The 144,179-nt window shown below is 37.5% G+C and overlaps 2 long non-coding RNA genes across 2 annotated transcripts; both read left to right on the top strand.

The window, feature by feature from the left end:
* The first annotated feature begins 35,516 nt into the window (after positions 1–35,516).
* Positions 35,517–111,088, top strand: LOC147650528 (uncharacterized). Its single transcript, XR_015276126.1, has 3 exons — positions 35,517–35,894; positions 106,951–107,022; positions 109,371–111,088. It is a non-coding gene; the product is annotated as an uncharacterized LOC147650528 (long non-coding RNA).
* Positions 111,089–112,117: 1,029 nt separating this feature from the next.
* LOC147650527 (uncharacterized) lies at positions 112,118–117,535 on the top strand. Its single transcript, XR_015276127.1, has 2 exons — positions 112,118–112,360; positions 113,852–117,535. It is a non-coding gene; the product is annotated as an uncharacterized LOC147650527 (long non-coding RNA).
* The last annotated feature ends 26,644 nt before the right edge of the window (positions 117,536–144,179 follow it).

The raw sequence follows: 144,179 nt of genomic DNA, 5'->3' as shown, positions 1-144,179 counted from the left end.
CAGTTAAGAAAATCATGCTAGCAGTATCAATACCATTAACCAGGAAATATTTTTTTTCTGTGAACTACAATAATTTAAAGCTTTAGAGATGGAAGACATTGCAATAACCCACTTAGACTTCTGATTTGTTTTGTTGGTTTTTTTATTATTTTATACAGAAGGAAGAAATTTTCATTAAAAAGAAATATTCCTGAGAAGAATAATGATCTGTGTAGACAAAGACAAAAAACCTGGAATTTTGCTGAAGGAGACTGAAAGGAGGTGAGATGCTTTGACCCAAACCTGTATAACTGAGTTCAGGTTTTGGAATCTAAAAGGCAACTTGCAGGTGAAAGGGCCAAGTGTATTTTGTCTCCTAGTTAATTAAATATAGAACCTATCGAAATTGTATTGCCATAAAGCAGGTTCCACGCCCATACACACTTTCTGAATCAGCCTAGAATTTAATGAGCCAGTAATTAGAAGCCAAACTGAGTGATCTTCCATCTCCTTCTATTAGTACTCTTTGCTTCCTTTTAGCAATGTTGTTCATTATCTTCTTCTGAATATTGGGGTTTTTTTTATTTTTTAATTCTCTCAGATAAATTACAAGTGTCTAATCCACTTAGATAATTCAGAGCTAAGATTTTTCCAGTGTTGACCTTTGCAAAGGTCTCTTTGCCGTCTGTTTTTATATTTAATTAGCTTTTTTTCCTTCTTGCAGCAATCTCTCAAAGAATGAAATAAATGACTATAATTATCACTATCAGTTTGCCCTTATTTGATCTCCTGACCACAGAATCATATTCTGCTGATTACACAGTAGTTGTAATGACATTAGACATCATAGTTGTTATGTCTATTAATCTTGATTAAAAAAAAAAAAATAGAAGATAGATATTCCTCCTTTCCCCAGGTAAACCCTTCATCCATAGTAGAAAAAGAAAAAAAAATTCTATTTTTCTTGTTCTTATTTTCTTGTTCTTATGGTACTTTTCTCACATCTTTTTGTTAATCAAAACAATTTGGAAGTGCTTAGATATTTTTCTAATCTGGTCCACTCCTGGTGACACATCATTTCTGATAGCTAAATGTGATCTAAAATAATAAAAACACAGACTTAAGGTCAGAGATTAGATTCAGTCATTAGCATTTGAGTCTTCAGCAGCTGACTGGCAAAATGGAAATCTGCTCCTGGGTGGTATGTCCCCTTTTAAGGCAACTCTCTGCACAGCAGTCTAAGCATAATATATTCATTCTAAATTCTGAGCCTAAATTCCTCTCACTAGTTCATAACATTTCATGTATGGCAGGCAATGGGGCTTTTTGGTGTTTTTTGTTTTGTTTTTTTCTGTTAGGATTGTTCATTTCAGGACAAATTTTTCCATGCCTGATTTCCAGAGCACCACTTCAGCATGAGATAATGTGGGGCTGTGCTATGACTGGATAACCGTGTAAAACTGGAGAAGAGTTTTTCTGCCCTAATAGAAATCATTCCTTGATAATGGGAATTAAGTGAACAGAGTGAAGAAAGGACCAAAGGAAGGAGTTTATGTATCTACACCCCCTGGGCTGCCTGTGCTCACTCACAGGGAGCTGCCATCAGGAACATCTCAGCTGGAGTTTGTGCAGGATGCTGCCCCTCTTTCATATTGTCCAAGCTACCAATGAAAAATGGATCTCATTCCATCCACTTTTTTTTACAAAAAATCTCTGCATTAAGTCTGATTATTTGCTCATTGTTCAGTAATAGGATGAATTTAATATTTTTAACACAAATCTCAAAAAATATTTTATTATTTTTAAAAAGTGTTTAATTTGCTTCCTAATTTTTTCTGGAGATCATGCATATATAATTAATATTGCTCTAATTATCTAAGCGCATGAACTCCTACCTCCTGAAACAAGATTTCAAAACTTTATATCAAATATTATCATCCCATATACTGAGATTCTCCATATTTTAATTTCCAGTAGATGCCTTTAGTCTCCATGGAAACTGATTCAAGGAGGTTTGAAACATTACACATTATTTAATAGATCTTATATTCATATAAATGTTGCCAGAAGATCTGTCATATCTGCTCAAGTGTAAAGTACCAAGAGAGTTAAGTAAGGGAATACATTAAATTGAAACTCATTGTAGCCCATCACTGTTAACACCACTGGCCTTGAAAGATTTGCTATGAGGCTCCTGAGAACAATCTTAAAAAATCAATAATCTCATCAGAAAATGAACCAATTATTTTAGTCAACAAGCTCATAATAAATCATCTTATTCTATAATCATGCCATTGAAATTTGAATAGATTTTAAATAATAAATGCTTCATTTGTCAGTCAAAATTAAAAAGTTTACTGGGATTAATGAAGGTATTCTTTGGTTTCTAGCACAAGTTATACACATAAAATATATAAAGATACTTTGTTGAGCACGGAAATAAAAGTACGTGACAGTTAGCTGCTGTTTTCACAAAACAGAGCATTTCAGTTTTTACAAAGTAGAGCATTTCATAACCAAATTGCTAGTCACAAGTAGGTTTAAAGGAAAAATAACATTATACAACTACATTTAAAATTATGCTAAAGACAATTTTTGAAATTATTCAAAACATTTCACCAATTGTTTTTTCTGGATTTGAAACTTCTTCTAGTGAAAACTTTGTAATTATGGTACCAATTGTTACTTGAGTGTCAGATTCTTTGACAAAAGACAAGCATTTTGTGGATATGTGGATAGGTGCAATGAATAGTTTGTTATGCCTGTTTGACCGTGTACAGGTGTGCAGGGACTTGTGAGAGCAGCAGTGACCCCTGGCCAGGGGCTGACCTGCCATGTCCTGCCTCTCCAAACCTCCCTGGCCCTCTGGCAGCATTGAAGTTTAAAAATGTGAAAATGAGAGAACTGTCATTGAATAATTCACTCCTTTACTCAGCTGAACAATACTTGGGTCAAGTAAATTGTCGGGGGAAAGGCCCACCCTGCTGTTAATGAGCCTCTAAAGGAAGTCCTCTCAAACCCTTTGATGAAAGGCTAAGGAAATACAAAACATTTTGCTTTCACTGTAGCACAAAGAATGGCACAAATTGATCTTCATTTCATGGAAATGAGAAGTGGCAAGTAAAATGTTTTACCCTCCTAATTTTTAAATACCGACACCAAAAAAAAAATGTAAAGACTGCACAAATATGTTTCAAGATCACCTTTGAGAACATTTCTTCCCAAAGAAACAGAGATGATATAAACACATTGCAACTGAAATTGGTAGTTTAGTGGGGAGACAGAAATGAAAGAATATCCCAAACAAAAGAGGAGTGATTTAAAGAAATGCAGAGTCAGGAAAGTGCCTACACACTGCAGTGTGCACAAGTTCAATTACAACTAGCAATGAAAACAACAGCAGAGCAGACAATAGTGCTCTGAGCTCTGGATGTTCATGGAATATCCTTGGCAGGTAATTGTGCTGAAGCTGCCTCCTCTTTTCTCACTTTCTGCTACTTAAGTTTTCTCCTTAGCAATACAACTCTGCCTCAATCTCACCCAAAATGAGAGCTTGCCTGCTGTACCTCATCATCTGTCTCTTTCTAGTTCTGCTCAGAAACAGAGGTGTGGGTTTCTGTCCAGATGTCTGGATAGTGCACTTTGGCCCCCTTCTCCTCTAGCTGGGAAGTCCTGCTGCTGGAAAGGCTGTTGCCCAGAACATATTATTAAGGACACTTGTCTCCCATGGCTTTAGAGCAGGGTAGGGAGTATATTCCTTGTGCTTGCAGGTGCTGAGGACTGCAAGGCAGGAGAGCATTCCTAACAGGGAACTGCTGTGTAGACAAAGAACCTCTTTGGTGCTTGGCCCAAGTTCCCAACTGTGGGAAGAGCAAGCCATTTGATGTAGCTTCCCTTAGATCATGGGGACTGCAGATATTTCTCATATTATGATTTAACACTTAGAAAGCATTTCTTTCCCTGCTTTACTGGCTAGCACTAGTGCTGCTGTGAGAGCAAGATAATATTCACCTTAATTATAGCAAGCACTACAATAACAGCAGCACCGACTAAGGAGTCAATATACCTGTGAGATTGATGCTTTACTTTGTACCACGCTTAAAACATTAACAGTAGAAGTTCAGCATAGAAGACTTCTCTGGGATTAATGACTGACTGGGTTAATGACCTGCAACTCAGTTGTTATTGCTTAATAATGATACTTAACATTCTTGTAGTCCCTTTCTTTAAAGGATCTTAAATATTAAGTATCAGTTTTCATTCAGTGCATTTACATTCCAAGTATCCCAAAGTGGCAGTAGAAAGCTGTGGGCAAGGGCAATTCCCACTCTTTAGCAATAGTGCAGAGGTTTGAAAATGAGTTTAGTAGTGCTGATGAGAGAGGTACTATCTGCACAAGAACTACTGCAGCAGATTAACAAACCCACATATTTATTTTACCAGCCCACTCAGAAGGGAGGACAAAGTAAACAGTCCAAGCACAGCAGACCCATGAAGACTCTTTTTCAGTACTTCACTGTCCTTGCCAACACCTTCATATAAAATTATGATTATCTTAAGCCAGCTATTGCAGGGATGACCAGATCCTCACCAACTAGAGTGAAGTCATCTATTTTTTCTGAGTGATAGATATCCTCAGCCTCAGACTCATAATAAAAGATTTGGAAGGAATAGTGAAAAATCATCTTTATACATAGTTTGCATTGATAAATGCTTTATCATTATCAGCAAAGATTAATTATTCTACATTTTACATCATCTGTGGAACAAGAGTTACTACATGAAGGACAGCATGTCCCAGGAGTATGTGTTGAGTTCACAGTAAACCCTGGTTGTGCAGGGCACAGCCAAATGTCCTATAGCTAAACTGTGAAATGAGGGAACTCAGTGTTATAATGAGGAAACAATCATTTAGATGGAAAGACTGGTTTTGATCATGGCCTAGGTCAAGATTTTACTTTATCTTTATACTGCACTATAGATTGTATTACATTTGCATTATTTTCACACAGGCCCAGCATACAACACATGTTTAATACTGGTACACTGTCAACCTCCATCACTCAAATTTTCTGAAAACATGAAAATGGTGTGACATTTAATCTTGGATTCAGTGTGACACAAAACATTTTGAATCTGAAAATGCAGAAAAGTTTTGGGTGACTTCACTGAGCATTTTAGCACAAAGTTATCCATTTTTTTTCAACACTCCAGGCTAAGAATACATTTGGAATTGCAGCATTGCTTGGAAAACTATTGCTTTTTGAAACTTCAGATCTTCCCAATATCAGGTAAAGAAAGAGTCCAAGAAGAAAATCCCCTCTGCATGAAAAGCAATGTTGGTAAGAATGAATAGTCTTGAAAAAAAACTTAAAAGATCTGATTTTTAGGAGTAGGCTTCAGAATGATTGTTTTTCTCAGCAGGAAGTTTGTATGAACTAAAACAGCATGGAGCTGTATCAGGGAGGTTCAGGCTGGGAATTAGGAAAAGGTTTTTCACCCACAGCATTGCTGGGAACTGGAACACAAAAGAGTTCAAGGAGCCTTTGGACAATGCTCAGACATTGTGGGGGTTGTGGGAGTTGTCCAGGGCAGGGCCAGGAGTGGGACTTTGATGGTCCTTGTGGGTCTCTTCCTGCTCAGGATGCTCTGTGATTCTACAGACAAAACAGAAGAGTTTTTTCCAGTCAAAAGGCAGATCACAGATACACACAGCACAAAAACTGCAGTAACTGGGTAGAGAGGGGTTGCTCTGGGATGCACATGTGAAGTACAAAACCACTGAGAAGGTGAAATTTTCTTACCACACCTGGGCTTGCCATACAGAGAGGTACAATAGCAGCTTGGGAGAGAGCAATAATAAAATATATATATATATATATATATATATATATATATATATATATATTATAATATATAATAATATATAGTAATATATAATAATATATAATAATAATAATAATAATAATAATAATAATAATAATAATAATAATAGAGCAATGGGCTCCCTGCAGCTGTTGCAAGTAGGTGAGCTCTGTTTCCATTTACAGATTGGTCAGTGAACAGCCGAGGTCCCTCACCTTGTCACCCTATCACTTTTGCCAGCACCATGCAGATTGCAAAAAAAACCATTAAATAACTTTCTCTGAATTCTACTGGAATAAATTTTCCAATGTCTATAATGCAGAATTTTTCAGAAAGGTTTTGAAAAGGGAAAAAGAGTTGATCTTTCAAAAAAATTTAAAAAACCCAAACTATTCTGCCTTTTCTTTTGAAGGCAATAAATCCTAAGTGTAGCCTGTAGGATAGCTTTTTTTATATATAGGAAAATAAAGTTTTAAATAATCAATTGTAGAAATCTTCTGGGAAGATCTGATTTCAAAATGTAATTCTCCTAGCCTAGACTCTGTAACTCACTATATATCACCACAGATCCCATGTTTATTGACTGGGATGGGAGGCCTACAGGGCTTGTTAAAAATCTATAAAATCTATTTAAGAGTTTCAGCTTTAGCATTTGGTAGAAGCCACCTGATAACAGCTAACCTGAATAATTTCATCTATTCAAATAAAAAAAATTCAGTGAAGGTCCAGAATTTAAGACAGGAACTAAGGGGTTTTTTTTGGTTTTTTTAATCTTCTTGGTCACAGCATAAAATGCAACATATCAACACACTTTCAGCACCTGTTTTTTCCCTGAAAGTTTACTCCATAATATTGTCTCTTTAGTGGGGCAATTCTGTGAGTGGATAATCTTCAGTCTTGCCAAACAATTCTACCATGAACCTTCCCAAAAGGTTCACATTAGCAGGAACAGCAGCACTACCTTTCTAAGACAGCTTAGTAACAGTTGCACCACAGTTTCCATTAATTACCAGTACTACACAGAGTAAAAAACAGTTTTATATTTTTGGCCCCTGGTTCAACATTTAAAAGTAACACACAAGATACTGCTGAATAAACACTCCATTCCAGATATGTTCAGATTATTTTGTCTGTTTCTGGTGTTTGGGTTTTTTAATGTATTTATTTATACCAAATATTGATAGAGGTTAGAATAGCTTGAGATGTCATATTTTTTATTGATTCCAGAATACTTAAGCAGGCACAATGAAATCTAAGCAATCCAGTCTTTAGTCCCAAGTTTAAAAGCCCCTTCTATAAACATTAGAAATATGTAGGTCTCAAGAGTATATCCAGGATTCCCCTGGTAAACAGATTCCAAATTACAAAAACTTCTTGGGCTCAGCCTGTGATATCTTGGGATTTTACTTATTCCAAAAGAAAGAATCAGGACCAGAATCAAGCACTAAGTCACATCAGCAAGAAGGTGCCTTTCCTTGTCATTGTTATCAACCATCATAAGCTAACCTGCTTTTAAGCACTTCTATCCAAGACTTTGTACCCTATTTATGTGTTGGAGGACTGCTACATAGTTTTTGCCCATTCTTTGTTTTCCACCCCTCCTATCCTCTTTCCCTGAACTTAAGGTCACAGATATAAAACCTGTGTCGGAATTAGGGATTTGAAACAAAAAAAAAAAGAAAAGCTGTGCTTATGAGTTTGCTTCTCAAATGTAGTTGATTGAAAGGGTACTCTGAAGATAGAAGTGATATGCAATGTGTTATATTTTTGTTATGAAATTTGTAGAGAACACCTTTAGTTATTACCAACTGACAGATGAAATGCTGGTACAGAGCAAAGGCTGTATCACAAGCTAGCATTTATGTCAGAACCGTGATAGAGTATTTTAATTAAATGTATGAGGAGGTGTATAAGAGGGGAAAACCCATCAAGGCATTTCAGCCATGTCTCTTCAGATACTTTCATTCTGTAATGTTAGCCAAAAGGTTGCAGTGCTAAGAATTAACTTTTGATCTACCAGCACTGTGCTACTGAGAGATTTCAGAGGCTCAGAGCAATGCCTTTTCTCTCCTGTGAACCTATGAAAAGGACAAACTCACAGTCACTTTTTGTATGCTCAGTAAAGCACAGCAAAATGTCACATCATTCTTCCCCTGGTGGAATGATCTTACTGAGGACGAAAGTGTTTGTGTATTTTTACAAAGAATATGTCAAAAATACAACCAGTAAGCATCACATCACAAACATTTCTACACAAACATTCTGCAGAGTAAGCTGATTATATTCCCAGTTACAGTTTGTGGATATGAATTCAGCTGTTGGTACCTCAACACAGCTCTAAGGAGAAGGTGGATTAGAAGTTAGGGCTTTGTCTTCAGACTTCATACCTCATGCTGCTATTGGCCTCTTAGGAATTTTTCAGCAAAATCCTTCTGAGCCTTTAACTCAAGAATTTTGGCATAATGTAGGGGCTAATGGCCTTCATCTTTCTTAGAAGATATGTGCTTCCATTTTTTACCAATTTTTTTTTTCCACTTTCAGGCTGATTTAGCCAAGTGTTGTTTTACAGTATTGAAAGTGTATCAGAAAAAAAAACCAAACCAAACAACAAATTTTAAGAGACAATAATCCGTTACAGAAATCTTATTTCACAATCACATTCTACTGATGGCACTGAGTGTTCCCCCTTAAAAAATATTTACTGAAAAGTGGTTGTTCTAGTATCTAAAAGTAAATGGATCTAATAAAAATCTCATTTTTTTTCCATTAACTGCAACCAGCAATTATTTCTGTTTAATTTGTGTTATTTTGAGCTTAGTATTTTTCAAAGAGTTTTCACCTTTTGCTCCTTTAAAGCCAGCCTGTTCTCCCAGTTTGTGAAAGAGAATGAAATGCAATGTACTCACATACAGAAAGAGCAAACCACAAATACAGACAGACAAAAAAACCCTACTGAGCACTACATTCTAACAGCTGTATTTGTAATACACATATGACACAAAACAGGCAACTAATAAAGACTTTTCTTTTGCTGGAAAAGGCAAATCAGTTGAACGGGCTCACACAGTTTGACAACTATCATTAAGGCAGAGTTAAGGAAACTTCCCAGCCCGACCGTACAGGAACCAGCAGCTGTCCTTGCCCCGTCCCAAAGTGTCACTGCTGGGACCAAAGCCCCTCCACAGCAGCAGCTCCAGTGACCCAACAGGTCCCCACAGGGTCCCCCACACCCACCCCAGCTTTCCCACAGCGGAGTCTCAGATGTTTTGTTCCATGAAGCTATTTATCCCTGGTGCACTAACACAGAACCAGCCCAAGCTGGTGCCTCTGAGGAGGACCCCAAACTGGCCAAACCCTGGGCTTTTATCCCCTCACAGTCCAAACAGGAGAAAATCTGAAGTTCTCAGCTCCTGCCATGTCTCTCACCTGGCTGAGCCACAGGTGACCTTTGTTGTCCTAAAGGCCAGCATTTTCCCCACCCAGAGCTCATCTGCACCCCAAGTCACCTGCAGTGAAGGCAATCTTCAACAGAATAAGTGTTTTTATAATGCAGGAACAAATAAATTCCATAACTGGATGGGCATTCCCAGTAGGACTCTCCTGCTTAATTTATCCTGTCCTTGGAGACCAGGAACCATGAATGTTGGGTACTGGACAGAAGAGCAGCAGCAGCAGCAGCATTTTTGCATCATCCAGGAGATGTTTGCCTGCAGACAGAGCTCACCACCAGAAGCCATCCTACTGAAAGCAAACTGCCCAGTTTTGCACTTTTCAACCTGAAAATCAAACTGGAGAAGATGAAGGGAAGGCATAAAAATACACATTCCTGTTGACCACAGCCCAAACCTTGGCTGGAAGCACCAGATGTTTACAATAAAAAGGATGCCAGTCTTCTGGCATCAAGACAAAGGGTTTCACACAAGAGAACCTCTGAAGAAGCACCACTGTCATTTTTCACTCTAGTCTGTCAGAAATATGACTAAACCTTAAAATAATAGGGTCAAAGTTCTCCAATAACAAAAGGTGATGAAAATTTTCTTTGATTTCTCTCTACTACTAATTATTTCTTCACGCTCTTATCTGCATTCCGCCCTATGTGTGTGAGATCAAGAAAAAGAGGGATCACTTATGACCAACAGGAGATGTTTAACCATCAATGTGAATTGACTTCCAAGTTTATGGAGAGAAAGTTTTTTTAGAAACCAAGAAATCCCACAGAACAATATAAACACCAGCACTGCCCAAAGCACATGCTAACACGAACTACCTTGTGCAACAGGGAATGGAGCTAGAGTAGCAGACTTTTGTTTCACTTATTCATCAGGGGTAGCTAGAGTAAGATTATTATTAGGGAAGAGGAATGAAAAAAGCATCATAAGACTAAAAATAATGATTTTATGTACCTGGGAAGTTGATTAATGTTCTTGAACCAGCCCCTTTCACGGCACCAGAAAAAATAAAGAAAAATGTAGGAATATTTTTAGGAACAGGGGAATGATAATAAACGCAGGGGAGAATGACTCTGATGTTCATATCAAATAGTTCCCTGACTATGCACACAGTTCTGGGGGTGCAGAACAGCTATTGGCAGCATATGTTTTATTTTTCAAATTGAATTTCAGGAGAGACACTAAAGCTTTTTTCTTCCTTCTCTCCTGCTTCCAGAAAGACAGCCTGAGTGAAATGTAATTTAGCATGCAGGAGTTCTGGACCCCTGTAATTATTTGGGGAGATGGTGTTGAATGGCAGGGGGTTTGGAGTCTGAACAGAAGCCAGGAAAAAAAATAAGAAATGCTAGGAAAAGCAACATAGCAAATAGACTGAAATCCTATTAAATACTCAGACTTGAAGAGGAAATAAGCATGAGAAATACGCAGCTGGAACAGAGTAGAAAAACAGTTTCTTGCATATATTTCTCACAACTGATACTCCAATAGATTTCATGGGGTTTAGACCAAGCTTCCAAGAATGGAATATATGAATGAGAAGTCAAATAAGAAGGAATTGGGAAAATGAATCTAGTAAAGAAGGAACTCTCAATTTCATAAATTTTAATATTTAGGAAATAGTTTATTCAGCTTGAACTCAATGTATGTTGTACAATAATTCTTTGCAAAAACACATTTGAAGCTCTGTCTAGCCTGTGAGAGCATGCAAAAAATATATATCAGTTAAATACTAGTTAAATATAAAAATTACTTGAATGGCAAATAAAATTATTTTTAAAATTATATTTAAAAACAACCTTGAAAACTCAGTGCAGACAGTAATTCATATCTCAATATTTTTTTAAAAAATCAAACCAACAAAAAAAATAAAAATGCTGAAAAAACCCCACCAACAAATGGCAACCTAAACCTCAAAACCCAAAGCAAAGAAAAATACCTCACCTGTTATTTTACCTTCAAATATATTCTGCCATGAAAATATGTCAAAACAGGGGCATTTTGTCTTTATTTACCCCCCTCCTGGAAGACAGGTGAAAATAAGGGTGAAAATTATTTGATTTGCCTCCAAAGCTCATTATGTTTCTGCTGGTCTCTATACACAATACTTTATCCAAGCAGACTTCTCCTTCTTGTACACATTTTGTCCCTTATCTTCTCCTTGACTTTCCCTGATTTTACTTATGTTTCACTCTTAGTGTTTTGTAACCAAAACAGAAAGGAAACTATTTTCTTTATTTCCATTTATTTCTCAGCCCAAATGATACCATCTCTCAAAGCAGTGTAAATTAGCAGCACCGTCAGAAAAAAAACCCCAAATTTTTGATATTTTAGTGTGCTGGAACATTATGGGATTGCTGCTGATGACTGTGACTGATGATGATACAGGCTAAAAGATTGTTTTCAAAAAGTATCCTGCTAAAAGTTATTTCAATGCAGTTTTACTGGTGGGGAGGAAAATAAAAAGTACAAATATTCCTAGTACTGCTGACATAAATGAAAAAAAGGAAACATAGCTGTGCCACTAATATTCATTTTGATAAATATATTTGACTACACCCCAGGCAGAGTAGCAGAATCCCCTCTGACTCTTAGAATACTTAGATTAACCCATTTCATCTCTGATGACTCATTTGGGGGAAAAATATATTGTTACATAAAATACAATGTTGTCATCCCCTGAATTGATACAGCTGCATTCTTCATTTTGACACAGATAACTGTTAATGCTTCCTCCTTCATCTGAACACCCATGGGAATGAAACCTATTCTATTCTACCTGATCACTTAGAGTTTAGCTAAACAGATTTATTAATAACTTGCTCTTTCTATTCCTTGGACAGGTACTTGGTTTATATCCATGTCTACTGACAAATCTATTAAAAATATATTTTTACTCTGAACTGCTTTTTACTGAAACTTTATTAAAATGGAATTATTTCTTTTTAAATGTTTCAATATATCAGGCTTTAAACTATTTGCTTTAAATTTTAAATAGCAAAGTTAATCCTTGCAAAGGTGCTGAATTTTGTGAAACTCAGTGCCATTGTTTAAATTTTTGCTGAGGGGTTATAAAAAATAGCTTTTACTAGGATGTGCAGACAGTGTAAGAAGATTTCTGGTTAATATGCATTAAAAGAGGTATTTGCTCCAGGTTTCTAAATCCTCTGGGATAGTTACATTTCTACACAAGCATTTCTTTTGACCATTTAAAAGGTAGTAGTACGGGACAAAATTACATTTTTTTGATGCTTTAAAAAAAAAATAAATAAACTCTATTAACAATTGCAATTAAAACAAGGCATTCAAGCTCACAAACCCTTAAGGACAAATAAATTTCATGTGAATTAATGGTATTACTCATGTATTGAATGTACTTACTATGTTTGAGCTTTTTGTATTTTTGGGGGCTTTTAATCTGATATTAATATATCCAAAGCTGAGCCAGAGAATCTGGTTCCCTAACTCGAGCCATAAGGATTTAGACTCATCATACCTCCAATTTAATAAAAAATCACATCAGCCCACATGGAAGCAAATGTCTATTGAATACCCAGGATGGACAGACTGACTCCTTCATGCTTTAGCCATTGTCAAAAATTAATTGTGAGGAACAAAAATGAAGGCAGAAATATGTAATTCAACTTTGTTCTTCACAAATTGGTGGAACTTTGTTTCTGGACCTGGGAAGATACAAAAGAGCATGTATAGGTGCAGCCTTGATTAGAGTAATTGTTGAATTGGTGCTGCAAAAAGGGTCTTCAGAAGAAAGAGATGCCATTTGTGAGAAAATCTGACCAGGAAATAGATGTACAATTACCAAACTGTACAGAGACCAATATATTTGAAAAGTAAAATTAAAAAAAAAAAAAAAAATTAAAAAAGAGAAGTTGAATACAACACATACATATAAAATTAGAGAAAAACACTTGCTCCTGAAGGTACGCAGACCAGGGCTGAGTTTATAATCAGCTCAGCTTTATGTTCATCTAGGATAGAACTCAGAGGTGACCTTCATAGAACAAATTGGTGTCTGAAAATGTTTCCTGTAGTAGTGACCTTCTCACCTGCAGTTAGAAGAAGCCAATCCATTTTCAAGATGATGTGATTCCTTATCATTCTGTTGGCTCCACACAGGGAACTCTGAGACTCACTGGGAAATTTATGTTCTCCAACAGCGTTTTAAGCGGTCAGAAGGAAGCCATCAGGTTCATGCATATTATTTTCAGCTGGTAGTTCAGAGAATTTACAAATCCAATTATTTATGGAGCACTTTTGTGGAACCTTTTTAGGATAAAGTTTATGTGCAGTAGAAACTTACCCACTGTGAAATTGCAAGAGATATCTTTCTAAAAGTTAAGGCATCTAAATACATCAATAACAGCTACTAGAAGGATAATCAATATGCAGTGCCATTTCCCTAATCATATCTTCTCTCTCCTTACTGAGAGATTTTCGTATTCTTTATTGCTAATAAGCAATATGTACAGTCTTGAAGCTGAAGCTGAAAGCTTCATTATATACTACCAGATTTCAGAATCAATTCTACTATTTTATGGTGATTCTTATTACTGTGCTGCTAACAATATTCAGTAAAAACATAGAGTAGCACAGAAATATTACAAGAAATCCAGTTTTCAATGCCTAAAGAAACACCTTTTTTATACACCTACACATACTGATAGTAAATGAAGTTCTAAGAGCATCATCATCATTTTTCTTAGCCATGAGGAGCCATGGTAGCAGCTGCAGAAAAAAATATCCAAACATTTTTTAATTATAAAATAATAAAAAAGAAGCCTCTTAAGCATTTGAATGATCCAATAGAAACGTCTTTGGGATGAATTTCTAAAATCACTTTGCCCTTAATCTACCACATTTGGATCAAATTTTCTTTCTCAGTTGTCCTTCCCTTCCCTAAAACTTATTATGGTCTTTCTTGAAAAACCTGACTGAGACCTACAGTATTTTAATGCTGCAATTGCACCGAGTTTTTGTTACTAATGTGGATTCAAAAATTCTATTAAAGGACTTAGGACTTCATTTGGTGCAAAAAAGGCAGGCCTCCTGCTTGGGCATATGCCTTGAGTCAACTGAAGGATGTTAAAACCAATTTGGTAGCAGTAATAACAGAGTCTGTCTGCAATACTGCACAGACAACAAGTAACTTGGTTTGAAGCAGCATTTCTAAAGACTTTCTGATTATATTTAGCTAAACTTTTTCATGCCTCAAGTTGTTTTGGATTTAGCACCACATATATGCTTGGTATTTGCTGACCCAAACACAATTGTAAAGTCAGGAGAAGTTAAAGAATTCCTCCCTGAAGTAACTTGGTTTTAAAATTTCTGCAGAAAAATAGTAGCCATAAGACAAAAAAAATGAAGAATGTTGTGCAATTATTGTTTTATAAAAACTGAAATATTTTCAGAGTGAAAAGAATCTTGAAGAAACCTGTCTGCTGAAGAGATTAAAACCCACTTAGGGATGATGAGTTTATCATGGGAAATTGTAAGGCTCAGATGCTTAAACTGAGAAGGGTATCACTGCAGGAAGGAACATCAATGTGAACTGAGCTCAGTATCAGAGGAACACCTTTTGTCATCTGGTCCCTTATATTTAACTACTCTGCAGGAAATGAAGGGCATGACTGACTGAACAAAGATCTTGTCCAGCATAGCAAGTACACTTGGTTATGTACAATCTGCTTGAGGTGACCTCTGGAGTTTGATGGAGAGCCCCTAAGCATGGGAGAAAAAATTAAATACTCTAAAGAAAAATAAAATAGCAGGGAATAATGGTTCCACTGTCAGAACAATGCTGCAGCTGTAAGCTTTGAGAGGCAGAATAGAGCAGGTTTCTGAACAGCCTTAAAAATGAAGTATGTAATCTACTCCTAGTGCACTGCAAAACTGGGAGTCAGCATCTGACCTGTGCTGCCTTCTAGACAGTTCCAAGCCTCAAGCCAGGTCTAATTGCATTTCTTTCTCATGAGGGTGAGCAGTAGAAACTTTGCTGAGGATAATAAAAAAACATTTTAGAGGAAGGTTCAGAGAAGTAGTAGTGAATCTGGCAGGTTCCTTGCAATTGTGAGTTGAGAGACGTGAAATCTTCTCTGGGAAGAAAACAGAGAAGTCTTCAGAATCAACTATCACACTCTATCCCAAACCCATCATTCATGTCTCCCATACAGCCCAGGGAAATTGTGAAGTACCTGGTGCTGGCAGTAAAGGATTTAATTTGAGCATTCTTGGCCAGTGTTATAATTTCTTTAATGGAACAATCTATGATTTACTGCCCTGTACCTCTGTTTGGCATTTAGCAATTGCACAAGGATTTAGCACAATTTTGCAAGAATGCACAAGTTTTCTTCTGGCAGAGAATCTGTATGCAACCTAATCTTACTACCCATTAACTTATGTATTTTTACTAACAGTCTGACACCTCATTTTCAGTTTAGAGGGAAAAAAAAAAGATGCTTTTGTTTTTGGAGACACAAAAGGGTTTCAGCACTCATGAGTGTTTGATGTTTGTGCTAATGACTTAATAACTCTGTGCCTTCCAATTAAGTAATGACCTTAATATATTTATACATGAAAGAGAAGAAAACAGAAGGAAGTGTATGAATCTCAGCTCCCAATGTCACAGCTTTACATGCCTTCTTTTCCCCATATAATACATTCTTATGTGGATTTGAGAGTTGCTCAATTTCAAACTGAGGAAAAAAATTACAGTAGTTAAGCATAATTTATACCACAAAGTCAAGGAGACCACTGCATTGCAGCACTTATCCCTGAAGTCTCTGGGGAAAAAATAAGATTTTATTCCTTACAGCTTGAACTTTATGTCAGTGATCCTGAAGATGTTAATAGTGTGTTATACCAGCAAAGTACTGCTAAGGTACTATTGAGGAATCAATGTATGACTCCTAAAAACTCTCTATTTTTAACACAGAGAATAATATAAATACTACTTTAGAAGTATTCCTAAATAAAAGCTATATATTTAAGTTAAAAATACCCATTCAAAGAAAAAAAAAATATAGTTGTCCATTTTGTAATATGTAGGTGTTCCCTTTTAGAAATAATCTAAAAATATTATTCACAAGAATATATCTATATATCTATATCTCTATATCTCTATATCTCTATATCTCTATATCTCTATATCTCTATATCTATATCTATATATTAATGTCAACAAAATTAACAAGATCGACAAGTCTGCTCCTAAATGGACTTTGCCAGGCAATGTTTAGCAGGCAATCTGCACAACTACAATAAGTGTCTGTGACCTTTTCAATTCTTTTCTCCACATTTTGCTAAATACATTCTATTTCTATGAAATTTTACATTGGTTCAACATGTCATGATACATTTGAAAAGGAATTAGATTTTCAAGGATGTTAATTGCAATGCAAGAAGAAAGAATGATACTTCTGTAAAATTAATCACTGCAAATCAATTAAATGAAAATATGTAAAACAGGAGAAAATAATATTTCTTCAGAATGTTTGGGCCCTGCAACCAGGGTCTAAACTGTCCAAAACATTTATACTTGTCACTAAGGAGATCATTTACTGAACCAGGGCTAGTTACAATTGCACATTAGTTGTGGTTTTTAGTGACACATTTAATGATATTAATTTTACATCCATCAACCAATTGTGTCATCTTGCCAATATAGAAAAAACCCTTTATTTTCCCTTGCCAGAGCCACATACTGTCCTTTCTCCTTCCTCTTCCCAATGGCACTATTTGACTTTTATAACTTGCAAATATTTCTTGCTTGAACACTTTAATGTAACCAAAGGTCATTCTTAAGATTTCTAAAAGCCTCATTAATTCTGTGATTCTGAGAAAAATGGCAAGGTGCTGTTCCAGGTTCAAAGGTCATCCTTCTGTTTTGCCATGCCAAAACTTGTTCTTCTTATCTTTGGGCACATCTACTGGCAGACAATTTTTTTCTCTTATATTTAAGTGGATTCCTGAGTCCTGTCCTCTCGCTGGGTATCACTGGGGGAAACCCTCTCTGTGACACCTAATTTGAGTCACCCTAAGTTTTCTGAGCATGCTGTCAGATATTCTCACACTTCCATCTTTTGGTACTTGGAGAATATTTCTGTCTTTTCCATTTTCAGAGAAGCATTTAATAAATATTCTGTTAATCTTTGAATCAGGCTTTTGAACCCTGAAGTACCCAGACTTCAAGGAATGAAACCTGCTGGATACAAAGAGGTTCTTATATTGCAGCCATAGCTGGTTTCTGCTCAGAATATTTATATTTCTTCTCCATTTCCCAAATCCCATTTTATTTGTTAACAAACAATCCATCATCCACAATCTTTTGTGTGTCTGTAGTTGTTTAACTATAAAACCTTGGACATTTGACTAACTCAATTTACTCATTCATTAGGGATTTTGGTAGCAATCAAGTTATTATACAAATGGAGTCTTTGCATACAGTTTTTACCTGTCCCACTATTATTTCATTGAAAGTGTCTTGCTGTTTCCTACAAAATGTCAGAATTTCAGAGACAAAAATTACACAGCCAGCAATTCCATAGATCATTTCTGTACAGTCCCTTGCAGCTTTCACCACTGAAGATCTTGTGTGTAGATAATCAGAAACCTGGCCATTAGCAAAGAGAAACAGAAAATGTAAAAATGTGTGTTGGACTGACCACAGGCAGTGTGGTCTTCTTTCCCTGTGCACCCTGAGGGAAAGAGGTAGAGAAATCAGAAGTAAACTCAGGGCTTAGAAGAAGGGAGAGGTGTGGGGAAGGTGTTTTTAATGTTTGAGTTTATTTCTCATTACAGTACTCTAATTTGATTGGTAATAAATTCAATTAATTTACCCAAGTCAAATCTACTTCTCCCATGACAGTAAGAGTTGAATGTTTTTCCTAGTATTTTCTCTACCTTGTCCAGTTGAAGAGGGGAGAAAGAGCAGCTTTGGTGGGCACCTGGTGTTCAGCCATGGTCAACCCACTGCAAAGTCAAAATGATCCTATTTTCTGTTAAGGATCTAACAGTCAATTCCTTTTAACACTAACAGAGAATTTAATTCAGAGAGGTTATCTACTGTAATTTCTCCATTATACTGCAACACAATGTATTGAAATCTTACATATTTTTACATCTTTATAACCTCTGTAGACTCTAGCAGTGTTATATCTCTGTGTGCCCTGTTTGGTAAGAAGGTTCACTCTGTTTACTCATACAGCTGAAAGGGTTTGTACAAATGGAACATGGGGAGGTTATCTGTCTGTAGAGGGTTCTATCTCCCTCCTCCTGCCCCCCATCAATGCACAAGCTGAACAGGCCATGACTGGGAGTCTCTAAAATTGTTAAATAATGGCTGAGCAGCCTTGTGGATTTTCCCTCCAATTTTGTCATCAAACACCTGGCATCACACACAAGAACCAGAGAGTGAGGGCTCTCCGACAATTTCCTGTCCCAGGACACTCTTACAAGCCAACACTGAGACAGCTGACTCTATCCTGCCATCAAACCTTCAGAGCAGGGTTGGCTGGGGCTTTGACAGCACCCCTGATCACTTGGAGTGGTACAGAAGGGTTTGTGACAATGCCAAATACTCAGACTCCTCTATTGTCCCATCGCACTCTTTCACAAGAGTTAAAGGCTGTCTGTCCATCATTTTCATGTTCTTGAGCTCTGTCTGAATGTGAGACAGGGCAAACAGTTCTCTCTTTTAACAAGAGCTCTGTGTAAGATGATCACTAAATTCTTTAAACATTTTAGGTATTAATACTAAGAGGATTTATATTGAATAGGTCTGTCTAATGAATCAGCTTATTGTATTCACTGACAAAGTCATCAGCATGAAGGAAATGCTATTATCTGTGCAGCATTCTCTCACTTCTGTGAAGAGGAGCCCTTCTTAGCAGCCTTCTATTCTCTTGATGTCGATTTTAAATCATGAGTATTCTGACCTCTGCTGCATATTAGCACTAAGAACTTTCTAATGGTTAGCTTAGAATTATGCTTCTTCTTTGTTTTCCCCTTATTCTTAGTAAAAAGATAACATTATTTCAGATCTTTTAATTCCCCAGGTTGTCTATGAGGACTTTCATGTGGGAAAATTAATTTAGGAAAAAAAAAAGGAAATTACATCTTTCTGGAGAGTCTTCTTCTAAACACTGTCCTTTCCCTTGAAGTATCTTTTAATGTGTATTATCTAACTGATTTTATACGATCTTATTTAATTTGCACCGACTCAAAAATAGTAACAATAACAGATATTACAATAACTTGATATTGTCTGACTTACTCTGTCTGACTTCTAGAAACCAGTAGGTACAGCTGAGGTCAGGTTCATTTACTGGCAGGGCTGTCTCAAAGGCCATAAAACCAATGAAAGTCTCACCCCTGGCACTGTTGATATCAGGATTTCAACAGGCTGTAGATTTCAAGAGTTTGGGATGTTCCCATCACTCCCAATGATCATGTATTCAAGCAGGCTGATAATTTAATTTTGCTTTCTTCAAATATTACATTTTTCTCTAGAGTATTCAACACTGTTCCTGTGCTCAAGAAGAGCATAATTATATACAAATAAAATATCCCTGGTTACCTTGGGAACAGACATTATCAAAACTGAAAAAGTATTGAATGTAGAGAACCTAACATCCTTCAGATGGGATAATTAAAGTTTCTTTACCAGAACTCAAATCAGCCCAACAGATCTGCCCCTTTTAACACATGAACCTGATAGTAAATTATTTTGAAAATTAAACCAGAACCACTGCTTATTCAGACCTATATTTACACTGTGAACTGAGCTAGTGGAAAGATCTCTATTATAGGGAAAACCTGGATTAAACAGAAAAAATACAGCATTGCTTCAGTGTGTGTACAAGGCTTAGGAACACAGGGGTAGTTTCAGGGGTGGTGCCTGGGATAAGGGCAGAAGAGGCAATTTTTGTCCACTGTTTGTCAGACAGAGTTGACATACACATCCTGCCCTCCTGTCTCTCATGCAAATTATGAAAGAAATAGTTTAAACCATACCCTAAAAAAGACCTGTAGAGGAAAGTATTTCAAACAACCTCTCCCCTGACATGTTAGAGCTGAATTAATTACCAAAGAGGAGGAACAGCCTTGCCCTTAATGAATCACAGTTGTGTCCAATGAGAATGGGTGCTATAAACAAGTGGCTTAGCTAGTTGAGGCAAAGTGGTGGGGTTATTCTAACCCAACCTAACCTAACCCAACCCAACCCAACCCAAACTAACCCAACCCAACCTAAATTAACCTAACCTAAACTAACCCAACCCAACCTAAATTAACCTAACCTAAACTAACCCAACCCAAACTAACCTAACCTAACCCAACCCAAACTAACCTAACCCAACCCAAACTAACCTAACCCAACCCAACCTAACCCAACCCAACCCAAACTAACCCAACCCAACCTAACCTAACCCAGCCCAACCCAAACTAACCTAACCCAACCCAAACCAACCCAACCCAAACCAACCCAACCCAAACTAACCTAACCCAACCCAACCTAATCTAACCTAACCTTATCTTGCTGCTGTGAGGTCAGTCAGAGTCTGCAAGGGAAGCCTGCAGTGGGACTCTGCTGGAGCTGGAGTCTCTTGGCTGAGCTGTGATGAAGAATAAACCAGGGCCTTTTCATGAACTGGAGTGTGTTTCTCGCCTCATTTCTATCTCTAATGTGAGGTTTGCTGCAGCAAAGACCTGAATAAGGAGCTTATGTACCTTCATCAGATTTGTTTCCCATTTTGAGAGATCATTTTCAGTTGACCTGTGAAGCTGAAAACCAACAGAATTATTCATGTACAAAAAATGACTGCATAAGGAAGCCAGGAGCTATTTGATGTAAAATGCAGAAATAATCTGAAGGAATGTTTTGTTTAAAGCATTCAGGCTCCAGTTCCATATTTTCTCTTGCTACACGTTTTTTATGTCTAAAAATCTAGTCACAAAATCTTCCAGAACTCCAAGTTAGATCTTTTTCATACATAGAAAGATGGAGAGAGTGTGACTAGAACTGTGCTAAAATAGGAAATTAATATTGGGGGTTTTTTTAGAAAAAAATGCAGGTAGGAAATCCATCTCCTGCTCAAGTTTAAAATGAGCCCTTAAAAAGACTTTAAATCCTTGCAATCTCTTAAAGATCTTTGTTTGTAAGAACACAGATCCTTCTGAAGTATTTTAATGAAAACTTCAGACAGAAAGTAATACTTGACAAAATGGCCCCAAACCTGCTGCTGATTGCATGTACTTTCAGCACAGAAGAAAATTGTCAGAGATTCCACACCTAGCACAAATCAAGCAGAAATATTCAACCAAAAATCTCTTATTCTTCAATGAGTCACTTTACCTCAAAAAGTGACTTTATTGTCCTGGCAAAATGAGAGAAATCAGTCCTCATTTGAGACTAAGAAATCTTTTTCCATTAAATTTTCATCAAATAAGACAGATACTGCCAAAAAGTTTCACTTTTGACAACTCAGCTTTTACTGTCCCTCTGATCTTCTCTCTTAATGCCATCCCCCACAGAAGAAAACCAACACAGCATATTCTCCATCATCTCTGTTGACTGTAATTTCCAAGTAGCTTCACATGAACTCCTACAGTAATGAACAGTAATTAACACATTCTCTTAACTCATCTTAGAATTTAATGTTGAACTCAGGCAAGTAACAAGGACAATTAACTTTTATGAGTGTATAATGACAGAACAAAACCTCCAAGTGTAAGTGACCTCCAAGATTTGTTTTGATTCCCAGATACTGAGAAATAAATAACTAGTGCATTATATCATGCAGGATACTTATTTAGGCAAATAAATCAGGTATGTTAATTAAAAGTAACATCCCAACTTCTATAAAATTTGGCCTCAACTATTAACCAGTTTGTTTACTGCCAAACTGATGAAAAAAATTTCTGACCTCCTGAAATCAGAATATATCTCTCTTGGACTAATACCTTCTAACTATGATATACACCTCATGTGATATCTTTTTTCTAATATTAAAAAAGAAATTGATTATCTTAGAAAAACTATTTAAACTTTTGCCTTCTAGCAATGAAGACACCAGAAATACTGTTCTAAATTCCTTACTAAGTCAAAGTACAGAGTAGTCATACCAAAAGTAATTTAATCTTGAAACAGAGAAATTATTCTCTTATCTGTTGAGGGTTAGTTTTGTGCTGTCACAGATCTCAGAGTGAGTGTGATGGGTTGACCTTGGCTGGATGTCAGGTGCCCACCAAAGCCACTCTATCATTCCCCTTCCTCAACTGGACAGGAGGAGGAAAATGCCATGAGAACTCAAGGTTTGAGCCAAGGACAGGGAGATCACTTCTCAATTATCACAGAAAAAACATGGAGTTCACTCAGTGATAGTAATTTAATTTATTACCAGCTAAATCAGCATATGATAATAAGAAATTAAAGCAAAAGATATTAAAGCACCTCACTCCCACCCTGTTGTGAGGTGCCTCAGGGAGGCAAAGATTTAGTTTCAGGTAAGCATTGTTAAAGTGAGAGGCATGGTTGTAAGCCTGGTTAGTGTGAATTCTGACCTCCTGATTTGGGGGAAGGGCAGTGTGAGCCCAGGAAGAATTGCCCCACCCCAGACCCCTTGTGAGGGGCAGCCCAGGAGTTCTGATAGTGTTTGAGCCCCTGGGGTTTCCCCCTTGCTGTGTTCCTGACCCTGAACTCCACCCTGGTTCTGTCCCTCAAAACCCATCACCCTGCCTCTGTTCGGGGCTCTCTGTCTCTGGATCTGAGTTTGTTCCCATACTGAATAAATGGTTTCCTGGGCAGAAACCCATCTCATTGGTGTCCCATGCTGGTTCCTGGTAACTGTAGCTCCTCTGGACATGATCCTGCACCTGCAGAATGCAACACCACCCCTCTCCTCTTTCTGGACTGTACTTCCAGTCCCTCACCCTCCTTTCCAGCACTGTTGAGCTGTTGGTTTCTCAGGTGCTGAGTCTGAGTGAAGCTGCTGCTCCACAGCGGGGCTGTCACTGAGATTTTCACCCCTGGTGGCTTATGGGCTGATTTTATCACACAGGAGCAAAACTATGAAGTGCAATTTAATCTCCTTTCTGTTTGGTTGGTTAGTTTTGGGTTTTGTTTCATTTTTGCTTTTTTAGGTTTTTGCCATGTTAATTTTAGTTCATTCTATCGTATTCCTTAATGTAGTTTTTCCATCCCATGCCAAGTGTCTCTGATGACATGACATTCATGGGTTCTCTTCTGAGAATTCCTTTCAGAATGATTGTTTTTACATTATAGATGTGTTGCTAATGGTAATAAATAAAGTATGATCTTTCTAGACCTTTTATGTTTCAACTGGTAATATCTTCTTGAGTCTACTGTGGAAAGGAAGTTCCTGCCTCTTTTTTTTGTCTTACCCCACCATTTTAAACACTGTGAAAGAACAGCTGATTTGATTGAAAGGTGTTTTGTGTACTGTGGATTTTTAAATCCTTCAGTTCTATGGCTACTTCCCACACAGCAACGTGTCACACATTTTGCCAGATGGGATAAAAAAATCTCTGACCAGCACTTGTTATTGGTTTTGTTCCAGTTCAGGTGAAATTTCTTGAAGTTAGTAGTGTGAGATTTGCATGAGTAAGGACTGACTAAAATTAGGCAAGAGCCTGAGAGGTTGACCTGTACTGAGACTGAAATAACTGTTCTTTAGCTTTTCACTACCTTTGTATAGTTCCTACTTTTTGCACTGCTTCCCAGACATGACAATAATACTCTGGTATTAATGCTGGGCACTCACACATAACCTGTGTAGCTCCAAAGCAATCTTATACCAAACCCACATTACATCTTCTTTAATATACTCCAGTCCACTTCTGAGTAATCAAAATCTCCTATTTGTATTTACCAAGGCTTCTCCTACATTTTATATTTTATTTGTTCACCCATATAGTAGTGTAATTATTTCTTGCTTGAACACATCTATAAATATTGAAGTAATTAGTTTATTCCTTGTAACTTTTTCAGGTTAAGTGCAGTCAGTAACAATCACATCTGTTTCTCTAAAGTCCACTTGCAATGTGACAGACCTACGAAGAACAACTTCCATTGCCAGTTCACATGTAAATGTACTTGGTTACAATTACTAGAGAAGTATAAAATGGCTAATAGAAAGAAATGACTGAATGAAGCATAATTATACTTAACAAACTAACACAAAGATTTAGTTTTCTTATTAATGAATGCACTGAAATTCACTTATACTCCACCTTCTTAGGGTTTTCAGGAAAATATCAAGTATGGTCTTCTGAAATTATATGAGAAATGGTATTTTTTCCCCTATGCAGAAATCAGTTTTGGCCCCCAAATCATTTTATGGTCTTTGACCTCAAATGACTGCCCTGAACATGGATTTTTCCCATTAACTCTTTTACTGCAAATGGAAATATCATTCCCTTGCTGTCAGGCTGCTATTGCCAGGGGCTGTATCCTGGCTAGGGCTGCATGTAGGCAGCTACCGGTGAGGGGAAATTTGCAAGTATAATTCTGTTTTGTCACCACTCAAATCACTGAACACAATCCATCTAAGCAAGCAGAACTCTTGGAAAAGAGAGAAGTGAAAAACATCTATGGAATTCTGTGAGGAGTCCTTCCCCTGCGGAGGAAGCAGCAGCAGAGACGACCTGTAGGGAACAGATTGCAACCCCCATTTCCTGTTCCCCTGCACCTCATGGGAGAAGGCAAGAACTGGGAATTAGTTTAAGCCCCTAGAGAAGGGAGGGGTGGCTGTAAGGCCTTTTAGGATTTGGTTCTATTTTTCATTCCCTATCCTCATTTGACTGCTAATAAATTATACTAATTTCCCCAAACTGAGTCTGTTTTGCCTGTGACAGTAATTGATAAGTGACAGCTCCCTTCCCTCATCTGAGCATTCCTTTCCTTATATTTTCTCTCCCTTGTCCAGCTGAGGAGGGCAGTGATAGAGAAGTTTTGGTAGGCACTTTACATCCAGCCAGGGTCAACCCCCCTCCCCAGGTTTTTCCAACAATTTGCTTTACAACACAATTCCACAAAACCAAGGTAGATAGTGAAAATCCTGTAATTTGATCTGACTTTTTGTTGGCTTATTTGGCATGGTTAAAAATAGTTTATAAAAGATCCAAAAAACACAGCCCCTCAGAAATATTTGAGGATAATTCTTTGCTACAATCATTATCACCATGTTCCATGGGCAAGCACTGATGTTGGACTACTGGGAAATGCTCTTTATGTCTCTATTCCAGATGGGAATAGAGCACATGTCCTGGAGCAGTGCTGTGCCTCGCTGCTGCCTTGGCCACGTGTTGGTGTTCAGCTCCAGCATTTACACACAGGCTTCTGTGAGAGATTTGTCACCTCCTTTAGGCCCAGGGTGTCTGCAGGTGCAGGAATTCACTCACATATTAGGACTGGAGCTGTGCCACTCTGCAGGACATGTGTTTGGAGTTTCCAGATTTCAAATTTCTAGAAGCAGATGGGCACTTGAATGTGGGTAATCTTGGCAGTGTGATCTCAAAATCATTAATAAATTCCTTCCTGCTGGTAGGACCTGGAATGCTGGTGATTCCCTCAAGCTTCCTGCTCTCTCATGGCACCTGTGTGTTTTGGACATTCATTTTTTAGTTTCTTCCAAGTTGTTGAAAATACTTTCTGCCTGGCATTATGCAAGGACATGTAGATATTGATCCTACTAGATTGTTGTTTACTTTCAAGGACTGAAAAAGGACTGGGCTCCAATTGGCTGCTTCCAGCTGCCCATTCCTAATGGTGCTAGAATAGAGTGAGGTGCTAAAATAAGGAGAAGAGCTGACTGTATAATTATGGATGAAAATTCTGAAATGTCTGCAAGTGACAGGTTTGGGTTTTTTTCAGTCTTGTACTCTCAAAAACTTCCAATTCATTTGTGTCAGCAAAAAGACTATAGAAAAACTGAGGAAAAAAAATCTTTGGAACTGCATATTTTTTCCCCAAGAAAATTATGTTTCACCTTTTAACAGTAGTGTTGAAAGAATTCTCAAAGGAATTTGTGAGCAATGTTATATTTTAGGATCTGACACAATCACAGGAGACAGTCTACATTTTGAAAAGTGCATAAGGATTTACATCAAACTGCCTTGTCCCAGATGTTGATATTCACAGCTGCAAAGGCAGCTTTAGGGGCTGGAGAACAGGATGCCTGGATGCCTTTTCCACACACCTCTGGCAGTGGCATGGTGTCACCTCATCCTCTTGTACATTTGTTCCTCTTTCCCTCATGGTCTGTCATATCTGCAGATTGTACACAAACCACCTGTTGTACCACCTTTAATTCACAAAGAATCTTCAGCTCAGTGGAGCCCCAAATGCCTCTGTCATTGGTTTCCAGGTGGCTGTCATTGGTTTCCAGGACAATCAGATGGGAAACAAAATTAACTCCAAGACATTTATTGCTAAAAAAAAAGGAAGAAAGCCCTCTCATTATATAATCCCACATTCTGGATTCTCTTTTCCCTCCTCAAAGTAATAGTTTTCAGCAATAGGAACTTCAAAATGATTTAAGCTTGGTACTGAAATAGAGAATGTCTGGTTCCAGGGATTGATGCAAAGAATTGCCCCTTCTTTGTCATTTTCACAAACCAGTAGATGCCAATGTCTTAGCAGTAACAATGGCTCACAAGTGAGAGACTGAGTTCATGGCAATCCTAAAAGTGTCTATCATATTCTCAGCTGTGACCCTGATACAATAGTAAAATGTTAATGGTGTTAGGAATAATTAAATCCTTACCTTATTACATATGGACTCATTTGAAAACTCATTATTTATTTGGCAAGTACTTAGCATAACAAATTAATCTAAAGTGACACATCAGAATAAAGTAGGTAACTCAAAATGAAAGCCAAAATCAAGATTAAGGAGGTAAGATCACGTGTATTCATATTAAACACTAGTAAAATATTTTGATAAATGGAGGAGCTTCAAATAGCCGTAGAAAACTGAAGAAAAGAGAGAAGATCACAGATAAAGCTGGAGTTTGTTGAGATTTTTCATGGGAGAAGGGCACAATATCCAGGGAGTCTAGAGAACAGTTTTGTTTGGGAAAGCTACCTGGGAACTTTTCTTTACCTGGCCAGATATTCTAATTAGATTTTTACAGCAACATTTTCCTCTACTGTGATTATCTCCTCTGAAGTATGGCAAGGGGCCAGTTTGTCATCTTGGGCCCTTCAGCACAGTTCTCTCAGGAGTTTCAGGGGGGAGCAGGAGAATGAAGCACAGGTGTCACAGATACTCAGTGTGAGAGACAGAGATGCACGGCCTTGGGGAAGAGAGGGAAGGGAAATCTGATTTGTGTGCCCAGCTTCGCTATCAGCATGAACAAATACGAGTGCTCCTGCAGCCAGTGGCGGTTGCAGCTTCTTGAAATGGGCTTTGGAATATTTACTGCATAAGGACATTTTGTGCTTCTTTTTTTCATTGCTTTTTCACTTTGTTTGGGTCATAATTCAACAAAGTGTTTAAGCATTTCAAACAGATGAATGCTTCCATTGAATTAAAAATTAGGCATGTCCTTAAGAACTTTGCTAGTTCAAGGCCTTAATCATAAAATGGCATAAATAAGGTGCTGCAGAGTTTGTGTGAATCAGCAAGATTTACCTCTTTGAATTCCCTGAACATCAGGGCATGGGTTCCACTCAAGGCCTTTGCCTTTATGATGAGATATAGTTCATTTCAGGGAAATACAGAAACATAACTTCCTGCTCTGTAGCCCACATTGAATAGATCCATAAACTGGAGCTGCTCCTAAAAATGTAAGACCAAGTAGCTGTATACATGCAGAATAATTGAGGAGGAGGGAGAATCCTTAATTATTGTTAGGATTTTTAGATACGAAAAAAATATTCTATTTTTAGCTGAAGCATCAGAAATTGAGAGAACAAATAAGGAAACTTGCAGTTTTAAAGTATATAAAAAGAGAATGTGGGAGCATATAAACACTGAACAAAAAAAAACTTGAAGGAGTCATTTTAAACACCTCAGGAAACACCTCAGCTAAAGGAATGTTAGTAGATACGGACCATTGTATTAATAAAGAAAACTAACAAAAGAGCACAAATTTATATGATGACTCAAAGCAAACCCTCTCAACAGAACAGCCACTTTCCTGTGAAATAAAATTAATATTTATAGGTATTTTATTTTTAAATAAAAGTATTCAGCCACAAGTCATTTGGAAAGAATTTTATTCTTTAGGAAGAAAGTAAGAAAAAAATCCACATAACACTCAATTGCACACCTTCAAATGGACTTTGGGTTTGCAGTAGTTGAAAGGGCAAATTAATGATGCTGGCATTCTAAAATGCAGAATTTCAGATTTGTATTTCAAAGTTTAAGCTGTCCACTGTCACAATGAAGATGATGAACGAGAGTTTTCTTGTCCCTGCCAAAATGCAAAATGATACAGCTGCATAAGAGCACTGCATATGGAAGAAACAGATTTTTTGTTTTCCATCAGCGTGGTGTGTGATGTTCTGAGGTATTTTCAATGCATGTGTTACTATGCAAATCTGATACTTGTAAAGTAAAATTCATACAGAATATCCAAATTACCAGTAACTCAGCAGTTAAATAGAATAAACAAGCAAACAAAAAAGAAACCTGTGGATCAAATGAAATATTATGATAAATTGTGACAATGAATTTTGATGAATAAACTGAACAGATTATTTGTAGCAGTCAGAGACCCATACATTTCATGGAGTTTTGTTTTACTTTACCTTTGAGCAGCCAATGACAAAATCATTGTCAGATTGTGAGCAGAATGACAAAGCAGTGAGAATATGACTGAATCCATAAGAAGTATATTTGATGGAACCAGTTAATGTATCCTTTATTGGCCACTGGAAACTGGAAGAAATCTAATGACCCTATTCCAGACTAATGTGGGGCTGGATTAAACACATATACTCTACAGCAGGTTTTAAAATATGTTTTGTTTAGTCTGTAATTCCTTTTCTTTATGTCAGAGTCAGGTAATAAACTACCTCTGTAGGAGCTCTGGGGATCCAGTTTTCTGGCCCTGTTATTTTTCAAGACACCAACATCCATCACCAGTTCCAATTGTAAAGTGTGATGGACGTGCTCAGTAGCCAGCGTGGTTTGCTGCTCTTTGCTATGGCTTACGTTGGGCAAAGCTGAAAAGTTAATCCCTCTTTCTGCTTGTTGCATGCAATCACTGTACATCATCCTGCAGGGACAGATGAAACTCCTGGAGCTGGAAAAATCTCTGCTTCATCATCTCTAGGAATACTGTTTTCATAAGTTATATGGCTGATGTGATAGTTACTAGAGAAATTAAACTCTATAAACTACTTTTAGTACGGGACCTTAGGGTGGCATTAAAGAAATAATTGTAGTAGCCAGTATTGAAATCCATAACCATAATAATCAAAATTTTTATTTTAATAGTTTTAGTATTTTAGGAGTGTCAAATACAAAACCACTGCAAAGTACATGTGTTTTGCATATTTAGTTAATAAGGCAAAATTTAAAATTTCCTTTAACATTAAAAAAAAAACCAAACATGAGAACGACATGGATAGAAAATACTATAAAATCAAGCCATTATATCTTTGTTTTGTATGCAATCACATAAAGAATAACCTCACTGGAAGTGATCATTGACAATGAGTGAAATCACAGTAATGGTGCACCTGGCTCCATGTTAACAGTTAACATGTTAACTGTTTATATATTGATATTTTTAATGAGGTCAGTCAGTTGGGCTGAGAATTCAGGGAGTCAATGGAAAGGCAAGATAAAACAAACAAACAAAAATGGAATCATAAAGAAAAAATAATACAGCAAAAGGAAGGGATGCAACCAAGGAGGGATAAGTGAGGCTTCAGACAAGTCAATTTTTATCTTAATGCTGGCAATTAGGAAGAGCTGCATTTCTCCATTGATCTTTGTGCAATCCATTTCCTGAAATCTGTGAGGATTCCCTATGGAAAGTATGTAATTTTAATTTGTGTCATTCTATAGGACTGTGACCTAAGAGTGACATTCTGTATTTCTTCTTCAGTTCTGACTTTCTCAACCGCAAATCCTCATTGCTATAAAACTTTCTTGGGATTTGCATGGGTTCCAGTCAGAACTGTGCCATTGCTGCAGCCCATTTGGATTCTCCTGGATGTGCCAGTCCTCTGAAATTTCTTGGCAGAAGAGCTGGTTGGAATTTGGCTGGATTTGATTTCATGTTAATTTAACAAAGACAAATGCTACCCCTTTAGCGGATTCTAGGAAGAGTTTCCAGCAAACTGTAGCTACTCTTCAAGGGCAGGTTGCAGAGAGAATCAGTACAGTACATTCTGTAAAAGATGCCACATTGGCTAAAATCCTCTGTGTCTCTGAGGAACAAGTCACACAGCAATAAAAGCATTTTTAAACTGCTTCAATAACATGCCTTTATTGTGAGCTTCTGGAAGAGATGGAAGCATCCTGGCCAGTGGGTGGAAACACTGCTGTCCCCAGCCATGAGGGGAGAGGGTCCTCCAAGCTCAGCTGGATCCAGCAGTGGTAGTTAATGCATCCAGGCAGTCTGCTGTAAAATTAGATCTCACATATTTTACCACTAAATACTGTGTCCCATAGAAAATGCATACAAGATGTCATTTATGCTGCATTTTTATAGCTTCTGGTGGCTTTTCCTGGTACTTGGAAGTCTAGACTGTCAGGTGTCCATGGAATGCCCAGCAGTCACAGGCAGTAAATCATACACAGTGTCAGGATTCATCACACATCATGCACAACAAGCTGGACTTATGCAAAACAGCTCTGTCCATGTATAATTTCACTTGCTGGAGCCACAGAGTCCCCAGTAAGTGTAAAATCTTCCAAATCTTTACCTAATACAGAGTGGAAAGTTCCTCCTTTCCTCACTACAGAAAGTTTCATGGTGTTTTTTGCAGCTGTTTATTAATTGCTCAGTGGGTTGGATAGACAGGCCACAGAACAATTCCATCCCATTTTGAATTCAGTTCTGTTTTGAAATGTTTAATTTTAATGTCAAGAAACTGCTGAAATGTGTGTGGTCTGTTGACAGCTGCCGTGAAGGAATTAAAAACCGCTTTTGTCAAGGTGTAATTCATAACATTTAAACAAATTGACATGTTTTTAGGACTTTGCCATATGTTCCATTCATCCCAGAAGGGGTCCTGGCAGTCCCTCAGAGGTGTGACATACACAGTTTGGGATGATTCTGGCTATCTTTCCTATTTAGGCCCTGCCACTGATGGTCATATATTAGAAAGAGAAATACCTGCAAAATTAAACACACTATTTTCATATCTGTGTTTAAAAATATGAGATTTGCCCAAGAGGTTTCTGAGAGGAGTGCAGGAAAACATGCCATCTTTACCATGTCCTAGCTTCTATGTTATGTTGAGAATTTCTTTCATTCAGGACTGATAATGTGAAATAGAGACACCACTGATACAATATATGTGAGGCCTCTCTATCAAGCTTGGCTGTAGCTAGAATCTGCTCAACTTAAAATGTATTACTTAGCCAGGAGAGGTAAGATTTAATCACTAGTAACAGCATTGTCTGTTTTTCTTCATAAATTCCCTCCTGTAAATATATAAGCTGATTTAGAACATAATATTCTTCCTTCACATGTGGCATTTTCTTGCATGATTTTGTTTCTTGCTTTAACACAATTATTTCCTGATAGAAACTGTAGAAGCATTTTTATGTCTGTCTTGAGAATATTGGAGATTCTAAATTAAATTTTCTTGTAGCTGTCAGAACCGTGCAGGACCCAAAATGCAATGTAAGATGCTTTGCCAGTTTTCATCTTTTACTTTGGTCACATACAGAAGTATTTTGCTATTACCAGCCACTGCTGCCTCCCTGAACTTTGAACTTTTAAGTAAAACTCAGAGCAATAGCAGCAAATGGGATGTAAATGTGTCAGTCTGGAGGTTCTCTACTGCATGTTGGAGAGGATCCAGGGCCTCAGTGCCAGCTGTGCTCTTCCAGACAACACATTTATTGCCTGTGCTTGCAGAGGTGCTTTGGATTCTTGGCCTGTGGGTGATAGGTAAAAGGGAACATCCATACAGATGTACGCCTATTTCCTATTGAGGGCAGATTAAATTTCTCAGAATTGTGGTTTCCTGTCTTGGTTTGTTTGTTTAGTTGTTTGGAGTTTTTTAGTTGTTTTTTTTTTTTTCTCTTATCAATTTCTCTCCACAGGAAAAGCAATGATCATTAAAAATAGACAGGAGAAATGCAGCAGAAAGAATAAAGGAATTATGTCATTTAGAGGAAGTGAAATCATAAGAGTATGTCAAGAAGATGGTTTGTTCTGCACCCTCCCTGTTTTGGAGACAGACATAAGCTCTCTGCATGTGCTGTTGACTTCAACAGTGGTAGAAGATACACTTCAGGTTTTAAAATGAGGGAAGATGGGGTAATTTCTCAGTACACAGTGATGGTATTTCACTTCATGCTTTTGGGACATGAACCACATTGGTCTGGGTTTTCAGCTATGTGATTTTAATACTGAGTGGTTGTAAGGCTAAGTGCAGAGTATTCAATGGCAATATACAATTACTCTTGTTCATAATTGTATCTTATTTGCATAATTTTAAACTAGTTGTACATGGCAATAATTTCTCACAGATAAAGGATTTTACTCTTGACTACTTTGAAGGGTTTGTATGAAAATAAAAACCCCCTTTAAACAAGAGGAGATTAGAAAAAGATCTTAAAAAGTAGTAAATAACATATCCCAGATAGTATGTGATTTGATATCAGATTACAGCGAATCTGTGAATAGCAGTGAATAGCAATAAACTGAAACAAATATGTGGAATAACAGTACTTTTCATAGTACATTTACTTAGCTGTGTTTTACTCTTTGTGTCCTGTCTACTCTTCCTTCCTTCTGCTATCCTGATTTGTTCAGTTTATTCTAGTTTTTTGTTTGTTTTTTTTTTTTTTTAATTTTTTGTGAAGGATAAAATTAGAAGCTGTACAGCTTAGAAGCTGTAATTAATACTTTGTCAGTCACTTGCCCTAATGCTAACTCAGAGAAGGAGGAATTTTCAGATAATTGTTTAACAACCAAGTCTGAGGTACATCTGAACTGCAGTTTAGCACAGACCAGCATTAGAGCTCACTGATGTCTAATTGATTAGTAAATTACTTCATTGACTCTCTTAATGGTTGATGAACTCAAGGTCCATACTTGCTTAATGAATGAAGGCATGGTCTTTATCCCATGGAACATTTAACTTCTGACTGATACTACAACTGAAAATCTAAGCCAGACAGTCTTGTAAAGCACTTCTTTAGTAAGGTACAGGAATAAATAAACATTTTTTAAGAGTGTCCTTTTATTTTAAGCTGCCTATCATTTTCCTTTTATTTCCCTGTGGCTTGGTGGAAGATATGGGTCATTGGGGGAGTAATGAGAGTAAAAATTTGATTAGTAATTTTGCAAAGGTGATGTGTGACAGAAAGAGCTGTATCAAACCTGGCATCTAGGCCTTGGGAAGGGCAGGCATATAGGAAATAAAACTTGTCAGAAATATGGGTTGAGGCTTAATGGTGGAGGATTAATTTGTCAGGAAAAAATATAGGCAGTAATCAGAACAAATTAAATCTGTGCACCTGTATATTTGCAGGTTTTAGTTGATATGCTTAAAGCATGCAGCTTAGTGGGTAATTACAGTGATGTAGTCTGTAATTCTGTGAGATCAGGTGGGTAAAGGAACTGGTAAGAAGGATTTTTTTAGTATTGACTGGAATAGTCAATAATAATGTCTGTGAAAACAGTTCCCAGACTAAGTTTTAATAGTCAGGAACTTCTCTCTGATATCTAAATAGAATTGACTTTTTCTTACTCTGAGCTTGTGCTTAATTACAGTGTGCACTCTGACCACTAATCTAATCAGTTTAGCATGATCAGCAACTTTATTTTTGGCACAAGAAGACAGAACTATTTCTGGCAAATTTTTCTCCAAACATCCGAAAGTTCCATAAAACTCATCTTACACCATGGATCTTTACAGCTGTGAACCTCAGCTGTTCTGGAAGCTGTCAGTGATGGACAGCTCTCCATGAAATAAGCAGGCTTCAGAATTAGCAGCTGCAGGCAAGGTAAATGAAAATGACAGAGTGAAGACTGCAAAGGTCTTTTAAAATGTTTATTTAGTTATTTTTTCGATAGATCTTCCAGCTTTATTTCAGTCAGTTCATCTCCCTAGAAGGGAGGAGCCCTATCAAACAGAGCTGGGATGTCACCTGTTAGCCTTGGGTTTGTTATAGCTCTCCGTGGCAATAACCATTACAGCTGGGGTTGTAAAACTTACTGTTTTATCTTCTCTCATCCACACACTCATAAATTCCATTTTGAGCTGATATTTTTTCTACCTGGTCTCTGTCCTTTTCAATGCACATTTTGAGTATTCAAAGTGTCTTTTCAGTGATCATGGTAGTCACTGTGATGTGCATGACATATTTTTCCTTAAAAGAAAATAGAAGCATGACAGTAACTTAATCTTTGACATGACAAGATTTGTAGGAAGATGAAAACTAGTGGATGCGGTCAAGACTTTGGAGCATGAAAGATTTCTTTGTATAGACTATGACAACCTGGAGAAACACATCCAGGAGGTGAGGGACTGCCCCTTGTCATCTTAGTGAAATGTTCGGTTAAAATAAAGTCTTCCTTGCTTTTCTTTGTCCTCATTCCAAAATGTGTGGAAAACTCAGCTTCTCACAGCTTGAGGTTTGATTTGTTTAATTACAAAATCACTATTAATATGGTTGTATATGTATGATTGTATTATAAATTATTTAAGGTGTTATAACTTGTGAGGCAAAATGATTTTTTTTCTCAGTAGTACAGATGCAATACCGTGGGGTTTTTTTTATGAACACATTACTCTAGCTAAAATACATAATTTGAAATACTAAACAGAGTTTGCTTTTCAGATGTTTGACATGACTATGGACATTCTTAAAAAGTAGACATGTTGACTCATAAAAAACAAGCTTCTGTACTAAAGTTAGTATGTCTGATATGATGGAGTAGTTTGTCTGGTTGAAAGTTAGGCTTGCTGTGGAAAATTCACCTGGGAAAGGTTACCAGATTCTATCAATTAAACTGATATCCTTTCAGGTGTTTTTCTGCTCCTTTGTTAAAGGCAGTTAGGCAGGGATGTGAGTGGTCAGCAGCACTCCCCAGCATGAGGAAGAACATTCCCACAGTCCCTCACCAACCCCAAGGACAACACTAATTCCTCCTGTTGGTGTGTCACGAATGAGCAAGATAGACACAGTCCAGCAGGAAGAGTGAGATTGTCCAGTCACAGACAGTGACAGGCAAGCACAGGGCTGAGCAATTGGGACTCCTGGACATCCTTTGTTGCATTATTTGCTCCATCTGAAAATCCTTCATTCTGCCCCAGGCTCCAGTCTGGCTGCTCCCAGGGTGCATAAGGCAGCTTTACCAGCTTCAGAGCTAATGCACTGACATTTTCTCTTCATCCTTCCAGAGGCTCCCAGAGCAGTTAAGGTTAGTATATGATCTCTAAGGCTTGTTCATGTAGTGGTTCCCTGATACTGTACCATGAAGAGAAGGGGCATGGGTCTATGTGTTTAATTGTTGGGGCCTGCCTTTGAATGACTTCAAAAATGACAACAGCAACAAAAATCCTGAAACAAAGTAGTTTTGCTGGAGCTTTTTTAAGATGCCATATACCAGATTAAACATTACAGCCCACTGCCATTAACATATGTGTTGTGCAGGACAATAACCCTGACAGTTTTTTAAAGTAAAAGTATTACTTTATTGAAATGCTTTGGGGTTTGTACTCTGTGAGAGCTTCACAGAGGAATTCTTTTTCCTAAATATGCTGATAAGACGTTTTAAGAAGTAATGAAATGTCCATAACTAGAATTGGTGCTGCATGCACCCAGATGAGTGTGCAATTGCTGACTGGCACATATAGTTTATCTGTATAATTTTCCCTGAAGCTGGATACTGAGCCTTAGCACTTCAGAGATGAACTTGGATAGTTTAAACATGTTTATGATGTAGCTGCAAAACCAGAAAAGACCTCAGTGATGAATGTTCATCTTTGCAATGTGCAGTTACGTGTGTGTTGGCAAAGTACTTGATGATTTCACAACACATCCCAAGGCTGTTGCTGATGCAAATTATTGTGTCAGGGCTTTTTTAAACTTCAGCACTTGAATCATCCTTCTTTCATTTTTGAAGCTATAACTACTCTTATGCCTGAGTATCATTTCTAATTAATGGTTTTGGTATGTTCTGATCTTTAATCTTGATGCTTTTCCACAGACTTTTGATTTGGAGCAATTAAATAGTAATTTGAAAGAAATAAATTTAATTACTGAGTTATAATTTAGCTTTCTTTCTTCATATAGTACATACTATATGTATTGTAACTGAAAGATATTTGTAAAAGAGACGTTACTCCTATTTTGTAGCCACAGAATCTTAAAAGTCTTGATCAAGTAGCTTTCTCTAATCTAATATACAGTGGCACAGGGTTATGTTTTGCATTTTTGCTACATTTATTGTACATTACTCCAAGAATAAATTTCTGTAGAACATGTGCTTGGGCTACTTAATTTTTTTTTATTTGTACAGTAATGTATCAAGATTCTCAGGAACACATAAAAAATTTACATCATTAAGAGACTTCTGTTAAAATAGCAAGGTTGGAAGCAGAGGCTGGAAAATTGTGACCAAAAGTAGTGAAATAGATGGTTTATAGACTGAAATGCTAAAGGATGTAACTTAGACCAAATAATTTCATTGTGTTACTTCTGTAACTGAAGTTTTATATGAGCAAATAACTGTACTGAACTCGTTAAAATGGAGATTGTGTGAAAGAATGAATTGTTCTGTAGAGAGTGTTTACTGAAATTAATTTGTTTTTATTCTTTCTGCTGTAGAGAAATTAGTGTGAATAGAACAGGTAAATTTCTGCAAGATATGCTTTTGAACAAGTGACCCTATTCTCTCCCAGAATTGTAGCTATGTAGTAAATTTCCAATAGAAGGTGCTGCATAAGAAGCCAGCTGTGTTTGCAGCTTTATTTTGTTTTTCTATCGGTAGTCCTTACACCAATAATCATCTACATTTTGAAGTGCTTCTGATTTATTTTAAAAGGTATGTTGAAAACTTTCTGAAATAGGGAAAAGTTGCCTCATTTTACCTCCTACAGCTTTAATTTGTAGTTCCTGTCTTAGGTTTTGAAGAGATTAAGGATAATTTGTCTTGGAATCAGTTGAACATGCTGGACAGAAGTTAGGAATCAATGCCAGTTGCATTCCTCTGCTTAAGTTAATGGGAGCTGGCATACACACTTAAAGATATGAACTGAATGGAGGGAGGAGTGAACAAGTGGGGATTTGTTGTGCACAATGACCCAGGGCTGGTCAGAATCTGCCCAGTGAACTTCAAGCAGGGTTGTTGTGGGTGTGCTAACTGTGATGCTGGAGTTGTATGATGGATAGGTCTGCTTCCAGAAATTTGTTTAAATTTTATGGCTCTTAGCTGTGGACCATCAAGCTTTCCAAATTGTGGTCGTGTTTAACAACTCTTTTTAAGTGACTTTTCCCTGGTCTGAGTTACCAAACCTAACTTTATTTCCCAGTCAATTCTTTTTCTCATTTGCACTGGGTATAGCAAATTAGAGTCCTTTACAAACTTCAGCACTCCCCTTGCAAAAGATGTTTATCATGGGCTGTGCTCCAGCTTGTGTCCAAAGGTGCTGAAGTGCTACAGAGCTGTGTGACAAGGAGTGGCTCTGTCCTCCACGAGGTGAGCACCTCTCCTTGCCAGGCTGTGCTGGATCAGTCCTCCACCTCTGGCTGGCCATGGATGAGCTGCAAACCACTGCTCCTCAGATTTCCCAGCCTTTGCAAGGCAGAGCTGAGACAGGGAAGGCAGCTTATCCTGCACAGCTGCCAGCTTGATTCAAAGGGAAATACTGTAACAGGGCTTTGATGCTGAGTGTGCCATGAATCTAATGTTCCCCTGTGTTTTCCCTGAGCTTTGTGTTAGCTGTTATTCAGACAGCTGGTCTCAACACTTCCCCAGGTAAAAGCTATTGTTCTGTGCATGTAGTATTTTGAAAATGTGGTTTTGCATTGTAGTTATACTTCTAAATTATGCTGCTTGCAGGTTGAATTTATATTTGTTTTAAAGGTAAATCTGAAGAACCATCTGCTCACAAAAAACACAAAAACAGCCAATGAAATTACATTTCTCCTTTGTACTTATCAGTCAACTATCTAAATATGCAAGTGGGTGAAGGGGGGAAACTACTTTGAACGCATTTTGTGTACTTTTATATTAGGAGCATTAACATTGCAAAAATAAAATCTACTTGGAGAATAGCATCAGAGATATTTGGTATATATGGTATTTTAGTATGATTTCTCCCCAAACTGTGAACAAATTTACTGGTAGGAAAAAGAATTCGCAACAAAATCCAACCGTAATTTTGTCTTTATCTTAGAAATGAAAGAATATTGGGGGGGGGGGGGGGGTGTGGGGCAGGTTGGTTGACTATATTTGCAAAAAAAAAAAAGTATAAATTCATTTTCTCCTCTATTTAGATAGTTACAGGTTTTGAATAAACTTCACTCTAAACTTCTCTATTCCAAGGACATAAATGCAAGGATACTGGCACAGGATGATAAAGATTATATAAAGCCTGAGTATTCAAAAGGTTAAGCATAACCAGGTATTCAGCATTACAGGTTGGATCCATATTCATGTCTCCACTAAATGCTTCTTTGAAAGTGAAATGAGAAATTAAAGAATACATACATTGCCTGTTTGCTCTCTCTTGCAATAGCAGCTTAAATGATTGCTGCTGGAAAACTTAAAGAAATGTCTTTTCAATATTTATAATATTGTCCCCCACCCACCCTCAAGTGTAGAATACTGAAAACACTTAAATGGTTTTGGGAACATTTTTTTTTGCCCCTATTTATTTTGAATCTCACCTTCAGCGTATTTGGACTTGGGTGGAAAACTTTGGACAGGAAACTGCTGGGTGTGTGTTTTAAAGCAATTTTTTTTGCTAGCTCTGGCCATATCATCCTGTTAGATTCTGCTCCAAGCAGTTTGGATTTAAACTGTACCATAAATCCAAATTGCTGTTGCACTATCCTATTGTTGATGATCTGATAATGGGTGTAATGGATTATTCAGTGTTTGTATACAAAAAAGAGTGGAAATGAGATAAGGGGATGTGTTGCCTCTAACTGTTTTGAGGGGTTTTTTATTCTTTCTTTTATGCTGATGTGTGATTTGGAGTGCTGAACTGTGCACAGATTAAGGTTTCACAAGCAGAATTGATCTTTGTTAGAAATCTGTTTTGATCTTTCCTACATGTCCTATCAGAAAGGATTTTCCTTAAGCACAAATATTAAGAAATGAAACTCAGTGGAACTGACCTTCAAGGCCAGAGGCACTGAATGCATGGAGAGCAGCCCTAAGGAAGAGAAATTTGGGGTGTTGCTGGATAAAAGGCTGGACGTGGCCCAGACACGTGCCCTGGCAGCTCAGAAAGCCAAATATATCCCAGGCTGCCTCAAGAAGCGTGAGCAGAAGGTTAAGGGAGGCAATTCTGCCCCTTAACTCTGCTCTTGAGACACCCCACCTGGGCCTCCAACATCTTTATGTTGGATGGATATGGTCTCATTGGAGCAATTCCAGAGGAAGACATGAAGATGATCCATGGGCCAGGGAATATCTCCTATGAAGACAGAGAGAGCTGGATTTCTTCAGCCTGGAGAAGGCTTCAGGGAGACTTTATCACATCTTCCAGTACCTAAAGGGGCACCAAGAGAGCTGGAAAGGGACATTGTACAAGGGCAGGGAGTGATAAAAAAGGGGGAACGGCTTCAGACTGAAGGAAGATAGGTTCAGAATGGATATTGGGGTGAAATTCTTTATTGTAAGGGTGGGGAGGCAGTGGAATGGGTTGCCTGGAGAAGTTGTGGAGATAAATTATTTAGCTCTACCATCTGTCAAGCTCCAGCAAAAGCTGAGCAGCTCACCAATAGTAAGGTAAGCTGAGGTGATGTTAATTTTCTTTAGAAAAGGTTCACAATAAAGGGAAATGTCTTCATTCTGGGTTCCTTATTTAAAGGAGGGTAGGCTAGCTCAAATGATGTGTCTGTGAGGCCTCATCAGAATAAAAGACAGGTCACCTTCAAAGTACGTTCAAGGATCATTTAGGGCCATCAGCAATCTCACTGAAGCTGATGAATATTTGCTGTTGACTCCAGGGGGAGTAAGAGGAGGGGGCCTGTATAATTCATTGTGAGTCTTAATGGGAAAATTTCCTTTCATTTCAGTTCAATTAAATTGATCCAGACATTTGATTGTAGTATGCTGTCTATTAACGACTGGACCACCTCAGCTAAGATTTTTAGCCCATTTTGACTTGAAAAATGTCTTTTTTTATAACCAATAATTTTTCCACAATTTTGTTCTCCTACAAATGTTCTGGAGGATTAGAGAGATCAGTTACAGTGACCTTTTAGCCCTGTGGCTCTCATCTGCTTAGTGCTGTTGTATTTAGAAGGAAACAAGACTTTGAAATTGAAATAGTGCCATGTCTCTATTTTGTTAGATGTACTCTCATTCATCATTATGCAATCTCTGATAGATTTAATAGTTATGAGAGCCATAATATATTTGTTTATACCTACAGATCCATCATATCAGTAATGTCCCAAACAAACCTTTCCATTCTGATTTGTGAATTGTTAGTATTGTGCTATTGCTTTATTGACTTTATAAACTGACTGTGCTTATAGGACAAAGGAAAATTGTGGTTTGTTAATAAGCAATTTTCTTCTAAGTACACATGTATTTTAAAGCAGACTTTGTTCAAGGGAGTAACTTCTTCAAGTTAAAGCGTTATGTGGAAAGATTTGTTTTGGATTATTGTTCCATTTGACAGGATCTCAAATGGATTAGACTGGTTAATGACATGACACTGGTATCTGCTTGTGATGTGAATTCTGGTCTTGCTGACAGAAATTGTTTCATTTCTGAAAACTTCATTTGAAATATTAAATATTGTAACATACTTCTTTAAAATAATCCTTTTAAGTAGCAAGCAAAAAATTTTTGCGTTGTATGAGGAACCAGGAGTTTTAGTGCATATCTCTGCAATATAATTGTAGGACATTTGCAGTTTTGACTGGAGAAGAATGGATTCAGAGATGAAATTTGCAGGTGTAATATGATACTCTTGGACAGAAACAAATCAATCTACCTGTGGCAATATATACACCTGATAATAATGTAATTTTTTCCTTCCACTTATTTAAATTAATCATAGTAGTTGAAAATATTAGAAAATGCTATAATTTTAATGCTCCACCTGAACTTCCACCCTTCCTGAGACAGGATAGCCACTGGATTTTTTTAATGAGCACTTTGAAGGAATAATGACTTTGGGATTAACAACTTGAAGGAATGTAAAGGATAGGGTAGAATGGCGTTTGCTATCCAAAATAATGTTAAAAAATACAGGAAAAATCCAAATTCAAATTGAAATTTAATTGAATTAATTGAAATTGGTTATTTGCATGCCAGATATCCCACTGAATATTTGGAAGCTGTGGTGAACGTGGCCTATTATGAGCCATGTAATAAATATGATTTAAAACAACTGGATGCTTGTCTGCTAGCTGACATTTTTCTTTTGGGAGAAAATATACTATGGAATTTGTTTTTCATGTCTCATCTATTGATTTGAGAAATTCTAACAGTGTCAGTCATGAACTGAACGCTAAAAAAAAGAGAGTGTGACTGCCAGTGGCTCCTGGATGTTCAGAAATGGAAGTCCCTTTAATATTATGACAATCCTGCTATGATTTAACTCTCAAATCTATATTGTCATAGTGGTTTTCTTTAATAAAGATAAGGCCTTTGATCCACTGTATAGGGTAAAATATCTCCTGGAGATGAGTTTAATTATGCTCATATAAAATGCATTTAAACAGCTGTGGTGAAGCTTGTGATTACTGCCACATATTAATGTTTCCAGGCCTCCTCATATGGAAGAGCCAACTTTCATTTGGAGTTATTACATTCCAAATGTTTACTTAGCATAAAATCCACCCGTGTGCAGGATTGCTTGGGTGCGACAGATGGCATATTCTGTAAAGTGTAGAAGTAGTTTGGGGCGGAATTAACTAATTTATTTTTTTTAAAACCCAACTTTTTATCTTTTAAGTGATTGACAGAGTTTTTTTGTCTACATTTTTGTCCTTCAGAGTTTCTAAAGTTTTCAGACAGTTCTCTGTATTTATTTTCCCTCTTGTCTGAAAATATTAATCCTTGTATTTTCTGTGGTTTTTTCCCCTGTTGTTGAGGGCTTTTTTGTTGTTGTTGTTGTGTTTGTTTTTTTTTTTTTTTTCTTACATTGTGGACAGTCTAAATAATTTCTTGAGCTGTTAGAAGTTGGATAAATAACTTCAGCACCAAATTAAACACCAGACTGGAGAGTATGGGAGCAAAACTTCAAAGCTGAATGAGAACTGGTTTTGGTTTGACTTGTTCACGTATCTAGTTAAAGTAGCTGAGTGTACAAGTTAAGGAGCAGAAGGGCCCCTTTGGTGTGGAATGGTATTTCAAGGTGTGCTCCTTCTCTAGTGGGAAATAGAAGGAAAATAATTTCTTGCCTGTGGAACATGGGAAAACTTACTGTGAAAAAGAGATGCTCTAATGGATTAAATTGTGGTTTAAACTCAGCATTCATATTTTGAACTTAAACTTCCAAGTTTATATTATATGTGAAGGAGGAGCCAGGTGAGATTCAGTGATATTTTTCAAAATAAGCAGCCAGTCTAAGCAAATAAGACAGACAAGATTAGAAGCTAGAACTCATTTTTTATTAGAGTATCACAGCTATAGTAACACCGTCTTTGAAAGTACTCAGACTTTTGTCTATTTGAAGATGTATTTGATTTGTTTGTGGAACTAGCACTTGTTTGAAAGAAAGTAAGCACTTAACCAGTGAGGTTTTATTGACAGTATATAATCCTGGACAATGTCACCTAAAAACTCACCTCACTTGTTTATTTTTGACACTTAGGCCCTCCTGCTAAGGAGCTTTGTGCTTTGCCATACTGAGGTGTCTGGTCACAAAGTATGACTGCACATACTTCCATGAAGTAAGTCTCTTTGTAGGTTTGGATTTCTCCAGTTACTCTGTAAGGCACTGGGGATATTTCAGAGTATTATTCCTATCTTCTCTGTTGCTAAACTGTGGGTTGACAAATCTCAGTAAATAATTGTGAGTGTTAATGATACTGCAGTTCCAACATTAGACTCTTAACCGTGCATATATATCTGCCATACCTGATAATAAGCTGCTATTTGAAGTGTTTAATCTGTGATTAGGAGATATTAATAATAAATAGTATCTACCAATAGGGTACACAGGTCATTAATTACTTTAACTGTGGCTCTAGCTTATTCTCATCAATCACAAACTCCTGCAGCCTTTCTTCTAAACATATATGCAGTGTCCTACTCATAAAAGAAAAAAGAATACTTAAAATATCTGTTAATCATCAAACCACTTATAAATGGACATTTAATCCAAAAGAAGCCTGATAAATCCTCCTTCAATGTTTATTTCATTATACCATTATGATTTCCTCGTTTTCTGTAACACCTCTTGCTGAAATATGTAGAGAAATGTTGCAAGATTTGACTCAGCCTATTGCAGGCCTGGGAATATAATGACTGAGATCACTCTGCTGTTACTTTCTTTTTGTTTGTTTGTTTGTTTTAGGTTCTTTTTGTTTCAGTTTTTTGGGGTTTTTTTTGGTTTTTTTTGTAACTCATTCTTATTGCCTGTGGAATGAATTTTAGAATTGAAATGCCTTTTAGGAGGATATTTGGGTTTTTTTACCCAAGGAAAATATTTTGACTGAAACTAGATGGAATACAAGCTTTTATTGTTAATACTCAAAATGGACTTCAAGAATGTTTTTGTCAACCAGGCCAAGTGCCATGTCCCATCCTGGGTCACAACAACCCCCTGCAGCTCCAGGCTGGGCAGAGGGGCTGAAAAGTGTCTGGAGGGAAAGGCCCTGGGCTGGTCAACAGCAGCTGAACATCAGCCAGGTGTGCCCAGGTGGGCAAAAGGCCTCTAGAACCTGGCCTGTCCTGGCCATGGTGTGGCCAGCAGGACCAGGACAGTGACTGTCCCCCTGACTGGGCACTGGTGAGGCCACTCCTCAGATCCTGTGTCCAGCTCTGGGCCCTCACCACAAGAAAGACACTGAGGGGCTGGAGCATGTCCAGAGAAGGGAAAAGAGGTGGGGATGGGTCTGGAGCTAAAGTCTGAGGTGCAGGTAATGGAGCTCAGCCTGGAGAAAAGAAGTTTCTAAATTGTTGTTACTGATACCTTAGGTGGTGTGATATATTAAATCTTAATAATCACAGAACAGAATATGCACAGAAAATAAAAGGAAAGCATTTTGTTGTAATTTGTAAAACTGCCATATGCCATTCTGGGCCTTGGTTTCACTCAACTGATGAAAAAATTCCATCTCTTTATCATTGCTGAGTACTGTTGTACATTTAAATCCTAACCCCAAAATCTGCCAATATTCATAAATTCATACTAACCAGAGCACTGTTTTTGAGGGACTGCACAACAATGTTGGCCATGCTCACAATGATGCAGCATTATCCTATCCCCAGTGCAGAACGGAGCTAATGAAGCAGATCCTGTTTCTGCCCTGGAGTGATTCTCTAGCCTGAGTTCAGAGGTTGTGGTGTGGCTGGTTAAAGGGATGATTCCAAGTCAGCAAGGAGAAGTCCCAACCACTTTTAGCATTTGAGATTAAAGCACTGGCTTCAGTGCTCAGTTATTTAAAGACTGAACTGAGGAAAGCAGCTTTCTGCCTAAGGACTCTCAGCTGAGGTCCTACTCTGTTTTTGAAGATGCTTCTTAGAGATTGCCTCAAGTGCAAGGTATTAAGTCTAAGAGCTCTGTTCTGAGCATTTATGGAATTCCTCTGCTGGCATATTGCTATCATCTGCATCCTAAAATAATCTCATTAGTATATAATGTACCATATGCATGAATGATATTTCAATGTCCTGTCTTTTTTAGAGTATAATGTATGCACATCACTGGATTTGTGCACACTCTAAAATGATATTCTCATTTCTGAACAGCCTTTTTTGAATGATGTTCCCAGCAGACCCTGCATAAACAGTGAGCTGAAGAGTGGCCTTAGGGCAAAGTGCTGTGATATAATGTCTGTGTGCCTATGTTCAGACATTTAGCCAGTGAGTGATGAGAGATTTAAAGGCTTTTTGTATTTCCCTGCTGAAAGATTGGGGATAGGGAGGTTTAGGCAATCCAAATTATGTTGCCCTAATCTCTGGAGAGCAGGGGAAACCTTCTCATAGTGAAGCTCTGCTAGGAATAGCTCAGGTTCCTTTGCCAGACCAACTGTTTTCTTGAGATATTAATAAAAAAGTCACTTTACCACTTTATGCAGATGTTCATCTTTGGAAATTAAGGACTCTGAGCCTTTGAAAAGTGCTGAAGGAATGAGTCACTCCCTCAAACAGAGAAAACATATCTCATCATGCATTTTGGTGTTGCAAAGACAATCCTCCCAAAGATTCCCCGTCCCAGGAAACACAGCAGGGAGTGTATCTCTTGTTTCTGTCTAAGAGTGTTGAACTGCCTTTTTTTGCTCAGGTTAAATGTTAACAGACAGAAAGGCTTACCCTGGGCTGGCTCCCTGCTGCTTAGGCAGGCCCCAGGTATGTGGGAAAAGAAAGCCATGTGCTCCTCTGTCAGCCTTTTGCTAACGCTGCTGTAGTGGAATGAATTACTTGTCTCCTCTTTTCAGAAAGGTCATGCAATAGGTTTTCTTTATTGAGATGATCTGATCTGCATTGTGTGCACTCCTTTGAGGAAACTTGGTCAGGCTGTACAATATGACAGGGCAGCAAGTGCTTTTAGGTTGAAATCACCATCCCTCTCTTGAAATAAAAAGAAAAACCAAACAAAAAACATCCCACTTTGTCATGATGACAATGACCAGCAGCTCTGCTGGTTTTCACTGTCATTTCAAGCCTTTATTCTCTTTGTAACTCCTGACTATAAATCATCTTCAATGCTTGCTGTACACAGCACTTGTCAGGATGTATAAACTACTGATTATTAAACTGTTTTCCCCAGTCTCATTCTCCATGAAAGGCTGCTGCCTGATACCTCTGGTTCAGTAAAATATTTTCCTGTCAACAGGAAATTATTTCCCCTTTTGTATAGAGAGAAGATGAGATTACTTTGTCATATTCATGTAACACTGTATTCTTCTGGGGCATTCTATAGCTCATTGAACTTTGTGCAGCACAATAATATTTGATACAAAGAAAATAAATCAGCTTCGAGCTATTAGTCTAAGATAGCAATAAGAAGGGAGAGGGGAAATTCCTGCATCATACATGGTGTTGCTGGAATGAGGATTAGAAACAAAAAACAATGAAGAGGATTCCTGCCTTCCTCCTATTGCATCCTATTCCATCCAGGAAGAACTCTTCAACTATGGGGTGATGGAATGCAGGTACTGAACAGGAACCGAGTTGGAAACAATAAACTCTTTCATTTTCCCCAAATATTTTATTTGTAATTTTTTACAAATATTTTAATTTGTAGTTTTCCCTGTTTTCCTCTTTTTTACACTATTCCTCATTACCAACTTCTTTCCCTCCTTACCTGCTCCAGTCAATAGCTTTCACCTGCCCAGATTCACTGCCTCATCCATACTGTCCACACAGACTCTTGCTTGTATTTTATTAGAAAATTGGCAGAATAAGGTATGACTAACATCCTACAATAAGCATGGATATTTTTATTTTGCTGCTGGGTATTTCGGCTTGTATTTTGGACACTAGGTAACTTACATTCATTTAATATTGATAAAGCCTCAAAAATTTCAGCAGTGTATTTGTTGGTTTCTTCAGAGTAGGAGGAATTTCAGGATCAAGCAGTACATCTTGATGTTCTGTCTGACTTATATGCCCCTCTGTGCTGCCAATAAAGCCAAAGAGGTCCACTATATGTATGCTACACTTTGAAATCGTGAAGTAGAAATTTCTGTTATTGAGACTTTTTTTTCTCAATATTGATGTTGTGAATGTCTGCAGTGTTCTGCTTTTGCAGCAACTGACAAATTCAAGTTCAGTGCAGAGCGCTGAAGGTGTTAGGGAATTATTCTTGGAGGTGTTTATATGCCCTGGGCTTCATTTATCTCATTTGGACCATTCTAACTGAGAACGACACTGACAGAGTGAGAAAAGAATCAGGCCAGAAGATGTTAATTTACATTTTCAGCTTCAGAGCAAAGCATGGATGTACTCTTCCAGGCAAATGTTAATAAGGTTTTGGTCTTTAAAAATGTAAATAATTTATTGAGCTTCTAGTGTGTTTGCCATGATTCAGAAGAATAAACAACTCTGCAATATGAAATAATTCCAAAGCAGTGGAAATGGATGCAACCATGACTAAAATTAGTGTTTTGGCCATGAAATGTTAAAAATAATAATGATACTGACTATAATTATTAAATGCAAAAGAAACATGATGTATATTTTTCACTTCACATTTAATTTTAAAAAGGAAGCTTAAGTTGATACACTTGCTTACCTTTAACTTTCTGTTAAATCATGCCTTCAGTTGCCAATATTATTGAAAGATAGAGGAGCTGGCAGAATTTGGTCTGTTATTATTTTTAGTGAAATTTCCTTGAACTAAACAACTCTCTGCTATCTGAAATCATGAGCCTCTGTGGTTGTTCAGTGTTTGAGTGTTATTGCAGCCCTATTTATTCTCTAGGCATGATGCTATTTAAAAGGGTGAAAGAAAGTGGAGGAAGCCAATCTCATTTCACTAATGTAGAAGTAAAATTTGTCTCTTTAGCCCTGTGAAATCTGACTTGTACTTGCTGTTGTGTGCCAAGACAAGTAAAGGGTGGTGGGGAGCTCTGAGCTGTCTTTTCCAGCTCTCTCTAAAATGAAATTGAGTGCACCAAATGTTACAAAATTAAATCTACCTCAAGTTTGGCTTTTGGCTTTTGTTACCATTATATCCAGAACAGTTAGTGCATTATTTATCAGTAGTTTCTCATTTCAAACATTCAATACAGAACTGACACTTTACTCATGTGAATTCATGTGCTGTTTCATTATGAAGATTTCCAACACTTCTTTCTAGTGTCCCATTTGTGTAATGTAAATTTGATGTTGTAGAGTGCAATTGCTACTTTTTCATCTCTTTTCATCAGAATTGTTTGGCCTTTCTCTTTTCCCATGCCCATTTTATTGGCTTTCTAGTAGTCATCATCTGTGATACTCATCGTATTGTGTGTGATGCATCACTACAGAATCACAGGAATGCAAAGTGCCAGATTCCTAAAGGAATTCTGGACTAAAAGTGAAAAAAACCTGACTTTAGGCTCCTTTGGAAAAACTTGCTTCCTGTAGACTATGGGTTCTGCATTATTCCCATTTAAATTAAAACTCTCTTGTTTTAGTTGTGTATAATCAGGCCTGTAGGATTTTATGTGCTGAAGATTTCTCCATTTAATCACTGGTATCTGCTTATGGTCACAAAGGAAGTAGAGGGGGGATAGTCAGCAGTGTAAGAAACATAAGTAACTGAACTGGGTGTTGCTAAAAGTCCTGCTGTCCCTCTTTGGAGTTTTCTCACAGCTGGGGTCTATTACAGTTTAATCATTCCATGCTAGGTATTTCTGAAGAAAAACATTGCATAATGAAAATTTTAGTATATAGAAAATAATTTAAGGATAGCTGTGACTTACAGACTATAAACATACAAGTTAGGAAAACCTTTCCATTGTACCAAACATTCCAGTTCTTCAAAACTGTGGGTTTGGTTTAATTTGCTTTCTCCTTGGTGATGGCCGCTGGCAGGGTGCCAAGTCTGGCAATTATCAATCTTATAAATCATCATTTGCCTGAAAAATATGGTCTGACCTTAAATTATACACCTAGGACTTGTAGTATTTAAATTTAATTCTGGTTTCCTTTTTGGGACTGCAAGATTTTTGTTCCAGTTTGGAATTTACTTTTCTCTAGAAATCACTGTTTATTATGCTTACAGAAAACTCTTGTTAGCAAAAATTGTTTTCATGATTGTAGAAGGAATTTAGATTTGGGTTTTTTGCAGTCAGATAATGTTAAATTATTCAGAGCAATATCTTCAAATAGAAATAAACCTTTGCAGACTGATGTGTGCTACTCAGTCAGGTATCTACCTGTATTTACGCCACTTGATGCAATTGCTTTAACCTAAATTTGAAACAATATTGATTATATCTGTAAACAGGTCCATGAAAGAAAATGGATGTGTTGAACAAGAGTTATCTTCCATAAGACTGTGCTGAAGAAATTAATGATGTTTCAACTGAGAAGTAATTCTAATTATTTTCTAAACTTTTTCTGAAAACACCTTTTTTCTTTCAAAGAACAAGAGTGTGCTTGCACCTCTTTTGGTTTTTGGGGAAATATCTGTATTTCTAAACATATTCAATTTTTTGTGTGTGTGAATAAATATTCTTTATATTATTTTTCCTTGTTTCTAATACCAATTCCTCTGCTAGTAACTTATCCCTTGGGAGAACTTACAAAAGAAAGAGGAAAGCATTATTTTACAAATGGAATACCTAGAGATGATATTTCATCTAAAGTCTGACTACTGTAACTTAGCTTTGATCCTAATGTGCTACTGTAAGAGTAAATTTATTCCTAAAGAGAACTTAGTTTAACTGTAAGTAAATATGAATATACTTTTCTGAAGTATACTGAATATAATGCAGTATATAAATTAGTTTAAAATGACAATTTAATGAGATTTTCTCCTGATAGACTCAACATGTAGTCCCCATGAAGTTTGATTTAAAAATGTTATTCTACAACAGAAGATGAATATTTATGTATGTTTTATTTGAAACTAGGGACCACATTTAAGCTGGATGTAGAGTCTCTGTAGGTCTAACACAAAAATTTGCTGTGACAGCATTTCTCATTTTGTGCTAGAAGAGGGTCCAGGTTTGTGTGGGTGTGGGATCAGTGCTGGGGTTATCTGGAGGTTTGGGGTGCTGCTGTCACTGGAGAAGCATCTGCCCACAGCTGCTGAAAGCTTCTTGTCCTTCAGCAGCTGAATGGAACAGGTGTGTCTGAAATGAAAACCTCAGCAGTGGCAGGGTAGTAATCCCTTTTAAAGAGGCTGAATTCCTTATTTTAGGGCTTTTCTTACCCACTTCCTGAATAGTTTGCATAATACTTTGCAAGGGAGGGTTTTGTCTGCAGTGTGGAGTGAGCAGCCAACATGAATATTTTTAAAATTCCTCTGCTGATCCAGTGCCCTTCTGAAATATTCTAGAAAAGGTGGCAAGCTTATTGAATTTTTTTTTTTTCTAATGTATATCCCAAGTGAGACTCATACATTATTCCTTTTGTTCTTTTGGTCTAGCAATTTTCCTCTTTCCCCATCTGCAAACATTTACTGAAATAGGCATAGCTGATCAAAGTTATTTGGGATTCAGTTGCTTCTGAGCAGTAACACCTTCCTAACTTCTTGCGGATGCAGAATGACCCATTGATGATGATTTGTTCCTGATGATGATTAGTTCAAGGATCTGAAAGAAATGTAGTAGACATGGGACAGAACAGCTTTTTTTGGGAGTGGACATTTATCAAGGTCACAGTAGATAAAACCAGTTTGGGACAAAAACTAAAAGATTCAAGGCTGTCCTATCAGGGTCCCCCCTCCCATTCTGCTGCCTACCTAATGGTTGCATTGAATGCAACAGAAATGTGATGAAGTAAATGAGTTCTGTGGGGAGCAGGAAGAATCTGAGCTAAGTAGAATCTCCCATCTTTTTTGCATTCTGGAGTTTGGTTTATTTGGTTTATTATTAATTGTGTCTATTTATAGCCATGAAACTGAACAGTTATCCAGGGAAAGACTAGAACATGCTTCAGATGTTGCATTCACATTTAAAATTAATTTTTTAGTTGTTTTAAACTTGACTACCTACAAGAAAGTTTGAGGAGTTTCTTACTTCTGACTTTGGTATAGCCTGGGATGGCATGATAAAGTTTTAGGAATAATGATATCAAGCTAATAGAAATCAATTAAGTTTTCATATGTAGAGGATAAATGATATGCTCAATTCCTGACATCTCAGAGGAAGATTATGCAAACTTCATCTTGGTGAAATGCAAGACATTAATTCCACCTAGGATCTGTTATGTTTATAAAAACATGCAGCAAAATTTGCCTTCAAGGTCCAATTTCCTTTTACAAAAAAAGTTGTCCTGAGGCTGAAAAGTAAGAATCTTTTCTGGGAAGGTGATATCCATTTAATGTTGTTTTGCAAGTGTTAGTCTTCTTCATTATCCTGGTTTAAGGCAAATCTGGGAGAGAACCTCTGAATGGGATCCCTCCAGAAAGCAAATTCAAGTGGCCTCTCCACCATCTGGTTTGGGAAAAGATTTCCTTGGAGAAAAGTGGAAAAAAACCCCATTTCTTTATCAAGCAAAGTATTCACAAGCATAAAAAATGAATAATATTAAACAACAAAACCTGTTGTTGTTCTGAAGAGATGGCAAATTCAGAAAGTCCTTGTCATGGGGTATAGCTCATTATCAGTCGTTCCTGTATGGATGCTAGCTTTAGAGCAAGCTGCAGGCCCCATGGCCTCTCAGTCCTGCCTGAGAAGCTAGCCTGGGAAATTCATTGGAGGATTTCAAAACAATCCTCAGAGACAGAAAACAACTGTCAGGTGCTGTTTGTCTGTCCTCTTGTTTTCCTTGCAGGAGAGAGTCAGGGGGGTGGTGAGCCCCTGACCAATGATGGTGATGTAGCACTTTGCTAACCAATAAGAGTTTCTTTTCTGTACTTTCCACGTACCAGTCTATAAAACAGGCCTGAAGTAATAAACTAGAGAATTCTCCTGTTGTGACTCCCTTGAGAGTCCGTGTCGTTCTTTTTTGCCGTTCCTAATTAGAACGACAGTTCCTGGGCTGGTGCTGGAAAGTGCTGAGCCCCAGGCCCCTGTGGGCCACAGGCCTGAGCTCCCAGGGTTTTCTGGTTTTCAGTCCAGAGCAGGGCCGAGCAGTCCAAGAAAAAAAAGAGCCACCATCTGGGGAACTTCTCTGGTTCAGCTAGCTAAAAAACCAAAAAGCAAAGGAGAGCTCTCTCCCACTGTCCATGCTGCAGATAACACAGACCATGAAAGAGAATGCAGGGGAGCAAGTGCAGTTTCTGAAAACAAACTGCAGCTTCTGCTTCCCCCACTTCACTCTCAAAAACCAGTCTGAAAGATGCAGAACTTAATATCCAGCATAAACAGAACAGATGACTGGGGATACAAACATCATAAAGCCACCCCAAGACAGTCATGCCTTCGGGTAAAGCCAGTTGAATTTTTCTTTTGAAATACATATCCAAACATGGTGATTCTTCATATTTTTGAACCAAAAAAAAGAGGAAGATATCAGTAATTAATGACAATTCACAGCACAGTATCTCTTAAAACTTCCTAGCAATACTTCTTAAATAGTATTCTTGAGTTGTTGTGAGAGAAAGAATGATTAGGAATCAATAATAATAATAGAATTTAGACAACAGTGTTGATCTCGACACCTCTCTACTTTTCTATATACAATATGTTGGTACTTGACTTGTGGTTCTTTCCTTCCATAGTAAAATCTCTTTGAAGGCCTTTTGGACCACTGAGTCTTGTGGTTTCACTCCAAATAATAGGTTTAAGTAGTTGGGGGGGTGAGAAGGTGACCTGGTACCTAAGCATGAATGAAAAAACCAATGGAGATACGCTCTTTACCAGGCATTTAATTAAATTTAAATGCTTTCTTTCATGACAGGGAATGATCAAAGATGTCCATTCTTATTCTGACTTGAAATACTGAGGTTGTAGAAGAAAATGTAGTTTTTCTTCTATTTCTTGTTGCTTTACATGTTGCTGTCTTTGAGCAAAAATAGTCATATATCCATCTCTTGTAAACCAGTGTGGAATGGGTTTTGATCTCTCACCACCAGTCAACTAAGAATTTAGAGGACTTGCAATTTTTTCTAGTTTTCTTTGAAAATATATGTTCTTTATGAAAAAATATATTCACATTAGAAAAGAAAGAAATAAAAAGGATATAGCATATTTGTACACCAATGAAAGAGGGGAAAAACGGTTTCTGGGGTAGAGGAGGTATTACACCTATTAAAAACCCCACTGCCGCAACACCTAAAGCAATCTTGTGTAGGAAGAGAGAGACCAGATTCAAGAAGTTTTTCTACATCATTACTCTTGTGTGAGCACTTGTTCTGGATTTATCTTCTGGCAGTTCCTGTGCCCATGAACTCGACACCCAATGAGTGGGAAAGCCATGAACGGGACACAGCTCTTTGCAGGTGGAAAGCAGCGAAGAAAGAGAATCTCTATTTTTTTTTTTTCGTCCTGCAAACACTTCTTTGAACAAGGTTCTTCACATAATAAGTATTGATCTAAGCAAAATAAAATTTGAGTTACTGTTAAATGCTCGTAGCTAAATATACATTACCTCTGCCCAAATAAACTGTAGTCACTCTTATTTATGTAAGCTGCCTTTTGCTGAGGTGCAAATTGTCATGTGGGTGAGCTGATGCAGAGTTGTTTTTCAGATGGAGCTGACACTATTTTATAAGAACACGATCTTGCTTTCCAGTGCCTCCTGCCTCTTTGCTGTCTCTTGTCTCTTAAGCCATTTAATGTTTTTAAAGAGTTCCTCTGTAATGCTGCCAAAGGCAGTGCTTGCATGGATTGTCTGCATTATAATTGCCAGTCACAGAAAGCTAAAGTTGTTTGGGCTACTGTTCTCTGGCGCTTTACGTTTTAATTTCATTTTTTAACTGCTTTGTCGGATTTGTGAATAGTAATGAGATAAATGAATTTCTAAATATTGGAATGCTTTTGTGGCCCATCACTTTTGCTGGTGGTGATGGGCTGGATTCCAGTTAGTGTCTCACTGGAGTGGAACAATGTATGAGTTCTGTGATAACACAAAAAGACTCAGGAATTTTATGGCTCAGGGGGCAGAACAAGCAATGAGTACGCTTGACAATCTTATTGGTTTTGGTTGCAGTTCTAAAGATCATCTTTCAGAATGTAAAATATGCCAGTTAGGTGGAGTCTGATTTTGGCATACATCTGGAAATACATTGCTGGGCAGTCATAAGAATTTTGTTTGTTCCAGGAAATAAATTGGTTTTCTGGATATGTCTTGATTTGTAACTTTTCTGTAAAGACTTTTATTTCCCCATCTCCATGGGCTGTTGCCCTTTTCATTAAACAGTCTGTCATCTTTGCATATGTGGTATTTATACAGTGAATACATATTTTAATATTAGAATTGGGAACAAATCCTTTTAAAGCATTTTGGTGACTACAGAATTTTACATTTTGCACCAGTCAAGATTTCTGAAATTTAAACCTCCTGGTGATTTAAAAGCTTGGTAAATTCAGGTTGGAAAGTAAGGGAAAACCAGAAGACATATTCCTTTTTTTGTTCAGTTTTTTTGTACAAACAAGATTTACCTGGATTTCTGGCAGCTGCAGTGATGTTATTTCACCTTTGTCTCATCCCTTCTCTTATTGCATTAATGTGTAAATATAGTTCCAGGTTTTGGTTCCTGTGTGAATGGTTGGTGGTAACGTATATGTGAAGACAGGTGCTGGTTAACTCAAGATACATGTGGTTCAGAGAAATAACACTTTTTCCATTAAATGCACTCATTTAAATCTGTAGCTGCCTCTTCTGGGTCGATGTTGCTCTTTAGCTGAAAGCATTGGTACAGCATTCACATCCCTTACTGTAAATAAATAATTCTTCTGCATTTCAAATTCCTCTTTAATTTAGATCAGGCTTGACCAGCTGTTGAAAGCAGGAAAAGCAGCCACTTGGTGGTTGCCTGCAGGGACAGGTCAGTGAACTTAATGCTTTTTTCCAAAGTTAAATGTTGATTTTATTTTATATTTCATAAATTCTGTGCAGCCAGTACATATTGTAATGTGGTAATTATCATGAAATAATAAACCAGGTTTGCTACATAGACTTATTCACTTACACAGCCTTCCTGATCTCTTATACTAATAATTTTTAAAGAAGTAGAGCAGCTGTACAAGGTTAACTGGATTCATTTAATGACTGAATGATTTCTGCCCCCACAGTCTAGTCTTGGCTAAAAATAATTATCAAAAATGTTCTTTCTATTGTCAACATTTAGTTGTGCAAAGCTTGATAAAAACCAGAATGATTCAATGTAATAGATGTCTGTCAAAAATAGACTTCAGGAAAAATGCATGCATCAGTAACATTTAATTTTACTAGGAGCAGAAGATCTATTTTTCATGCAGCCTATCTAAATGAGGAACCCTCTGCTATAACAAAGCAGGCATAAATGAGTGTGTCATTCCATACATTCTTTGATTTTTTAGATGCATTCTTTTGCATCTAAATGCCATGTAATTCTGAGTTTAAAACTTGGTTATTTTTAATTGCACTATGAAATTTTTATCAGATTGAAGGAAAAATTCCACAAATATAAATATGTTCCACATCATTGCAAGGATGCAAAAGGCAAGAGTTTTTTCTGAAAGCTGTTTTCCAATTGCTTTTATGAAATTCAGTGCAGAGAAATTAAACTAGATTGTCTAGAAGCCGTTTTTTAGAAATTATTGTCCTGTCTCCTTTGTGGCTTGTTGCATGAACTAAAGTTCCAATTCAGTGCAGGTTAGCAGGGAGCTGAGGCACCTTCTTTAGTACTGAGTACTCAGCGGTATTTGGTGTGTGACCAGAGTTTGGGTGTTGCTTTGTTCTGCTGCTCTAAGAGAGAAAGCTGTAGATCTCCATCATTGTCAGGTGCTGATTGTTCTCAGTCAAAGACCTAATTACTGGGACACTGAGATGGCTCCTCTTTTCTGTCTTGATTTCTTTCATTCACTGTTTGAGTGGTTAAATATCTATTGTGCCAGAGAGCAGCAGAGAAGCACTGATTTTACAGCTCAGTGGTTACAGTGTTCATTCAGGCTATGGAAAAACTCTTTGTCTTTGCTGCAATTAATATTTATTTATATGAATCCAAGTTTCCCAGTGGAAGAGTTGGAGAGGAACTTCTCCCACAGCAACCAATGGCTCTTGAGGTGAAACCTGCCTGGAGTTCAAGTTAACCTGGGCTGGGACCTGAACGTAGCTCTCCAAAGTAAAATTACTGAAAGGATCCAAAGGTCTGAGACTGCTGTGGGAAACCTGGGGTGGATCTGGTGAGGAAGCCTGGTCTGGCTGTGGGGTGTGGAGGGGACCCACGGGGACCCCTTGGGTCACTGGAGCCACTGCTGTGAGGGGACTTTGGTCCCAGCAGTGACAGCCTGGGGTGGTGCAAGTGCCATCCCCAGAGTGGCACCTTGCAGGAAGACAGGAAAGTTTCCTTAACAGATGTGAACCCCTTGATCAGCATTTTAGAGATTTTTGCAAGACTATTAGAAATTGAAATTTCTCTTTTTCTTTTCCAAATAACTTATTTTACAATTAGATTTTAGCTGAAAGAAGAATTTCAGGCCCTTTTGGTTTTAGCAGCCATAAAAGTAATAGGGTCCTTATTTAAAGGGTTACAGGAAAAAAAAACCCTCATACATGTTAAGGAATCAGTATTTTCAAAATTTATTTTCTTGCTAATTATAAATAAAGATAGTAAAGGAGCACTTCTGCAGTATATTAAATAATATAATTAACTGTGTTAGGCATTGCCTTGATGCAGACTCAATGGATTCTTTGTGTCCTTGGATGGCTTACCATGAATAATGTGAATATTGCCTTGTCCTAGTAAGATGCTCAAGTATTTAAGTGATGGAATCAGAAATTTTGATTGTGTTTGCTCTAAATTTGGGTCTGTTATTCCATTTCCAAATTGTATTCCGTACTCAATGAAACAATGAAATTATGAGCACTGAACAATGTGACTTTCTCAGTTCTGAAAATATTTAGGGAAGTGATTTGTTTTATGCATAAATGTAGCCCTATTTTTTTTTCTGTGGGGACTGTTGTAAGAAATAGATTTTAATATAGATGGGTTTTTTTAGAGATTTGGAGCTTCAGCAGTTGTAGATCTCTTTCCCTGTTATTTTTCTTCAGGATCTGAATTCTGTGATGATGGAGCATTTTAGCACAGACCCAAATAAGGATTTTGAGAAACTGCTGCTTTGGTAGTATAAATAATGATGGTTCATGGATAATAAGATGATAATTTAAAGAAACTATGGAAATGTGGTAACTCACATTCTTGATAATGGTTTGGGACTTGATAAATGTTGAGTCTCTTTTTCTTTGTAAAGCTGAGCAATGTGAGACCAGCTTCAAAAGCAGGCTATTATTTCTTTTCCGTTTCTGCCAAATGACCTACACTTTAAATTTAATGTAGCTTGAGCAGAAGAAATGCCACAGCAGACAGTCTAAGGCTATTTATGTATTCAGGGTCTTTGTTTTAGGAGTTTATTTGAGGGTTTCTTTGGTCCATGGAGTAATGCATACTTTTGACTACTCAAATACAAATGCAAAAAGCAATGTGTTTTTCACCCTTGCCATAAAGAATTGGACAAACATCATTATTCTGTTTTCTGCTTGTATGTGCCTGAAATCAGTTGTTCAGATGAAGCCATTGTATCTGTCATCTGGAAAAACATCTGTTTATAGAGTGTGGCACTGTACTCAGATTTTTGCAAATCAATGCAGATTGTAATGTTTATCTTTGAACATGGGTGATGATACCAATATACAGCTTCCCCTTGTGGGAATTTTCACTCTTTGTTTTTATTATCTTAGCAGTGCTTTGGTCCTTTGCACAATGGATTTACTGAAGCAAGAGATGCAGCCATTTGACATGTAAGAGTACAAGGTTTTAAAGCTTGTTATGAGTTGGAATATTTTTGTTTCATTTGTAGGAGGTTGATTGTCATTTTTACATAGAAAACTCTTGTGTTCTCTGTTCACTTTGGCTGCTCTTGTCCTCTTACCACCAGATTAACTAATCCTTAGATTAGTTATTTTTACTTCCATGATTAGATGAAAGCAGTAATTAATATCCAGACTGCATACATGAATTGGCTATAAGCAATCCGTTCACGAGTTTTGTGGTTTTATGGGGAATTTTCAGTACTTAACAGAGCAACCTTTTCTGGCTGCTGTCCTTCATTAAACACAACCCTAGGTGTCCCCCTTTCTTCACTTCAGTAATGATTTCTGGCAGAAAGTTGAAAGACAGCCTTTGCTATAGGTGACCATTGCAGTCTTTGACTGTCAGGGGAAAATCTGAAGTACTGATTTGACACCTGATGATTCCAGCTGAAGCTGTACTAATGGGTGTGACTTGTTTTAGACTCATTATTTCATTGTGCTGAACATTTTCCCACAGAAAGATCTGAACAAGGCTTTTAGGTATTTTCCCTTCATCTCTTCCAAAACTTGAGCTCGAGTAGTTTCAATCCTTCTTTTTCCCATTAGATTCCATGCTGATAATTTTGTTTGTCTTGATGTATCACAAATGGAGGTGGATCTTTGCTGCCTTTAGAGCTCACAAATTTTGATCCACGTGATCAGGGCTGAGGTTCCATCAAGCCATTTACCAAAGCATTTAAAATGTTTTAGTACTTTCACAGGCAATCCTTTGACTACCAAGGCATAATTTTGGAAGTGATATCCAAGCAGAGAAATCTTTGAAGCATCAGGAGCGATACTGTAGACCTTTGTAGCCTGATGTATACAAAGAAGGAACAAACTGTATTCCATAATTCCTTCTTAAAAAAAAAAACACCACAGAAAAGACGAAACCAAAGAAAACCATAAAGTTAACTAATAAAAACACCCAAAAGACCCCCAATCTTCACCACAGTTATTTGTACAAAGCAATGATTGGAAGGCTAAAGCTTAGTTTTAGCTTATCATGCCTTGAATTTTCTGGCCTGCTTAAAAATCTTTCACTGAAATCCATTTGAAGCTTTTTATTCCTTTTACTCCCAGGCATTGACTTCTTTTTGGACTGGTAAATGCATGAACAATCTGGCTCCTATTAGGTCATTAAATATATGAAATGAGTGCCCATCCTGTGGGACTGAACGATTGACTGATACCCTCCTTCATAAAAGGTTGGCACCATTCCTGGAACTGCTCAGTGATGGCAATGTATTCATTTGTAGAGTCAAGCACAATGAGACAATATAAAAAGTGTCCTCTTGGAAATGATCTTGCTCTGGGCTGTTCAGTGTATAGCCAGGCAAAATATCTCAGAGAGCTGTACTATATTTTCTTGTCTTCCATATATCCAAGGTAGAATACACTTCTACAAATACCCTTTCTCTACTGGTGCCTCATAATCTTAAACTGTTTCTTTTATTTGTCATTCCCCAAACACTGAAGTCTTGTTTTATGCAATTATCCAAAATCAAAGTAAAAAAAAACCCAAAACAAACAAAAAAACCCAACAAACAACAAAAAACAACAAAAAACTCTCCAAAAATGCTGCAGAACCTTGGCTATACTTTAGAGTACGTTGCCTGTATGATGTTATAAAGAGAACAGAGATCTCTAAACTTGAATGTCAGTTGTTAATACAAAACATTGCTTGTCATCCTTGCTTCTGTTCAGAACCCTCCCCTAGAAATGAGGATGAATTTTCTGCACTGGGACAAGAATGCCTCATTCAGTGTATAATATCTATATCAAGTGTCTATATATGAGTGTATCTTCATAGACTTATGTACATATTTGAGTTTGCTTCAGAACTGACTCATACTGACCTTGTTTTATGTTAGTGTCATCGACTTTTTCCTTAACCACCAAAACATCATTTTGCTTCAATGAAGATATTATTTCAAATAAAATTTAACCTGTGATAGAGGCATTTTTCATTTACAGTAACATGTCCTAACTGTTCTTAACTGAACAGTGAAATTTCAAAAGTGAACATGCATTTTTCAGTGTGACAAGCAGCTGTAACAAATAGCTAATGTAAGGTAGGAAAATTACACTGCATTTCAGTGTTTTTTCGGGTAAATGCAACAGTGAAAAGCTTAAATGCTGTTACAATTGGGCATGATCATGCCCATGCACACAGAAAAAATATGAGACTAAAGTTGGTCTACAGGTAATTTCTAGATTAAGCTGTTTGCCTCAGTTTTGCTTTCTGTTTGCAACAGAGAAGATTTCAAAAACTCAGTGAGAAATAATAAGGAGATTATAGTTAGACTTCAGAGAAGTCATGCTGACTGTTCACATGCTTCATCCTTTAATGACTGTATCTTCAAAGCAGCAGTGGCATCTTTGTCTTAGAAGAGGTTTTATGGAGTCACTTTTTAAGGAGTGCTCACTGGGTTTTGATATGCTGGTCAAGCAGTGATTCTAAATGCAGTCATTTAAGATTACAAGCCTCATATCAAACTATTTTCAAAGTCTTTGCATTGTCCTCAATGAGTTTTGGATTAAACCATTTATCAGAAATTCTTCATTCATCCTTAAATCATATTCCTGATTCCTGCCTTTGAGACTTTGCACTGTTATGTTCCTGCTTCTTTATCTTTCACTCCATGTCTGTCTGTTCCTCACATGTTTCTGTCTATCCTGCCAGCCTCCTGCCACTGCAGGCTCTTCCAGGGACCAGCTTAAAGACTCCTCTTTCCAGAATCTCTCTCTTATTTTGAAGAGCTCTGCCAGGCAGCTAACTTTCAGAAAGCTTGCCATCAAACTTTGGATCTGATCTTTCAGAAGTTGAAAAGCTGCCATGCTGCTCGATGCTGGGTATCCTTGTATTGAACTGGCGGCTCAGGCTTTGATCACACAAAAAGGAACCACACAATTACAATGTCTACAATGTATCTTTAGTCTAGAACTTTAGGTATCAAATTCTCTTGCTTTCACTACTCTTTCTAAGACTTCTGTTCCCGGCTTTCAACAGACAGTGAAAAAAATAACTGCTGTTTCCCTAGTGTGGAATGTTTTACAAGAAATCGATGTCATTAAGTGATTGCTATCTTGGCACAGCAGTGCTTTTCTGGCACTTTTCAAGACACAATGTCTGCAGTTATGAACATATGTGCTTGCTGTCTCTCAAGCACTTTAGTGCAGACAGATAACACTGAACTATAAGAAAAATGAGACCTGCATAACTACTGGTTTATAGCAGTAAGATTTCATACTGATTTTTTTGTAACTTTCAAACTAACTCAATAGGACACTCTCTACCTTATCAAAAAGGCATTGCCTCATTCCTGGACATGTTCCAGACCAGCTTGGATATGGGCCCTGAGCAACCTGAAATAGTGAGTGGCATCCCTGGCCATAGCAGGGTAGTTGGACCTAGATAATATAATTCCCCTCCAATCCTAATAATTCTATATTTCCATGATAAGAATGAGGTTTAAAACTGTTCTATATAGTCTTGGAAGTTCTTATTAGCATGGTTCCTGCTCTTACAGTCACATAATGTATTAAATGGTCTTAAGCATCTCAAGCATTTGTTTTGTGCATTGTTTCTTTTTTCTTACTGTGTTTTTAGTGCAATTACAATTCAAACACAAAGAAGCAGAATAATTTAAATGAGACCTAATTCTGATTACTGTAATTTATTAATAGTAAAATATTTTTAAAACAAAAAAAATCCAAACAACTGCTGTCATAGAATATGAGGAGGAAGAGCCTGTAATTACTATTTACAATTGAATCTGTAGTATGGTAATAGGTGGTAGCATACAGGTTGAATTTGTTTTGACTGCAACAAGAAAAATAGATTTGGGGTTCAAAAAACTGAATTTGCTGTGTTGATTAATTTATTATTACCTCTGATTAAAAGTTAGATATGGCTTATATGCAGATAAGATGAATTGAATGTCTTGAGATTTCTGAGTCAGGCTTTGAGCAAGTAAAATAATCTCAAATATTTTGTGAAAATAAAATTATTTCAAAATTCCTTTAAATCTTGTTCAATAATAAAAATGGTTTATCTTTCCTTTTGTCTTCTTACAAACTTATTCTTCTTGACAGCTTGGTTTTGGTTTCTTGATAATTTTAGTCATTTTGAGGGCATTTACAGACTGAAGACACTGAAATGTGTATCTGGGAAGGGATTTTATTAGATATTACACAAAACTATAAAAACATACCTATTCATAAATTGATTTATTGTGAAACTAGCAAATATATTTAAGAATGATAGTCTGAAATATTCAGCCCTGGAACATTAGTGCAGGTAAACATCATAAATAATTATCTTAAATTGGTTACCAAGGCAGTGTAGCAGTATTAAGTTGCTATGGAAATGTTTGGTTGCTGCTCAGAGATGCCAGCACAGCTAATGCAATCTCTTCTAGTTACATCACTCCAGCCAGACAGAAATCAAGAGGGGGAAATTGCATCAGTGATATGTGGGATACAAATCAGGATTCTTGCAAAAGGGGATGTATAAGCCATAAAACTGATATGTTTTGAGAGGTCTCAAATGCCCATACTTCATGTCCAGAGCATTTCACGGAAAGGAAGAATGTTCTTCTTCTTGACAATTAGAAAGACAAGAGTCATCTCAAGCTGTGCATAAATTTTTCCTGTCCAAACTGCTCTGAATCAACTCATCTTGCCATATTTAGCAAATCTACACCTAAAACTTTTTTCATGTATTGTTGCCATGAATTATATAACTCTCTCTAGTAGAAGTTGTTTGGGATTATTGTCTGAAATACAGTTACATCATGGTATTGAACAGTAAATAAGACACCAAAAGGTGATGTGCTACGGCAGCCTAAAGCATCATATTTGCACTCTAGTTTCGTAATGGACTTTCAATATCACATGTCAAGAAAATAAAGCAGATATTGACAGTATGACAGCCTTAGTTCCCACAAGTAGCATAAAAAGTCTGTAATCTCTGATTTACAGAATATTGTACTACTGAAGTGTTTATTTTGAAGTAGAACAGCCCATTCCTTCTGCCTGTTCAGAAATTCATTGCTGAAAGTTTCCACAATTGCTTTGTGCACTAAGAAACTTGTAGCAAATAATATTTGTTGTGACAGTGTTTTCTCTTCTTGCATGAATTAGAAGAAATGAAGGCTTTGAAGCGGATGTCAAGTGTAGAAATGGTGACTATTATATAGCTCATACCCATTTCATTTGAAACAATTTTCTGCAGCTCCAAAGAGTGAGAGTGCTTTTTTAATTAGTTTGAAATTTTTCATTAGTTCTAAATTTCTGTAGCTTGACAACAGACTAGTACTAGAAAACTTATTTTTTTCTCTACTTGAATGCTTACCTTGTATAAAAATGTTAAGTTTTCTGTACCTTCCTTCCAAAACCAAAGCTTTTTCTCTTGGTCACAGGTAGTGAGTTAATAGTGGTGCCAGACAAACCAGTTTTTCATGACCAAGTGTTCTTGAAAGGAGCATCAGGACATGGAAATCACAATGGAATGGCTGAGTAATTATACACTGATACATTAGTGGAGAAAAAGCTCTGTTATTCTAGAATATTTTCAATTTAACTACTTAACTCTTGGCTTTCTCAGAATTTCAGAGATTTGGCTTTGGAGTTCATGTATGGGACTTGAGAAAATCCAAGGTAATTTCATTGAGTGCATTATGAGTGTCTGTAAAGTACTCCATTTTAACTCACAATTATCAATATTGAACTCATAACTTTTATTCATCAATGTGTTTCTCATAATAAAATAGGCCTTAATTTCTATCTGTGTCATCTTTTGTTTCTCAATTAACTTTTTCCAAGTAGCCACAACCTTTTCCTGTTGACAGCCTGTTTATTTTCAGGTGTCTCCCATGTTCTTTGACTACCTACTGCAGTTTATTCTTAAAGTAGCAAAACAAGCATGAAGTGTTTGCTTGAAATTTGCATGAAGATAGCATTTCAGAGTGTGAGATTTACATAATAATGAAAATGGGCTGGAGGAAACACGTGAATCACAAGGATAAGGATGTGCACTTCAGGATAACATGCTGGACTACTACAGCCCCTACTCGGGACTGGGAGCAGTGTTGATCCAAATGGATGGGTTAAGGCAGCAGTGGTTTCCATCTCATTAAATAAATATGCCATTAAACTGATACTGGAATAGAATCATAGCATAGTTTGTGGTGGAAGGGACCTAAAGATCACCGAATACCCCCTCTCCCCCTGCCCCAGTGCCCTGGACAGAGACACCTTCCACTAGACCGGGGTGCTCAGGGTCCCATCTTGAACTAAGCCAGGGATGGAACATCCACAGCTTCTCCAGAAAACCTGTGTGCCCGGGCCTCTCCACCCTCAGAGTAAAGGATTTCTTCTTCATATCTAATATAAACCTACCTTTTTCAATTTAAAGCCACTCCCCTAAGTTGCTCCATGCCCTTGTGAAATGTCTCTCACCAGATCTGTTAGAGCCCCTTTAGATACTGGAAGGTCCTCTGAGGTCTCCCCAGAGTACTGACTTCTCCAGGATGAGAAGAAAATCAGCTGAGTCCTTAGCAGTGGTACTCCAGCACCCTGAGAATCTTGGTGGTCTCCTCTGGAGTTTGTTCCAGCAGATCCATGTCCTTCCTGTGCTGAGAACCCCAGAGCAGCATGCAGCACTGCAGGTGGGGGCTCATGAGAGCACAGTAGAAGGGCAGAATCCCCTCCTTGGACCTGCTTTTGATGCAGCAGGAGATACAGTTGGCTGTTCTAGGCTGAGAACTCATTATTGACTCATGTCCAGCCTCTCAAGAATCGCCAAGTGTTTCATCTCAGGGCTGGTTTAAATCCATTCTCCACCCAGCCTGTACTTGAATTTGAATTTCCTGTTCTAGTCCATGACTGACTTCTGAGTCTTTTGATCACAATTCAATTTTCAGAAATCTGCATCTGACAGGAATAACATGCATCTGAATTATGGGCAGGTATTCACTCACAGTATTTCTTTGGGTCCTGGGAAGACTCAAATAGCCATGGATATTTGGCAAAACTTGCAAACTTCATGAAAGCTAGAACTTCTTCTGTTGGAAACCCTGGGCTGTACTGTTGCAGTACAGATCATCATCTGTGGATTACTTTGAAGATTATGCACACAGTTTATGTAAAGCATAGTGAAACTATAAATGAGTCATACTATGCATCTAAACTGTAGAGATCTACTAAATCCAAATTGAAGTGTCAGGATCCTAGCCATCTCTGCAAGCAGCGCTTCCAGAAAAATATAAAGACATTCCTGAATCATTGTTGTATTTTTTTAGGGGGGAAAAAAGTGGATTTTGAATCTAGATAGACTGCAAACTAAGCTTAAAAGGTGTTTCCTCTCCATGCCCTCCCGCCTCCCCATGGGCTTTGTCAAAAAAGGGAAATAGCATATGTAAAGTTTTAGCAATATTCAAATGCCTTTTGGTAACTTGAAAAATTTTCTGCTACTTAATAATGGATCTGCTAAGAATTGTGCTAGTGATTAAAAAAAAAGGCAACTAAACTACTCCCTCCTTGGTGCAAAGATAAGTTTCAGTGTGTTTATTGTCTTGAAGTTGAGATTGTGGAGGGGAAAGAGGAACATAATAGAAAAGTTTCTTTCTGTTCCCTAAACATCCTGAAAACTTGAAAGGAACTTCTGTTTCAGTGGATTGATGACACTTGGCCAGGGATATCAACTACAGCTAAAAGTGCTCATTCTGTTCTCAGTCAGAAAAAGAGACTGGATGCCAGCACTGAAAAGCCATTTTTCTTACTTGGTCTAAAGTAGTAGGTATGTGGCAATCTGTCAAGTGCAGTCCTGTGGAAATCAAGGAGTTTGGCTGACAGATACTATCAGGAAAGTCATTGCTTAAAGAAATGCACAAAGTTGTAAGATTGAAGAATTATCACATAACCTTATTGGTGTTGGCAGATCATGTAAAACAGCCTGTGTGGTATCTGAGGCTCTACTAACAGTGAGAGAGTTTGTTATTTCCACTCTTCAGTAGTAAATAGTCATTAAAGTCAGGCAATGCTGGTGGTTTTTGTTGACTGCTCTTTGAATCAAATGTAAAGAGGAAGGCACTAGGGAGGTTGCAAGAAGCAAACATTTTCTTCCCAGCAAGGTTTCCTAAAGCAGTTCAGAATAGGATGAAGACCCGTCAGATCTGTGCAAAGCTGATAGATATGTTGATGTGGGAAAGAGATAGCTCTGTCATAAGAATTTGAGGCTGAAAGTTGGAACAGACCAAGGAAATTTCTATGACGAGTATGTTTGTGTAGCAAATTCTCTAAATTTGAACTTACTTTTTTCTCAGCTCTTACACCACACATAAATTTTGCAATGTAATTAAGAAAAAATACTTGCTCACATGAACTCAAGAGAATCTTGTGTTTCTATGGGAAAATGGACTGAGGAAAAAGAATATTCTGTCACCATGAGCCAAGTGGGAGCAGTACACATAGCAAGGGGAAGGGATAAATGGAGAAAGCTCAAGGTACAACAGGGACACAGGGACTCTATATAATCCAACTGCATCATATGACTCCATTGTCTGATACCTGCTGCTCCTATACCTGTAATTCCAAAGGGATGCCAAGAGAAGACACTTAAAAGCTGTTATGTAGGGAACCTTTAAAGATTGTGACAGAATATGAAAGTAAGAAGAGAAAATGAGAAACAACTTGACCCTAAAGTTGCCAGCCTATTACATAGGAACTGGGAAACATTTTGATCTAGAAAATAAGTCATAAGTAGCAGCTGTTGTGCACTTAAAAGCAAACACAGAAGATAAGCTGTTTCAAGTGCTACTTTGACTTCCTTATTTTGTTAATACTAATGATTTTTATTTCTGAGAGCTGATGAAACCAAGTCAAACTTGTAAAAAACATAGATTTTAAGATAAGCTTTTGAAAGCAGAAATCTAAAATATTATTTTAAAGGAAAATGTTTTCATGCTTTCTCCCCCAATCTGTTGACTGCCAAATGAATAGTGAAAGCAAATTAAAAAAAGATTGATTTTAATGTCTGATTGTTTTAATAAATTTATTTGTTTATTAAAATAGAGTCTTTTATTTCTGGTGTAAGGACAGCAAGTCTTGCACCCTCTGAGGGATACTTAACTCTCTAATGCCTGGAATTAATATAAAATTTTGCAAAGTATGCACTTACAAGAACAGATGGGGGTGATTAAAGGGTGGCTTATTATTCAGTCCCTTAACACCAAATACTGTTGTTCGATTTCCATTTAGTAATGTTGGAGTTTGTACGTGTTCAAATTTTAATTACAATCATTTCCCATGTCTGATATTTTCTTTCAGTTTTAATACATCTGATTAGGGCTTCAGGGCCTCCTACCTCTTTCACCATTTAAATGAGATTTGAAATCTTCAGGGGTTACAATATTCCTTTCTGGACTGCTGAGGGACTCAGTTCCTCAGCATTGTGTTTATTAGATTGTATTACTTTAAATCTTCTTTAGCAAAGATTCTTCCTTAAGGTAGTAAAAGCTGTGTGTGTTCAAAGCCTGTGCAGGATCACACACTACCTTCTCCAGAGCTCTGCTTTAGAAAATGCATCACTTTCAGTATCTGATTTGCTGACTCATGGGCTAATACTTGACTCATGTCTGATTTCTAAAGGTTACTATTCTGGGTTCTTCCCTTGAGATACTAGTCTTATGCTGCTTTGCAAGGTAGATTGATTTTTAAAAAATCTGTGACCTTTGAAAATCGAGCTGTGAGGTTATAATCTTAAAGGGGATGTCTTGGAGTTCCATTTTCATGGGCTGATGTATTAGGGGATATCAGTCATTAATTACATTCTAATCGAGTCAGTATGTGGTGACATCACCATCATGTCTTGGGGAAGGCATGCTACAGCTCTACAGCTTCCCACAAAACCTTTAGCTGAGGGACACACAAACTGTCCAGAGGTTAATCTTTACAATTTCTAATTTTAACTGCATGAGTAAATTGGGGCAATTTGGATTCCCACAAATTATTTGGCACTAACCATTTCAGAAAATCTTGAAGACATTGCTGGCCAGAGGACCTTATTGTTAACACTGCCAGGGGCAATTGAGGATTTGGGCAACTGAGTTTTCTCCCTAGTTCTCAATATTCTGCACATTTCCCAGCAGCGCTCTGCATGGGTGTAGGGTATTCCTGTTCCTGTTGCTTTAGGTCTTTAAAAACTGTACAGCTGGTCTCTAGCCTTTCTAGAACAGGGCTCTTGCAATATTTTTCTGTCTAATCCAGCCAACATCTGAGAACCAAAGACATCCTTCAGATACATCTTGTACATTGATGTACTTATCTGATAAAAAGATTCTGGTGAAGTATCAAATGAGATTTTTTTTTTTTTTTAATTAAAAGCAGTTAGAAATAAGCAAACTCATGGTATCAAATTTGAAAGTTTTAATTAAGGCAAATTTTTAATTGTTCCAGTAAGGAGTAGTTGAGAAACTAAAAGCAGCAGCAAGCTGGTGAAATGGCCCACATTTTGTAAATGAGCTTCATTTGAGCAATGCTACTTGGAATATATTTAGTACCAAAATTACAGAACAATGGTAATGAAATAAGGGTTGCTATGTTTGTATCCATGCAATTTGCATTTAATAAAATATTAAAATACTACTGTGTTGTTATGCCTGCATAGTTCTGTTTGTTTATACCTTTACATGGTTATTTCTGTAATGAGCAATCATTAGTTTAATACAATTTTTGAATGTGAGCAAGTGTAATCTCCAGGCTACTTGACAATGCATATTTTAACTTAAGTATGATCAAAGCATATCTCATTATCAGTTATAACTATTTCTAGAGAAAAAAGATTTAGAACAATTTGAATCAAATTGTTGAAAAGGAAACAAGTTTGGCTTTTCATCAGTAATGCTTGTCAACTTATTCCTCCCCTGTGTGACCCTGTGGCCCATTATATAAATGGTAGCCATCTGTTAATAAAATTGGTAATGAAATACACTGTTCAGGAATGGTTTACTCCAGAAAGCCAGAAAAGCATTCCTGCAATTCTCCTTGTGGAGGCTGTCAGTTGCCATTGAATCAGGGAGATATATCATGACCTGAAAAAAAATCCTCTAGCACATATCTTATGAATTGAACTGGGGACAAACAAATGCCCTCTCTATGCCACCTCTCACTGCAAAGCTTGTCAGCAGCTGGAAAAATGCCAAGTTTGGGCAGAAATCCCAAACCTAAAGAATCGAATTTGGCAATAAAAAGCCTTGAGGTCAGTCTATTATTGTAAAGCAGAAGTGTACAGTATAGGGAGATGAAGGCAAAGAAGAAGCTTGACCAAATTATGGCATTTCAGTTTCTTAGTCTAATGTCCCATTCTTCAGCAACCTGAATTACATAATTCTCTATTTCCCTCATCTTGGTCCCTTTCCTCTTTTAACAGCTTTTTTTGCACAGCCAAAGGTTTTCATTGTTCAGTGCTTTTTATCATGCTGCGGTGCCTAATTTTTTTTTCTTTATTAAGAATAACTTTAATGCTGAATCACATGACATACCATAATTTGTTTGCAGCTGCTATTGTTCAGAATTTCTATTAGCATTTTTAATATTTTCTGTTGGGTTTTTCTGTGTTTATGGGTGGAGGGATCCCCTCGAACCAGATCTGCTGCACTGGATGAAAAAACTGGGAAAGCATAAAATCCATTTCTTAGGCAGCAGAACTTGGCCTGAATGTAGGCAGTGGACATGTGCAATGATGGCTGTACTGGATGGCCCAGATAGAGGCATTACTGTAAAGCCCAAGCCTTGAAATGAGAAAGGTGCATTGTAGGCAAGATCATAATGCACAGGCCTAGGTAGCTGCTGTAATATAACCAGACAAAGTCCCCTTAGTGTCGTCTCTGTCCCATTTACTGTAAGTGTGGGGTTGTTGATGTTCTTTTTCTTAAGGGTGAGATTTTTTAGGAGCCTAATGCTTAATGATTGAATTAAATGGCACCTAGAATTGGAATCAGAATTCCACCACACTTTAGAGAGAAAATTAAAGGGTCAAACTGTGTTCAAGACATCCTTGCTATGTCTCCTTCAAACTCTGAAAATGCTTAATGACAATAACCTGAGACTACATGATAATCTGTAGATTTATTTAAGGGCTAAAATAAGAGCTAAACTACTTTGAAAACCAGGCCCTAATACCATCACTGTGAGAGCTACTTATGTATTTAAAAAGTCTTAAAATTCTAAGAATAGTTGCAGATTCTTTTGAAGGAAAGTTGTGGAATCCATGAAATTTGCCTTGTTGAGTGATGTGCTTAGCTTAGTTTTAAAGTAGGAAAATGGGTAAGGCACTCCAGGGCTTATATGATATCTGTTCAATGTAGAGATTTTTCCTGGACTTCAGTTCAGTGAATGGTTGAGAATTTCCTACTTTTGGAACATTTTCTGTGCTATAGGAACAATACAGTTGTGCTCTGTACTGCGCAGAACACTTAGCACTGGGACATGAGTTATTTGCCTGTTGGCCTTGAAGCAGTTGTTCAGATTTCTCAGTGCTGCTGAGCAGTGAGTATCTTATTGATCACACCTGCATATCTTTTAGGGTAATTGGGCTTTAAATTAACCTGGCAGAAACTGAAAAGGAATTACAAAAATTTATTAGAGAAACATATTTTAAGTGAGAAGTTGATCCAGGGCCTTTAGCTGCCGAATATTTATGTACACACCATTTTCTTTAAAACACTTGCTTTGGAACCTTTCATCCAGGTTTTTTTTTTTTTTATGCATGTTTCTGTTGGTTAGCTCTGCTCATTTCAGCATATTTGCTTCTGATTTGTAATGTTCTGAGAGGCAAATACAGGCTAGTAACTGCTGTAGCAGTCTATACCAGCAGTATACCTGCAGAAACAGTGACTACCTTCTGAATTGGCATATATTTAGTATGTCTACAATGCCTCTGCAGAAACCTGCAATTTAGTTAATATGTTATTCATGTTTATTAAGCACATGCCACAGCAAAATGAAATAACTACTGGTTTGTAATCCCAGACAAACATGCTCTCCTTTACAAGGACAACACTTGAAATGTGAATTTGTTGTGGTACCTATTTGAACTTGAAGTACATTGAATTGGGAAGAGCAAACTCAATAGTTTTGAAATATTTAATGAATTTTTATTAAAATAAAAAAAAATACTAGGCAGAATTGCCTGAAGAAAAGTAATTCTGTTTTGTGAAAGACTGTGTTTCCAAACGTATTTTCTTTCAGATCCCCAAGTGTTTTGAAACTCTCTGGGAAAGAAAAGGATGTTTTGGTTTGAAGCTGCTCACCTGGCAGGCTGCCTGGGAGCTGTCAATGTCAGGAGCTCCTGCTTAGTCTTCCAGGTCATCCACAGGCTTTCAGCCCACCAGGTGAGCTGCCAGGAGCTAAACAAGCAAGAGGAAAGGAAAAAGCTTTCCCACAGAAACATGGTTTGGCATGTGAATCTGGAAATGTTGCTTTGAATCTGTTAAATGCTGTCAAAATTAAATTATTTCTTGTGACATTTCAATTCGAACAAGCCAGCAAATGCCATAGACTAATATTTTATTTTTTTTCTAATCATCTCTCATTTCATTTTCATATTGAACTGGCTATGAAAGCGATACAGTAATTACAGCATTGATGCAGCTTAGGACAGAGTAGCTTTTGATTTGTGGATTAGGTCTACTTTAGAAGTGGTCCAGGGAGAGTGCTTGCCATTTACACACTCTACTTTTACAGAACATACATAGAGGCATCGTAGCAAAATGAAGTCCTCATTGTGTTTTACCAAAGCAATTGGTACAGATGCAGGGAAGTTGAATACAGGGAAGACCACCACTATTCTCTTTAGTTAGTGATGGCCAAGATTTTGCTAACTCATCAATGGAAGGAAAGCTGAAAATTTGCACTGAGTTTGTGGAAGGTTGAAATAAGCTTTTATCTCTTGTATGAGAGTTTCTTCTGGATGAATTCATAAACTTCCTTCTATCCTCTAACAGACACACCGATAGGATGCTGGAGAAAATGAGTACTAAAGATGATAGGCGAGCAAAAGGAAACCAATTATATCGCTGATAGTACTGAAAATGAATGAACACTAACCAAATTTGCTTTTTTAAAACAGTCACTTTGTTTAAAACTTGGAGAGCGAAGAAGAAATAGTGTTAGAGGGAATAAAACCACTGACTCAGTGTGATATGCAATTGAGCAAGGAAGTAACTGATAAAGTTATAATGTTTTTTCCCTAGCCTTTGTGATTAATCCCTGAACATGCATGTATTTTGCATTAAAATAGCTCATTAAGGAGTAGCCAGTTGTCACAATGTGCATTTAGAGAGGTCAAAGGGACACTAACAATTTCCAATAAGACTGTAAATCCAGAAGGGGTTCTTGGAATTAAAACCATTTTATTTATACTGCTGGAAAGCATTAAAACTGTAGGCCATGAAAAGGCTCTGTGGCTAATTGTTCTGAAAAATAGAAGACCAATGGAGACTGGCTTTTTTGGGTTTTATTTCTGGTTTGGCTTTTTTTTGTCATCACAAAGACAATTTGGGGGGGTTACAAAGCACTAGTGGGGTTGAGTTGATGGTGACTACATTCAGTAAATAAAAAATTCATTCCCTCAGCTGTAATTTCAAGACCTTCTGGTAATACTAGAATATATTTACACATTTTAGGAAGATTAAAGCTATAAAAAGGAAGTTAATCAGTTTGCATTAATCATAGTCAGAGAAACTCCATTGACAATTGTAAGACTGAAAATACACATCACAAGCCATAATTGGTATGGTTTAACTTACTTTGCAGAGTTGGCCTTTGATTTAATGTACCAGTTAATTAAGTGAAATAATTACAGTTTTGTGTTAAATAGATACTCTAGGCATATGGTAGATGTTAATGGGAAAATATGAAGACAAGTAACCATACTGCCAGCAGTTCTTCTTCTCAGCACTAATATGAGATATAATGTTAGCCAGTTACTTTACTGGACCCCAAAGTATTGTCATTACTGATTTTTTTTTCCTTTGAAGTGTGTAGAAATCAAGTATGGTAGGTTAATATGATGTGCTCTGTACAAACGAATGCCTTAGAACTAAGCTATAGCCAAGTGTACAAAAGGAGCAATTTTTTGTTGGTCCTAATAACATGAGCTCATTAAAGAGAAGTGAGGTCTGGAAAAAAAAAAAGGCACATACACTAACATCACCACATGCTATGTGTGTTAGAATTCTGCTGGAAGGGAACAGAACTGAAAACACCCATTGCTTTTGGGCAGCTTACTTTGGAAAGTGTAAAATTAGAGAATCTCATACCTTCAAGATCTAGGGTATTTTGACTTTCTAAAGGCACATGTCTACTACTGGTGTCAAAATTCTGTGCTTTGTCAAAAAGGAAAGCTACAACTCCTTTTAATGCTTTCTTTAGTGCTTGCCTAAGCCTCATTAGACAGTCAGCTATTTGGATCTAATCTCAGAATAAATTTCTGGCTCTGCCGGTCTGAATTTAGAGACAAGACAATCATCCTTTAGAAGGGCCAGTTGCTCCTCTCTAAACATCCAGCAACATTAAGATTAATGCATGATTTCTACGGTACTTGTAAAGAAAGCCCTTTCAATACCAGAAACCTTGGCTTCTGATCTTTGCATGGATAGCACACAAAGAGTCAGTACAACCTTCAAAGGAAGCATAATTTGCAGGGGTAGCTGCTTTGCAAAGTGTGCAATCTTCACTCATTATCCAATCTTTTTTATTGTGCAGGACATGTTTCCCTTCTTGATCCTTTTAAATCTTAGCTGAATTTCTCATCTCCTGTCTCAGGGCAGAGATTTTGAATAAATTATTGTTGGTGGTTTCCTTCAGAGATCTTTTATTACCATGTCCAGAGGAAAGGGAGTTCTGTTTGTATGAAACACATTTTAATACCTTAGTATTGAAAAAACCTGATGTCCTGGTTTTGTATTAAATTGATTTTGGTGAAGAGGAAGAAATGCTCCCTGAGTAAATTTGGAAAGGGATGGTGTGCCTGGAAAATGTGCAAAATACTTCCTGTGAGAAGTAAATGATCACTTGGCTTATAGCTGTTGGACTGCTCTATCTCTCACACTCTTTATTTTGTTAGTGTGCATGCTGGGGGTCACATATTTGGCAAGCTCTAGTTCAAGAGGTTTTTTGTGTTTGTTTTTCTGATCAGAAACAGTAATCTTCTAAGAGTATTAAGATGAATTCTCTCTGTCAAAGCATTGTATTTTCAAATTCTGCAGATCTTACAAATTCCCAACCTGTCAAGTTCTTTGCAAGCACTTTGAATTTAAATCTGATAAGTACAGAATATATCTCCAACTCTTCAGTACAGCTCAAAGTGTTTCTTTCAACAGGAAAATGTACAACTATAGCGGCTTGTACTAATAGTGTAAGACATGTAGGCACACTGTATAGATTTACTAGCCCAGAGGTCAAGAGAATGGAGCTCTCAGGTGTGTTCAGGTGTCTAATGGAATAATCTTTACATTTCTGCACAGATGTGTTTTGCATAGAACAGAAGGTCACTTTTTTACTATATTAAGACAAGTATTGGAAGGTATATTCTAATTCAGTTAAGAACAAAGGCACATTTCCTCAAGAATCTCTTCTAAGATGGTAATAAAAATTATTTATTTCAATGAAGATGGTTCATTAAATAGCTCAATATATTAACAGGATTTTTTAGCATTGGAAATAATTGGAAGTGAAGCCAGGAAATGCCTGCTTTATTTCAGACATATCATCTCAAAGGAAGGAAGAAAACAAATCAATAACTGTCATAGCATAAAGGAGGTTGGAGAATTTTATTTAAATATAGCTACCATACATGTATATATCAAAAAAAGGAGGATTTTCTCTACTGTCAGTACTTCATATGCTTTCTTTTTGACTGGAGTTCTTTTCAATCTCTTCATCAGTGTAAGCTAAAAACTGCTGAACATAACTTTTTTTAAAAAAGGTTTTTATCATTGTGCAATAATATTAGCAGTGATGACTTCTTCATATAAAGGTGATAACTGATCTAAAAAGCAAGACCAACTTGTAAAAATTATTACATTTACATATACCATTACAGAATGGTTCACATTCCCAAGATTTTTGTTCATTATTAAACTTCCTTAAAATTAGAAGCAAGATATTGCATTCTGCTCTAGTGACATGAATTTAAGATCTGGGGTTTAAAAGAATATCAAATAAAAAACTTAGATAAATGCAGGAGTTCAGGACTTCTGGTCAATGAACCGATATGATTTCACAGAAGCCATTTATTGTTTATATTATGCACTTATTTATAGATTCTAAAACCATTGTTTACACAATGATGCATTACTTGAGTGGTGCCTCTATCTTGTCCACGTGCTCAGCATGCACTCCTCAGGTTTTGTGATTGGTCACAGTCCAGGTGTTCAACAGCCTTCTGTTAGTTGGTTCTTGTGGTCTTGTTTTCCTGCTTCTCAGCCTCCTCTTTCTTATTTTAGAATAGTTTATGTCTCAGCAACCTTGACAAATTCCAGAGGGTCTGATAAGAAATTCTACAGACATTTTGGCTGGGGTGCACTGTGCCCTAAGTTGTTCAAATGCATTGCTACAGATAAAAATCTGAGTTAAAAATTGGGTTGGATCATTGCTCTCTTGTCCAGCAAAATTGGGATTTGTGTGCCTAAATTAAATAGTGTGAGAAATACCAACAAGTTTGGGTGAATGATGGAGTAGTCTGTTGGAACCCTGGATGCAGATAACTTAATCTCTTCATGATTTTCATGCTGACATGCAGAGACCCACAAGAAAACACTGTGTTTGATCTGAGGCCATGGAAAAGGCTTCCAAAATTAATAAATAGAACTGAAACATTGAGTGTGTAGTTTAAACAAAAGTGTGTTATATCACTTGGTGGAAAATTTAGATTTTAAAGTTTCATAATATAGTAATATGTGTCCAACAAGATGGAGGGTTTAGCGCATTAACCTGCCTTGTTCTTTCACCTTCTTCTTCATGGATTTTAGTAATATTGTGTGACTGGATAGAGAAGTCCACAGTGTGGAACACGGTTGTTTGGTTATTGGGTTAAAAGTTAAACTAAATCAGTTGGCATTTGGCATTTGATTATTGGATAGTTCATGATTAAAAGGCCTTGTGTCTCGTTAGGTTAGTGTGTAGGAGTACTTGCCGTCTGTAAGAATGTCATATAGATAAGGTAAAATAAACATCCTAAATCCGAGCACAAAAACTGTCTCTCTGCTCGCTAATCCCAATCCTGGGGAAAAGAACCCAAAGACTTATACAGTAGTCTTATACATGAAGTTTTTATCTTCATCACTGATAATTAAGCACTGGTGTCTTAAATGTGCTTTTAACCTTAGTTATGCACTATACAACAATGATATTGAAAGTATTACCAGAATTTTTTTTAACGTCCTCCCTCCCCCGTGCAAAATGTGGCACAAAGGTTGTCATGGTTTAAGGCAGGTTTGATTCCTTTTTGGGGAGGGTGTCCATGACCTGTGGAAGTGGTGTTTTGTGAGGACCTGGTGGAACTCATCAGCTGCCTAGTTTTGAAGACTGACATCTGGTTAAACTACTTAAAAGAGCTGGATACGCTTCTGTGAAGACTCATTTGAGGACGGGCAAGACCATGGGGAGCTCTCTTGCTTCTGGCCTTTGAAGAGGTAACTGGTCTGCTGCGGCGCTGGCCCCTTCCCAGGAAGCCCACCGGGCCCTGTCCCAGCAGGGCGGCAGGGGCCCCTCCACAGCGGAACCGGGACGCTTCCCAGCAGGACCGGGCCCCTTCCCAGCGGAACCCGCTCGTCCATGCTGCCGAGGGTCCATCCCAGCGCTGCGGGTGCCCATCCCCGTGCTGGGAGGAACCACGCGGCTGGGACCAGCGGCACAAGTGGCTCTGGGGCTGGGGGCGGCCAGGTGGCTGGGACTGCACAGCTGAAATTGGCACAGCCGCAGCTATCTTGGCATGGCTCGCAATGAACTTTGTTTCCTCAGCCGCTTTTAGGCAGCCATGCTGCGGACAGAAGGACTAAAGCAGAGGCAGCAGTTTTTCTTTTTGTCCGGTGCCCTGCATGAGGGAAAGGCACACATCATGTATGGTGCCGGCGCGGACCGTGGGATCAGCAGTGGCACAGAGCCATTCTTCCATTGCAGAGCCTGGATGAGATCTGCCTTTCAACGCTGCAGAACACTATAAAAACTCTTCCAATTGATAAACCGTGAGAACAAATGAACCTACGAACACCAGTTCTCTCCTGAATGAGAAAAAAGAGTGAAGACACATAGAGAAACAACATAGAGATATCAAGGTCAGTAAAGAAGGAGTGAAATCCCAGACAGGAGGAGAATGAGGAGATCCCTTAGTCCTAGGCTGAAATTCTCTTGTAAGGCTATGGTGAAGATATGATGGATACATCATCATTTTCCCTGTAACCCATGGAATGCACTAGGGGGATGTGGCGTTCTAAGCACAGCCAGGAGCAGAGGCAGCAGTGCTGAAGCAAGCAGATGTTGAAGTAACTGTAATCCAATGAGAAGTTAGAACAGAGAGAAAAGAGAGAGATGAGAAACTTTACCCCAGGAATAGAAGAAGAAAACCTGTTTCCCAGAGATGGATGAAGAACTTTTTTTTTTAAGTTAGAACAGCTCACCCTTAAAATAGTACCCCATAAGTTGACATGGCCCATGAAAGCAGCTGTGGGAAAGCTGCAAGGCATGGGAGGGACTTTCACACTGCAAACAGATTTTCCGCTCCTGGGCAGCTGATTCGCTGTGACATTGAAGCCATGAGAGAACTGTTTCTTGTGGAGAAGTCTCCATGGCATGGCGAGAGAAACTCCTCTACCTACAAGAACAGAAGAAATACTATTCCAGAAGTGATAAACTGACTGAAAATCACCGGTTTTGTGTCTTACAAAGAGTCTTCTCCCTCTACATTTATGTTGTCAGTAAGGAAGAAATGAGGGTGTAGGGAGAGAAGTGTTCTAAAGCTTTATTCTGATTTCTTACTATTTTTTCTTTTAGTTCTGTTTAATAAAGTTTTCTTTATACTCTTTAAAGTTTAAGCCTGATTTGGTCTCATAATTCTTATCCAGCAACAAAAAATGAGTGAATAATTCTAGCGAGTGCACTGGTGTTTATCCAGCACTAGACCTACTACAGGGTAAAAGTGAAATTTCTTGTTTTTCTTTTTCATGAGATGTAAACAATATATTGCATTTTGAGTCAAATCATACAAAGTAAAACAATTCATCAAAGCAAATCAAGCGGCAATTTATTATGGATCTGTCTGAAACCTAAACAGTGCCTGCCTAATGAGCAGGAACCAAAATGTCTTGTGGGACTTGTGTAGGTGTGTCATGCCCTCATTTCCCATGTTTTTTCCTGTCTGGCCTACATTTCTGAAGCAAACTGCAGTGTCTCCTTTGGCTAAGAACAGTAGGAGATCTCAGAGAGAGCAGATCCCATTGGAAAGGACATCTCTGCTATAACTGCTGACCAAGACAGAGCTGAGCACGTTCACAGCCAGCAGCTTTGCTCTTCAAGTAGGATTTTAAACTGTCTCCTTTAGACCTTAAACCTGGGTTTCTGATTCTAGAAAACTTGTGTATGAATGCTGTGACTGAGTGCAACAGCAGATGTGGGGCTATTGCTGTTCTGTGTTTCATTAAAGCCATGTCCAGTTTGGTGAATTAACATGGAAGAACCGAGTTTTAAAGATCAAGTTGAAATTACATCCTCAGAGGTGAATTTCAAGGCTCTGTGAAATGTATCTGAATTTGGCTTTGAAATGCAATAGTAAACATGATGTTGTACCTTTACTTATTCAAACAGTGAACACTGTTTATTTTGGAACTAGGTGTAACTGACTTGTACTCAAAATAGAGTACACACAATTTTTTGAAATCTAGGTAACACACACAAAAATAAAATCTCATAGGATGGAATATGTGGGATTTTTTGACATGGGTAAATTTCTGGAGTATCCAATACTTTTGAGTCTTGGGTCTAATGAAGCACAACTGAAATTTGCCCAAGATTTTAAAACTAGTGAAAAAAAAAATTTAAAAAGTCAAGATTACTGTTAAGTAATGCATAACAATTAAGTTCATAATAATCAGGAGGATGTGATTGATCTGAAAAGTAAAGCTATTTTATCTCAAAGACTGAAAATATTGAGACAAATTTGAACACTCCATGATGTAAATGAATTAATATCTAATAAAACACATTACACACGGGGATTTGTGTAAAAGTAGATGTAGCAGCTAAGACTTCTCTGGGCAACCTGTTCCAGTGTTTCACCACCCTGAGCATAAAATATTTTTTGTTATATATAATCTGAATCTACTCTCTTTTAGTTAAAAATGACTGCCCCTTGTTTCTGTGGCCTCATCTGGACTTGCTTTAACAGGCCCACGTCTTGGGAACTTGATTGAGAACTTGATTTGGGGTCTCACCAGTGAAGAGGGGGGAAAATCCCTTCTCTCCCCTGCTGCCCACAGGGCTTTTGCTGCAGTCCAGGACACACTTGGCTTTCTGGGCTGTGAGACCAGGTCCTGTGCAGCCTCTCATCCACCAGCACCCCCAAGGCCTCAGCAGGGCTGCTCTCCATCTGTTCATCTCCCTGGACTGACACTGGGGTTACACTGCCCCGGGTGCAGCACCTTGTACTTGGTCCCATTGAACCTCATGAGATTCCCATGGAACACTGCTCCAGCTTGCCCAGGTGCCTCTGGATTGTCCATCCTTCAGGACTGTCACCCAAAACACTCAGCTTGGTGTCACATGCAAATATCTTGAGGGTGCACTTGACCCCAGTGTTTGTCACTGATGAAGGTACCAAACCATGCTGCTGCTGGTAGAGTCCTCCAGGGTCCAACCCCAGCCTCCAAATAAGAGCTTGCAAGTGTTGGACAGGAGTGCCATGAGGATTAACACACAAAGTTCTCATCAAATTTTCCTCTGATCAGTGGGTCACAGGGATTACAGTTGCTTCATTTGGTTACCTGAAGTAAACCATATTTCTTAGTATTACTGAACAAAATAATGTGTCTACAACTGCAGTCAGGTCAAAGTAGGGCCCCTAATGCAAATGGACAATTCCAACTGGACATTCTGAGTAGGCTTCTGTGTGAGTAAAGACTGACTCAAAGTAATTTGTCCAAATCTATAGCAGAATATCATAACTTCACCACCACCAATTTGGAGGTTGTTGCTGTTGGGAAGAGAATATTAAAATGAAAGGAAAAAACCTTCTCTTTCAAATGTGCTTTGTGAGCCTATCAGCTTTCCAGGACTTTATGTGCAAATTGTCTTTAACATGCTCAAATATCATCCTTTTGCTGGAATTGTTTGCATAGTTGTGTCAAAATGCATTTTTAGAGTATAATTCTTCATGTACCAGCTTTCTCTTCTTTTTTCCTTCCTTCACTCTTTCCCAATAATAAAGCAGTGAAATCCTGTTTTTGAAGGATTCTGTGGTGTTACTTTCCTGCTGTTGAGACTATATTTTCCAGGAGAGAGAAAAACTTGCTGGGAAAAATATGATTCATTTAAAAAAACACTTAAATGCCCTCACTGCATTAATACCTGCTACTAGGACTTTCAGCATTTGATCTGACTAAATTAAGTGTTCTTTCTTTAGATCAGATTTCTTAATCCTAAACAGAATGCAGGGTGTTGTTTGTTTGGGGTTTTTTTATGTGTGCATTGTTTTTGGTTTCTTTGATATCTATAAGCCTGATATGTTATAAAGATTTCTAGCTGGATCCTGATTCTTTATTTAGCTTTTTTCTTTCTCACGATGTGGCATTGTTGCTATCATTTCAGCACTTGTAAATATTTTGTTGAATGTATTTGTCCTGATACTTGTGATTCTTTGTTGGAAGAATTTTGCTGCTCTGCAATACCTGTTTTTCCAACATTGATAAAACTTGTTCTTTATTGAAATATTAGAAGGCCAAATGTGTGAACTACAGTTATATATGTACAATAGCAGATTAATGATACTGTGGCTAATTTAAATTAATACATATGAGAATACAACAAAGGAAGAAAATAAACTACTGGGGAATATAATTTACAGTATAAAAATAGGGAAAAAAAACCCCTACATTTATGACACATAAGTGGTCTGCTTAAGGAAGCCTAGAATTTTTAAATTTACACAGTCTGAAATGAGATTTGAGAAGATCTGAGACTGATAAACTAGGGTCACAAAATAAATTAATTAGATTAGAGATTAAAGGGTGATCATACAAGAAGACTAATGAGTTTGTAACTAGGCCAGGTAATCACTTTGGGACACTTGGCTATGGACAAGTTTTGCAGCTCAGCTGCCATGAGTGGAGCGTAGGTATTCTAATAGTGTGGGGGCCAGTCCCTCACCTGAGACAGCTCTAGTTCTAAGGTTATTTGGCAAAAAAGAAAACAAACATAAAAATTGTAGGAGATTGTCTTGGGATACATAAAGCATTGCAGTTCTGTTTGATGTGGATAGAGAATATCAATATAAACTATACCAACAGTACCTTTGCAGTGTATCAAGCATAATTCTTTTCAAAATTTAATTTGAGGCATCTTTGGTTGAAGGTAACATCTGTCATGTAATTCATTTTAAAATGTTTGCTATTTTTTTGGAATAGATATTACTTATTTTATAATGACATTGAGAAACTACAAGATATAAGCAAACCAAGGGGATTAAATTTCCTCTTTAGACATACATATATCTAGATCAGAACAAAATAACTAGGAAAAGCCTGTTGTAGCTCTTCATTCACTAAAATTATTTTAATTTTGTCTAGAGCACTTTGATGTTAAGTACTAACCAAAATAAATGTAATAATGAGAAAAAAAAAATATATCTGGATGAGAAGAAACTAAATGGAAATTGAAAGTATTTGTTTTGGAGACATGCAAGGCAAGCTAAGAGAAAAACTAATTGATTAGAAGGGAAATTTCCTGAACCAACACTTAGAATTAAAGCAATGTATGTGTTCTTATCATGAGGCTGATATTCTAATATTGACATGATTTTATTAAAGAATTTGTATAAACTCTTGTTTATTCCAGCATGTTCAGGATTTTACTTCATTCTGTTGATAAACACAATACCACGGTAAATGGGATATGAATCTAAGTCCTTTCTGTTATAGGATTCTTTTAATTGTTATTTCTCACTTGTCTATCTGGGAGCCCTTTGTTCCATTAAAATTAGGTCAGAAAAAATGCAATATCAAGTGAAATTAAAATAGGTGGCTGGAGGAAAATGTATGGAAATGAATGAAGAGTGAAAAGACAGTTACCATAAGAATCCAAGCAAAACCTACTGAGGCAGTGAGTTCTCTTGAAGGAAAGCAAAAGGAGACATTTATATGAAGATTAAAATTACCCATGAGTAAAAGAGTTTTCTGGCTTGGAATTAGTGGTGAAAGGAGGGCAGGGAACTCTGTTTGGTATGCAATAACAGTTCAAACAGACTTTTACATTAATCTTCTTTGTCAGGTAGTTTCCTGATACTGCATCTCCAGAGCAATCCTCTGCAGCATGAAGATATATACTTGGAAGGAAAACTACAACATGAAGAGGAACGGAGGGAGGGGAAGCCTTAAAAAAAAAAATCAAATTCCCAAAATACTCATTTGATAAAAGTATATAAGGCTGTAATTAATGAAAAGGAAAATCATGCCCATTTAAACTGATTTTTGAATATATATTCAATTATTATTTGCTAACTCATGCTGCAGAGCTTGAAAGAAGATTAAAAAAAAAAGGATATGAGATCAATATTTAATTTCACAGGAGGACATATATAGACATGTGAAGTGTCCCGTTTAAGACAGATTTTTTTTTATTTTAATTTTTTTAATATTTTTTTTCTGCTTCACAAACTACCATTGAAAAATACGTTTACATCTCTCATCCAGGAATTGTGTTATGCACTTCCATTTGATTAAAACATTTTGTGGTGATCTTGATTAACAAAATTGAAGTGAAACTTGGACCATTTTGCCTTCTCCTCAAGGGCAGTCTGGCATGGCTGCATACATTTATGAAGGTATCCCTCAACTAGATACAGATCAGGTGGAATTTCTTTCATTCAAGTGTAGTGCTTGCTAAGAAAATGGTATCTTTTTTAATTTTATTGCTAGATATGCAAATATTTTCCTTTGGTTTCAACAAAATCTCATGTGTGAGATCACTCAGTTTGCAATACAGGGGACAGAGTCCCTTGCTGAGGTGAACAGTTCTGAAGCAGGAATGTTACCCAGCAGAGAGAGGGATCCTTGGGCACAGCTACAAATACAGTGTTAAAACTTTGCACTTAACATTCTCCATCTGGCAGCTTCCACTTGGGTCTTGCAGGACTGAGCATCTCCTTAAACAAGAGTAATACAAAAAATAAAACACTACCTCCTTTCCCTTGATTCCTTCTGAATCTGGAAGAAAATCTTCTGTGGTTCTCAGCATTTTGCAGGACTTGGTCTTGAATGCAGCATGTGGCCCTGTGGTGCCTTACTGAAATAATGCAGAGTGGGAGTTTGATAAATATGCTGAATTGGACTGTGTACCTACTGAGGCATATTTTGAATACTCCTCCCCAAAATGTCATGTATAAATAGAACTGCTTTAACATATTGCAGGCATTTGGTTTTGTAGAAGATCTTTGTGCCTCTCTGGTTTCTTGTATGTTAAAAAGTCAATTATTGCAAAGTATCTCTGCAATTTTTGGATCATTACCCATTTATCCTTAAGCAGAAATATACTTGCTCAGAGGTTGCTTAGTGTATAATCTGGTTACTCTAAATTTGTAATGCTTTAATGACATTTGAAGTATCTATTACTGTCTCATTAATTGCTGTTATTATGTCACAAGTTTTTTATTTCTACCAACTATATCCCTATTTCTGTGTGAATAGGATTGATTTGCTCTCTAGAATAAAAGCAGCTTTGGTATCTGGTAAATATATATAATGAGTCTTTATTGGGATTTTACTGAAGAGGTCACTGAATCTCTATTGCATGGAATTTTACAGGATATTCAGAAAATACATGAAGAGATGATATGAGACTACACATAGAATAGACTCCATGTTCTCTGAGATCATGATGGTTTTACACTTGAGAGAAAAGTTCAAAAATTTTCTCACAGTGCTGAGTTTTTCCCTTGATTGTTGCAAGATGATCTCTTTGCAAGTGAAGTACCATGATGTGCTTAAAAATATAGTTAATTTTTGGGATCTGTTTCCTCCCCTAAAGAGCTGAGGTAATTTCATAAACATGTTTCAGGGTTTCATTTAGAAAATGTTTATTCTAGACATACAATCCTCAGTATAGCTACTGTCAAATGAAACAAGAGGAGGATGGGTTGTGAACTGAAGAGACTTCCACTGCAAGTGATGTTCTTTTTGGAGTTTACCTTCAAAAGAGCTGGCAGTGTTTGTAATTGTGTAAACACAAATAGCAATTATTCATTTAATAAATAAAACATAAATGTAATAAGCAATGACAGCAAATATGTTTTGACTGCAAAATTGCCTTGCAGAAGACATTTCTCTCAGGTGTATTGATATATTACATTGTAACTCCTAAACCAAGTTCATAATATGGTGATGTTTCAAATTGCCTCCTTCCACATCTACTACCTCATATTACAGGTAGTGAACAGTGCAGTAAATTATTATTTTTTTGTTTCTGATTGATTTGTTAGACATTTTCCCCCCATTTTTCAGCAGCAGTTTGTGAGTGTGTTGATATTCCTTTGGCTAATGTATCCTACTTGCTCTTGAGTTTTGATTTTTACCCTTTGAAGTGCTACCATTAGTGAGACATAGACACACATCTTAGGGGTAGCTCACAAGGAAATAGGCTCTATTTTCTCTTCATCTGTCTTAATTTCTGTGACTCACTTTCTCTTTTGACCAAATGGAAGCAAAGTACACATTTTGGTTCTAAAATGCTTTATGAAACACTATTTATGATGACCACTATTAGTGATTAGAATTAACAATTACTAAAAGGAGCAAAGTATGTGAAAAATAGTTTTAGTATTTCTTTCCATGCTTAGTACTGAAGGCTGAATTAGGAAATTTTCTAAAATGTACAGTCAGCTCAAAGATGTCTAGAAGCTGTTTCCTCTCCTAAAAGTTATTTGGTTTAAAGAGTGTTTCTACTTTTTCCAATTCTGTTCCCTCTAGCAATTTATATTAGATATTAATTCTCAATTTTGGAGCTTCCTTCAGTCAGCTACACACTTCTGATATCTGCCCACTGCTAATGAATATGAATGGAATGAAAAGCAATACTTCATAACTTAAAATTGTTATTTTAGAGTCTGATAGAAATGGGCAGGTTTTGATAAAATACTCTGAAGTATATTTTTTAAGAACCATCCCTATAATGCTTTGAAGAGCAGATGTCAAAATGTATTGTGATAATTTCTCTGAGAAAGGAAATTATATTAAATTAGAGGTAGAAAAGTCACACAAGAGGCAAATCCTTAAATTCTTAAATTAAATTTTATACAGTATTGTGCATATGAATAGAGCTGTCTGCATTATTCATTGTGCATAACTGATTGGCCAGATTTAGGACTGTTATGTTGAGGCACATTATGATTTGGATAGCTTTATTTTTTGATTACTTATAGCACCTCAATGAGGTCTTGGTAAGAATAAATGTAAGGTGCATCTTGCACAAAAAATTTCGTGGCCATAATGATGATATAGAAATCTGATGTGTTTTAAAGGCCCATTATTACTCCTCTTTCTTACAAATAATAATAATATTTAATAAAAAAATCTTTATGTACATCCTAAGTACATCAGTGATGGGAAAATTTGCATAATGACCAAGAGCAAACCTACAGGAGTAGATTTGAGGGCAGGCTGAAACGCACAGCATATGTGGACAGTATGATTACCTAGCTTTGAAGAGGATAAGGTGACTGAATTCTCAACAGCTGAAATTTGCAACAGGATAATTTTGATGCCTTCTTTTTGAATTTTCCTTTTCTGTTTAAGAAAATCACTGTAGAACAATGAAGTGGACTCTGACAGTATATAGGAATGTACAAGGCCAATGTGAATGTAAATAGAAAATCTTAATTTAAAATGCTGTCAAAAATGTGAGAATCAGGGTGTATTAATCGTTTAGCTTGCTCTCATGAAGGCAGCTGGAAAGTACAAATTCATTCCTTCTGATGGTAATTATGTACCTGTAAGTGCAAATAACAAGTAAAATAATGAAAAGAAGCATCTTGTTTGAGGTGCCTCCAATTGTGCCATATCTAAAAAAACCTGCTAAATTATTTTCTTAGCCTGGTTACTTTATTTGGGTTAATGACCCTGTGTACTGAGATATAATAGTAATTAGATTAGTTTTCCAGATTGCAGTCTCTAACATTCAAACTTAATATTTAGCCTGAAGGAAAAAACAAATATTCCAAGGGGTCCAGAAACAAATTAGTGAGGAACTAAACTGTAAATGAAAATTCTGGTACACCTATACAAAATTACCAAACACAATATGTGGAGATACTGCTGAGGTCTGCAAGATTGTCCCATTGTACTGTGACTCTATCAATACAGAATGTGGATAGAGGACTTTTTATACCACTTGAGGTTTTTCCTTGTGATGGCATTAAGTGTTGTGCAGGCATTAGTGCTTTGATACCAGTTTCAAACATCTTTTCAGCAGTTGTACACCTTGTTAGCAAATATCTTGAGGCCACCAAGATCTGAAACAGACTTTGAGTTTGCTCTTTGAGAGATGCTAAACTCAGTTTTTATAGCAGAAGTGAATGTCCATAGTCTGCTTTTTCACACTGAAATCAGTAAGGAGAGTTGTGATGCTGATCCATCACCTGGACAGAAGGAATCCACTCAAGATCAGTGTAACTAATGACTGTTCAGGGTGGTTGGAGCCAGTATTTTACTCACAGCTCACTTGTGATAGCCATGAAACTACCTTTGGTTCCTGCTGGAGAGTCAGCATTGCAGCAGCTCTGCTGAATGGGTGAGAAACACAATTTTCTGCTAAGAACAGAAATCCTTCAAGAGGAAGGAGAACAGGAGTTGTAGATGAGTAATTAGTGATATGTTCTTAGGTAGCAATTATGTACAACTCTGGATAAGACCTGATAACTCCAAAGAGCCTCTAATGCAACAAGCACTGAAAGACAGGAATTGTGTTGTGTGTCTGTTTTCAGCGTGCACAACACTGGCTCATCCTAAACAAAGTCTTCCTGGAGCTCAAACAGTTGTTAGACTGGTTATGCTTGTAAGTGTAATTGAATTTAAGTCCTTTTCCTCACAGACATGAAGAAAGAGCATGTGTTCTATACTGCTGGTAAATATAGACCTTGTTCATCTCCAGTGAGATTCTGTGGGTTTATGACACCAGTATAAGTGGACAAGCAGTGCAAGTCAGTGTTTGTTTTCCTATTACTGTTGTGGCCAGTGATCTTTCTTGGGGACTCAATAAAACTACTTTTATAAAGGGGAAACAGAAGCTGTTGTTGAGGGAGGGTGTGACTTGGCTCTTTGCAGCGACTGGCATCCCAGTCTCTGGACCAAATTCAGTTTTTGCAGGTATGAATAAGGGTTGCTACCTGAGAGACTTAAATCTACTTGCCTTAAACAGGCAGTTGTACATTTTTATATATTACAATCAGATCTTGGCTGGCTTCATGACCTTTTTCTTCTTCCCAGTCTCCCAGAGGATTTGCAGTAGGCTTCTTTTTCCTAGAATTGTGGAGTACTTTAGGTTTGGCCCATTGCCTGGAAACTGCAGCTTATCCTTTCTGGTCTGTCTCAGTCCAGTTCTTTTCTGTATCAGTTTCTTTTCCATATCAGCATTGAGATCTCAGTTCTTTCTTGCTCCCTTCTCTCTTCCACCCCCCATGCTTTGTTCACTCTCAAGCTTTTGCTGGCTTTTTCCATTTCCTAGCCCTGAAAGCCTAGACAACAAAGATGTTTTAATCTAAACTAATATTTTATTTAAGTAAGGCTGGCCTAAATCTCATAGCTGCTGTGCTGCTGACCAACCTAGACCATGCCAGTCATTTGGTAGTTGGAGCTTGTGTCAGATTTAACAAATTCTGGAACTCAGTCAACACAAAGCATGGTTCCCTTCTTGTCTCTTGAAGTTCCAGAAATACTGTAGTTCTGGATACTGGTAGAAAAAATTTATCTTTGGCTTTACAAATAATCAAGTTTCCCATCAGTACATTGTGAGCTCCAGTTTGAAGTGCCCCTGATTTATGAAGCCAACCCACACTGGCAAGTTTAGTGACACCTTGGTTTTGTCGTAGAAAAGATACCACAGCCTTGAAAAACCAGTCATCCTCTGATTCTGAAAAGCTGAGCCAGGAACTGAAGAAATTGGATTTGGGTATTTTTTTCTTTTAGTTAAAAAGAAATAGTATTTTCCAGTTTTGCACTATAATTTCCTATAAAAATATCTTATTTAACATTCCTTGTGTCAAACTAACTTGAACTGTTTTTATGGGCTTAAAGAAGAAACGAGTTTGTAGGAGATGATTTAGATTTAGTGAATGAAACCCTTCAAAATGGAATAGAAAATTATTTTGTAAATTAACTCTTATTTGTGTTAAATGTGATGTTAGTCAAGAACTTTCTTAGAACCTTCAAGGTGGTAGACTCAGAATTCTTAAGTAGGACTGTTCCATGGAAACAAAAAATTTGATTCAGCTTATGAGCTGAGGTAAGTCTCAAACTAAGTGTTGTTGCTGTAAGCCTATTTGATTAGTTGAGGTGTTAGGTCATGGGTTGGACTCAATGATCTTGAAGGTCTCTTCCAACCCTGTGATTCCAAGTGATTCCTGAATCCAAGTGATTCTGTGAATTCTGTGATAAGTGGTAACTTCTGCTAAAAAGTATTCCTAAACAAAACAGAAAAGCAGTACTTTAAGGACTATGTTGTTGGAGTTTTCAATATGGTAGTTTGTTTTTATTTTCTCCTATTTTTTAGTGATTCATTTTATTATAAGTACATATTATTTTTGAGGGCTGTTCTGATGTTGTTAAATACTGTCTTTAATTAGTATTTAAAATTATAGTTAAAGCAAGTGAGTTACTTTATATTTTATTAGCTTGAAGCGAGTGAGTTACTTTATATTTTATTAGCATGGAATTGCTGCACTGTTAAATCCAGGATAAATAATTTCCATATTTTAAGATAAGTACAGGATTAATTATTTTACACTGGAGTTTGTTATTTTACACTTAAGAGTAAATTAATTTGGTACAGCTAATGCATATTAAATCTAGATCCTTGTGAAATATTGCTTAAAACCTTGTTTCAGTATTTCAGAGTATATTGCTGGGAAACATAATTAGGTTATGTAACTGAATTAGAACCCACCCAAGGAATATGCACAGTTCTCCTTTTCATCTGTTGAAAGAGACTCCATTAGGAAGAAGAAATGGGAATTGCATTTTATCCCATGAAAGACCATTTTAAAAATTTTAAAATTGACATCCTTAACTGGATTTCTCTTCTAGGTAACGTAGGCTTTATCATTAGCAAAAGAGGAAGTGTCTGTATTTACAGTTTGTACATGCAGCTTTGCTCTGTGGAATGGTGTAGAATTTAGATAAGCATCTCTGGAATATTCAACTCCCCACAGAATGCAGGAGCAGGTGCATTTGTGAGAGTGTCTGTGTGTACACCCTCCTATATGCAGGTGGTTTTACCCAGGAATGTGCTTTTTGAAATCTTGGCCAGTTCCTCTCAGTGACCTCATTCTCCTAATTTTTTTTAACAGTCTGTTTTTCAGCACATTCTGAGGAAATCTCCTTGCTTTTCCCTGCCCTTTCTTCACTGTTTTCTTCAGCTGTGCCAGTGGAATCTGGCACTATTAATTGAATGACTGCCACTGTCTTCTAGAGTGGCAGATGCAGTGTGCTTTTTTTCTGGACCAAAGTTTTTCCATTCCAGAAAAGTCAGGGTTGGTGCATTACCTTTAATAGACCTCTCCGTGTTCCTGCAAGAGAAATAAACTTCCAGATGATTACATGCCCCTGTTAATTAAAGTGTGATAAATGATGTAGTCTTTTGTTTGTCCTTTGGCATCATAAACACATTTTTCTTTTCAGTTCTTGATTTGAGGTATCTTCAAAGACACCTAACATAAAATAGCTAATAAAAGATCTTGGAGAAAAAAAACACAAAGAAAAAAAAATTGTAAAGAAAATTGTAAATCCAAAACTTTAAATGGGTAGCATCCTGTCTTTCAGGGGTGTTCAAGAATTACCAGGAAAAATCTCCTCCTTTTCCTCAGGTAGTCTTACTGCATCAAAACAGAATTTCAATTTTATTTTTCATATCTTTTAGGTTTTTTTCCTCTTGCTAATAACAGGATATACTATGTAAAATTCAAATAAATTATTTTTAAATCAATGTCAGATGTTTTCCAGTTCAAAGAAGTGCTTTAAAATGAAAAACAAATGTTGAGGATAATGTTTTGGTGAATCACTTTGTATGGTCAGCTAGAAATAGTTCCTGGCTATTTCTAGATTCTTGGTGTGACTGGGGATATCAATATTTTCAATCCCTCCTGTTTCCTGTCTGTGTCGCATTCTGGCTCCTGTTGCTCCACTGCATCTGAAGGGTTATAGAGGTGGTTTTAGATTTTGGTGAGAAGACAAAGGTTTTTCAAACCTTCTGGGTAGTTGCATCTCATAAAGGTCTAGAGGGCTACATGTTGCTGACTCCCAGTATGCTAGGATTATGGATAAAATGCAGGAATTTGTTTGTATCTGAGAGTATTGCATCTCAGCTGCTGCTTGCTCCTGCATCCCAGCTAGCATGCAGAGTCACATCCAGCAAGCTACTGGCCTGGAAGATAACACAGAGGCTTGTAACTTTCACTTAAGTATCTTTTGCAGGAATAAACCCTTTAAAATAAGACCAAATCAGACATAATTCTCAGTTTATAAAGGCTTCAATCACTGTACACATGAGGTCAGGTAAAGTTCACCTTGTGACAAATTAAGAAAAAAAGAAAGATAAAATCAGCCTGGAGGAAGGGTCAGAGTCTAAGCAGTTATTTGAAAAACAAGCACTTATCTGAAGAACAGCACAGCTAATTCAGTTACCAAAGTGGGGAGGAGGGGAAAGGCAGGGTGTGGGAATGAGGGAAGATGTCTTTACAATTGATATATCCTCTGTGGACAGAGCAGGACTGGTACAATTGTTCCATTAAGTGCAGGTATTTTTCTGTCTTAAGCTTCTGAAATCAATGCCAATAATCTCATAAACAAAGCAAGATTTGACTTGGAGAGAATTAATGAAGCCCAAATAAGGCTGTGTATAGATATAATGAAGACATAAATTTATATTATCTATCAAAAAAGATTTGACAGACTAGTCTAAAAATAATAACATTCCAACCCGGAAAAGGAGAAAGTGGATTAATGTTACAGGCTTTATTGAAACTCAATGAAATCCACAAGAGAGATTTCCTTATGTCAGGACTATCTCATGCAACAGGAAGCAATGTAATACTCCAAGATTTTTGAGACAAAGTCTTTAACTAAGGGAAAGATGGTGTAAAGGGAAATATACCAATTTAGTTCTGTAAATGTGTATTCTTGCAGCTGAAGCAGAAGTGTTACTGTGAAAGGCAATTGTATGAATGAGTTTCAAAGTCCTTGTTGTCCTATATTTACATAATAAGTTTTCTAAAGAGAGTTTTTAGTCCCCTGCTGTGTATTGTAAAACTTGATGTTCTGTTCTTTGGGAACAGGAGCAATTAGGATGTAGATCATGCAAAACATTTCTGGTTGTACAGTCATTAAAAATTCTCTCTCTGGCCCTGTCATGGCACTGCTGGGAATGTTCAAGGACTGCTGCAGCAACACCAGAAAACAAAATTGATGCTGCCCATCTCATCCACTCCTTAAAGGGTTGCAGAGGAGTACTGGTCTTTCCAAATTTTCTCCTCCTTATGGAGAAGATAAATATTCAATCTACTCTGTTTATTATTTTAAATAATATCTTTACTTTTATATTATTGTAATTTTATTCTACTCCATCTTTTTGTTTCAGAAAGTTAAGACATTTAAAAATAAAAATTGTGGGTGTTTTTTATGGCCTATAGTTTTAAAAGATAACATAGACAAAGTGGTTTTAATGCAGTGTGGCATCTTTATATTTCACATGATTTATAGAGAAGCCTTCAATCCTTATCTCTATAAATACAACACAAAGGGGTTTTACTTGATGTTTTGTGAATAGAAGTGAATACTTTATTTCATTTTGTTTGCTTATAGATTTGAGGCTTTATATGGAGCCTTTCCTTGTACTACAAGAAAAAAAAAGAAAGAAGAAAAAAGAAAAAAAAAGGAGCTTAACAGAAGAAGTGCTCGTTGTCAACCTGGTTCCCTCAGCATCCCTACCTGATAGAGGAAGCTGTTAGGGTAGAATGGGTTGTCACAGAAGCAGATCTGAGGCATCTATCATCTCCCAATTCCTGTGACTACAGCAAAGATTTGTGTGTCAGATGATTGGGCCAGGAAATAGTTCATGTACCTAGATTAGAATTAGTGTGCATAAGCACAGTGTCCCATTTTAGTTGATATTGTTGAGTTTCATATAAATGAATATTTTTAATTTATATTAAGAGATATTCAAAGGTAGATATCCCCAGAAGAGGAGTAATTGTATTTCATTTGATGCTGATGAAATAAAAAAAGACAGGAAATAAAAAGTTACATGGTTATATTTAACATGCAGTGGTGCTGGGTTAGAAATTACATTGCTGTCAATGAAGTCAACAGTTAATTCCAGATTTTAAAAGGCAGTTCATGGAAGGATTCTAGGATCAGTTCATCCAGCTTTAGGTTCCCTGAAGGTTGTTACCAACATTTTTATCTGCACACTTGAAATCATAATAGGATGTAAGTCATTACCACCCTTAAAATGACTTTATTCATTTCCTCCTGTGTTATTGCCAAGTTTAGTTACCTGAATATAGAATCCCTTCTTTCCTACAGAGAACCTGCCATACTTTGAGCACTGTGTTGTACATTTCTTCCTAGAAATGTTCTGCTTGTAAAATACAAGACTGTCTAAGCATCAAACAATTGACTGAGGATTAGCCTTCAGCTATATCCCACTGTGATTCCTACAGGAGCTGACAGCCTGGGCTCAGCCCTCTGGGACTGCATCCTGCCTTAGGCATGGAGAAACATGGATCTGGTGTTTATTGGTGTATTACAGATACTACAAATACTGCTTTATCTGGCTTGTGTTTCCCTCCTTGCTGTTTTCTGTTCCATTCTCTTCTCCAGTTTCATCTCCTCATGAGTCACCTGTATTTTCCACAGACATTCTTGAAACTGGGCCACAGTACACTATTGTTTTCTTTTCATCAATCAAATTATCTTAACTACTGTAAAAGTTTCAAACCAGCATCCCTCTTTCCACTTCTTTTGGTCCCCAGCATGTCCGACCGTCACAACTCTTTATCCTATAACACTTTTGGTTCAGATGCTCTTTCATCTTCAGTTTGGATTCTGATCCCTTTTTGACAACTTCAACTTTCTTGAAATCATCCCTCTCTGCTTCTCTCAAACTGCAATTACAACTTTAATTCTGTCCAACACATCCATCAAGGTCATCTTATCAAGCTTCTATTTTCCTGTGCAGTGTTCATCATGCATCTTTGCATTACAAATGTCATACTTCATTGATCTCTGCCAGCACAAATATTGCCAGGTTCTCTTTCCTCCACTCACACCTATTTTCAAGCAATTATAAAGTGCAGAATGATTTTATTAGCCCAGCTTGGCTATTCATGTTCAATCCTTCCTTTGTCTTGCACAAGAAATGAGAGAATTATGAGAGCAGGAAATCAAGACAGGATGAACCACATAGTGTAGTAGTCTCAGAAAATTGTAGACACAGTTTTTCCCTAATTATCCCCTGGATTTCCAACCTCCCCTCTTACTGTGTGTATCTTTTGGAGGTTTTTGATGTTTCTTTTGTATTTGGCTCGCTTGTTTTTGTTGGTGGTTTGGGTTTTGGAGGTTTTGTTTTGTTGGCACTCCAAGAACTTTATTGTACTATGAGTGTTGGAGTGATCCAGGTATCTGCCCATACTTGTAAAGAGCTGCTCGGTGGGATTCAGTGGGACTGTTCCCAAAGCTTCTGCACAAACCTCAGTGGTCACTTTGTTTCTTGGTATATTGCTGATTACTTGCCTGCACACCCAGCTCTCTGAAAACATCCCATAATGTTGCAATTGGGTGTAGTAGGTGTTAATTTGCAATTGTTCCCACTGTTTTTAAACTAAGATCTGTGTTTCAAATCCATCTGTTAGTGAGCAGGACCTCTTTTTCTGTTTATATTCCTTCCACACCCATCATTTCTTTTTTGTTAAATGCTAAGTTGTTTTGAAACAACACCATCAGAAATGCACTAAATGGGCTTCCTGTCATTCATTGTTATGAGGGGCTGGATAAATAAGGCAGTTTTCTTCCTAACAGAAATGTGTACTAATGGTCAAATAACCTGCAAACACGATCTGACTCTCATTAAAGTTAATGGGAATCAGGTCTCGGACATGTCTGACAATTGATGGGATGCTGCTTAGTAAGAAAGTTTGCTTAGGGAGGAAAAAAGTTACCACCAATTCCAAGATGCCTCAAAATATTTTTCCCATGTTTCCCTTGTCTTTGTTATTCCAAAAATAATTTTAAAAAAGTTCTCCTAAAGTATAACATTTGAAGTGTTTCCTTTCCCGACTTTTTTTTTTTCTGCCTTTCTCAACCCACAGAAACCAAGATGAGTTTTTGCTAGGTCAGCACAACATTTTAGGTGAGATATTGCCTAAAATGGAAGGCTAAAATTTTTTTGTTATTTAACATAACTTTTACTGCTCTTTACTGCTGTGGCACAGAAAATATTGAAATGCTTTTCTGTTTTTAATTTTTTTTTCCAGCTTGTTTATTGTTCTTTAGCTTAGTTATGTTCAGTTCAACACTTAGTAGGCAGCACTATTAAATGCTAATCACTTGGTTGAACAAAAGCCTGCTTCATAAATCATTCTTTAATAGCCTGTCTAAAATTTCTTTAGGGTGTTGAAGCTGCATTGCAATGTTGCTTAGCCGATCAGACTCTAATTATAGAAATTATACATCCAGCAGTTAAACCAGTAAACAAGCCTTCTCTGACTGGGGCAGTAATCCTGTGTCAGTTAGGATCTTTCCTGTTGATTCTGGATTTCTGTCACTTTAATCCTGCTATGCTCTGAAATATCTACTACTGCATATCATCCCTGTGCTACTTGGGTTTCACCCAGAGCTGACTGTACTGCTGTTTATAGCCTGCCTCAATATGTTCCTTTTTTAGAAGTGGAAATAAGTTAACAATTAACTCAAAAATTATTATATTTATTTATTATATAAAGAGTATTAAAATTATTCTGTAGTATGGAGCAGTACCATTGAATGCAATAGAGAAGAAAGAGAAATTTCACAATATTTTCAGTTTCATTATTTTAGTCTGCAGGTTATGTTCCAATAGAAGCTAAATGGTTCAAGAAATATTACTAGCACTGTTGTTTTATAGCAAGCAGTAAAATTAAAGGAATCATACAGTTGGTTTCTGTGCTGTGCATCACCTAACCATGCTCCTTTTTTTTAATTTAATTTTATTTTTTTACAATATTTCAATATATCACAAACTTCAGCAGTATTTACAGGGGCACCTTAGGAACAGAGGGCTGAAATGTGAAGGGAATCATGTAGGTTACAAAATATAAAATGTTAATTATTTTCAATTTGTTTGTTTTAGTAACAAAATTTCCTTTTAGCAACAGATGATATACACTAAGAAAACATTAGGAAAGGGTTGGAGGAGGAGGGAGATAAGAAAGGCAGCAAGAGGGCTTAAACAAGTATTTGCAGTATAAAATTGCAATAATTGATCTTGATTTGGTTTTTAATTCCTTTTGTTAATTGCCATTGTGCCATAAAGTGAGTTCCAGGACAAAACTTCAGGTTCAGTCTGTCAGTTACTTTTTACCTACAATAAATTTAATAAAACTGTTATCAGTTTGCAAGAGCTACTAATAGAAAGAGTAGATGGCTGGCATGGTTAAATCTTACTTCAGGAGAAACCTTAGACCATATTCTTATAGATATATAAAAGAATACTTAAATGTCATTGTTGCAGCTAGCCTGTAGCTGCCAAATAAATTTGGCCATATTGGACCCCCAAACTCAACCAGCCTAGAAGTAAAACAAATAAAACAAGATGAGGTAGGGATGAGCTGGATTCAGACCCAAGCAGGGAAGTCAGCCAGTCATGCTCAGTCCAGAAAGCAGACATATCACTGGTCAAGGAGCTGGGTGATGCTAAAACCTCAACCAGTCACTTGTCTAGACCCAGGAGTTTTGAAAGCTCTATAGAAGAGGGTTCCAAGAGGCTGTTTGTTGAGGACCCTCAGGGGTTTGTATTGTTTCTGTCTCCAACGACCATAATGTAATACTTAAAGATCATTGATTATTCTCAGTGCATTTAATTGAATAATCTAACTCAGGAGATGTATCTGAGAGGCTGACATGTGGGAAATCTCTATCTGCTGCATGCTCCAAAATTCTGAAACAAAGATGTGGGCAGGCTGCTTCCTCAGAATTTTGTTGAGCAACAGAAGAGCTTTCCATCTGTCCTTATGGACTGTTACTGAGCTGTGTTCTGTAGGATCAAGAGCTTTCTTGGGTTTTTTGGGTTTTTTTAAAACTGCTTTCTGTGTGCTCCTTTACCTCAAGGGCAGTAATGAAGTTTGACTCAAATTAACATCTGTGCCTATGCAGAATTGCCTAAGTTGTCACATTTCCAGCTTAACATTCTTGCACTGGATGGACTGAACAGCAGACAGTCAGCACTTGGTAGATACAACAATGAAATGCTTCCCAGGAACAGCCCAGTATCGTCACTGGGTGTTAGTTTCAGACACTGCATTAACACAGAACCACTTTTACTCAGTCATGGGCCTAAACCAAAGTTTTTATTATTTGGTAGTTGTATAAAAAGACCAAAGGAGGGCCAATGTTTTCATTTAAACCACTGAGTGGGAGAGCAGCTTTTTCTGAGCCTCGTTTTTGCCCCAAACACTTCCATTCACTGGTGATCTCCCCTGGCCACAGTGAAAATTTCAGGAGTGTTGGGATATTCTCCTGTGTCTCTTTGGAGAAAGAATCCCTGGAGTTAAAGGGGTAGGTGGAATGAGCTCACACAGATCTGCTCCACTTGCTGCTCATCCTGATTAGAGTCCTGGCAGAGGGGAAATCACTACCAGCTTACCTTTATGTCAGCATAATCAAATAAAAGCTCTTTGAAGGGTAATAGCTGGAACCATAGTTAGGAAATTGTCACACAAGCACTTCAAGAAAGATAAAGGTAGTATTAATTATCTTACAAGTAATTTCACTGAATATGGGGTAATGAAAAAGAATCATGGTTAGCAGTCATCTAATTCCACAGAAAATTTGAGCCAGTGCAGTTCATCTACAAATTTGTTTGCTATGATTTCTTCAATGCCTGATGGTTTGTCCATTCAAAATTTTGCAAAAAATGTTTTAGCAGATTTAAAAATGTTTCTGAAAATGTATGTACTGCCTAATTTTTATCCCTTACAGAGTTGTGACAACAATTATAAAAGGATGATACTCCAAGCTGTTTTTAGCAGCGTAAATTTTTCCGATGGAGGAGTTCCTATTCCTTACAGAAAGATGATACTACTTCTTTATATTCCTTACTGCAGCACAAGTAAAATAGGTACTGAGAGACACTGAACTAATTTCTGTAAGCTCTGAATCCATTCCTCATTGCAAGGAGTAAATACAGGGTTTACAGAATTCAGCCCAGGTTGCATAATGCAAATCAAAGTACGAAAGAGTCAAGTGCTCAGCAGTTTCTCATTGCTTACAGAATCATTTTCATAATATCTGCTATGCTGCCTGTTGTGAGATCAGCTTAGTCAGTCCTCCCTGCTGACTTCTGCCACATGCAGGCAGGGAAAGTGTCTTGGTGTTAAAAGACAGGTGTCTGCTAAGGAAGGCAGGAGCCTCCTTTGAAATGGAGAAATATAAAATCCCCCCCTCCAAATTATTATAATTTTGAAATTAAGGGGCTCTCAGGTAAAGATATGGGAATAAGAATAACAGTTTTTACTAGGAAAATTAAAATAAAAATGTAGTAGTACTGTCTGAGACAGAATACAACCTGACAGCCTGTTGGTCAGGGTGTTGGCAGCAGTCTGATTAAGTGGTGACTGCAGTCCTCCTGGAGTGGCAGGTGCAGTTCTGTTGAAGCATTGATCCTGTAGAAGGGTGCAGTTTTCCTCTGAAGGTCCAGTGGTACAGATGAGTCCTGTCTTCCTCTGGGAATCCAGTGGAGAAAGGCTCCCTGTGGTGTTCCAAACCTCAGATTATATCCAGGTAGGAATGCTTGGCTCCTCCCCCTGGGTGGAGCATCTCCCAATGGGATGATGTCATTTTATCAGTCATGCAGTGAGACTCAATGGCCATTAACAGAGGATGTTCCTCTGGAGGGAGGATGGGTGGTGGAAGAGATAAAGAACACTGCCCCACCTGGTTTGAACAGCTGGTGATAGAATACATACTTTTGGTTACATCTTACATTGCAACCTAAGACAAACAGAGACCCCTACCACCACCTTCCTGATCACTTCCCTGATCACTAAGAAAACATTTAGAGGGGGAAATCAAAAAAAGACTATTTAACTCAGTGAGCCTGTCTTTGCTCTGACAGTCTTTGCACTGCCTTGCTGGTGACTTGCAAGTTGTGAATTCATGGGTTGTATTGACATAAATGCAAATTTTTTTTGTATTCATCATACTTATGTAAGAGGCTACCTTTTGCTGCAAAGTTCTACTTGGACTGACATTGTGACAAGTTTGTAGTAAGTTAACAACTGCATGTGGGGAGTGTATGACACTGGAATAACTTTAAATAATGTAACATTAAATCAGTATTTAATCTTTGTTATGGGTAAACTGGAAGAGATACTTTGTGATGTCTAATGTATTCCAGTCCAGTGAACATTTGCTTCTTATTATCCATTTTAGCAAATGATGTGTTACTAAATTTTAGTTGAAACATGACCTTGGGCTGAGTAGGCACCATTGCATAAAATCCTAGAAGTCTGCACGAAGTGTCCAGAAATTAGCTTTTGTTTTGTTTTGTTTTGTTTTTTCTTTCAGCTTGGGTTATCTGGCAACTACAGTTAATACCATAACCATTAAATCTATTTCTTTTATGATAAATCTCTGTTAAAACAATGTTTTTTTCAGAGAGTTGTGGGAGCATCATACACTGATGTGCAGATTAGGGAAATCTCTCCATCACACATTTCTGTGTACAGCACCTGCCTCACCATGTCTTCTCAGGGGTCCATGCTGAAAAGGTTTCTGTTCCCCACACAGCCATCAGGGCTATTTTCTCTTGAGAGAACAGATTTGTGGTATTATGTTGTGTTGACATCCAGCAGTGGGTCATCTCCATGTCTCTTCTAAAGATGCAGCTTAAATCAGGTCTCCTGACCTCATGCTTCCCCTTGCTCTCTTTCTTCCCCTTCTGCTCCACATTCCTGGGAAGAAACTGCCATTGCAGTAAGGCACAGGATGCAACCAGAAGTGATCAAACCCTTCAAGAGCTTTTCATTATTTACCCATTTCAGTAGATTTTCCTGTTTAGTGACTCATTTCCTTTCAGAAGTTGTGTGCTGATGTGATTGACACCTTCACTTTATAACAAGAATTATAATTTTGCTTACAGTTCAGTTTTGTGGGAATATGAAAGAGAATTTTTTCTACTCAGTGGTCATTGATCAGCTTATTAATTAGCAAGATTGGCGTGGTTTGCAGTAGGTGGAGGTAAGTTAAGGACATCAAAATCAGGCTATTCCTGCTACTGCTCCACAAAGCAACTCAGTCCTGCAGAATCAAAGCTCCTGCTCTCACAATGTGAACTAGAGGAACCCACCTAATGCAAATAATTAGCTGCCTAAAAGCCTGGCCAAAAGCATTTCCTCAGTAAAGACATATTTATTGGCCAGTTTTCTAAGACCTTCTGCAGCATTTTTACTTGTGTCCACCAGGGCTGGTTTCACTATGGTATTTCAGTATTTGGCAGGTGCTTGTGTATTCAAGTTAAAAGGAAAATGAGGGGGAAACAAAAGACTTGATTTGTATAATAACAAGTCAGTTACACTTAAAATGTGTTCTTTCCCAGGTGAGTTAAAAGGACAATAAATCCTAATTTAAAATACGATGATCAATTCAGTCTTGTCCCAGGCTGTCATTTTTTGTACGTAAACAACTATTAAGTGGTCTTAAAGAAATTTACATGCACTTCTTCCATCATCCAAATGCTACTGTTAGCTATGTTGAGCACTAGTTATTTGAAAATATCTAATTTTAAATTAATAAAACTGCTTTTAAATAAAGGCAAATACACAGTAATTCTGATTTTTACTATTTCTTGTGTACACTTTCACAGCTCTGCAGGCATTTTATATGTACATGGAAAGTGGTGTCTCTGCTTTGTAAACATAGCTGTATGCATTTACCAATCCACTGAACAAGGAGTGGAAGTTAAATTAAGATTTCACAGGGATATTCAGGATAACGTGTGTGAAATTTTAAGAAGGAAAATTATGAACACTTAGGTAATTACAGACACACTGGGAATGTATAAATGCCTTGCCATCATTTATATTTATTTTTCTACTGCATAGTTCTGTTAGAAAATGTTGATTAATCAGTGTGAAGGAGACTCAGTATTTTTAGTGGGACAAATTTTATTTTTATCAAAAGCAGGTGATTCATTCTTGTATACACCTTTAGACTGGCTGCTTTTGTTTTGTTTTTTTTATTTTTTTCCTTGCTTCAACAGAAATCTGACTTCCAAAATAACTTTTACCAGTTTCTTTGTTTTGGTATTTATTAAAATATATCAAATGCATCCCAGCATTTTTTAGACTTTCTTCATTAACAAAGAATGGGCTGAGAATCTATGTCTGATGAAAATTAACAACCAAGTTTTTACCTATTTTTTTTACATGTGGTATTAGAGCTAGCTAAAAAGCCTCAAGTGTATTTTCTGCCTTTCTTTCAAGAAGTGGCAAAGACACATGCTCTCTATTTGACTTCCTCCCTGCTGCACATGGAAACTTTGTTCATTATATTTTTCCTCATGGTAAAGAGCCTCTGAGGGATTCTGCTCTCCAAACGTGGAACATTATATTTGGGTTCGGTGGCTTCATTTCTTGCACTGGAGAAGAAAAAGGGTAGGAGAAAGAAGTTAAGTGGGGAAACACTTTCGGCATCTGTGGGAGATTAGTCTTGGCCAGCTGCTGGCCTGAGAGGGTTCTGAGATATCAGAAGAAACTTGCTATGTTTTAGAAGGTATTAAAATATATTAGAATACACATTTAATAGGGATTCTTCAGTGATGGTGAGGTGTACAGATTTTGTTGGGCTTTCAGGAGTTCTAAGACAATTATGTTCCCATCCCAAGTGAGGAAAAGTAGAAGAGAGAACTTATAAAATGTCTTCCATTATTCCTTCCTACTTTAAACCCCAGCCTATTTTTTGCCCCCTTCCGTTCTCTGGATGGTGATATTCTCTTTTTTCCTCATTATTCTGCATTTTAATTCAGTCTTAAGTTCCTCACTATGTTCTGCTGTTCTTTCCTTCTCCTTTATGCGCTTTGTGCTGCAGTTTCCCCCATGTTGCTTTTCCTCTTGTGACATTCCCTGTGCTGCTCCTCATCCCTCTGTTTCTTTGTTCTGTCTCTCCCATGCCTTTCTCCAATCCATCTTTCTCACTTTCTCATTACTGTGCTCACCTTCCTAAGGTGCTTCTCTGTATCCCAAGATGACACTTTTGGAAGAAAAAACTACTGCGGGTTCCTTTTACAAATAATCAGGAGAAATTATTCCAGGTATAAAATATACTGCTCAAAACAAGTGTTCCTCTAATTAGCATGCCAAATAAGCTTCCCTTGTTCAGCAGCAAAATTATTGTCTCATAAATGGGGATGTTGGGATGTGGAACATATCCCAAGATATTGTTATGATAATAAATAGTTTACGTCTTTCTGAGAGGAAAAAAGAAACATTCTGATATTTTAAATGTTTTGGTTTGGTTGGTTTTTTGTGGTTTGTTTTTTTTTTTTTCAAAATTAAAATAAAATTTTGGCAGTTGACAGATTGCAAAAAAATTCAGTGTGAAGGAGTGTGTGTTCAGAGAAGCTGTCCTAGTAGAGGGAATTTTGGTAGATTTAAACAGTTCTGGTGGTAGTTCACTTTCGGAGTCAGAGTTAACTAGTTATTAGAAATAATTGAATATCTTGTTTAATTAGAATGAAAAATAACATTATTCTGTTTTGCAACCTAAAATTAATTTGATTGCCTAAACTTAAAATTTTCCTTGTAGGCCCATTTATTTTGGTTTAGAATTTTTTTTTCTTAAAAAAGAATCTAAAAAAAACAAACCAAACAAACAACCCCCCAAAACTCGACTACTACTGTGGTAGTTTTTATATTCTGGAAGGAACTGAAATGATGACCCCAAGACATTTGAAGTCCTTGAAACATTTTAGCAGTTATTATGGTGTATTCAGCAGAGGAAGGCTCTTTTGCTACTGCCACAGGAACAAACAGTAACGACCTGAGTTATGAAATATGATTGTGATTTCCCCTCATCCTGCTTTTTCTGAACTCTGAAGCTTGTGAGCTATTTCTGAGGCTGCACAGGAAAGTGAAAGGATTCTGGCAGAATGTAAATCATGAGATCATTAACATTTCAGCCCAATTTCTCTCCAGCAATGTGTAATCATATCAGAGATGATTGATGGGACTGGCGACCCACAAGATAGATACTGTGGGTCATTCCCCCATATTTCCTCATTTTCTTTCCCCTTTTGCTAATCCTGGTTTCCGATAACATCACTCAGTCAATTTCACTGCTGGTCTAGAGCTGTATTCTTCCAATATTAGATATTTTATCAGATATATCTCTGGGTAGATATATGTTCTGCTTTACTGGTTCTTGTGCCTGTCCTCTTAATTTTGTTTATGCCCCATTATAATATATGGCAGAAATATTCGCATTAATATAATTGATTTAATCTTTGAAAAGGTAAGGTGCTTTTTTTCCCTTGTTCTCTTGATATAAAATACCTCCTCAGTAGATACAGCATTTAAAAAAATTACTATCTATCTGCATTATGTAGAAAATGAAGGAGGAAAATTATATGGTTTTCTTCCTCTCTCTTTTAGGGGTCTCATGTGACATGAAAAAAATACATTCAATCGTAAAGTGCTTTTAACACATATTGTTTTCAAGGCAAGGGAAGCAGAAGGGAATGAGGGACATGGGGCATTGGCTTCTCACATCTTTCTTCTATGCCTATTCAATTCTTAAAAAATTAAACAAAAACAAAACACAATTTTAAAGATTTTTTTTTAATTGGAAACATAATTTGGAAATAACATAATTGTTTAATATTGATGTAGAATGTTCTAGCAGTGGGTATAAGACAAAAGTATGTGAAAGGGATCCTGTAAGAGGAGTTTATCAGTTACCAAAGCTGTTCCCATTAGAAACAATGGTTTATGTGCAGAATGTTCCAGATGCTTGCTATGGCTGCTGCCCCATTTGTCCCATGTAATCAGAGCTTCCAATAGGTATACATCAGTTATGCTGTCATGGAGAAAAAAGTTCTTCACTTATTCCATCATCTTTCCAAAACCCTCCATGAAAACTGCAGAAGGAGGGTGAGGATGCATTTGTTTATGTGCATATTAAGCACCTCTGCAGATTGCAGCTGTGGAGGTGCAGAAGTTGCAGAGTGGATGAGCCAAATACAGGGTAATCTCAACAGACCTTTAATCCACACTTGTCTTTGATTCTAATCTCATATCTGCATTTCATTGTAGCACTACATGTTAATTAATTAGAAGAAATAATTTATCTATTTCTGGTTTCATACTATCATTTCAGTAGTTAATAATATTCCTTGGTCCTATTGAATTCTGTTTCAAGAACAAAAGAATATGTTTGCCATATTATAAGAGCATGTAAAAGCTGTCCTACAGCTTTTAGGAAGGAGGTATGGAACTATTAATTTAATCTCCAATGGTTTTGTTTGACAGAGAAAAAATTGGTAATGTGGGTGTGGTGCTATAGGGATAACACTGCTGACTTCCAAGTCTATCATGGCTTCATAAACAAATTCCTACACTTATTCTAGATGCCATATGCTGTAAAAGAAATAAAATGCTGCAAAACTGCAGGGATTTCTTGATGAACTTGACTTTCTGGAATTTCACTCCCACTGCATTCAACAAAGTAATTTCCAAAAGCTGAAGTCTCAAAATGTTCTGCTGTACTGGGACCAGCATGTTCTGTCAAAGCTGCTGCATGTGAAGGTAGGTAGGTGCAGTCTGATAGGGTCAGTAATAACTTCTGTTTTTATGAAATAATTAATATTAACAATGCTATAAAAAAGAACAATAAAGTGTATCCCTGTTGAAGACATATGTTTGTGTTATAAATACACAGTAATAAACTAGGAAACACTTTGAATTTTTTACTCCCATGCTATTCAGTTTTTATCCTCCAATGGTTATCTTTTACTGGATATGAAACTGGAAGGAAGTCCTATTTAAGGTTTTTTTCTCCAACAAAAAGCTTCATCAAAGGGATTTTGTTACTATCAGAACAGTCTGCCGAAACATAACTAGATTGTTGACATATTTTAGTTGACTGCAATATAAACAGTTTTCTTTAATACCAGTGCAGCAGAATATGCAGCAGAAAAATGTCATTCCAGGGAAAGCCAAGAAAGAACATCAGATTGGGATTTTTCTGCTCTGGCTTTTCTGATTAAGAAAAGGATGACATGGGCAATTCTTTCCTGTTTGATTTTGTGCTCAAGAGAGGAATTCTCAACTCCTTCAGCTGAAGCAGCTCTTGGGAAAGTTGGTGGTTTGTTTGTTAGGAAGAATCATTCAGAATTGCTTCTGAAGGCAGCAGGCAGCAGCTGAGCTGATGTATCTTTCTCTTCCACTAAACTACTTCCAGACTGAAAAATAGTACAAGAATATTATTCTCTGGTTTTAACAAGCTGCTCCTAAGTCAAATTTATAGCTGCAGATACCTTATAATAGGTACCTGAAGTTTTTACCAAAGTGAAAAAAAAAGCCAGCTTCCCTTTCCACTCTGCAGGAATGTAGTATTTTAAGCTTTTAGACCCTGAGCTTCTTCCAGAGCTCAGTATGTATCAGTGCCTCTCATTCAAAAGAAAAAGGCTGTTGTAGTTACAGAAGAAATGTATGCTAATGTACAAAGCTACAAAGAAATGTATTGCTAATTGTTAGAAAGTAAAGCACATACTGATACCAAACTGGAGTAGTGCAAATCAATCATTTTTCTAGTGAGAGCAGACAGATTTTAGGCCCTGGAAAAAGGGCCTAAAATCAAGTTACAAAGAGTAGAGAAGACTAATTTTACCTTTTTCCTGAAAGGATTAAATTTTAATTCAATAACTAAGTCCTTCAAATTTTAGGGTTTTTAAAAGATTTATTCTCGGAGATTTTGCATCAAATTTGTTACAATGTTAAATTTATATAGTGCAGAGTGGGAAGAAAGTTAGTAGACTTTGAGCTGAGAGCCAGTATTGAAATGGATTTCCACCTCAGCCTAGGAGACAAAATCCAAGTCCATAGGAGGGAGGGTAGGGGTTGGATGGATTCTCCAGAAAGAAACTCCGTCAGGATGCTTTTTTCCCATCCTTTCCTCTTGACTGACTTTTGCCTTGTCATATCTTTAGACCCTTGTATCAGATATTTCTATATCTGTAAGTTGGGAAAACATTGCAGCAGCCCAGCAGGTGTAAGCTTTGAAAGAAGAGAATGTAACAGGCTGGATCATACCATTATCTACCAGTATTATTAACATTAATTAATGATCTATTATCATCAAATTATCTGTTATCACCACTTCTGACAGGGAAACAGTGAGAAGCTGGATTTGTGTACCTAGGCCTTGCTCCCCCACTTTGGACAAGGCTCTCCAGTAAAGAGGGTTACAGACCAGTCAAGCCCCAAGTGTGTGAAGACATGGTCAAGATCCTTCAAAGCTCCGACACAAATTCTTACTTTAGCTTGTTTTAGGTTCATCTTCAGCAGTACTACAAGGTTTAAACCTGGTAGCAATATAGCCAAACATAACAAAAAAGAACAATCATGAAGAGGGATGAGGCAAACACTTTCCAGAACTGGAGTATTTCTGATACCTCATAGTTTGGTACCATTGAAGATCTGCTGGTTTTAGAGACACTTTCCCTTATGTGAATGAGTATGCAATGAGTATTTGATGAAGTGGTGAATTCCTTGCTCTCCATTTTCCTTTGCCAGGTGGTCTCACAGGAACTGTATCATTTCATGCTGGAGTTTCCCTTTTGATTGGCTTCCTGGGTTTGTTTTTTTGTGAGTACAGCTGAATCTGATTCTCTTTAGCTAGAATATGAGAGTGACTATTGATATCAGGTCTTTTAGTGATCCTGCTGAGATAATGCAGCCTGCTTGGAAGACTGTGATATTAAAAATATTAAAACCAACAATAACAAAGCATTTCTTACAGCATTCCTCTTCCCTGTTTTTTAGAAAGCCTGTGCCTGGATATATTTATCAGGACAGTATTCATTATTCTCCAGGGAATGGCAGGCTGCTGTCTCACCCTCTCAGATGGGTACAGCTCACAGCATGCTGTCACACTGGGCTGTGCTGGCAGCTTTGCCAGGGTGGGCAGCAGGAGCAGGGAAGTCTTTTCTGTGCTCATAGAAGAAAGCAGGGTTTTTCTTCATTAATGAACCATTCTGTGCATTCATTCCTTTCTCTAGCTTAAAATTTACAGGTACAGTTTGGGAAAAATAAATTATTAATAAATGCATATTAAATCTCAAGTACTGTTGTTAAGGCAGAAATATATTACAGAAATCTTGCAGGCCACTGGAGGTTTCAACTTAAGAAATAATATTACTGAAACTTACTATCAAATATAAATATTTTTATTTATTATTAAATGTTTTATTATTTATTAATAATTATAATAGATATAAATATAAATATTTTTATTATTAAAAAGCCTGAAGATGAGCTCTTTCCTATCTAGGTTTAGTTTTCCAGAGTATTTGCTTATTATAGTCCATATTAAGATGACTTTATAGATTGGAAAGTGGTTAATTGCTAATTCCCCAGGTGGATTTAGTTCAAACTACTTTAGCCATTTTTGTTTGGAATTTTGAATTTTACATCTCTGCCTGATGTGTAATCAATTTAAATTACTTCAACCTTAGAAAACACAGAGCTTTTACCTAGGGTGTGCTTGCTTTCTTTTCTTCCTTCCTTTCTTTCATTCCTTCCTTCTGCCTTCCTCTCTCTTCTCCATGTTTTGTAGTATCTGAGGAGCTCTCAGCAGCACACAAGCAAGAGGCTACCTGCAGTCCCAAGCATCTGTGCTGGGATTTGACCCAAGGGGCTGAATTTTGTGAAACAGGGAGGTAGGGAGGTAAATATAAGAACTGAGAATTTAACTAGGACTGTTGTCAGGTTTTTTTCACAGGTCTGTAGCTGCCAGTATACTCAAAAAGCATCAGAGGCTCTTTGGAATCTTCTGCAGTGATTATCTGAAAACATATGATTCCTGCCTGGGTGGTCATGTTTGAAGGCTGTAAACAGCACAGGATATTGCATTCAGTAACACATTATGTAGGGAGCCTTTAAATATCTTCAATTGATATGTAGGGAGGCTTTTTGTTATTGCTATAATCACCAACTCTAAGAGCTAATCTGTTATTAGGAAATACCTTAGGAAAGGTATTTCCTAGCATGCTGTAGTTTTATTATCAAAAAGACAAAGTGATATGGTCTGGTAACTTGATGGCATTTATAAATTATTCTACTGAAGAAGGATGCATGAAAATAAAATGCAGATTCTTCAAAACCTAATGATAGCTTAAAAAGAAACCCCCAACTCCTTCCTAAACTGCCTGAAAAGCCTTTATATTTTTCCACACATATAGCTCTGTATAATGCATGCAATTGACCTGGTTTATAACCACAACGTGCAGGACATGCACAAAATAAATGTTATTCTAATAACAATTTGGTATATTTTGAAAATGCATATTTTATTGTTTTTTTCCCTTTATTTTTATCTGCCTAACCAGTACCACTAAATTTTAATATCCAAGACATGGTGCTCAGGTGTTGTCAATCAGCATAACTGCCTTGCCTTTGCTTCTGCCAATTTAAGCCAGCTGAGATCATATTTTTTACAGCATTCTTTAAAAAGTAATAGCAAAACATTTCCTTTGTGTTACCTTGAAAGGTTGCACCACATTTTATTTTTCTGAAAGTGTTTGTAATGGAGTATGTGTCACCCAAAACTAATTATATCTCCAGTTTGGGTTTCTGAGCTGGTGCTATAGATCATATTGGGAAAAGATTTTAGAACTGTCTGTGAGAGTCAGGAACCTGATCTCCATTTCAAATTGATGCCAGACATTTAGTTTCACCTGACATAAAAATGGTACAATGTTATTTTGAAAGTTTGCTCTGCACTCATATTCCAGCTCTGAATTAGGATTTAAGCAGGAATTTTGTGAAATAGCCAAAGGACCACAAATTTGCAACAAACTTATGGCTTATACCTGACACACGTTTTGTCCATCCATGTATGTTGGATCACCCATTATCTTTGTTTTGTTTTTTTTTTCCCAAAAGAAAGAGTGAAGAAACTCATGGTTTGTTTCTTTTTCTGCCCTGCTTTTTAGAATTTTACAGAGCACTGGGAGCTCTGGAAGTGAACCCAGACAAGAAGAGGTCATGGCTGGAGGAGCAAAGCACACATGGGACTGTGTTTCTTTTCAGCAGATGGTAGCCATGCACTGCTCAAACAGAGCTGTCTTGCTGCATCCATGGACAAATGGGATGATTAGGGCATCCTTTGAGCATTGAAGAGAAGAAGATATAGATTCCTACAAGCTGAAGAGGAAAAGAAGCCTCAATTCCCACCTCCTGACTCAGTGTTCTATCCAGAAAGATGCACCGTGGGAGATAATTGCAGGCACTGCGACTGATTCTATCTCTGCTTGAGAAAAAACGGACTGATCCTTCTGCTTCTTAAACAAAACAAGCAAACAAAGAGCAGTTTTAGGAAGATGATTATTCTGGAGAGGATTTTGGAGTCAGGATCCAGAGCAATGCCTGCATGCAGCCCAAGGTAGGCTGTTATGTTTTGGAGAGAGGGTTTGTCTATCTATTTTTGGTTTAAGTTTGGTTGAAAAATTCACAGTTCCCAGATCCAGACTATGGGTTTGGATTTTATTTTAGCAGGAAATGTCCTAAAATATGAGGCATTGCACCACCTGATTACAGACAATGGTCCTTCTTCATGTGTCTGGCCTGTATTATTTCCTTTCATTGGAAAAAATGCCAAAATTTTCAGTAGTTATTTATTAAGTTAATATAGCAAAGCATCCAGCCTAAACTGCCATGAAACATAAAGAAAAGGAAAGTTTTTCTAGTTGGCTGAAAAGACCTTTTGATTTAGGTCTCAGGATAGCTGCCCTTTGTTTGAGTGGTAGAAATGTCATTAGCCGAGAGTCCAGTCCTCAAAAGTTAAATTATTCCTCATCTGGGAGTAATTTGAATTAGACTGTGATAGATTATTAAGGATCATATTGATCCACACCTCTTTTTTCTAAATTTTTTTCTTTTGGGTCATAAACAATACAGCTGGATATAAAACTGCCTGATTTCTGACATGCCCCAAGTAGATTTGATACACCAAGGTCTTATTCTATCTAATCTGACAAGAGTCCAGACTGCTTTATGCATAATAAATAAAAGCATTTGTGATAGAACACAACCTGTGTTTGCATGCCCTGTGCTGTTTTTCTGGGACACATGGAATGTTGATGGCTTTTGGACTTTTACATTGTTTTGGATTTTTTTCCCTCAGATAATTGTGCTCAGGTGGCTGAAGAAAAATACAATTATCTGACATGACAAGCAGCAGCTAGTTTGAATCCTAAATGAAATGTCAGTCAAAATAAATGACAATGTTATGCAGAGCTAGTACCCTCATTATGACTAAGGTTTGAACTGAATTTTCATTATGAAATATTGATGATGGATACAAGACTTTTAAAACTTAAAAGGGAACCTGGTAGTCAGATATGAGGGCAACAGCCTCTTGCAGGTAGTGAGGGTAATCCCTCAGACTGGAATGAATGAAGGAAGCACAAAGGCTTAATGAAATTTTCTGGTTCTGTTTAGATCAAAGATAATATTTTATGTAGTACAGTCCTTATTCTTGTAATTCTTATTCTTTTGGATATGATATAATGCTTATTCAGCAGCCACATAATGTTATATAGGTATGTGATGTATTAGAACCTTGTTTAAATGCTGTGAAGGATTTTTGTGTTGGTTCTTTCAAAATAAATACTTTTAATTTATTAAAATAAATACTTTTAATTTATTAACAGATTTAATGCAATTTTTTTACACTGCTTAGACTTGCAATATTTTCATTATTACCATTATCACAGCAACCTTTCAGTGTTAAATATAGCATCATGAATCTACAGATTTTTTCCAACGTTTTCAGTAACTTTTTATTATTATCTGATTGAATATCATTGCCTCACTTTTTGTCCCTTATGCAAATGTGGAAGAGACCTGAAACAAATATTGAGATTTGTTGTGTCTTACTTGACATCCATAGAAGTGAGTGTGACAGCATCGGAGGATAGGATGGATTGCTTTTCCCATCAGGCTAGGAAACCCCAAGTCTCTAGGTCATATAATTACTGTCTACAAACTAAGCATGTAATAAATCTTATATCTCTTTGTTGTGGTTTTAAAGCAGCAACTAAAAAATCACTAGAAAACTTACTTATTTCTTGCTGTGAGATATGGATTAGAACAAGAGCAAAACAGGCTTAAAACTTAACAAGAATAAAGAAAGTTTATTAACAAAACTACAAGAATAAGAAACTTCTGTTCTCTGGAAACAGAAGTTTTCTCTTTGCCTCTACAAAGGCCCTAAATCTTCAACTATTACTTCTCCCCTCTCTGTTCCAGCACCTCACTGTATCACAATTACTCCATTTTTTTCTCAAAATCCACACTTTGAACACTCCATTACTCCCAATATACTCTGACATGAATTAAAGGAGTTTTTTCAGAACACTATTGTCCATCTCCATAGCTTTAACAGAAAAATATTTCAGCTTATAAAGCATCTCCTTATTCTCTCTTCCCCATCTAAAACTTAACTCTTTTTTTCACGGTCTTTGGTGGTTTTATGGTATCTTCTTCAAACTGAATATCCCTCTCCCTCTCTTCCCCTCTCTCTTGGAAAAAGGCGTAATCTGTCCCACCCAGGCAGTAAAAGAGTTAAAGTCTTGGAAAAGCTGCAGATGTTGATGGTGTCAGGCTTCAGTTCAGCAGCAGAAACTGCAAACCAAGCCAGGCCAGCTCCGCTTTTCTCCCCCCCGCCCTCTGCGGCCTTGTCCGGCCTGGAGCGGGGCAGGAGGCCGAGACAGGGCCCGGTTACCTCGTCAGAAGCCAGAAACCAAAGAGAACAAGAGAGCCCTGGCCTTACATCTTAAGGTGGTGTTCACAAGTTGATCTCACTTCTCAATGGTTAAAACTGCTGCCAATTCTCAGAAACGACCGATAACTTGTCAGGAGAAAAAACTCCCATCAGCTCCCAGCAGCTTCAACTTCCCTAGCTCCCAAAGCTATCTTAAAGGTAAAGTCACCCCAGGACACACTTCCAGAGCTGATGACTACTGTTATGAGGAAGAAATCTTCCATTGCCATAATGTCAAAATAGCTCATAATGTTTTCTGTTGTTGCTAGAATTGAAATTGCTGCTAGAGAAAGGACTCCAGCTTTAACATGCAGTAGGTTGAGGCACTAAGTACGAGCTCTCTGGTGTGGGCTGGAAGTGACCTCCAGACAAGGTCTTCCTGTGGGTGTTAGCCATCATAAGGTGCTCAAGGACTGTAGAAGCTGAGAGCTATTCAAGGTGGAGAAATGAAATTAATAAGCTGATAAATGACAAAAAATGTTTTGGTTTCAGCTATCCAGTGCAATGGGTTTTAGGGAGTAGGTTTTTGATTTGTACTCTGGAATCATAGTAGTACTTTATGGAAGTGGTGTTCTCCTGGAAATTTTTCCTACCTGTGTACTAGCCTAAAAATTCTTAATGGAAAATTCAGTTTTTCAGGATGGAGCCACCCAGGAGTCACTTTGGAATGACTTTGGAGCTGTTTTGGAATTGTTTTGGAGCCAAACATTTCAAATATTTTCTCCCTCTTAAACAACTTAGCATTAATTGCTATATTTGATGGCCACAGCCAGTTCCCTTCCTTTTTTTTCCTAATACCTAAAAGAGCACTGCTGAAAGGTGCATTCAGCCTTTCATATTCTACCCAATCAGGAGTGTTTCCACCTGATTGTGATAGTATTTTCACCATTAGCAGTAGTGATTACATATTTTTGGAGGTGTGCCCTGTGATCAGGCCCATTTGGACCCATTCTCAAGGTTTAAGGAATGAACAGCCTACTTCCCTTCTTTTATTCCCTTGCTACATATTATCCATCTGGCCCGGTAGTAGCTGCCTCCCAACAGTTTTCATAACTATGAAAAATTTTTGTTCCCATGGAAACTGTTTTAAGAGTGCTTTAAAATTTGGGAGGTATATAATTTGCTATCTAGAATGGGTCATATTTCCATTTTCTTCGGTCTTTATATTTTCTTTCTTTTTATTACTGGTTAGTGATGCCACTTGTCCTGAACAAGAGGAAAGTCATGAGTTTTGGACTCCAGTCTTGTGTCTCAATTTCTGCATTTTATGTTGTGAAGAACTACCCTTAAAGGGTTTAAAGTTTTTTTTATTGCATCTTTTAAGACACAGCAAGGAAATTGCATGCGTTAATAGAAGGTAGAAGAGCAACAACTTCAAAAATGTGTAGTTTTGCATTCTTTGAAATGGATTTTGGAAACAATTAAAAACAGTTTCCTATAATTAGAATAGGTTTATTAATAGGCATAATTAGATAAGTTTATTAAATATGAAAGGAATTGTTGTGATGGCACCTCAAAGTCTGTGCAGTGTCTATGCATGTACAGGGTTTGCAGGCCCATTTCACAGGAAGGTTTTCAATGTTATTCAGCTTTGACAAGTCCTATCTACCAGTTCCATGGAAGAAATAAATCTTTGTTTTCCATTCACAGGAAAGCAATCTGCTCCATTTGTTAAATATTTTCCAGAAAGAGATTGAATGCCACAGCAGCTGAGGTGTCCTCAACCACTGCACTACACCAATGCTTTACTTAATAATCCCATCGCAAATTTCTCTCACATAGCCACAGGCTTGGGACTAAAGAGCAGAGAAAAACGTACAATTTTCAAAGATGTCATTCTCTCCTGAAGAGAGCAAAGGTTTTGAATAGTTCTGCACTTACATGTTGCCATAAGATGCTATTTGTAGTATGCCATAAAAATGTCATGTGTTTTCTACTGTCTGTTGACACCTCTTCTTGTGAATTATTTACATATATGCAGGGTTCAGAGAATGTTCTGTGAGGATTAGGAGACCATAAGTAACCTGTCATGACAGTATCTCTATTTAGAGATTATTAAAAGGATTTAGATGTGATGTATTTCCTAACAAAATAAAAAATGCTGCTCGCATCAATGCTAGAAAAAAGGTTTGCTCAATGTGCTCAGTGGGCAGAATAATAATTTTTAGACCATTGTTATTTCCAGAACCTTAATTCTTCCCATAGAATCCTTCTCTCAGAATAGCACTTAATCAAGGAGTTGAATTAGAGCCCAATTAAAAGGTACTCTGGGGCTTATGTATGTGCTTAACTGTTTTCCTGAGCAGTGACGAAATCAGGAATCATAAAGCTTTTGCTAAAGCTCCGATTGTTTGAGCAATCTGTTCTAGGTACTGCTTTTCATTGAGGATGCAACATGGGAAATCATAGGCATATTGGCTTTGTAAAGGTTTCAAAAGCCAATTTACTCTTTGCTTTAGCTAGAAAGGCAAAACAAAGTACTTTTCTCTCTCTCTTTTTTTTTTTTTTTTTGCCTGTAGCATCTTTTTAATAAGAGCTGAGCTTCCTTTCTCTCTTTCTGATATAGTTTCTTTTACAGTCAAATTTCTGCTCTCCTGTCTGGTCTTCTGCCATAAAAAGGCTGTGAAACCTGCCTATTGTAAACCTTGTTTTATGGAGAGATTCAGAGACCAGCCTCACTGTAGTTACATTTCCCCTCAAGCCAGTCGTGTTAAAGTCCCTCTTCAAAAAGATCAGAATTTAAATATGCTTTACCCTTGGCTCTTTCTTACCAGTCTTAGCCCTGAAATAAGCTGTAATAAAAATGGAGAGATATTCTATTGTTTAGCATAAGGTAGCAGTAGAAAGGTAGAAGACAGTGAAGATGTAAGCTCAAAATGGAGTTTGCATACTGAAGCAGACTCTCTCAACTCAAACAAAAATAAGTTGTACCAGGATTTCTCAAGTCTTCAAATTGGTGCATCAAACTAAAGGTCAACAACTGCTATTTAATCTGTTAGGAACTCAGGGTCTGATATAAATCTGAAGGTCAACACAATATATATAATTATTAACCTTTAAAAAATTTGTGTAAACAGAGAAAAATAATGATTCTGACACCACCTGAGTAAAATTAGGGGTTTTCATGCCCCCCACTACAAAATGTTAAGAACACATAAGACTGAGAAGAAGGTGAAATCAAACATTTTTCACCACATTTGGAAACAGGGAGCAAAATTGTGTGAACTGTTTATTGGACAAATGCTTTAAATCCCTTAGAAAAAAACCCCATAACACTAACTTCATGGAGCTTTAAATATATCTAATTAACAGAATGAGACAGGGACTCTTAAATAACAGGTGTAAACAATTAAGTAATCATTCAGGCTGTTGTGAAAGATAAGATTTAAATAAGATTCAGCCTGACTCTTTGCAATTTTGTTGAGGAAAAGAAAAGAAAGAGATGGATCTTTAGAAATGCAATATATGCTTTTTTTAACTGGGACTGGGGAACATATGTCAACAGAGCTTGTTATCTCAAGGAATAGGTGAGGGGCAGGAAAGGACTTGGGGTCCAAGGGGAGTCCCAGAAGCAGATATTGCATTTCTGCATCCTTTCCCACAATGCCATATAGACATTTCAAGCATGTCCTACATGCCTACTCAAGTCTAGGAGGAATAACTAAAAAATAATTTCTCAATAAAAGCACAGGAAGAACAAGTGTGGGAAGAAAAGTACAGTTGGTAAACCTCAGTCATGAGTCAAGATTTGTTACACAGACTGGTGGGCATTGCTAGGGGGTATCATCTCTGAGCTGTTTGTGTGGGAAGTGCCCAGGAGCAGGGAGCAACATCCAAATGAAAAAGTTAATTGATGGACTTGCTATAAGGTAAAACCTCACAGTATGCACCTGAAAAGAGCTGAAAACCTTTCATTCCAAATTTAAATTGCAGTTTACAGACTTTATAGTCCCTTTTCTATGCTGCAGGTGTATCTGCTTTAAAAAAAAAAGTATTAAAAGATGCAAAAATGTAATAAAACCAGTTCATATGAGAATAGTTGAGAAATTCTTGGTAATATACAAAGGCACAGGGAGATCACCCAAGTGTGAAAATTAAATTAGGAATAAAAGTTGGGGGAAGGAGGAATAGTTGCAGCTAAGGTTAAGCTAGAATAAATTCTTTAGAGTAAAATTGGAGAATATATTGTAATATCTAAGACTTGGTTGGGTACTTTGGTGGGGAAGAGAAAAAACAAAACTGCAGTAAATTTTTAGTAAAAAAACCCTTCCATTCAGAACTGACTGCTGTCCTCACAAGGTCATGCTCTCATGTGCTGTTTTGATGCAGTAATCAGTGCCCAGCATATGGGCTAATTAATATTCTACAGCAAATGTCCTTCGTGTATGAATACATATTCCTGGAGACCTTTATGTTCCACTGTCATAAAGCAAGACTGAACATATAAAACCAGCAAGAATGTATAGGGCCCATGGGTGAGTGAGCCTTGTGGAAAGGGTGTTCTGAGCAACCCCCATGAGAGATGCCTCTCTGTGGTGAAGGATCAATGTAATTCCTGGACTGTGTTCCAGCTTTGGTGGCAATCCCTAGATTTTCTAATCAACACCAATCTCTGACCTGATTCAGGCCCTGCTTGTAGGAGTCTGTGATAGATTGGCATTTAAGAAAACAAAGAGAAACACCTAACGAAATTAAAGCTGCTAGAGGCTGGTGGGAGTTTTTCTACCGGCCAACTACTGGCCATTTCTAAGAATTGGCAGCAGTTTTGACCATTGAAAAGTGAGATCAACCTGTGAACATATGTTCACAGGTTCCCACCTTAAGACCTAAGCCTGGGAATTTCTTTGTCTCTTGGTTTGCTGGCTGTGAAAGGTAACAGAGCTCCACCTGGCCTCCCGTCCCCTGCCCAGGCCATGCGGCCGGGCGAGGGCTGGGCTGAGCCTGCCGCGGCTCCCGGCCGGGAGATGGAGCCTGCGGGGCTTGCCCTGGGCTCTGGCTGGGCCAGGCTGGTCCCTGGCTCGGCTGCAGTTTTTTTTTGCCGTGACTGAATTCACCAGAGACTGTCAAATAAGGAAAGAAAAAAGCTCTGGACCTGTGGCGGACTGAGACAGCCACCACACTCTCCAGACCAGCCATGAAGAATCTTCCATCGCAGACGGCTCCAGCCACTGCTCCAGCAGAGATCACAGAACCATCTACAAAGCCTGGGCAAGATTTTAACCTTTTCATTACCCAGATGAGACTTGCAGATTAATCCTTTTTTTCCAGAGAAAGAAAAAGAGAGTAATCAACATGTAAAGAGACTTTATAAACTATCAGAGACAGTAAAGAAAAGAATTAAACTTCAGAAGAGGTAGAGAACAAGGAGATGCTTTAATACGCTGAAATATTTTTCTGTTAAAGCTATGGAGATGGACAATAGTGTTCTGAAAAAACTCCTTTAATTCATGACAAAGCATATTGGGAGGAATAGAGTAGTTCAAAGTGTGGATTTTGAGCAAAAAGTGGAGTAATTGTGATACAGTGAGGTGCTGGAACAGAGAGGGGAGAAGTAATAGTTGAAGATTTAGGGCCTTTGTAGAGGCAAAGAGAAAACTTCTGTTTCCAGAGAAGCTCACAGAGACAAACGAAGAGAACTTTTGCCTTGGAATAACTCATCCTTAAAAATGACATCCCTAGACTCATTGACCCATACACACCTCAGAGTGATGTGAAATGGGAGGAGACAACTGATGGCAGATTTCTGGTCAGCTGGCATCAGAGAAATAGAAAACTATAACAGAAATAGTTTTCTTGTGAGAAACTCCATAGATTAGCAGGAGATGACTTCTGTTTCTCTACAAAGGCTGATGGAAAGACTATAGCAAGAATTGGGACTGTTGTAAACACCAAAGTTTTTTTTTGTCTCTATGTTGTCATGTGAACAAGAGAATGGTTGGGTAGTGGGGGAGAAAAGAGCTTTCTGGAGGTTTTATTCTGGTGTTCTTATTTTTGTAGTCTTGTTAATAAACTTTCTTTATTCTTGTTAAGTTTTAAGCCTGTTTTGCTCTTGTTCTAATCCATATCTCACAGCAAGAAATAAGTAAGTTTTCTAGTGATTTTTTAGTTGCTGCTTTAAAACCACAACAGAGTCAAAGGGGTTTCTGAGTTTTCAGTACATGACCAGGGACACACTTCAGTTGTGGGTGGTTTCTTTCCATGTTTTAGCAGAAACACAAAGAAAAGGTTCAGTTTTCCCTATAATGATCAGTTGTTCCATCTCAGCAGTGTGCTACATTATGGAAGGGGAAGAGGATATTGGGAACTGAAAACCTCTCCCCTACCCATGGGCATTATAAAAACTAGTTCTTTTTCTGGTTTTCAGTGCTGCAGATATGTGATGTGAATTTCTGTGATGAATAGAAATCTGGCTGTTCTTGAGCCCTCTTCCTTGACTTATGGAAAGTGAGGACTGATTTCCTCACTCAGTCTCCTCCTTCCTATATCAGCCCTAACAGGACTCTGATGCAAAAACAGTGCTTGGAGCTGCAGTGGTGATTGAGGCTGTGGAGGGAAGGCAGAAGGTGGAGGGTTGGTGGAACCTGGCAGGATGCTCTGTGCCAAGAGAATAAATCACTAAAGCCAACACTGCTGGACAGGTTGAACATTTGCTAGCAGGGTTCACACCCCAAGTCTGAAAACCCCTGCAACAGTTTAACTTTGTAGACCACCTTATGTTGCCATAGCACAGAGTGGCCATTTAAATACACTTAATTCTTTGAGGCATCAGAGCCTTAATTCCCAACAGCTGCAATCACTGCCAGAGGATACAACTGTGCAGTAGTCAAAGATTAAGATTGAGAAGGTGGCATGCCAGCAAGAGAAGAAAAACAAAGAGATTCAGAGCCACTTAAAATGGCTTCTCCTTCCATTTGGAGCATGTTCCTCCTGTTTGTGTTTGGATCTATTTTACAGAAATGCAAATCAGGCCAGAGATCTGGATTCCAAAATGTATAAGATATGAATCAGAGTGTTAACCCATTTCTGGAGTAAAACTGCTGGAAATATGATAGCAAATTTACCTCCCAAACATTTCTTTCTTCATTTAGACACATTTAATATAATTATCATAGTTGCAGCAATTAAAGAATAGTAGGTTTTCTCATTTAAAATACCGGTTCTCTTTTAGTGATGGTCATAAACATAATTTAGGAGAAATGCTGGGAAACATTGTTATTCTATAGAACAAGCATGCATTATCATACTGCAATTACATAATCATGAGTGCAAGTGTATGACAAATGGCTTGGAATAAATTGTGGGTAGAAACCTCTTCCAAATAAGAAATAACCACTCATAAGTAGCACAGCTAATTGCTTATATGCCCTACCAGTCCCTGTGGAATAGATGCATAGGAAAGAATTAAGTAGTTGCATCAGCTGCTCTGAATTCAGAAAATAAAAATGAAAACTGAAAATTAAATAGAAGATAAAAACTGAAGTGCCCTGAAACCACAAAAAATTATGTCCATAGGATATTGTTTTGTTGACTTGATTGTGGCATAGCTGCCCCCTTAGGGTGCTGGTGGATTTAGCAAAGCAAAGTTGTAACTATGGAATAGCTGTGTTAGGATATGAAAGTGATTTCTTAAAAAAAAATTGTGACATTTAAAGAAATAAAATAACATCTCTTTTTTTGTACCAAAGAAAGACTTTTATGAATAGTTTTTCAGTGGGACACAACAAGGTTTTCCAGATATGGGTTTATATTTTTTTTTTTTTTTAGTTACATTAATTACCAAAACTCCGAAAGCAATGTGCCCTATTTGTCACTTCTGCCTGAGGTTGAGAAAGTTAAGAAAGTAGAAGTAGTCTCTTCCCTTTATCATTCCATGTACCTAGTCAGACAGCTTTTTCCTTGGGATTGTGGCCGATGGCAAACAGATGACTCTAGATCAGGGCAAAATAGGCCTTAGATATGGTAACATTTCAGATGAACAGCTTAATTTCCAGGCATCAGCTTTATACAGTGCTTGAGTAGGGAGGTCTGATTGCAATGATAGGAATGGAAGAAACATCAGACTCCTATCCAGAGCAAAATACTGATCCCAGGTGAGTGTCCAGTCAGTGAAGTCTCCTGTGCTAGCTGGACAATGCCAGTAATGGCCATTTCCCAGAAAGCAAGACAGACACACACCAGGACACATTTGGCTGTCTCCCTGTGGGGCCAGCCAATTTTTCCACCTGGGCACCACATGGAGCTGACAGAACAAACTTACAGGAGTTAGTTACCCACAGAAGATTGCCACATGTATTTTGTTAAATCCAGTTCTTAAACCCATAAACCTCCTGTAGCACTGGCTAGGAACAGGAAGATGTTTGACTGGCTTCCTTGTATATCACTTGCCCAAGCTGAAGGAATCACAGATGAACATGAGCAAACAAAAGCAAAAAATTATCCTCTCCTACTTTTGTTTTCTTTTTGTAATATTGGCTAAAGGAATTTTGTGTATAACATTGAAACTTATAGTTTATTTGGGTCTATAAAAAATATATATGCAAAGGAGAGAGCTGTGCAAAACTCTAAGGTGATTCTGAATTCCCCCTGACTTCCATTCCAGCACAATGAATTTCAAGGACGCTGAGTTCTGACAAGTTTGGAGATTGCATGAACATAAAATTACATGCAAAACCAATTTGACTACTGAGTCTCACCTGGATTACTTTCAGAAATTTATGAAATGGCAAATTTAGCATGTTTTGACAGCCAGGGTTGTAAAATGAGCAAGATTTAATTGTAACTGGATATTAGGTTGAAAGTCCTGTAAAATCAAGACTGAAAGGGAGGTGTCTTTATGTGGTTTCATATATTATTGCCCACATGGTGGATTTTTATTACTGATGTCAGAATACTTTAGGACACTTCATGTTTTCAAATGAGATCAATAGACAGAACATACTGGCATAGTCTAGGAATGGTGCTTTCAAAATAAATGTCCTGATTCATATTGTTTTAGCTGAAAGATGGAGTGGCACTAAAGTCAGATATTGTATCCTTTTATTCTTTGATATTTTGAAGACTGGGAAGAGGCTGGAAGAGAAGAAGTGGAGGCACTGGTGAGTGTTTTAGCCCTGCTTTCTTGCTGTTTAGTGACATTGACTTCAGAGGTGTTGTTCAAGAGAATGTTTGTATTTTCAAATGACAGAGGCTGTGTTTGCTGTGACATCATTGCCACTGAAAGCAAGTCAGTTATACAACACCTTTTTATAAGCCCTTAAAGAAAAAAAAAATCCCTCTTGGAAATTTAACTGAGAATTTGATTTGTACATCAGATAGCAAAAAAAATATTAACCTTTCAGTGTCTTTATTCTGCCCCAAGCAGTGTTTGATTTAATTGATTGCCTCATTGCGTGTTCTGTGAGTAGTTGGCAGGCTCTTGCTCCTGTACCCAGCTGAAGGAAAGAATTTAAGCGTGCATTTGTCAGACAAGCCTACCAGTGCTTGTTTGAGCCTCTTGTGTACAGCTCACATCAGCTAAGATAATCTCTCTAATGTGATGGAAATTACTTCACCTGACAAAATCCGCTTTTGGCAAGGTTACCAGAATGAAAAGTGACTGACTGTGAAAATATTAATAGGAGTTGAAGCCATATGTCTCCAGATAGTTTAAGGAACTCAGACTGCAAAGAATGAAAAGGATGGACTGCATGAGGGGCCAGGAAGATGAAGCCAGAAAATTTTAGGTCATCAGTGTGCTGATTTCAGAGCTAGCCTCTTACCAAAGTGTTCAGCTGGAAGCAATAGCTGCCTGATCTCGAGCATTGTGCTTTTACCCAGCACTCAGGAATCCAGAACTCAAGTTTTGGATGGAAGTCTGTGGTTCTTTGATGCAGCAGCACCAACAGAGCTGGTCAAAACCAGTGCCACTGTTCTTATAAAAACAGTTTGTGAATTCTGGCTGGTCTCACAATTAAAAAATAAAAAATAGAAAGAACAAGAATAAAAATAGCTTTAGACTTAAATATACCAAATTATATCTAAATGTCAAGTACATCCCTATTGAGATGCAAATATTAGACCTGGACAAAATGAGGAACCTTCTGCTTTCTCCAAGGACTGTACAGACCACTTTAGTCCATAATGCTGGCTGGAAAAGCTTTGATAATAACAGAAATCATGTAATAAAAGACTAGTTTTGGTTGACCTTTCTTTTAAGGTCATCCAGACCAGTTCCTCTGTGATGAACACATGATGGTATAATATGTCTGTTGTCCACTGATGAGGCCCTGAAAGCCTAGGGTATGATACTCCTGTTCATACTACTTTATGGCTGTTCAGAATATGCAATATTCAAAGTTCCATGTAGCAAGAGAAAAGAACTGTGGAATTATTTTTTCCCACTTCTGGAATGACTGGGAGAAGCTTCAGGGCTAAATCAATTCCTTTTGTTCTGCAATTATGGTGGAGCCTAATCAAGTTCCATAAGTCAATTCACGTATGCATTTGTTGGGATGCTTTGTTTCCATTTATACCTGAGAAGTCAACATATGTGATGATTGTTTAATGGTTCAATGCATGGGAAAATGTATACCTCAGTACTTGGCTCTGCAAGTCCCATTTGTTTAATCTCTTGAGGAGTAATTATTTCATTTTTTAACTCCTGAGAAGGTACATGAATCAGGAGAATCACAGTATATCTACATAGTAATTTTGGAGGTAGATTAGTAATTCTGAGAGTTCTTGTGACTTCCCCTAACATGGCATCAAGCCCAGCTCAGTCACCACACTCCCAGCAGAGCTTGGCCTCCATGCCAGGACAAAAGCGTTCACAGCTTCCAGCTGATGCAAGTCACAAGCAAACTTCCTGCTGAAAACTGTCCTCTGCATCCTGGATAGACGTTCCAGTAGGAGCAGCATGCAGTAAATGGCAACAATTCTTCAGATAATTTTGCTGGATGTGCCTGAGCATTAGGATTGTAGAGTTAGATATTTGTTCATTTCACTTAATCACCTCCTCTTTTGTGTGTGGCTAAGAAAGGCAGGCAGGAGAGTGACTCATCTGATGCTATAAATGCAGAAGTGTGACCCTTAAGAAAGCCTTTACAAGAACTTCTCTATTAGTCCAGAACTGAGGTCCATCTTGTCCAAAACTTTTCCTACAGCTCCAAGCAGGGACAGTATAACAAGGAATACCATAAATATATTGTGTATAGAGTGATTCTTCTCTGCTTCCAGTTTCTGCCTGTCAGTGGTTTGGGGATTGGGGAAGAGAGACTATGTTATGGACATTTTTGATGAAGGAAATGTGATCTTCACGTACTTCTTCTAATGAGGACATTGTATTTTCTGATTGCTTGCAGTTTCATTGAAAAGTTCAAAGGTTAAAAGTGTACAGAAAACTGAAGGTTAGAGCATTGACCTTGAATAAAGAGGAAGGAAACATGCATCCCTACGTATTGTTAATGTAATAGTGCCATGCTTTCTGTTGGCACTGGTAAAAACAAAGCCAATAAACCCTCTCTTCTCCAACAGCACAGAGTGCATAATTCCTAGTGTTTATACTTTATACCTGAAATCTCTAAGTTCCCTTATTAATATGCTAAATTAAATGTATAGTAGATACTTTCAAAGTCTTCTGCAGCTACAGGTCACATACAAAAGTGGGTTCTGGATCTTATTTTGCAGACAATTTTTGATACATTTCAACCAGAATCACTTGCATTACTGTCCAGTTTTCTTGGACAGTTTCTGTAACTCTTGAATGATTTTTCCAATAGGATGCTGAGAATTCCCTGATTCTCTGAGTTTATTTGAATGTAGCATAAATTGGTTACACTTACCACATTCTAGGAATTACATAGTGTTTTGTAGATCTAGGCCAATAACTGTTCTAATATTATCTATTAATCATTGTGCAGTAGATCCAAGGTACATCCATAGAAGACCAGAGCTTTTTTCCTCCTACATGCTGCAAAAGTTTAGTGAAAACTGTGCAAATTTAATTTTTTAAAGCACAAACAGTATTTAGCATTTGCCTTCTTGTGGAAGCACCATATTTTAAACTGCAAAGGAATACATTTACAAGTATTTGAATGCTGTCATATTATTTCCTATTTATATATCTCTTTCTGCAGGGCTTTTACATCTTTTTGCAGTCTGATGCAATAACTACTGTTTTATTTTAAAGATGAAACTAGTGGGATCATAAGTATCAGTACTTTTTCTAGAGCAGTGCTATTGGATGCTAATTTTTGTTTGCTTACCAAATAGATGCAGACTGGCACATTTTGTGCATTCAGCCTCTGTTCTTACTTTGATCCCGAGACTCAGTCCTGCTCAGGAGTCTTATCTTCCTTGCTACTCTCTTGTTTCTTGCACTGAATGGATTTTCAGGTTGTAGAAGCAGAGGCACGGAAAGATGGTGTTGAACATGTGTGACTTAGAGCATCTGTCATTCTTCTCAGTTCTGCTTCTGTCATCTTTTATAAAGCAAAGGCTTGTGATGAGCACATAGTATCAGTAAAAAAACACACATGTAAAAATACGTATTTTTGTTGGTTTTTTTTTTTTTCAAGTATGAAGTACAAATGAAGCTGATGTAGCATGATTATCTGAATTTCAGTCTGACTAATCAACAATTTGTCAAATGTTTACACTGGATTGAAATTGAAGTATCATCTGCCCTACAAAGGCATGAAAGAATGCATATTTTTGTAAAGGAACTGTAAAGTAGGTGTGAATCAAAGGGACTTCATAGCATTATATTTCTGTTTGATAGTGCTACAGCAGCAAACACAGTAAAACCAGCAGATGGATATAACTATCAGTCTGATTTTCTGAGGTTGTAATCCCGAAAAATTAAACCATCAAACAAAGAGAAATTTTTCATGAGATTTCTGTACGTCTATAAACAGCTCTTAAATTAACACAATTAATAGTTCATATCGGGGAGTTAATGCAACAGAAATATCCAGATCAAAGTAATTCACTGTAGTCTAGATGAAACACCTGAATAAAAATGGGGATCTGTGCATGCTTATGCAGTATCTACCTTGTCTGCTCACTTGTTAAACAAATTTAAATTCAGATTTCTTTTTGTGTACTTGGGCTAGCAGGAATGTGGGTTTTATTTCTTTATCTTTAAGAAGGATCATTACAAAGCTGCTAATGTTTCTTGAGCCTGCAGAAAACAGCCCTATTACCTTTGCAGCTTTAAAAGGTATAGCTGTAAGGGAATGAACTCATGAAGTGTACATGAAACAATGCTGTAGCCTTGTGAAGTGTCTGAGAAGGAGGCAGGGAGGGAGCTATGGAGCTTTGCTGAGTATTTGCTTTCTCTCCATCTGCAGCATCCACCCCTCAGAGCAGAGGCTGCTCTCTCTGAGGTGAAGGAGGAAAGGTGACTTGGCCACCTGCCTTAGCTGACACAGCACAATTTAGCCCAGCTAATGAACTGTCACAGGATGACAAACTCGATATGTAATGGCCACAGCAATTGCTGAGGCTTTTCCAACAGGTTAATTGCTAAAAGATCCCAGCTTTTGGAATGTTCCTGTGCCACAGCTATGAGATCTTGCCAGACACTGATACCTGTTCAGTGTAACATGTCTGTCAACACTTCCACCCTGGTGAAAGCAATGCCCTCCTCACAGGGCCAGGTTGGAGTTTAAACATCTCAGCATCCTCTGAGTGCTGGGGGGACTGTCAGCTCCCTGCTGGCTTTGACACCTGCGGCCAGAGGGGAGCAGGGCCTGCCACCGCTCTCCAGCTGCCAACAGCGCCCGTGTGAGCGTGGTCGAGCAGATCCGCGCTCAGGAAGGGCTCCCAGGAATGATGTGAAGCCTCACTCACTGAGGCTGAGGGCCCACGGGTGTGTCTGACTGATTTCTCAGTGAATCGTGATGCCCTGCTCTTGTGCTGATATTTAGGAAAGCATTACTGCTCATGTTGCAGGGATGTCACACTCAGCTGCTTGAAAAGGATTTTAAGAAAAGAGAATCTCTGATCACGAGAAGAAAATAAAACGTGATCTTCCAGCCAAAATTGCTACTAATCAAAATAAAGTTGCATCAATATACTTCATTTTAATCACATACTAAGCAAAGGTTAGAATGTAATTTGCTTTAAATACAGAATTCTGAACTAAGGTATCTTTTCTCTACATAGGAATAAAAATATGTTTTGCCAGAGGTTTAGGGGTTTTGGCCTCCTCTTTTGGGGTAGCCATTTTTATGCAAATTGACTTATTCTAAGTGGTGAGAAATATTAATGGCATATGCAGACATTTTAAAGAAATAAAAATCAAATCCTCCTTTAAAAATTGCACAGTGAAACTAGTGGAGATTAATTAATAAGGATCAATCTGGCCCAGTGAATCCTCAGGGAATAAGTATTCAAAAAGAATATCCCAATAACCTTAAATAGATCTTGGCATAAAATTAAATTTTAATATTATTATAAATTTTATGATATTCTTGGTCCTGAATTTAAATGAACAATTGAAAAATAAAATTAGGAAATATATTTACACTTTTGAGGGGGATCAATTAAAATATTTTTTGCATGATAAGAACAAAATATTTAATTATGGTTTTCCTTTCAAGACTTTTATTCATTTAAAAAGTAAGTTGCTTGTTTGTGTGTAAGTAATTCAAAAGGAAAAATAAAAGTGTAGGTTTAAAAGTACTCCTTTTATCTTCTGAATACAATTTAAATGGGATTAACATTAAATTTTTAATATATATTTTGTTAAAATAACAACCTTTTTGATCAGATTTTTTTTTAAGCTTTTAGAGGTTTTATGCCTGTATTTTATTATATAAACCAGCCAGATCTGAGCTCTATTTTAGGGCTTTTATTTTTATTTATAAAATCTGTCAAAAAAACCTTTTCATAAATTCAGATTTTTTGAAACATGGCAATTATTTTTGGAATGTTGACCTCAGAGATAATGGGCCAAGTTTTCAGCTCATGTCAACTGATGCTACTTCACAAAAGACAAAGCCTCTGACCCAGAGTTGATCAGGGCTTTGTATCCTGGAATTTCAAATAAATGTTAGCGGGTTTTCTGATGAAACCTCTTTATTCCTTGAGAGCTGGTTGTAATTCATAAAAATATACACTCTTGTCAAAAAAATAAAGTGACTGATTTTGCACAGAAGGTCTGTTACAGTAATAAACGTCACAGGCTTCACCCTCTGCACAAAAGGAGGGGTGAAATCAGTGCTGCTGCAGGAGACCCCGCCCTGGTCCACGGAGCCCTTGCCTGGTCTGGGGACAGCCAGCAGGACACAGGAAGCTGGTACTCCTGCTCTCAGGCTGGCAAAAGACATTAAAACATAAATAAATTACTCCCCTTTTGCTTCTAACTAATTGCTGCAGTTGTCACAGGCTTATTTTGCAGTCACAAAGAGCAAAGGGAAAGAACATCCGTGAGCTTGTGTGTCAGCAGCGCTGGCTGGAAAATCTGGGGAATTCTTTACTTTCAGGTCACCTTTGTTTATGCTGATGAAATTTCACTTTCTAGCACTGAAATCCCACACTGAAGTTGCTGGGTATTGCTGTTAGGTAACTCAAGATCCTTAATAAAAATTAAGATCCATTAAATCCACTGATTTCACTGTGCCTCATTGCAGAATAAGGCTGCAAGAGGCTTCATTTACAAACGAACATTTTTTTCCCCTGTGGAAGACTTTGTCAGCAGTTTTAAGGATGCCTATAAACACAAAATGGATCTTTAATGAGCTACCTTCCTCCTTGTCTTTTGTTTCTGCACTATCTAATTTTTAAAGGAGTTGTTTCTACCACTGGCAGAATATTTGTCTCATCAGATTGATAGGACATCCAACAGTTATCTGAGATTTGTTATTGCTAAAGGTGATGTTACAAATATTTTTTTTTTACTTTTGGGAGTTTTTCCCCAATTTGACTGCCCTGAGTGATGCCAGGAAAAAAAAAAAAAATGTAGGTTTTTTTTTTGTAGGAACAAAGTAAAAACTTTAATAGAAAATATAATTATTTGTGGTCCTTGCATCACCAGTCTCAGTATCCAGAAAAGATGGGTGTTCAAACATAGACTTTTGAGTTTCCAGTGGACCCTAAATAAAGATTATCTTCAGTGGAGCTCTGTTCTCAACATCTGCAGTTTCCATATACAGATGTGGGCAGAGCCAATTGTTTCCATTATATCAATTTCTTCTGTATAGAAGAACTTGACATTATCTTCTGCATTTGCATCTTCCCTGTGTTGTTAGCAGGGTTCTGTGAGCATTGGATGCTGTGAATCATTAGCTGACCTACTTTTTATCAGCTTTTATCTGGTGCCTTCTGGCTCCTTTAGAATATGAGCTTTCCTCTCTGTGTGCCTCTCTCAGTCTTTCTCTCTGCTTGGTTTTCAAAGATGTTTTCCTCCAAAATATTAGTGAGAACCAGAGGGATGACAACATCAAAGTCAGCATGTATTTCCTTCTTTGTTTTTCCATTTGTACTTGCCCTTAGGTAGTATTTTGAAATGAGGAGTTGATAATTATAAGAGATGTTATAAGGAGAATATCAGAAGGTAAGTTACTTGGTAAATGGAAGTACTTTGTGGTTTTATTGCTGCCCTCATAGAGAGAATTGCTGGTACAGACCTAGGGCTCAAGTTATGTTGACTCCGTGGTCTTAGGGCTGATGGATGCTTAGGTAGAGGCCAGTCTTTGTAAGCTGCTGATATTTGAAAAAGCTTCTGCTCTGCAATAAATAATTCTGTTGGTATAATCTGTTAATATTGTTAACAAAGCTCATATGTGTCTCTGTCCAACACTTCCCATCATAAGAACTTGCTATCAGCATTTCTTACCTTTTTTAAACTTGCCACTCAATATGAAAATTGCATTGTCAGGTATCTGCCCAAGGCTATACTTTTTCTGTGTCAACCAGAATGATTCAGCTATTTCAGGAAATGAATTTAGTAGAAAATATGTTTTCCTCTCCTTGGATATATATATTGAGACTGGCTAGGACCTGTATATTTAAGTAGGCACTAAAAACTTAGCTAACATGTTCCTCTGATGGCCGAGAAGTACCTTCTTCTGTCTTCATTAGAGAAAAAAATTGTTTCATTTTGTTGAATTATGACTCTAGTGGGGAAAATAAAATTGGTACATACTAGTGTTCAAGCAGACTACACAGACCTTGTTCCAGCCCAAGGCACCAGGAGAAGGGGACATGGTTCCCCTGCTTTATGTAATGTGAAATGAGGTGTCAGTGGGAGAAAATAATGGAAAGAGACTTGCTTAAGTGGAAGATAGTAAAACTGAAAGCTGGTGAGACAGAATAGTTGTACCTAGAAACCACAGATCAGAGATCAGACAGGCAATACCTGGATAGAGAAACTAGAATGGAATGAGGCAGGAGGCTGAGAATGGAGAAGAGGGAATAGAAAACAGTTGAAGCATGCATTATGTGGAATTCATGATCACAAACTTCAGGATAATTCACATTGAGCTGTTTTGATGCAGAATCAAGATCCTGGCACTCAGCTATGTCTTGTGTCACACTTCCCATCCCCAGTGTAGCAACCTCCATGCTTGGCTACTCCTTGGCCACCTTTCCTCAGCAGCAGCTCCTGCCAGCCGCGTTCTCTTGTGGCCTCGGTGCTCTGGCAGGGAGCTGAGCTGTGCCAGCTGAGTCCTGGGCAGCCGGGCAGCCCCGCTGTCCCTGCGCTGGGGCTGGGGGGGACAGTGGGGACAGTGAGGGGGCAGTGGGGAGGGTAGTGGGGGGGCAGTGACGGGGGGGCAGTGAGGAGGACAGTGGGGACAGTGAGGACAGTGAGGACAGTAGGGAGGGCAGTGGGGAGGGCAGTGAGGGCAGTGGGGAGGACAGTAAGGACAATGGGGACAGTAGGGAGGGCAGTGGGGAGGGCAGTGAGGACAATGGGGACAGTGGGGAGGGCAGGGAGGGCAGTGGGGAGGGCAGTGAGGACGGTGGAGAGGACAGTGAGGACAGTGAGGAGGACAGTGAGGGCAGTGGAGAGGACAGTGAGGAGGACAGTGAGGACAGTGAGGAGGACAGTGAGGACAGTGAGGAGGACGGTGAGGACAGTGGAGAGGACAATGAGGAGGACAGTGAGGACAGTGAGGACAGTGAGGACAGTGAGGACAGTGAGGAGGACAGTGAGGACAGTGGAGAGGACAGTGAGGAGGACAGTGAGGACAGTGAGGAGGACAGTGAGGACAGTGGAGAGGACAATGAGGAGGACAGTGAGGAGGACAGTGAGGAGGACAGTGAGGAGGACAGTGAGGAGGACAGTGAGGACAGTGGAGAGGACAGTGAGGAGGACAGTGAGGACAGTGAGGAGGACAGTGGAGAGGACAGTGAGGAGGACAGTGAGGACAGTGAGGACAGTGAGGAGGACAGTGGAGAGGACAGTGAGGAGGACAGTGAGGAGGACAGTGAGGAGGACAGTGAGGAGGACAGTGAGGACAGTGAGGAGGACAGTGGAGAGGACAGTGAGGAGGACAGTGAGGAGGACAGTGAGGACAGTGAGGACAGTGGAGAGGACAGTGAGGAGGACAGTGAGGACAGTGAGGAGGACAGTGAGGACAGTGGAGAGGACAATGAGGAGGACAGTGGAGAGGACAGTGAGGAGGACAGTGAGGAGGACAGTGAGGACAGTCAGGAGGACAGTGAGGACAGTGAGGACAGTGAGGGCAGGGAGGGCAGTGGGGACGGCACAGGCCCCTCAGCTGCAGCCTGTGCCCAGCTGCACTGCCCGGCCCCAGGGGCACCAGCCCGGGCTGAGCCGCGGCAGGAGCGGGGAGAAGCCTTTGTGCTTAATTGAGCAGCCTCATCTGCTCTGGGGAAAAGGCTTGGCAGCAGCCTCCAGCAGGCTGATTGCAATGTCCCCAGCCACCCCGAGACAGGTCTCTTTAGGCTTGTGCCTTGGTCAAACACAGAACGAGTCCAGGATCCTTCATTTCCTCATGGGCTTTCCTGTGGCCCTCAGCACTGCTTTTGCTTCCAAGCAAAAATCAAAATGAGCTTGTGCTGGCCACTTTGGGGATGGCATTTCCTAACTCATGTGTGCTTGACTTTATGACCCCACAGCCCTTGCAGCATAGAGGGTTTTTCCCTGCTCTCTGCCTAGAGCTAAAGTGGGCTCATATTGATAAATCTCCATAAAAACAGGGAACTGAGTTTGTAGAAGTCCTCTCGGGGCCTGTTTTTATAGTACTTATGCTACTTACAAAAAGACACTGCTGAATGAACAAAAAGTTGCACCAAGTATATGATTATCTTGGGTACGTACTTAGTATGAACTTACTATATAGTGATGAAAAGTTATAATTCCCATACTATAAATATTTTTTAATGAATTTTTGTATTTTATCTACAAGCAGGATATTATGGTAAAAAAATAAGTAATTAATTATAAATCTGTGTGAATTCAAATGTGAATGATGCAAAGATTGGCATATCATAACCATAATATATTTTAATTTTCCCTGTAGAATGTTAGAAACCACTGGCATTCACTTAGATTTGCTATTGTAGAGGGGTTTTTTATTAAGCTTTTGGAGGGCTTTTATTATTATTTATATTTCTGGCTTTACAGTTTGTACTACTCTGGAGACAAGCAGGGTTCTAAGAAACCAATCAACTATTTAGGAGTTAGCAACTCTCTGCATCTTCATCTCAAAACTATGTCTGTCTACAAAGCAATGGTGTATTATTAATTAAAATTTGATGATGTTTAAAAACAGCACTAGCTGCCAGAGAAACTTAATTCCTCCCCAGTAAGACTGATTCTGTTAGAGGAGAAAAGATTAAGAACTTGGAGGCAGACATTCTCCCAAGCTGATATGCTCCTGACAATTCAGTAACAAGATTGCTTCTCTATTAAAAGAAGGAAAAAAGAACAAGGCAAGGAGGAGGGAAAGAGGAATAGCAGCTGTATAAATAAACTAACATTGGATTTAGTGGTGAGATTGCACCAATGTAGGCCAGCAGCTGCCTCCTGAGCTCGCACAGGGGACATGGAACAGAGTGCTGCTCTCACCTTCCTCCCCCAGGTAGGGACACCCTGCTCTTGGCACTCAGTGCTGCATTGCTGCTCCTTGTACACTGATAGATCCCCTTTGGCTCATCTGGAAGTTTGCTTGGCTCCTAAATTCCATATTCCCCCCACGGGTGCATATGTTATATTTTAAGACAACCCTGCAGAATGTCACTACTGTGGGAGTGAGGGTTCTGTCCTTGTAGCTCAGCTCCTGGAAAGGGAGCGTGACTTAACACTACTGCAGAGCTAACTGATCAAAAGGGAACACTGACAAGCCTCATTGAGGATGTAAAAAAGAAAAATCTTTACAGCCTGTCTTTAGGTAGTATAGAAATGTGTATTTCAGAGGAGAGGCAATGAAATGGAAGTCTAACTGTGTTTATTTGCATAGTCCAAAGCTTCTTAATAAACATTGATCAGCTCTCCTGGAAAAATAAAAGGCATAAAATGTAATACAGTCTTTCTAGAGGAACATGCTTTCACAAAACACCTTGAATTAAGCTCAAGATGAAAAATAATCTTCAAAATGCTGCAGTAAGACTTATGGAAATGGCACAGGGAGAAGCTTTCTTGTGCTGCACAAGAGAAAAGTCTTGTATGGCTCTACTTTAGCCTAAATTAATTGATTAAAAGTTTTCTTTTGGTTATATTATTATTTAAATTAAACTTTTCATTTGTAAGATATGTCCTATCACTGAATCTCAGGGCATTTGTCTGCATTAATGAAGTCTCAACACTGCCTTAAAACTAAAGTTTTCTCTTTCAGCAGGGATCCCCTCTTGCTGTGTTTGTGCATGTTATAGCATAACTGAGCCCTGGTTTTTGGGCACCTCACCAGCAGTACTGTACTACAAATCTGTGTCATCAATAGCATCCATAACAATGCTTTGTAAATCACTCTGAAACATTTTAGATTCTGTGCCATTTTGGCACAGAAGAAAGTATATTACCTTCATCTCAGACAAAGAAAAATGTAAAACTTACACCAGACTTTTATCAGGTGGAAATTGATGCTGATGGAGAGATTAGTAGGAGATGGGTTGATGTGGCAGAAATTTAGGAAATCCCAGGAAATAGATGCTTAAATACATTTAATCCCTAGACCTGGGAAGCTTTACCAGCCATGTGAAACTTCTACCAATCTGAAATGCAGGAGAAGTAAATCATGGCTCTGACTGAGTCACCAAAGACTGGGAACTCAGGAGAAGTTCATTGTTCTCATGAATGTTAGACTTCCCACTTCCCTTATCTTCTGTCTTATCCTGTTGTCTTGTAGTTAACCCATATAATTTTTGGTTTGAGACTTTATTCTTCTTCCAAAAAACTGTGTATTTTATAGCATGTTGATCAAACATTTATAGCAAAGATCTACTTTTTAGTCATACTAAGGTCTTCATTCTTTATGTTCCTGTGGAAAAAAAATAGTAAGAAATCAGGTGGGAAAAAAAGTACAGTTGTTAGTTCTGAAATTTCCCTCCTCTTCCTGCATGATTCTTCTTTTTATGACCATTCATAACTTCATCTGCTGTCACCATGTTCTATCTTCCATCTTCCTGGAACAGTTCAATTCATCTAAACAGCTCATTTTATCACTGCCTCCCTTCCCTTAGCCAGTACAGTACATTTGCAATATGTTTTTGACATATACTGATATATATTGGTGTCCCATTTTTTATCATAATTGTCAGTCAAAGTGATGTCAAAGGAATATTAAAATCACCAAAGAAATACTCCCTAACTCAACTGAGAGTTTCTTGGGAATGCCCTGAGAGTGACCAGAATGAGTGACCAGTTCTAGTTTTACAGCTGTGTGAGCATGCAATTATCTTCCAGTGATTTCAGATTAACCATTTACATGTGAAAAATTAAATTATGTTACTGTCACAAACTACTCTGATGTGTCAGAGCAGAACTCACTTAAGGGATAAGCAAGGAATATGAGATGGTCATGTGAAGGGGAAAGGAAATGTCTCTGCTGAGCTACTCCTTCGAGAGACTTAACAATTGCTGTAATTCCCATAAATACCTATTTTCTACCTGAGATCTAATTCGGAATATGTGCCTATCCAATCTTACATCAGCTACTGTGTTAGAAGTTTTGATCCAATATGAAATCTTAAAATTAGTCAAGTATAAAAGTAATTCCTTGAATTATCTTCTCACTTTGTTGCTTGAGGCAAAGGTGTGCAGAAACTTAGAACATGTGTTTTGGCTATTCTGATAAAATTAAAAATTTTTGAAAGTCTTTTCAAATGAGACTTTTCCCTTAATATTAGTCTTGTGCAGTAGAATTAGGTGAATAACCTTAATACATATTTTGGAAAGATTAGAAATGATGGAATCTGGCACTCTGAGTTTAATTCTGCATGAAAAGTACAATGAGTTATTTTTAAATATTTTTAATCTCTGTGAAAAAAGATTGTTATTTATTAGCCAAATGTTAAATAAATATCAAAGTTATTAAAGCCCTCTTTCTGAAATTGCTGTTCCTAAAAAATCAACACTTGAGAAATATCAAACTGTGCGACTCTGTATTTCAGCTCACCTGCATAATTTTAAGGTGCATACCACAGACTGCCTAGAGTAAAGAAATGTTGAGTTTGTGGTCTTTTCCAAAGCTCTCAAGGTGGCTGGTGATGGTATCTGGGATGAAGGCTCTGCTCTGCTGCCTGTTCAGAGAGGGGAAAGTTGCTAAGGGTCAGTCCCTGACCCGCATCCATGGCCTTGAAAATGAGAGGCAGTGGTAGCTCTGCAGTTTGAACACACTAGAGGTGCAAAGAAAATTAAAAATGGCAGCAATAAGGACATAATTAATTGTCTTGTGGGGGAGTGATTGTCAGAAGGAAAGCTCTGATTTTTGGGAAATGACAGCCTAGAAGAAGTCCCATGTTTATCTTACCCCCAGTGCTATGAGCATTCTGTATCAATGACTGTGTATTTCCCTAATACTGCACATGGCCACACTGATGCATGTGCACAGCTTGTCCTCTTGTAAAGTTAAATATATAATATATATATATTATATTATATTATTATATATTATTTTATATTATATTATTATATATAATAGAATATAATTAAATATATTATAATATATTATTTTATAATATTATATTATTATATATAATATAATATTATTAAATATATTATAATATATTATTTTATAATAATATATATATTATTATATAAATATATAATATAGACAATATGTAGCATTAAATGAAACTTTCTTGTTCCTTACTTTACTTTTGTTTAGGAAACAACCAAAAAATTAAATGTAATAGTTTTGGTGATTTTTATAGGCTGCATCCAATTCAAGATATCTATTATTACAAAGAAAAAAATACATATACTGTAAGAAAAGTTGACATAAAAAAAAAAAAAAAGAAATAATGTCACCTGAAAAGTATGAGTTACTTGTAAGGCCTTACAGTCTAAGATTATCCATTTCTATCATCAAACTTCTTTCTAGTCCAGTGTGCAGAGCACACCACCATGGATTTTTTATCCCTTGTGCTTGAAACAAATCATCTTGCATTCTAAAATAGTCACATTAGCAGTTCTATTAAGCTACCTTGAGTGGCTTAGCATAACACTGAACTCTTTTATGAAATTAATATTTTTTTAGATTAAAAAAAAAGAGAGATGATCATTATGAAACAAAAAAAAATATATAAGAAAGCAAGGTAAAAAGAGAAATATTGAAATAGTAAAATTGGAAAACCTTTTTTTCATTCATGAAAGTAACAAACTTATCTAATTTCAAACAGCTGAGGTGCTTACAGAAGAGTAACCTTCCAATCTGGCCACCTGTGCTAGAAATAATGTAATAAATGAACCTTAATATTATTGCTAATCAATACAACTTTGAGAAATGGCTCAGAAATTATCAGACCACTTATTTTCAATTAGATGTTATACAGAAAATATCATGAAAGAAGGAGGAAGATGTAATTAGGCAGCCTGTGATGCTTTGCTGATCTGTCATATTTTCAAATGGAATTACTACAGAATTACTTGCTTTTGTCTAATATGAGCTTTGAAGTCTATTATTTTGAGGAAGAAAATTAGTCTTCTGGGTGGAGATAAGCTTTAGAGCGTTGTCCATGCCAGTGTGGGTTAGACAGGAGGCATACATTGATTAAACCCTTTTGGGAGTTGTCTTTGCTTCACAGAGCCTGTGCATGGCTGAGGTGATGGATCCCAGCTCAGCCATCAAGGTTAGGCTCCAGACAGGTGACAGAAACACTGGAATATTCACTCTGTGGCTGCATCACTCATCCTAGAAGCCCTAAAGGGGTAATCTAGTCCTCATTTACTGCTCCTTCCTAGAATGCTGCACCCAGACCTCCACATGGCTGATATGGGCACACCCTGAGTTCTGTTCTCAATATCACATATCAGTGATATGTCTGTATCACACACAGAAAACAGAGTTCTCTGGTGCTTCCTCTGGAGCAAATGAATGCTCTTTGAGTTGAATGAAAAAGATTTAAAGGTAAACATGAGGAGCATGGAGGAGCTTTGGAGCACTGGAATCCTCCCAGGGGATGAAGCTGAGGACTGTTCTCTCCTCTGTCTTAAAAACCAGAAGTAAAATATAAATGACCTCTTCAGATACTTGAGCTTCGAAGTCCTGATTCTTGCATGATGGAATTACTGTTGGATAGAATGATGGAATATTGTTGTAACACTGGGAGCTGGCATGATTTAAAGATGTTTGGGTTTCTCCAGGGTTAGGAATAATTGTCGTATTCCAATGGATTCCAAAGCAGGGTTCAGAGTCCTGCAGTTGTAAAGAGACAAACATTGAGAACAAGCAATTCACAATTTTGTTAAATAGTGCAGCACTTGAGAACTGACTTAATTCTAGATGTTTTTGATCTTGCCTCCAGCATCTTCAAAGACAGTTGACCTTTCTTGACTTCTTACAGAGGAGAAGAGCCTCTGGATTCAGTTGGGCAGGTAAGCTGATGACATTTTAAAATAACTCTGTATTTCAAAACCTAGAGTGCTATTTGTTTTGTTTTGTTTTTTGTTTTTTTGGGTTTTTTTTAAAAAAAAAGTCCAAATATCTAATAACAGCAATTTTTTTTCAAAAATACAACCTCCCTGAAAAAGAACTTTACAAAATGCACTTCTTCTTGGTGTTTTCATAGCAAGGTTGGACTGATGAGGTGAGGATAGTAGAGGGCCAATGTTTTTCAATTGATGACCTTTACATAAGCACTTTAAAGTTTGGATAGATATTGGTATGTTCTAACAAGTCACCCAAACAAATGTGGCTCAGTTCTGCAGTCTCCAATTCACTGGAAACAGCAACAGTTTCTCAAAAGTAAGGTTGGTACATAAAATCTTTCCAACACAAACCCAAGTCTTTCCTGGCTCAAAAGGATTAGATTTCAGTATTTCAAGCCAAAAACCTGAATTTGTTCAGTGGGGTGGTTGTGCAATGAAATTTCAAGGTATTCAAGGAATGAAAATAGTTGTCAGACTGTGGCTGGTACTGCATGGTACCTGTTTATTGAAGCCATGGGTATGTCATAAGAAAAGTTGAGGTCATCTGTTAGTACCACTCTGACATTAATGGAAAAAAAAACCCAAAAAACTAAAAGCAATGTCTTATTGACATTTTATTTTTAAGATAAAAAATAGAGACAGACAGTGTGTGGGTGTTTGCATGTGTGAGGGATTGATCATTCAGATGCTCTGAAGTTCATATAATTTCCACAAAAATGTTACTCAGTCCATGGCCTGTAGCCACTGCTGGAACCTAAGACAGCAGAAGGCCATTCACACAGTAATTACAGTCTGCTAACTGTTGGCTGCCCAACTCATTGATTAGTTGTAAGTCCAGTGATTGTGTGACTGAAACATGGGTCAGCATGCAGAAATTAAAAACTCATGTTTTTCCCATTTATATCCAGGGCCAACAGAGTGTTATCTTCTGAAGTCAGAAATAAACCACATTTGTAATGCATGAAAATGTCACACTCTGACAGTTCTATTGATGTTTGGTATAGTTGTGTGAGTCCTACAGACAGTAATTTTTTTACCATTCAGGAAATCCTCCTCTATTAATACACTAAACAGAGAAATGAGAAACACATTATTTATACAATGGTTTTAGACTAATTTGCAAGGAAACTTTTGAAGTGAAGCTTATAAACTGTCACCACCTTCTCCAAAGAAGAGTTGCTCTATATTTATATCCTCATAAATGAGAACAGACTTGGACACAAGGAATCTGTACCACTGAAGTGCTGAGAAATTGTCAGAATATTTTTGCTGATTCAGGCCCCTTGTAAAATGGTTTGCTCTCCCTATGCAAAGCCTTATGCATAAAATATTAGAGCTAAAATTTTTAATGTTTTCTAAAATATCTTTTAAACTGAAAAATCCTATCTAAATTTTCTTGACTTTCCTGTATGTGGGTAGAATACACAGATCTCCCAAAGGATGCTATTCTTTTGTGTGTGTGTAATTATGCCACTCTTCAGTGATGCACAGGACCACAACCACTACTTTCAGCTGGCTCACTCTGGCAATCAGAAGAAGCAACACAGCATTACAATTTGCACCTCTTTTACAGGAATTATCTTTCTCCCATGTTCTCATTTTTCTCCTTGCATAGATTGCTGTTGTAGCATTTCCTACCCTCGGTGGAATTTTCATGAGATTAAGCTGGATTTTTATCTTAGCTGTGCAAGTGATTTTCCTGGGTATCCTCCTGATTTCTATTTCTGCACTAACAGAGCTGTAAGCTACTTAGATAACTGTTGGAGAACTAAGGATACGGGTCTTGTGGCAGTGCTGGATAGGGCTGAAAGTGATGTCTCCTCTTTCATAGCATCCAGTCTGTCATCTCACTGTGAAAATTTCAGGTATTTTCCTACAAGGGTGAAAGAAAAATGAACATGTTGGGAAAGGGAGTGGTGGTGGAAAAAAGGGAATGTGAAATAAGATAACTTATGTTACTCAAAATACACTTAATTTAAACTAAAAAAAACCCTTCTAATGTTTTTATTGCACCTGAAAAAAATCACTCTATGTAACAGAACATTTTGCAGATTGAGTAAAGAAACTTTTGGTTTTGGCTTTGTAACACTGACTCCTGTAAAGAAAAAGAATTTTATTCATTGTGATACTCCAAATGCTTAGAAATCAATATCCAGTGATTCAGTTTCTTCCTGTCCATCTGGAACCAAGCAGATATACAACAGCTGAATTTTTATGACTAAAGAAAAATAGATTTGACAGTCTTCAGGAATATAAACTTGTATATATAAATATCTAGAGTATAAAATGGCCTCTGATGTTATTCATAGTGCACTTTGCTGTGTGAGGTGAGTACTAAAATGTTGCTTTCAGTAATCTAATCCAAGGAATTATGAAAAGAAAAACCCAGAACATGAACCAACATAAATGAGGCAACTGGCTGTGAATTCATGGGTTAAACTCACTAATCTCATTTAAGACATTTGCCCTTACTGAATGTTTCTTTGAATTTAAATGTCACTGATAACTAGGCAACTTTCTTAATTCAAATAAATGGACCAAAATGCAATCAGAATTACAGTTATTCATGTACATTTTTCTGTATGGCTTCTCTGCATGTTCATGGGTAGTAAATTACATGCCAGCTCTTGGCAGAAACAGCTTTACCTGCTCTCTTCTCAGCTAATCCCCTGATTATTTTTTTTTTATTTTCTCCTCCCTCCAAATCTTTGCTTTGAATATTATCCTACATGGAATATGTAGATAACTCTGTTATAAGGGGCAATACCAGGTAGGATGCAGCAGCAGAAGGGCATAAGCTGGTTTTTGTTCTAAGCTATAAAATGTCAGTGTGCTTTCCTCAGTAGACCTGATGTTATGATTTTAAGGTATTGCTAACATATTGTCAGCCTGATTTTTGAATGTGATTGAAAGTACAACAGAAGAACTTACTTGCTACATATGGTGGATCCTGACTTCCAGTTAATCTGGAATGATTTAATTTCCTTACAGACTGAGAGCTGAGATCAGTATAAATAAAAGTCTTTATCTGTTGATCATCTTGCATGTCTGCTGCTCCATTTGATACCTTGTAACCAGCGCCCAACATCTGTGGTCAAAGGTGCTGGTCAACATCAGGCCAAAGCCTTACATCCCAAGAAGCTGATAGTCCAAGGTACCTGTACATGTGTGTATGGCACACCTACTGCTAAGAAACTACAGAACATTTTTCATTTCCAGACCCTGGAGCTGCGTGAAAGATATTAAATTAAATGCTGTAGGCCGTACACCTCCCTTTTGCCAGTGATTTTGTTCTCAAAGTGGTGCAATCTGGTATTTCAGCTGTTTATCTCCAAAATTAATAGCAGGTAAATTTGTTCCCTCGGTGGCAGATGGTTAGCTAGCATGCACACTTTTTTATTATAATAGTTGCTTTTCACAAAATTTTCTTTTTCCTAATCTCAATCTAATTGTTTTTTTTTAATATTACTATGAAGATCTTATAATATTGTTCTGTCCAGCAAAGTGTTTTGCTTTCCTTTGCCACCTACTAGGATACATACATTTATAGAAAGAGAAAATTGCTTTCATGTTTCCTGTTTTATGTTGTAGGTTTCCAAACTACTTAAATACATCCTAAAATGAAATGTCACCATCTATCTGTGCTATGTCTTATCTGCATCCAGGAAGGCTGAAATTATTTATGGTGTAAGGCATCTGTGCTAAGCTATATTGAGAGCAAGCACTGAGTGGAGGCAATATATTGTAAAATATGAGTGTCACTACACCTGAGTGGCACAAGTTGGTCTGGCTTTAGTGTAAATCACCTGTTGAATACTGGGACGGGCTGATTTATTTTTCTTTTGTTGATTATAAACTTGGACTTTCAGGCAGGAATTGCATTAAACCTCAATCTGATCTTCAGTATTTTAAGCAAATTGACTTCTGGGGGAAATGCATATGAGCAAGTACTTATATATGCATAAGTAACAAATTTAATCTATGCAGGATAGGGGCTTTGCAATGAAACTTTGTTCCAGCTGAAGTAATTCTTTTATTCCTTGTACAGAAGCAAGCCCTTCCCTTCCCTTTGATGAAACTCTCTTTAGCTACAGGGCCCAGAGTGTCCTGGATCTGTGTGGGGAGATGGGCAGCCAGCCAGCTCCTGCCTTTGAGAGTCCACTGAGACTACAGCAGAGCAGTGCTTCTGATGTAATGTAAATACATAAAGTTAACAAAAATTTATGTCTGATGTTTGGATTTAAATCATTCATGATTTAATATAATGAGATATACGCTAGATTAATTAAATCGGATTCCAGACACATGCATCTCTGAAGAGAAACATGGATATGACAAAGAATTTGGAATGTTTACCAAACAGTTTTTTTGCATTTCAGAGTGAAATCTATATGATTTTGGAGAGAAAACAAATCCACTAACAAAACTGACAACAGGTTCAAGTAAAGCAACATCTGCATTATGCAAAATACAAGTTCAAGAACCTTGAGTATTGATTATTCAGTGTACACAGCTGAAAACAAGGTGAGCAACACACTATTTTATTTCTAGATACCAAATGCTTTAAGCAGACACCATAACTCTGTCACAATTACTTTGAATTTTACTTATCTTAGTTTAGTGTCCAGAGTACAAAGAAATTTTGATTCCTCTCAGGTTAGAGCAAACAGGATATAAAAATCTCCAGACAGCTACTGTCTGCAAAACAATGTTGGTTGTCTCTAGCACTCTGTCATAAGTCTTCTTTCCCTCATTTTCACCTGTGTTTAAAAGAACCAATCCTCTAATAAGCAAGAAGGAACAAATTAAAAACATAATTAGGATCTGTACTCTGCAAGTTCCCTTATGTGTCCCAAGGCAGGCAGTCAGTGGTGCAGGTCTGGAGAGTGTTGTCATTTGTAGCTCCCTTTGTGATACTGTGTGTAAAACATCGCATGTTGCTTTAAATTACATCATTTAAATGAATCATGCCTATGAAATGAGAAAATGTTGTTCTTCTCTTGAAGTATCTCCAAAGCAAGAACTGAAGAATATTGTCTATAAAGGCATCAAAAGTAAAATTTCATTACATTTTAAATGGATAAGTTTATTGCTTATGCACTTTGAGAGTAAACCAGCCCTCTGTATCCATGTCACTATAATCCATTTTTCTCTCCACACCTCAGAAGTCTGATTTTTATTGGATTTTTATTAAATGCTCTTAAAAAAACCTTGATTCCTTCCAGCTAAAACAAATACTGGCTGATCCCAATCCTCCACTTAATCTTAATTTAAATTTAACATGTCTTTTTGGTCCCGCTTGGGTTAAAGTTTCTATTCTTTAGCACAGCCTTTGCTATTATAATGTATCTATATTGCAGAGTCCTGCTGCTTTGCTATAAAATATGCCAGAACTAAGATCTAATGAAGTTGTCTTATGAAAATATAATTCCATACATTCAGATACTGGGGACAAGTTTGTAGACAATTTTCTTTCTTTTGCCATCCTCTTCATATGAATAAAGCTATTAATGCAGCAGCTCTATGTGAACTAGTCACTACAATGGTGAGATTTTTGCATTCTTCTGCACAGAATCAAAGTCAGTCTATTACAGTACTGGGAAAAGACATAAATGCCAGCACTCAGCATTCAGATTCTTAATGTTCCTTGACACCACAGTGTTGGCTATGATGAAGTCAACAGCAAAGCTACTGTTGATGGGATCTGAACTTGGATTTGATGACTGAGATGTAAATCAAAAACTTGGCTCTGACTGTGAGGGAATTAGCTAATAGAAGAAAAAAACATATTATAACTCGGCTTTTGAAGAATAAGAGCTTTTCTTCTCATAGTTAATAGAGTATCCCAGAGTAGGAGGACAAGAGGAAGGTCTTAATATGAACATTTTGAGAAAATTCTGAAATCCATGTTGTCTGTGTATATTCAGTAGATGAAGGTTTGAAAAATTAAGGTATTTTAATTGGCTAGATGTTAAGACTGAGATCTGATGTATTTCCTATCCCCATGAGTTTCCAAAATAAGCATTCCTGTTGATTTTAAAAATAAATTTGATTTCTAAATTATAAGCTCTTATTAGAAGATCAGGAGTTCCATTGACTTCATCAGTATGAATCTACTGCATGCTTGTAACCTATCATACACAAAAGTACCTATGCTGGTTGGACTTTATTACCAGCTGGCAGTTGGCCTGGCTCTAGCTGGGACAGAGTTAATTTTCTTCATGTCTTGTGCAGTGCTGTGATTTGGGTTGAGCATGAGGATAATGTTGATAACACACTGATGTTTAGTTGTTGCAGAGCAGGGCTTGCTCTCAGTCAAGGACTTTTGAGTTCCCAAGCTCTGTCAGGGAAGCCAGGGGAGAGCAGGGCCAGGACAGCTGACAGACAGACAGACAGACAGACAGACAGACAGGCCAAAGGGATATTGCAGACCCTGGGCCATCATGCCCAGTCTGTACACTGGGGGAGCTGGCTGGGGCAGTGACTGCTGGTGGGGGGCTGGCTGGGCCTCCTGCACTGGGTGCTGAGCAGTTGTGTCATGCCTCACTTATTTATCTTGGGGTTTATTCCTCTCTCTCCTTTCTATTACTGTTAGTAACAGCAGTATTAGTATATTTTGTTTTGTTTCAATTATTAAATTGTTCTTACCTCAGCCCATGAGATCTTTACCTTTCCTTTCTGGCTCCCTCCCCACAGGGCAGCAGAGGCAGTGCCTGGGATTAAGCCCTGACAATGGCGCATTAATTAGCTGGAAAGTCACTTTATTTTTTCTAATCTAGCTATCAAATTCCTCTCCCCCACAAGTACTCTTGAAATGCCAACCTTCTGCCAAGCTGTTTTTTATTCTTGTTGTATTTCTGGCATTCTGTCTTCCACGTAGGAGGAAAAATATTGTCCTAATCAGCACACTTCTTAGATCCTGTAAATAATATTAGAGCA

This window comes from Cyanistes caeruleus, chromosome 14 (genome assembly GCF_971803275.1).
Source record: "Cyanistes caeruleus chromosome 14, bCyaCae1.hap1.1, whole genome shotgun sequence".
In the NCBI taxonomy this organism is placed as follows: Eukaryota; Metazoa; Chordata; class Aves; order Passeriformes; family Paridae; genus Cyanistes; species Cyanistes caeruleus.
Note: the sequence above shows the minus strand (reverse complement) of the source record. Positions and strands in the feature narration are given on the sequence as shown.